This window comes from Melanotaenia boesemani, chromosome 24 (assembly GCF_017639745.1).
Source record: "Melanotaenia boesemani isolate fMelBoe1 chromosome 24, fMelBoe1.pri, whole genome shotgun sequence".
NCBI classification, from domain to species: domain Eukaryota; kingdom Metazoa; phylum Chordata; class Actinopteri; order Atheriniformes; family Melanotaeniidae; genus Melanotaenia; species Melanotaenia boesemani.
In genome coordinates, this window is record NC_055705.1 from 22,913,626 (window position 1) to 23,057,804 (window position 144,179).

A 144,179-nucleotide genomic window follows, 5' to 3' on the forward strand; every position below is an offset into this window, starting at 1 on the left:
CAGGCCTGATCTGACATGAAAGCTGTCACTGAGACTGCTTTGTACCAACTCAGAAACACCAGCAGAATTAAAGGTTTGGTCTCTCAGTAAGACCAGTGGAAACTCTTCCATGTATTCCTCTTCAGCAGACTGGATTACTGTACTGGTTCATAACTGGACTTCCCAGAAAAATGACTAAATATCTGCAGCTCATCCAGATGCTGCTGCTGGAGTTTTAACCAGGACTAAGAGGTCTAAACACATCACACCAGTTATAACATCTTTATACTGGTTTCCAGTCTGTCACAAGATATATTTGAAATCCCAGAATACTGGGATACGTTCAGAGGATTTAAACCTAGCACGACTCAAATTCTAACTATCTGCCAGTTTCGCCTGATCTTCAGCTAAATTGAATCATTTATGGATACAAAGCAGCCTTAAATCTCAATGTTTACTCCACAGAATTTTATGATGATGAGGCTGCTCGTAATTCCCAGTCCAACCATTCTGACAGACTTCCACAGCAGGGTTGTGCCATGAACATGACACCATGAACAAGACCAGTTCCAGGCCAGACTCACCTGTAGCACAGACATCCTGTTTGGTGTGTGATAGCTTTGCAGGTGGATGAAATGATTTAAAGCATCTGCTTCCAAATGTCAGTGAAAACATTGCTGCAAAAAACATAATGTCCAATTTAAAAAATGCCAAACGGCATTCTGGGACAGGATGCTGAATTATTGAACCAGCATCTGTGGCATCAGTGTCTGTCAGCACAACGCTGCATGACCCACCAGAAATGGTGAAGCCATCACTTTTAGCTGCTGTAATTAACGCAGCAATATTTCCTCTAAGCAGCCAATTACCCCCCCCCCCCCCCCCCCCCCCCCCCCCCCCCCACACACACACACACACATTATGTTCAACCTCTAAATGAGGAGGGAGGAAAGAAGAGGCACCTAATGGAAAAGTCTGTAAATTCAGTGAAAATCAATATGATTTCACTGAAGAGGCTTCACCTGGGAGGCTGTGCATTAGAACCAGTGATACCTAAGGCAGGGTTGTCAAACATAAGCCACAGGGGCCAAAACTGGCCCACAGGATGAATTTGCTAAATGTATATAACTATCATCCATATATATATGTTTTTGTAATTTCTAGGGTTTTTTGCTGTATGTCGCTGGTCTGAGCCGCTGGAGCTCCGATTGCATTGAATCTGCTTTTGATCTAAATTGATTTTAACAGCCTGACATAGGAGATCCAGATAAGAGGTGCTATTTCTTCCACTTCTCTTAGGGATTAAAATGTTTTGTCTGTTTAACTTTATTCCAAACTCAAGAAATAACAGACATGAAAACAGGGTAAAACTCTTTATTCAGAGAAAGGAAGCTAATAAAGATGATATGTAACATACGCAGTGCACGCCAGGTGCATTCAGTCAGCATCAAACAAAGCAAGATAATGATTGGTATAAAACTCTAAATCATTCCAGAGCAGTTCATCTCTCCATGGACACAGATGTAAAATGATGTGATCGCCAGCGCTGCTTGCTTTTTACTTAAATCAACCAAATTCAAACCCCATCACTGTCCTCGCTATCGTAGCATCTGTTCCTCTTGATCTGCTGCTCCGCTGTCAGGACGTCCTCATCCTCCGTCCAGAGGGAAGCGTCGGCCGTGGAGATGTCACCCCTCACATCTCCCAACTCTATGCCAAAGTCTAAAAGGTCATCCAGCGCCGACGCCAGAGGCCTCCCCCCGGCTGATTTGAAACCAGATAGCAGGCTGGAGCTGCTGGAGCTCAGGCCGGCGAAAACATCCTGGAGGAAGGTTGATGTGCTGACCTGCGGCTGGGCGGCCGTGTGTCTGAAAGCGAGCGCTCCCTCGGCTGGCTCTGGGAAGAAATCTGTTTCTGAATAGCAGTCTGTGGTGGCTGCCATGTGTTTGGCACCCTCTGGCACAAAAGCGTCATCCCTCTCAGCCAAATGCAGCAGTTCACTTGGCATCCAGTTTGATTGCTTTGGTCTGATAGCATCTGCCACAAGCAGTGGCTGGTGTTCCTTCTCCTCACCTTCATCAAGCTCTTCAACCAGTGTTTCCTGCTGGGATAAAGCCTGGTTGTTATTATTATTGTTGGAGTTTCCATTCAGCACCGGAGCTTCAGACGTCTCCTCATCTATTAACGTGACTTTTACCTCCTCTTCTTTCTTTCCACCTTCCATATCCTTTTGGCTTTCCTCAGGTTCCTTTTCTTTCACTTCCTCCACCGTTTCTGAACTTTTCGCTTCGTTCTTCTCATCTTTTGTGCTTTCCCCACCTCTGTGATCATCCCCTTCCCTTTGCTCCCTCTCCTCGCCTCCATCATGGCGTTCAGAAGCCACCTCCAAGCAGCCGTTTGGCTCTTTGCTCGTCGGTTCCTCGCCCATGGTGGATGGGGGGGAGGCCTGAACCTCTGGCACTGCTGGAGTCTCCTCAGGCTCTTTTATGCATCCCTGATCTCCATTTTGTTCTTCAACCATGGCATGACCAGTCTTTTTTGATGAAGGCTTATTGAAGTCATTTTCCTGAGCTGAGCCCTCTTTTGGGGGCCACGATGGCTTAACCAACTTCAACTCCTCCTCAATCGTGAAGGATTTCTTTGGAGAATCGACTTGTGGAGGCCACACTACTGAAATTTTACTCGCTGGCCTTTTGTTTTCATCACTTACTTTGCAGACATCGTTGCCCGGAATTATCGCTGTGCTCTCAGGTGTGGAACATCTTGAATCTTGGACTTTCCTTTCAGGTCTTGGTGACTTTATGGCTGAATCCTGCTGGTTCTTGTTACTCCAAAGTTCTTTGTGTGGCTTATGTCCAAATCCCTCGTCGTAATTTCCTTTGGATTTAAACAGTTGCTTGTAGTGTGGCTGGCAGTACATTTGTCCATGGAGAGAGGCGTAGTTGCCGAGGCTGGTTTTAAAAAAAGAGGAGAAATAATTAAAATATGCTAAAATGCTCTGTCAACATGTCTCTGCTCTGTGAAGAAGCACCACCTCAGTTTGCCTCTGCAGTGCTCACAGCGAAAGCAGCTTTTATGGAAGTTTTGTTTGTCCGCGATCAGCGACTCCATGGGGTACACCCTCTTCCGACACACCTTGCACAGCTCGGACTCGGGAATTCGAATTTTCTGCAAAGGAGAAAGAAAAATTTTATTTCTCAAAAGATTAAATCCTGGAAAGAATCATATTTTTTTCTTTCTTATTATTTAAATCACAGTCAATAGAGTAAAAGAAAAAAGAAGAAACTGAGTTACTGTGTTAGTCTGACTAAAACCAGACTTACGAAGTGCATGAAAACATGTTAGTCTGATTGAAACTAAACTGAATTTTCCACAGTTGGACTAAAACATTGAGATAACAATGTTGGAAGTTGAATTATTCTTGTTTTTTAGGTTCAGTTGGAGCAAAACTAGCCAAAGTGTGTGATTCATGCTCCATGGTTTAGATGTTATAAATACAAAGTGGGAGAAACCAGTGATGATGGAGAATAACTACAAATCTAATCTGCATAATATATTAAATAAAGTACAAAGCACATAAAAATATACATGAAAATATAAAGATGGCAAAATTAATGTTGCTGTTTTATGACATATTCAGTATGAAACCATTCATCTTCCCATTTACACATTTAAATATTCTGATTATGGGAAAATAATTTAAAAATCATATAGATCTTGTAGGTCTTAAAAAAAAAAAAGTCTATCAATGACATCAAATCTAAAAAACAAAACCAAACGAACCCATCATGTGCTCATTTCTCAAAACTTTAAATATTTCCAACTCATTATACAATATTACTTTTATTTCCAGCCCCGGATTTTCCTCTTTAAAGGGAATTTTAAAAAATTAAATAAAAAATAAATAAAAACATAAATAACATTTTCTTTAATAATGTAATCAAATTAATTAGAACGTTAATTATAATGAGCATAACTTAATCAATTCATTGAATAATTATTATCAAACTAATTTTAATTTATTTTATTTTTAGAGGAATTGCTTAAAAAAGTTAAATAAAATAATTTAAACAAATTTATCATAATTTCATTCATTATATTATTTAAATACATCCATTATCAGCCTTTTTTCCTCTTACAGGGAATTTTAATTATAAATGTATTATCATTATACAATTTTTCATTTCAAAAACATTTTGTATTTATTATCAAAACAAAAATGTTTATTTGATTCAGCAACAAAATATGCATAAAAAATGTTTTCAGAGACATGTTGACATGATTTCTGTTTATTCTATTTACATGGTCACGTAGATGGAGAATAGAGTCTCCTATTAAATAAATAAAATCCTGTTTAGTTCCTTTCTTTGAATTTCTCAAAAAATGTGTGATTAAAATGTTCTATTTTAATTTTGTTAGAAGAAGTGAGAGCAAACAAAAATCAAATTGAAGAGGAGAAGTGTGTGAACACGCTGCAGATGCTTCAAGGTGCCTCGATTAAAAATTTAATCACTGGAAGAGTTGCAATAAACCTTTCACATGTGACATGTCTTTGAAGGACTGAGAGTGATTTTAATAATGACTACGCAGTCTTAGGAAAAGTAATTATGCTTCTATTTCGGGAGTTTCTTCAGAAGAAAAGTTAGAAATAAGAAAAAAAAAAGCCAGAGGAATGAAGTTTTAGTATAAACATACAAAATAAAATAAATAAAAAACAGATGACTGAGTGTCTGATTAAAGCTTCTAATCTTTCCACACAAAAACAAACCAGGTTAAACACACCAGCACTGTTTAGTATCCTCATGCTGCAAAGCTCATTTTACCCGACACGAAGGTCTCCTGCTGGTGGGTTACCACCTGAGAAGTCCTCTGCTCTGTCACACTGAAACCCAGGTTCTGGAAAACTCCTTGACTCTCGGCCCAGGACTGCTGGAAGTTTCTCAGCAGCTCCTCGGTGGAGGCCTCAGGGGGCACGGTTACAGTTGGTACCCTGCCCCTCACCACATCTGCATAGGACGGAGGGTTACCTCGGCCCATGGAGCTCCCTGAATGTATCTCACTCCTTGTCTCTGTGGTTCCAAAGTCACCGATGCTGCAGAACTGCTCAATGGCCAAAGTGGTTTCGTTGCGACTCCCCAGTTCGGAACAGGCCGATTCGGATTCTCTTCTTTCTATTTGCTCTCTGAGCTCTCGGGCTGCTTGAGAACTATGCTCCCCTGTCTCGAACACATCCTTTATTGCTTTGACGTTGAGCGTTGGGATTTCTTCGCTTCTTGGGGTCTGGGATTCGGCCTCTGCATCCTCTGTATCGCTCCCCAGCCTCTCTGTTATTACAATGGGCTCTTTCCTGGTGTAAATCTTCAGCTGTGGAGACTCAAATCTGTTCACAAGCTTTGATAAATCAACTTTTGGAAGATCCTGTTTCATTAGATCTATGGTTACAGTCTCAGGAGTTTCCTCTGCATCAGGTCCCAAACGTTCAGGGATGTCGATGGGATCCTTTCGGATGTACATCTTGTTCACTTCCGCCCTCTGTGCCTCCTCGAAGAAAGACTTTTTATCCTTAACTGTCATCATGGAGTCAACCATTTCCGTGACGTCCACCAACTCAAGCTCGCCTCTCTCGGTGGGAGTCTCCCTGTCGCTGAGCGAGGATGATCGCTCTCTTTCAGCGATGAAGGACTCCGACACCGGCATTGGAGGTGGGGGGGTGATTCCACGGGAAAGCTTTGAGGTGGTATCCCTAAGTTTCATTAGCTTCTCTGAGCGGCTAAGGGTTGGAGATGGTGATGTCCTGCTGAAGGTAGACGTAGGCGTGTATGATTTGCGGGGAGGCGGCGGAGGCGTCCCGACAGACTTGTAGGGTGGAGGAGAAGGAGTCACTCTGAGCGGTGAGTCCACCCTCCTTGATTCAATCATAATAAAAGTGGGCGATGGAGTTCGGATGCTTGCTAACGGAGAGGAAACTCTCTGATCAGCCACTTCGCTCATCTCTTGATGCACTCTGCTCTCTTGAAGCGACTTTTTCTCTTCCACTACCTTCTTCTCGCTTTTGTACGAGCTGCCACCAACCTTCGATGCCTTTGCCATCATCCCACTGAAAACCTTCTTGTCTGGTTTTGGAGGCACCGGTGGTGGCTCTGGCACTTCCTGTTTCTCTTCTTTCACCTCCTTTTCTACTGCTATCATGTTTTTCTCCACAAGCGTTAACTTTGTTTGAATGAGGCTCTTCACATAAGCCATCATCTCTTTTAGCTTCTTTTTGCTTTGCTGTTTCGCAACTTCACTCAAATTCTTCTTCTCATCTGAGCCCAAAGCCCAGTCGGGAACTTTGCTTATGATCATCCTGACAGTGTTGGAGTCTATCCTGCTGGGCGTACCCTCCAGCTCTTTTATTTGAGCAGTTACCTGGTGCATCACATTAAATTTCTCTAAATCTGTGATTTCTTCTTTCTGAGCCTCATCTTTTTGAGCTTCTTTCACCAACACTTCCTTGGGTTCCCCTGCCTTTATCTGAGCTTTATTTACTCCTGTTGCTTGTAGCTTAATTTGCTGCTGCTGCATCTGAACGGTCTCCTGCTGCACCACACTCTCGGTCACGACAACCTCCTTGTATCTTTGAATGGGCGCAGCCTTCATGCTCTGCTGACTGTGGGAGACAGACACAAGGTTTTGTCCTTGATGAGCTGCCGCAGATGTTATCTTAGCCACCTTAGGCACTGAATCAGTAACCAATGGCGACGGCTTTTCTTCAGTCTTTCCTTTTTTCAAGTGAGACTCCACCTCAGCCTCCTTCGTGGGTGGCGTCACCTGATTTTTCATCTGTTTTACTTTCACTTCTGTTTTCATTTCAGTTTTAGATGAAGTCAGCTGGTTGCTTTGCAAACTCACTTTTGATTCAACTCTTTGTGACACATTGTTTTTCTCTTGTTGCTGCATTTCACTTTTGATTTTCTGTTTTTGGCCCAGATCTTCACACAGCTCCCCCTTCTTCTCCACTGGCATTTTAAATGTTTTCACTTTGAAACTTGGAGTTACTTTAGGAATTTTAGTGGGCTGAGAGGGGCTTATTTTCCCCTCCTGTTTCAGAGACACATTAATATTCTTCACACCCTCAGTTGTCAATGTGACCCCAGCCTGGCTTTGAAGATTTACGTTTTCCTGGACAGCAACAGACCTGACGCTGGATTTCTTAATAAACTGCTGCTGCTCTGTGACTGAAGAAGTAGCCATGCTGGAGGATGAGTGGATTTGGTTTTCTGAGGCCTCAGAAACAGTCTGAATAACAGCATCAGTTGAAGGGGGTTGCTTGCTGGGAATTTTCTTTTTATCTAAGGACACGTTTGAAGATGCAGGAGCTGATTTTTTATTTATTACAGGGATTGAGGGTTTGTTTAAAGGGATCTGGAACGGGGTTTTCTGGGCAGGTGAGTCTTCTGCTGAAATTCCCTCTTCGCTCTTTGCTTTTGTCGCCTTTGTGGCCACTTCGCTCTGAATGTGCTCTGCTGCTGAAACTTCCCTGCTGCCAGCAGAGGATTGCATATTAAGTGGTGGTGAAGTGGGAGAAGAGACCTTACTCTTGTCCTCTTCCTCCTTCTCCAGCTTTTGCAGGCGGTATCTTTCCTCTGCAAGCATGAGAGGGGTTTTAAATTTGCGAGCATATGGTTTCACCTTTGGGGCTAGAGCAGAGTCTGGAGGTGGAGGCAGTTTAATGGGCGGGACAAAGACTTTTTTGGGCGACTGTGTGGTTGGTTCTGGTTTTACAGCTGGGATGCTCTGTATTTTTATCAATGACACTGCTTCCGTTTTATTTTGGCTGCTTGTTGCAGTCTGTTGGATAGTTTCCTGCTTCGCCTTCTGAACTTTATCTTCCTCTTTATGGACTGTAGACACTGTTGTTTCTTGAGCAGGAGGGAGCTGAGATGGGGGCGGTGGAGGAGTCGGCTGCTTTTTCTGCCATTTGGGTTTGACTTGCACTGGCTTCTGTATCTCCAGCGGCTTGGGCACTTTAAATACAGGCTTGCCAAAAGGTTTTCCAATCTTCGCAGGAGGAGGCTGAGGTATTGCATTAAGCTCTTGCTGTGATGGAGGTGGAGGAAGAAAATCTTGTCTACCTGTAGAGGCTGGAGGTGGAGGAGGTGGAGGAGGTGGGAAGAAATCAGGCTCAGACTTTAGGCACTCTGTGGGGGGTGGAGGTGGTGGAGGAGGAGGCAGGTCGCTGTCCTGCCTCATGATAGAAGGCCTGGATGTGGGTGATGTTGGGCTCTCCGTTACCGGAGATGGTGGCGGAGGGAGGGAGAGGTCAGACTCAGAGGGCGGAGGTGGTGAGGAGGGTGGAGGAGGGAAGTGAATCTCCGGATTTGCCTTTTTAATATTACTCTTCCCTCTCATGTCAAGGCTTCGGTGATCACTCTTTAGATGTTTTATATTTGGCTTCTGTGCGAGAGTGTTGGTTTCCGTTTGCTTTTGGGCCATTTGAGCCGACACGGTTACGTTTTCTTTATGCACAACAGTTTTCTCCATCACTGTCTTCTGGACCTGTTTGATTGTCTTCTTCTGGCTTATTTGCTTGCTTGAAACATTGCTCTGTGATGTGCTCTGCACCTCTTTCATCACATTCACATCAGCTGCTTTCACCTCTGTCTGATCATTATTGGCTTTTGGGTTATTCTTCATCACAACAGTCTTCGGAGCCTGTGTTTTCTGTGGGGGCAGCACTTTGTCTTTCTGTTCTTTCATGCTCTTCTGATGAGAGGCCCCAGCAGGATTGTCTGTTTTGACTACAGCAACAGAGTGGCCCTCTTGGGTTATTACCTGCGTTTTCAGCGATTTGCTTTCATGATGCCTCTGTGTGTGCTTGTGTGACTCACTGCTCTGAGAGAGGTTTTTCACAGTGGGGGCTGCAGCGACTGCTACACTCTCACTCTTAGCCTCATGTAAGCATTCATGCTCCACTTGCTTTACAGTTGATGGATTTTTCACAGGCACTTTTGCTTTCTTCGAAGGATGCATGCGCTTCTTGCTTGAATACTGTTTTCTTTGCATGAGACACTTTATCGCCCCTTGAACATCGCCTTTAACAACCTCTTCTTTTTCCACCTGTGCCGTCTCCTGCCCTTCATAAAGGGATTTTATGGATGTTTTCACATCTCCTTCAATGCTCCCTCTGCGCTGCATTCTTGGAGAGGTTCCTGGCTCCAGCAAAAGCTGAATAGTGGCTTTAATGTCCCCTTGTTCGCTCACCTGATGCTGGTAAATCTTTTTCTCATTTGATGCCTCGTGCAAACTCTGCATGGCAGTGTGGATGTCTCCTCTGACGATCTCCTCTTTTTCCACCTCTTTCACAGCTTGTGTGGCCTCCTCCAGGGATTTTAGGGTTCCTTTGACATCACCTGGCACTAAATCTTCTACAGTTACTTCTGTTTTAGTGGATGCAGATTTCTCAAGTGACTCAAGAGCCCCCCTAATGTCACCTCTGATGATCTCAGGCTTTTCCATTTCTTTGGCTTGATGCTGGGCCTCCTCCAGAGACTTCAAAGTAGTGGATATGTCTCCCTTTACCACCTCCTCTTTCTCTATGATCACTCTCTGGTTGATGGCTTGGGTCAGGGAATCGAGGGCCGCGTTAAGATCTCCTTTAACAATGTCCTTTTTCTCCAGGTTTCTGTAGGTAACAGCAGGCTCCGTCATGAATACCTGAACGATGCTGCAGACGTCACCTGGAACTATGTCGTCCTCAGCAATGGTACGACCAATCTGCTGCTGATTCTTCTTCAGCAACAATTTAGTCTCTTCAATATCGCCACCGATGATGTGCTCCTTCTGTACTTCTTCCTGGTTTTCACCGGACTCAGACTGGAGTTGCTTCAGGTAATCCAAGGCTCCTGACTCGATGCACGTTGTGTAGAAACTCACATTACCCCTTTCAGTGTCTCCGATTCTTATCTTTTTCGACTCCTCTTCTGAGTTGGACAGAAGACGTTGAAGAGTTTTGCTGACATTCCCTTGAATTATATCCTCTTTCTCCATGCTGATGATTTCATCTTTATTCAACAGGGAATAAATAGTCATCCTCACATCTCCTTTCTCATCTTCCTGAATCAGGATGCCACGCTTGGAGGAGCCTTCTGTCTTCAGCAGATTGTTCATTGCCTCTTGAATGTCGCCACGTATGATCGCCTCTTTCTCCACATTGATTCCTTTTTCCTGGCTGAACAGCTGTTTCACTGTGGTGTTGATGTTCCCCCGCTCCTTCCTGTCAATAGTTATGGCCTTTTCAGTGGTCTCCCGGCGGTTCAAGAGGTTCATCATTATGTTGCTCAGATCTCCTCTAATGATCTCCTCTTTTTGGATCTGTGGAGCATCCTGGTTCATGAGTTTATACTTCGCCATGCGCACATCACCAATTTCATCTGCTTCGATGAGGATGCCCTGCGAATCCACCATTTTCTGGCTGTAAAGTTCCTCAAGTGTCTCTTTGACGCTTTTACCTATGATCTCTGCCTTTTCTGTGCTGCTCTCATTGAATTCATGAAACGGTGTGGTTTCAAACATCCACGTCGTTGTCTTCACATCAGCCTGTGGGATTGTCTCCTTTGTAAGAACAAGCTCCGTGCCTTCGGTCTCTTTGATGCTGTCGAGGGGATGCTTTTCAAACAGCCACACAGACTGCTTGACATCCCCTTTCATGACTTCCTCTTTTGTCACTTTCTCCATGCTGTTATACTCCCCGCCATCCCCGCGGATCTCATCGATTGTGCGAGTTTCAAACATCCACGTGGCAGATCTGACATCGCCTTTTTGGATTTCGCTCACGCTCACTGTTCTGATGTACTTCTGACTTATTTCATCAGTCTCGAATCGCTGTTTGTTTGTCTTCACATCACCGCCTTGGATATCGGCAACAGTCTTTGACCTTACTTTTATTTCCTCTGCAATTTCATCCAGAGGCTGCGTCTCAAACCTCCACCTAGCAGAGCTAACATCTCCTTTGTTAATACCTTCTTCAGTCACGGCTTTAATAACATAGACCTCCTCTGAATCTTTAATTGAATCAAGAGGCTTTGTCTCAAACAACCATCGGGCCCCCACTACATCCCCTCTCATGATTTCTTCTTTAGTAACCGTGGTTACCTCATGATAATGGCCCTCCTTATCACGGATAGCATACAGCGGCTGAGTTTCAAACATCATGGTGTAATTTTTCACGTCTCCCTTCTCTGTGCCGTGTCTAAAGATACTTGTGAAATTTGAAATATCTGTCTCAGTGGACTCATCTTTGATTTGGTCCAAAGAGTAAGTCTCGAAAATGAAGCGGCCCTTGTCAACGTCACCCCCTTGAACATCTGTCACAGTGCGAGTATCCCTTGCCATCTTGACTTCGTCATGGATAGCATCGATTGGCTGGTTCTCAAACATCCAGGTGCAGTTGACCACGTTTCCTTTCTGGATGTCCTCGGCCTGCTGTGTCTTCAGTCTCTGCATCGTTTCCTCAGCGGTGGAACTCATAATGTCAGAGGAACGATTTTCGAAGATATATTTCATCCTGGAGACATCGCCTGACTGGACGTCAATTTCAGTGACCCTCCTGAAAGAGCTGCTGTCCTCCCCTGTGATGTTCTCCAGGTTCTCGGTTTCAAAGAGGAAGCGAGCTAGCCGCACGTCTTTTCCATGAATGTCCTCCTGCTTTACGGTGCAGGTTTTAAGAATGGTCTCGGTCTCTAACTCTGAATGATCACGTATGTTGTCAAGTGTTTGGGTCTCAAAAAGCCAAGTGCACGTTTTCACGTCGCCTTTTTGCACTTCTTCTAAGTCGGACTTGCTCTTTTCCACCTTTTCATACAGGACATCCATTGGCTGGGTCTCAAACAGCCACCTACATGTTTTCACATCCCCCTTTTCAATTTCAATACCTTCCTTAGTTTTACGCTCCTCTTCCTCAACGTTACTAAAAAATTTAATGGCATGAAGCGGTTGAGTTTCAAACAGCCACTTGGCCGTCTTCACATCGCCCGACTCGATCTCTTGTTTGGAGATGCCTTTTATGAGCTGGAACTTATTGATGCTCTCGTCAAACTCATCGATGGGTCGCGTTTCAAACATCCACCTGCAGCTGCGCACGTCTCCTTTCACAATCTCCTCCCGTCGAACGGTCCTCACCTCGTGGTAATGGCCGGAGCGGTCTTGCATGGCATACATCGGGGTAGATTCAAAAAGTACTCTGTTGGACTTGACAGACCCACTTGTCACGCCTTCAACTTGAATTTTCTGTGTTTCTTCACATTTACTTAAATCCATGCTTTCAAACCTTTCCTTATAGTTAGTCACATCTCCTTTGTCAAGAGCTTCAATATTCACTGTTCTTATAATCGCCTTCTTCTCTTCCCGTATATTCTCCAGTGGCTGGCTTTCAAAGACCCACTTCTGATGCCTCACATCACCTCTCTCTTCTTCGGATGTGACCATTTTCTTGAGTTTCCCCACTTCAAGCAGCTCTTTCAGATTTTCTGTAGGCCCTGTTTCAAATAGATGTTTGGCTGATCGAACATCTCCTCCTACAATATCCTCTGATGGCAAAGGTCGAGCATTGGCATTATCTTTCAGTGTGTCCATGGGCTGAGTCTCGAAAACAAGACAGTGCTTCTTTACATCAGCTCCGACTATGTTTTCCTTCTGCTGTCTGGAAGTCTCCCATTCCTCATCCTTGATGGTGTCAAGTGTCTTTGTCTCAAAAAGCCATCGGCCTTTGTTCACACCACCCTGAGTGTTGTCTTCCATGGAAATACCACATATCAGCTTTACCTTTGTGGGGTCTTTGTTAATCATATCCAGAGGCTGGGTTTCAAACATCCAACGCGATGACTTCACATCTCCTTTCTCTGTTTCTTCCCTGCGGATGGTGGTGATTTCTAGCATCTCCCCTGAATCCCCCCTGATCACACACATAGGCTGCGTCTCAAACATACGGGTGGTTGTCTTCACGTCACCCTTAATCTCTTCCAACTCCGACTTCAAGCTCAAGAAGTGACTCTCCTCGATAGTTTCTGTTTTACCCAGGGAATCCAGGTGCTGGGTCTCAAACAGATACCTGGCGGTTTTCACGTCCCCACCGGTGATGTCTTTGCTGACTATGACATCAGTTTCCTGTTCGTCTTCTTGGTAGATCTTATTCAAACAATCAAGAGGCTGAGTTTCGAAAAGCCACGTGGCTGTGCGGACGTCTCCTCTTGCGAGATCGCTCTGTTTCTGCGACTGCTCAGTCGTTTCTGTTGTCTCTGTCCCAAGAGCATCTATGGGCTGAGTCTCAAACATCCACGCTGTGTATCTGACGTCCTTGCCAGCAATGATTTCTGGCTGGGCAATGCTCTTCTCCTCGTCGCCATCCTGGGAGTCATCTTTGATCGCATCTAGTGGCTTGTTTTCAAACATCCAGCGCATCGATTGCACCTCACCTTTGAGGATCTCGTCCCACTCCATGTATTCCCTGTCAGTGCTTGAACATTCACTCGAGTCGCTGCCGTCATGTTCAAACATGTAGCACGCCTGCTGGACTTCACCTATTATTTCCTTTCTTTCTAACGCTGTCTTTTGTTCCTCGGTGAGCTGACTCATGAAGTCTTCCTCAAGGTTCTTGCGCACTTCAGGATGAATGTGTTTGTAGAGGCGCTTTAGCTCAGCCAAACTCTTGTGCTTGAAGTATTGTTCCTTTCCTACGTTGAGCTGATATTGGGAGACTTGCTGCTGATCCGGGAGAGATGCACTGTGTTGAGGGATTTCTTGTGGCAAGTTTGAAGGTGGAGGAGGGAAATGTTCAGCTGCCTCATAAGCCATTGATGAAGCAGCTACTGTCTTCGAAGTATCATAGCTTGTAATAACTGAAGCGTTGGAGGACTGGTTTACTGGTGCCCACTGGAACTGGTTCAGATCCACATCAATCTTTGATTTGTATGTGTTTTAAATTATAGAGAGAAGGAAAGCAGAAGAGCGATAGAAATAAAGGTAGAGAAATTAAATAGTTTCTCATTTTGTAACAAAAAAAGCATAGAAAAGTACAGCTTGAAAGTTGAGAGTAAGAAACACAGTTCTACTGTTGAATCCCTTTTCCAAAACTGAAAGCTTCAGATAAAAACCCCTAATTTGAATGAAAATGCATTAAAACAGTCACATCTCCAATCTAGTCATGTTGAGTTGTGCATTTTCATAACTGAAATATTGAACTGGAAGCAGAAATGCAAGTTCTTTGGTAGTGAATAGTTTTTCTTTTAACACGTTACAATGAAAAATTTCAAACTTTGTGAAATGTCTTTCATCCAGTCTAATTTATTTTCCATTAGCTCATGGCATGCACAATTTCTTTTTTGATGACTTCAGTGTTGTGGCCTTGTCTTCATGCTAATATCATGAAGAAAAATGTAAAATTATTATCTGTTTAGACAAACAGACAGCATCGTTACCTTAATTTCCTTGGCTGGTGCAGCTTCTTCAATGGTTTTTTCATACTGCTGCTTCAAAGCCTGAGTAGAAATCTTTGGTAGGTCTTCTCCTCCGACAAGCATAACTGAATTGGACATAAGAAGAAGGCTGCCTCATTAAATCATTCGTGCTGAGGAACCTCAAGGGAATTGGACATAGAAATAAATCATATAATTAAAAACCTGACTAGTTTTCATTTTCCAAAACCATGCAGCAGTGATTGGCCAATTTCCACTTTCCAATATTTTACCTTCCCGACTTTGCCCTGATTAGATTTGCTCCTTTGCACTGAATAGAAAATCATCTGCACTCCAACTCATTTTTTCACCTCATCCTTTATTCAGCCCGTAGTGGGAACAATCATTAATATACAGGACACAAGCAGTGCTGTGATAAAAATGTGCAATTTACAAAGTAAAAGGCATGAGCAGAATAACCTGTTTCATTGTAATGGTTCCCGTAAGTGGCAGCCACGTTGTTATGCTGGACTCTTTGATCATGGATCACCTGTGAAATGATGGCAGGAAATCATTAGCTTGCTGGCAACTTCTCTGCAGCCTGAGACTGTTTTCAATCAGCAGTAAATGCTTCAGTATGAGGCTCATTTCATAAAGTTATGAAATAATAATAAAACTGCTTGTGTTTTTTATGCTTCCATACATCTAGTGAAAAATACCTCTTGTTGAGACAGGGTTGCTGCAGGCATGATCTCTCTGCCACTGCTTCTCACCGTCACCTCTGTGGAGCTCGACATCTCCTGTCAAACACAGAGAAATGTGGACATGCTGAATCCCCTTCACTGTGCCAACACACACAAATCCCCTCTGCCCTGCATACAAATGGCTGCACATGCAACTCGACATGGTTTTATCACCTTCTGACTGCGAGCTGTAAGAAACGGCAGGAGGGTAGGTCATTTTTATATTGAAGAAAAGCTTGATAAAGACCCCTCTATGTCTGGTAAGAAATATTTTTTTTTATTACTGAGCTGCTTCCCAAGTTTGAATTCTGATGTTTCTGGGAGAAAATATGTTTTAAAAACTGTAAGACTGCATCAGCCTTTTCCTTAAGGAGATGAAAGAGAAATGTGATATTTGAGCTTGTATGCTGTCCTGTTAGCATGAAGGAAACATGGACGATGTGCAGCGTTCTGTTCGTCTAGAACTGCAGTATATCAACATCCATGATGTCACATCTGTGCAAAAACCTTGAAGTGGTTTACTATAAGGAATCAGAAACTTGATCAAACTTATATGAACATTTCCTCTCATGAAGCGTAATGTAAAATTTAACAGTCAGCACAGTTCTGCTGCTTCTCCGCATGAATGAGCAAATGTGGAAAATGCAAGGAGGGACTTTACTTCGAAAAGATCCGCTCCTGTCCCAGCCTGATGTAACGTGTTCTGGCATTTTCCTCACGCACCGGATGACAGATTCCCAGAGACGAGCTAAGTTCAAGGTGCCCTCTTTGATTTGACCTACTGGAAGGCCCTGGACATAGCAGCCAAGTTTTTCCAATAAAGAGCGACAGCAGAATGTAAATGATTCAGCGGCTTTCATTTCTTCTTCCTTTACAGAGTTCATAACCAGGAGGGACAGATGTCTTCCAAGTTCCGGTGACTTTAAAAAGGAGAAAGAAAAAGGTTTCTTTCCTCTTCCATCACCCCTGAACAATGAATTTTTTCTTCAGACTTTAAACTCAATAATGTTTTCACTTGGTTAGCTACTTCTATTCTAGCATTAGCATTTTTTTCCAGACCCTACTTTTATGTGCCCAGTGTTCACTGCCTGGCCAAAAAAAAAGTCTTCACCTGGATTTAATTAAGCAAATATGCAGGAGCCTCCTATTGGATAATTCCTGCAGAGTGATCATCTTTCAGCTGCAACAAGTTATTTAACCCCAACTGATGCAATGAGCAGCTTCTCATTTTTTAAACAACCATGTGGTAAGACACATCCTGTAGTTGTGGTAACGATGTTAGTCTGTTTCATATTGTTGGCATCAAGCAGAGAAAACATCATCAGAGATGCAGAAACTACTAAAACTGGGTTCAGAACTGTCCAACGCATTATTAAGAACTGGAAGGATGGTGGGAACCATCATCTTCCAGGAAGAAATTAGGTTAGAAAAACATCCTGAATGATGGTGATCGGTGATCACTTCAACGTTTGGTGGAACCAGATGGAAGAAAAACAGCAGTAGAACTCAGGACCATGTTTAATAGTGAAAGTTAGAACTTTTCTACATGAACAATGTGAAGGAACTCAAGGGACTGAACAGCTGTGAAGCCATTAGAAAAAACACTAATCAGTGAGGCTAACCGGAGAAAAAGGCTTCAATTTGCTAGGGAGCATAAACATTGGACTTTGGAGCCATGGAAGAAGGTAATGTGGTCTGATGAGTCCAGATTGACCCTGTCCCAAAGTGATGGAGCATCAGAGTAAGAAGAGGCAGATGAGGTGATGCAGCCATCATGTCTAGTGCTGCTGTACAAGCCTGTGGAGGCAGTCTATGATCTGGGGTTGCTGCAGTTGGTCAGGTCTAGGTTCAGGTCTAGGTTCAGGCATAGGTACAGCACCATTATGTGTCCAAAGAATGAGGTCAGCTGATACCTGAATATCCTGAATAAGCAGGTTATTCCATCTTCCCTGATGGCACAGTGCCGGGAATCATGAGGCTCAGACTGTGAAAGAGTGGTTCAGGGAACAGGAGACATCATTTTCACACATGGATCGGCCACCACAGAATCCAGACCTGAACCCTACAGAGAATCTTCGGGACATGCTGGGGAAGGCTTTGAGCAGTGGTCGGACTCTCCACCATCAATACAAGATCTTGATGAAAAATAAATGCAACTGGATGGAAATAAATCTTGTGACATTGCAGAAGTTTCTGGAAACAATGCCACAGCGAATGCTGCTGTGATTAAAGATGAAGGCGGTCCAAGCAAAATGTTAGTGTGTGACTTTTTTGATAATAAATAAAATAAATTGAACTTAAATAAATTTGGGATTGAAAAAAAAAATCAAGCATTTTAGGTTCGAACTATAAACAAAGTGAAAAATTAGAGGGGATTATTAGATATGAAAAGTGACATCACATTAATTTTTGTGCTCAATATGAAGCTAAATTAAGTTTAGCTTAGCTTAGAACAAAAACTAAAAAATGACAATTAACTAGCTGCTAAAATATGGTGAATTCTTTTTATTTTGATGATTTTTAATGGTTCACAAGATAAAAACATAGCCTTACATTATTCTCATTCATCTATGTGATAATCATTTTCCACACATTAATATATTCGCTAGTCCAAAATACTACAGAGATGAATGATTGATTTTATCACTTAAGTAAGAACTGAACACAGTCCTCTGAACCAGAACACTGGGGTGTGTATGACTTACAGTACCACAGGAGGGGCATGAAGGTAGCATTAAATAAAAGGTGGTGAAATATCCTGTTTTACTGACAAACTCATGTTTGTGGTCTTTGTTTATCAAACGAAGAATTATTCTCTTCAAACAGCAAATAAGCTTATTTATCATAATACAAGCAAAAATGGTACGCTTTATGCTAATTGCTGAAAACAGAAAGAAAGAGAACTGATTGTGATTAGTCTCACCTGGACTGTTCTCCTCTGGACATGAACCTGGGTGACACTGGAGTGAGAGGAAGAAGAGGCGAACTCATGGCCCTCAAACTGTCTCTTCACGCTGGCCAAACCTCCAGGCAGCGAACAGGCCTCCGACTCATCCATCATCTGCCAGCAGAAACAAATAACATGATTTACTTACCCAGAGAAATTCATCTGTACACCTATTAAAGATTAAATACAGTCTGCCAACAGCTTAAAAGGGATTTAGGAGATTAGATTCAACTTTTTGTTTGTGCTGTTTTATATATATTTGTTTTACTATCTGAAATGTGAAGAGAAAGGAATGAAAATGTTTTCTGGAAGCTCATTCATCCTTCCAGTTTCATCTGAAATGTTAACACTGCGCATCACGATTTAAAAAGCAAGTTCCAACAAACTTTACCAGCTAAATTATTCTACTCATGGTAGGCTTTTTATTTTTCCTGCAACCGATAACAAACCACTGGGGGAAAATGCAGTTTTGTATTATTTTTAAATTAAATATAAATCATATTTAATATTATTATTTATAGTCATGTATTATGTTACCTTCTTTCAGCAGTGAAATACACACATAAGTTTTAAAAAGTAGGTTTGTTTTTCTGTGATTGATGAGCTGAACAAAATATATTTGCAAATAAAAAATGTGAACTTGTTCAGACTACATTACCCATGATGCATCGTGTTCACTAGCACAGTGGCTGTCAAATTTTTTTCAACACTGTACCCCTGTAGAATATTTCAGCTCAGTAGCCCCTAAACCAGGGGCTCAGTTCACACTTTATTTATGGGCCACAACCTAATCTCCAGTGGGCTGAACCAGTAAAATAACAGCTTAATAACACCTGCTGCACGTTAAGAGGAAGAATAATATATCCTTTCACAAAAAGTGTGCCGAGCTTTGTTTCTAGTCACTTCTTTGATGAATAGTTGCTAGAGAGGCCTGAATTCTCACTGAAACACTGAAAAAATAACCACTAGAGCTTGATCCACGTCCGTGTATGCTAGTTAGTTGTAAAAAAAGTCCAAACTCAGAATTTCCTCTACTTTTCCCGTCCTGTTTGAGTCAAAAATATTGCTTCATGCAGGCCGATGTGATCATGACCAACTTTCAAGATTATTTGGTGTAATGAATATAAATGCTTCTCACATCCTTTCAAGTTAAGAAAGTATTCCTTAAAATAAGGGAAATCAAAGCCTGATTTCATTTTTAGGATAAGAAGCGAGGTGGAGAGATGACTTTGTTCCTCGCTACTCCGCTGGAGTTCCATAAAATAAAATGATCTAATGTCTGCTGCAATCCTAAAACTGATCTCTGAGGACGTTTGCATAATACAGCTTCAAGGAAACTGCAATAAACATGAAAATATCCCTTCATCATGCAAACAAGCGGATATGAAATTTGCAATTTACTGCAAAGTTTGTCCAACAGTATTTTATGACCAGACACACTTTCAGTATTTTATTACTTTAGAAACAACAGCTGCATTGATGATGGACGTTAGCCAGAGATCATCCACCGCAGCGCTTTCACCTCGAAGATCGCTCCTTCGTCAGGCTTTATGTGAGTGTTGGTATCAGAGAAACGACCGCAGGATCTGATGAGGCGTCAAGTTCATCCTCTCTGTTAGACCACAAGAGCCCCTAAGTTTTAACACCTCTTTTCTTAATTCCCTGATTCCTTGTCCGAACCCTGCACAGATAAAGATGAAACAGTCCTGCTTTCATCAGAAATTTCTTAAATAATCATTTTTCAGCATTAAGAGATTAATTTAGATGAGAGGAACCAGATTTGCTCATTTAAGGTTGTGTCCTTGGAAAAAAATATTAAATTGCTTTACTAACTGTACGAAGTTCATGTGTTTTATTGTCTTTTATGTCTCTTTATGCAGTTTGTCAAGCATATAAATAAATTATTATTCGAGCTTTTTTAACAGTTTGCTATCAAACTGCAAAACCAAAAGTTATAAAACTTTACTTATTAAAACCTTTGTAACAAAATAAGATTAATTAGTTGATTGTATGTTTAGAAAAGACATGCTGATTTAATATATAAAAAAATCTATAAAACTTTATCAGCTGCACCTGTTCAGCTTTCTGTTAAGGTAAATATCTAACCAGCCAATCACATAACAGCATCTCAACACATTTGGTCACCATCTGAACACGGCCAACCATGAAGCTGATGGGCTTCAGTTTGTTTTTCAAAGATAATACAACAAAACGGACAGATGTTATTGTGGTCCACCAGAACCTTTCAAATAAAAACCTCTTTTCTGTTTTATGTCTGTATATGAAGCCAGTGTTCTCCTGATTAATGTTATCATGTACTATCTATCCATTATCTATGCCATCCAATGAAGGGTCACGTGGAAGCTGGAGCCTAACCCAGCATTTTAGCAGGTGATAGACAAATACACCTGGACAGGTGTAATATATGACTACATAAATAATGCCTGCATGAATTTATGATCCTTCAACGACAACACAAAGACAGTAAAATGGGTCTACATCTGGATTTGTTCAGTATATTATTTCTAAATAATCTTTTAAATTCCATTTCATCAGTAAAGATGCTCCATGAATTAATTCCACTCCTGCCAGCTAAGAACAGGAACCTGAGGCTACAATTCACACACACTCACCAACACTGGACAACAGAAGATGGAGAAACGTTGCTGGTCTGATGAGTCTCCATTTCAGCTCCACATTCAGATGCTAGGATCAGAATTTTGTGGAAACATCATGAAAACATGGATCCATCCATCATCTTGGTCCACTTTGGGCCCCTTAGTACCAACGTGGTCTGGTTTAACCAGCACAGCCTACCTGAGTATTGTTGCTGACCATGTCCATCCCTTTATGACCACAGTGGAGCATCTTCTGATGCTACTTCCAGCAGGATAATGCACCATGTCACAAAGCTCAGATCATCTCCACCTGCTTTCTAGAACATGACGATGAGTTCACTGGACTCCAACGGCCTCCACAGCCACCAGATCTCAGTCCAGTAGAGCAGCTTTGGGATGTGGTGGAACGGGAGATTCTCATCATGGATGCAGCCGACAAACCTGCAGCAACTGTGTGATGCTGTCATGTTAATATGGAGAAAACCTCTGAGGAAGGTTTCCACCACCTGCTTCATTTATCACACCAGGATTAAAAAGGTCCGACCCGGTACTAGAAGGTGGTCCTGATGAAGAGGACGACCCGGTACTAGAAGGTGGACCTGATGAAGAGGACGACCCGGTACTAGAAGGTGGACCTGAAGAAGAGGACAACCCAGTTCTAGAAGGTGGTCCTGATAAAGAGGACAACCCAGTTCTAGAAGGTGGACCTGATAAAGAGGACAACCCAGTTCTAGAAGGTGGTCCTGATAAAGAGGACAACCCAGTTCTAGAAGGTGGACCTGATGAAGAGGACGACCCGGTTCTAGAAGGTGGACCTGATGAAGAGGACGACCCGGTACTAGAAGGCGGTCCTGATGAAGAGGACGACCGGGTTCTAGAAGGTGGTCCTGATAAAGAGGACAACCCAGTTCTAGAAGGTGGTCCTGATGAAGAGGACGACCGGGTTCTAGAAGGTGGACCTGATGAAGAGGACGACCGGGTTCTAGAAGGTGGACCTGATGAAGAGGACGACCCGGTACTAGAAGGCGGACCTGATGAAGAGGACGACCCGGTACTAGAAGGCGGACCTGATGAAGAGGACGACCCAGTACTAGAAGGTGGACCTGATGAAGAGGACGACCCGGTACTAGAAGGCGGTCCTGATAAAGAGGACAACCCAGTTCTAGAAGGTGGACCTGATGAAGAGGACGACCGGGTTCTAGAAGGTGGTCCTGATGAAGAGGACGACCCAGTACTAGAAGGTGGACCTGATGAAGAGGACGACCCGGTTCTAGAAGGTGGTCCTGATAAAGAGGACAACCCAGTTCTAGAAGGTGGACCTGATGAAGAGGACGACCCGGTTCTAGAAGGTGGACCTGATAAAGAGGATAACCCAGTTCTAGAAGGTGGACCTGATGAAGAGGACGACCCGGTACTAGAAGGCGGTCCTGATGAAGAGGACGACCCGGTTCTAGAAGGCGGTCCTGATGAAGAGGACGACCCGGTTCTAGAAGGTGGACCTGATGAAGAGGACGACCCGGTACTAGAAGGTGGTCCTGATGAAGAGGACGACCCGGTTCTAGAAGGCGGTCCTGATGAAGAGGACGACCCGGTTCTAGAAGGCGGTCCTGATGAAGAGGACGATCCGGTTCTAGAAGGCGGTCCTGATGAAGAGGACGACCGGGTTCTAGAAGGCGGTCCTGATGAAGAGGACGACCCGGTACTAGAAGGCGGTCCTGATGAAGAGGACGACCCGGTTCTAGAAGGCGGTCCTGATGAAGAGGACGACCCGGTTCTAGAAGGCGGTCCTGATGAAGAGGACGACCCGGTTCTAGAAGGCGGTCCTGATGAAGAGGACGACCCGGTTCTAGAAGGCGGTCCTGATGAAGAGGACGACCCGGTTCTAGAAGGCGGTCCTGATGAAGAGGACGACCCGGTTCTAGAAGGCGGTCCTGATGAAGAGGCGTGTGAGTTTCTTTTTATTATATTGAGAAGACATAAATCAGGACAGATTTAATTTTGTTGCATGTCGCTGCATCAGAGGGAAATAAATTATTGTAACTAAAGATGTCAGTCGTTCTGCCGCCATGTTTAAGCACTGAGTCATGTGAACGTTGACATGCAGACAACAGCTGCTGAAGGTAGAAAGCATAAACCAGCACAGAGACCGACTGCATGACCCCTCTAGTATCCAGACACACATTCACATTCCACGCTCGGCATCCAGCACATGAGGCTTGACAGCGAGGATCAGCAGAGGTTTCAGCAGTAAGTACTCCCCGAGTCCCGTTATTTACAGAAAAGAAGGGATTTTATTTCTGTCGTTATTGAAGGATAATCATGTGAAACAGACATTAAGAATGAAATCTGTAACATAGCTTTCCCATCTGAGCAGACTCTTGACCATCATCGAGCTATTTGAGCTATTTGAGTTATTTTGTGTGCAACTGTCATGTCTCTTCATCTGCAGACTCCACAGGCTGCAGAGGCGCCTGATGAACACTTCACACTGATGATTTCACGTCAACCGAGCCAGAGATACGAGATGCTTCTACAGAAAACCTGCAGCCTCGTCCTTCTGCACATTTTCCACATTTAGAGACAATTCTGGTGCAGCTCAAGCCTCCAAACGGGGCTTCGTTTGGAGCGTTGAACGTCTCAACGGAAGGAACAGAGAGGTAAAGATTTATTTTAGGAAATAAGTGGGCTGACTAGCACGACCTTGGCTGACAAACTGCTCACACAGTTGAATTACTGACTGTATAAAGTGCATGCTGGTTCTTTAATGTTGAGGATTTTTTGTCCTAGGTGATGAATAATGACTTGAGTTTATTCTGAGTTTTTTCCATATTATTCTTTGCTTTTTTATTAGATTGGTTCAGTTAAAGGAGGAATAAAAAAACTGGAGCATGGGACGTGGATCATATCTGGATTAAACCAAAATATAGTTTACAATCATAATGACGCAATAATGCTTAAAATTATTTTATCTAAAATAGAAAAATTAAATTAAAAACTGTTCTTTTATTTTAATGTGAAGACATATGAATGATTTACAAAGATTTGTTTGCTAAAGCTCTTCAATAGATTCATCTCCAATGCGCACTATAAAAAATGATGTTTTCTATTTTTTTTATTTATTTTTGCTTAATTATGTTTTACTCATGTTTCTGAAAATGGGTAAATATCACGTTTACAAGTTTACTGTAAGGTAACGTAAAAAACAGGGTGGGCAAGTTGGCAAAAATATTATTAAATATTCTTCAAAATAACCTCAATGACAAAATCACAGATGATACTGATGTCTGGTTACACAAGAAGTCACAGCCTCGGTAAAATCTCCCCATCATTTGTCCGACTTAACATTAAATGTATTGCAAGATAAAAGCATCTGCAATTCTATATATATATTTAATATACAATATATATATATATATTTATTTCAGACGTGTTGCTGACATCAGATTTACAAATCAGCTCATATATTCCATGAAATGGTAAAATGTCTCAGTTTCATCCTCTGATATGTCGTTTTCCTTCTTCTGGGAACATTTTTGGTTGAAGATTCATGAGATTTATAAATCATTTCGTTTTGGTTTTATTTACATAATACATAATAAGTCATTTAAAGACCTTTAAAGATAGAAAGAGTGAAAATAGTTGTAAATTTGACTTTTCCACACTGTGATTGACGTGTGATATATATATATACATATATATATATATATAAATATGTATATAAATGTGTGTGTGTGTGTGTGTGTGTGTGTGTGTGTGTGTGTGTGTGTGTGTGTGTGTGTGTGTGTGTGGCCTTTCTGTGTGGAGTTTGCGTGTTCTCCCCGTGTATGTGTGGGTTCTCTCTGGGTTCTCCGGCTTCCTCCCACCGTCCAAAGACATGTTATGTTAATTGGTCACTCTAAATTCTCCCAAGCAGTGAGTGTGTGTGTGAATGGTTGTTTGTTAACATCTCTGTTGGCCCTGCGATGGACTGGATGTCCAGGATGTACCCTGCCTCTCACCTGTTAAATTCTGGGATAGGCTCCAGTAACAATAAACAAATAATATGAAAATGAATACTCTTTGAATATTAAAGAAATAAATTAATGAATAAATAAATTAGTTAAACAGAAAAAGGACAAAAAGCCAAAAGCAGGGTTTTAGGAGTTAATACTTTTCCCCTTTTTTTTAAGAATTATTAAGAAATTATCTTTTTTTCCCTGAAAATTGAGAATTTCTTATTTAATATTTGTGAATTTAAATCTAGATCAACGTTTGCTGTTATGACTAGTAGCTCCTTATCCTAGAAAAGTCTTATCTGAGTCTTATGACCCTGACATGAAACCATGTGGTCCTTGCTGGTCCAGCACCCAGCAGAGGTCAGTGCCTCCTCCTCATCCAAACAACAACATCAGTGACCACGGCGACAGTCTGCCGACTGCACATCCTCCCTCCGTCTCCTGTTACGTGCACGTGGACATATCGTCTTACCGCAGCAGAGGAGGACGTGCTGCTGTCTTTGTTTGACACAGCGGCCTGATACATGGCCATCCTCTCCTTCACCGACACTGGTTCGGCCTCCTGGTCCTCGGCGTTCGGGGTCCTTTCCTCGGAGCGGGGTCTACTCGTGCTGCCTGCAGCTTGACACACAAACACAGAGACACCACTTTTAAAAAAGGAACTAATCACTGACGCAGCGAAAGGAAAGTGGAAGGATTATCACCTCAGGAGATCTGCTGATATTTGCTTCCTTCACTTAAAGCTGCGACAGTTTGCCATTTAATAATTGGACTTCAGGGACAGTTTTGTGCAAAAGACTTCTAGCTGAATCAATTGCATAGATTTCCTTTTTTCATTAGCTGTCTGAAACAGAACAATCTTAGTAAAATATTGCAAATTTCTTAAATTACACAGAAAACTGAATGTGTTGGTGTTGTGTTTACTGCCTGCTGGAGCACCCAGAAGCAAATAAAGCATAAAATCTGGCACAAAAGTCAATTTATCAATCATAAAGAACTACTTCATGTTTCTTCATATTTTTAAGCACATCCCAGTGGATAGCCAATTAGAGAAAAATATTGATTTTACGTTTGATTTTTCTGCGTTACAAAGCATCATTAGGCAACACAGAGGGCTCTGTTCAGGCTCAACATACGCCCACACCGGACCTTTTAGCCCCTGGCATGTTTTCTCTTGCTGGGCAACAGCTCTGTGGGATGAAAGAGCAACCTAAATAGAAAATATTCACCTTCATTATGTGCTCATGTTTTCACCTTCTGACATTTTCAAGTCCTACTTTTTACTGAGATTTTCTCAACATCTTTTCAGGCAAAAGTTAGTAAAAGCTGCATCGTTACAGTGGATCAGAGGCGGATCTGTGGGGGTTTTATAGCTGAAAACTGTTTTACAAGTCAACAAAATGAGGACATCAGAAGCTTGATCACCACAGGTGCAAGGCAATGCAGGTGGAATCACAAGTGTGACTTAAAGTCCATCATGTGCTTCCTGCAACCAGGGTGTCCACAGTTGGTCCTGGAGGGATGCTGTCCTGCAGGTTTAGGAGGTTTCCTGCTGCAGCACCTGAATTAAGGTAATGGTCAACACGATTGGGCAGAACTTAACAACAAGCGTTGATTTGAGATATTTACTTTGAATCAGGTGTGATGAGACATGGAAATATCTAAAACCTGCAGGACCATGGTCCTTGACGGCTGGAGTTGGAGACCCCTGTTGAAAATGAAGTGGTGGTAAAGATGCAAGATGCTGTTTCAGAGTTGATTTTAAGATTCTTTTATTGGTTTGTAAGGGTCTTAAGGGTCTTGGTCCTGAGTATTTATCTTAACTGCTTCTACATGATGAACCTGCTTCACCAACTGGTTTTTTTTTTTTTTTAAATATAATTCCCAAAGTTAGAACTAAAATCTATGAACAGAGACCTTTCTGGAACATCTGTATACATGGGGACAGCAGGAACTGTGGAAGCTCCACTATTGAACTTTGGAACAGGACCTCAGGAACCTGCAGGGGAGATATGGGTGGAGAAGCCCTCTGATAACCTGGTGCCTGTCCATGAAGAGCTCTCCAAGTTGGTACAAGAATCTTGAGTTGCAATAAGTTCAAATAAACTGGAAACCAGTGCAGCTGCATCAGTATCGGAGGATTTTGTCAGAAGTTAACTGTCGTTAAACCAGAATCAAAGGTTATGCCAAGGTTCCTAACAGAGGATTTAGCCAAAGAACTAAGAGGTCCAAGTATCTCCTTTATCCCAGACATGCATTTTTCTGGTGCAAAGACAATTATTTCAGACATGTCTTGATCTAATATAAGAAAACTGCCTGACATCCACTGTTAGAGTTTTGATGATTCATTTGGGTGGAACAGGGTGGACAACTGAATATCGACTGCATAGAAGTGATAAGAAAATGTGTCCAAGGGGAAGGAAATACAATACAAACAACAGAGGCCCCAAAATAGAACCTTGGAGTACACCAGAATGGACTGGATGAGAGGGACATCTGTATTTAGAAGCAGCTACAAAAAAACAATCTGTCAGAAAAGAAGAAAACTAATCGAAGGCAGATGCTGACAACCGAGCACCTCAACCTATCGAGCAGAGTGGGTTGGTTAACTACATCGATGGCTGAGGTTCAGTTTATACTGAACACAGGAAGTCTGAATGTTGGTCTAAATGTATTATTTCTGAGACTCACATGAAGATAAATGGTCCGTATTTATATAGTACTTGACTGTACCTGGAACAATACCGCTTAACATCATATTCACACAGTGATGGCGGAAGCTGTCATGCAAAACACAATGAACCACAACCCACCAGGAGCAATTAGGGGCCCAGCATCTTGCCTAAGGACACCTCCACATAACTGAGGATCGAACCGGCAACCCTTGGGTTACAAGACGACTGCTCTACCTTGCTGAGCCACGCTGCCCCAGACTTTTTGGCCTTTTTACATTTTCTATAAAGCAGTTTGCGGAACAGAATTGCACGAAAAGTTTGATAATAACTTAATAATTGAATGATTAATATTTCCACTGTTTAGATGTGAGTTAAGTTCCTAAAAAGTTGATGTATGGTTCCACATTATCCAGGAGAAATCAGAGATAAAGCTGTCAGTTCAGTTTCTGATATCTGGAACCATCTTGACGTCTAGAACTTCCAGGTGTTTAAATGGTGGAAGGCGCTGGGATTAAGACCCTTCAGGACATCCTGCATTGTTCCTGCTCCAGGTAGCACAACTTTTAGTGTATTTACAGCGCCATTGCTATGACAACTGACTGTCTCACTCTATTGTGGTCTAGATTCTCCGTAGAATGCCCGTCTATGTTGTCACCATCAAAAAGTTGGACATGGATGAAGCTAAAACATTAGCTCAACAGTTCACGTCTTGCCTAGAAATCACAATCTTCCCAAGTAAACCTGATTTTATCTCCCATGAGCTTTAATTTATCCTCAACATCTGGCCAGTTCACAGAGAGGAACCTTAACCAACTCTAGGAAAGTGAGTTTTAACCTTTAATCAACTGATCCCTGGAAACTTTGACATGATCTGACTCTTTTTAATTTGAATGAGAGGTTAGCTTCTTACACTCTAAGGGTTTTTTGGGATTTCTGTTAAAAAAAAGAAAAGATATATCATACCCAAAGAGAATATATTATTTCTCTACAATAACAAACCCTACGTAAACCATCTTGGTATTAAAATAAAGCTAAGACTTGTGAGATTATATCAGAGGTGGAATCATTGCTGCAGTTGTGTTAGAGTAAACGAGTAAATGATGATGGAACATGGGAAAAAATAAAGGATTTTCTCTTTGCCTTAATTTTGTTTTTGTTTATTATATAATATAACCTCTTTAAAAAACTGCTGCAGGAGACAAAAACCACCAGAAAAGCATGAATGAGCATGTTGGTATTATCTGTGTAAAGATTCATGGAGCTGAGCACCGAGCAAAGTTCCACAGCTTTTAGTAAAGAGAAGGTGGGTGGTTTTCAGTCAGGTCCTCGTCATTCAACGCTGTCCTACTGTCTTTAAACTCACCTCCAGCTCTTCTTTTGTGATGTTTTTTTTTTTATCTTTTTTTAAATTTATTTATTGGGATGTTAGTTCAGTCTAAAGTAGCTAATAAGTGGACAAAAACACAGCAAACAGATGGATCTGTGTATAATGCTGATGCATAAACACCAAGTTTAAATCTTCTCTCCAGCTGATATGGTTCATAACTCCGTATTTAACCTTTATTTATTATATATAAGCATAAAACAAAAATATGTTAACAAATAAATTGATGGATGGTGACAGCAGCATCCTCTACAGACTATAAATATGGGTCAGAAATCCTACTCCTGAGGTCGTGCTGGTCTCAATACCAGCTCGATGACAGAAACACAAGGATTATTCCCTCGTTTATCACCCAGGATAAATGTTAACATCATGGTGTCCGAGAGAGGGGGGGGGGGGCATGGGGGTTTTCATGCCTGAGTGGGATAACAACAGCTCCCTGGATATCGCTGCCTCTTCACAAGTCATATGCAAAGCTGCCATAGCGCAGAGGTGAGGTAAGAGGGAGGCTGACTGGAGGGAAAAAATAAACCCAAACCTTTTTATAAAACGTCTGCAGCGTCATGTTCCCTCGTAACAGAGGGCTTCATAGAGCAGGAGGGCTTCATAGAGCAGGAGGGCTTCATAGAGCAGGAGGGCTTCATAGAGCAGGCGGGGTTCATAGAGCAGGAGGGCTTCATAGAGCAGGAGGGCTTCATAGAGCAGGAGGGCTTCATAGAGCAGGAGGGCTTCATAGAGCAGGAGGGCTTCATAGAGCAGACGGGCTTCATAGAGCAGGAGGGCTTCATAGAGCAGGAGGGCTTCATGCTGCAGGATTATTTATGTGTGCAAAGAGAAAATTACCCCCAAACTGAGCAACTTCTAATAAGAATTGAACGTGTTATAAGTCCCTGAGCTGCAGCTAATTAGTTTAATTAGCATTAATGCTAGCTTTCAAACACGCCTTATTGTCTGAGGAATCAGGGCAGAATAATAAAGGATAAATCTTTATTTACAGCCAGGAACTGACAAGAAAACAAACTTCCTCACAGTTTAATTTATTATTTCTTTTCTTCTTATTTATTATTGTCATGACTGTGTTTCCTCTTATTATTTACATATTTATTCTAAATAGATAGAGAACACAACTATTTAAATATTTTTCTTTTTCATTTTTATCATTATTTCAAATAATAACAACCAAAGTAAGAATAATAAATATATTTTATTTTTTTATCAACTTTGACATTCTGTCATTTTTTATCTTCATTACATTATTAATCTATCGGTTAATTTCTTTTTTATCTAGAGAACATGTTCATGTATTTTTATTACTGTTGTTAACCTTTCTTTTATTGTATTATCATTATGGAATATATTTTATTTATTTATCCACTGCCTTATTTATGTTCATATTTATTTTTAATGAGAACATTTATTTATTCATTCATTCATTTATTCATCTGTTATTAAATTCAGTATTTTTTATATATTTAATCATTCTTTCATTTACCTACTTACGTTGCTATAATTTTCTTTTGGACTAATAAAATGTGTTATTAATTATAAATTAATTCATTACATCTTGAAAGGAAAACTGCGTGGATCAAATTAAAGATTGGATGTGCCAGAACTTCCTTCAATTAAATGAAGACAAAGCTGAAATAGTAGTTTTTGGAGCCCAGGAGGAACGATTAAATATCAGCCCTCAGCTTCAAACTGCTCAGTTAAAAACTAACAACCGAGCCAGAAATCTGGAAGTCATGAACCCAGACCTGAACTTTAGCAGTTATATTAAGACAGTGGTGAAGTCGGCCTGTTATCACTTAAAGGACATATTGAGGCTTAAAAGACTGATGACTCAGCAGGATTTAGAAAAACTGGTCCATGCATTTATCTTCAGTAGACTGGACTACTGTAACCCTGTCCTCACAGGTCTCCTTAAAAAGTCCATCAGACAGCTGCAGGTAGTCCCGAACGCTACTGCTCCAGTCCTCACTAAGACCAGGAAAGTAGATCCTAGAACTCCAGTCCTCACTAAGACCAGGAAAGTAGATCCTAGAACTCCAGTCCTCACTAAGACCAGGAAAGTAGATCCTAGAACTCCAGTCCTCACTAAGACCAGGAAAGTAGATCCCAGAATGCGAGTCCTCCTATCTTTACACTGGCTTCCTGTCTGTCAAAAAAACTTCAAAATCCTGCTGTTTACAAAGACCTGAATGGTTTAGGACCAGAATCCATTCAGGATCTTCTGGTTGGTTATGGACCAGTCAGATTCTTTAGATCATCAGGGTCAGGTCTACTTTCTGTTCCCAGAGCCAGAACTAAACGTGTTGAGGCAGCGTTCAGCTTTTAAGCTCCTCACATGTGGAACAAACTGCCAGAAAAGTGCAGGTTTGCTGACTCAGCAGTTTTCTATTTGCTGCCTTTTATCAGAACAGCTGTTAATTCCCCACACTGGAACTTTATTTCTTGCATTTTATTTATATCTGTTTTTATTTAATTTCTTTTATTTCTTTTAAAGTCTGATTTTAATGCACTTGCTACTGCTTCCTGTGCTACACTGCTTTTAATATTTTATGTAAAGCACTTTAAATTGTCTTGTACTATACAAATAAATTTGCCTGGCCCTGCTTGACTCTTAGATTTTAACCCCTTCACAGCCGCAGCAGCATAAGTTACACTGGCTGAGGTTTAGTGGAAGTAGAAAAGACTGGGATAAGTCAGCACAGAGGCCACGCTGCCGTCTGGGTACACTGAGCCTTCCCGTCCCGCCTCCAGGTCTGTGTTAACCTGAACAACAGTGAGGTTCTGCACTGTTCCCTGGCGTGCATCGAGAAGAAATGGAGTGTTGAGATGATGAACAGGGGCGTTATTTCAGAGTTAAAGCCAATTCAGGGCCCATAAATCTGCATCAGTCCACACTGCTGTGCTTTTCTCTGCCCTCTCCTTTCAACAGAAGCCTTAAACCACCAGTTTTCTGCTTCAGCCTGGCGAGGTTTGACAGAAGAGCCAAACTGAGCTACACTAATTGAAATGTCAGCCGGGGAGGGCGATTTCGTCCTCACCGACAAAGTGAAACAGGCACAATTATTACGCTGTCAAATCTATCAAAATAACTTCTTCACACAGAGAGCGGAGCCCTGGAGCACCTCCTCGTACTAGACTAAGCACTTTGTCTGAGATTTGCTTTGCTTTCAGAAAATTCCAGATCAGACTGCTGCCGGTGATGTCTGGTGGAAGGAAACAGGAAGGAGAAAATCCTTGAGGAATCATGGAACCGAGCTACATCGCCCGTGTTCAATCTCATTTATGATTTTACAGTAAAAATGAGTCTTGATGCCGAGCCAGAATACACCAAACCCAGTCATTATCAGCCTAAATAAACTCCCCAATGTCCAATCCGACTCCTTCCACACGCTCTGTGGTGGAATATCATTTTAAAATATCAGCTGTGCTTCAAATGATAACAAGCTGACAGCATACATACCGTCTGTACGGGTCCTTCTTCAGCTAAAATAATTAAAAAATCCAGTAAAGTGGAAAAGGGCAGTTCCAGTAAACCAACAAGGGTTTAACCACTCAGCTTCAACCCAACAACGAAAGCCAGTCCTGGAGGCCAGCTCCAGCAGGCATCTGTACAGCAAACTGAGGCCCAGGCATCCAGTGACAGCTGATTTTATTTTAGAAGGGCCCTCCTAAAAAAAAAAAAAAATGGGGTGGACTTCAGAGAGGCTTTTATTAGCATCAAGTATAGAGGTACCCCACATTCCCGCAACCTTATGTCACAGTAGTCTCATGGACACAGATGTCCCTCAGCATGGGCAAGTAAAAACATACTCACACATGCTGCATATTTCCGTTACACTGGAGAGAGCTGGTTACATTTGGCATTTGCAACCAGTTCCTGTTAGCAGGCTAAATATCACGGTATTTCGTGTCTGAGTGCACACTGAGCACATGTGTGCACAGCTCTATGACACATACCGGGGGAAGAGGTGGGACTTGAAGCAGCTAGGATGAGTAAAAGCTCTTTTAATACAAGATATTTTTTATTTATTTATATATTTTTACCTTGTCCTGTCCAGCATCATAGCAGCAGAATAAAGGTTTGGCTGGTGTGCTGAACAAATTTGCTTTGCCAAGAGGAGTTTGGGGGGGGGGGGGGAGTAAACAAAAGAAAGAAAAAGGGAGTAAAAGTGTGACGAGAGAAGAGAAAAAATAAACTAAAACGACAAGGATATACCAGATATAAGGTAACAACATCAGCTGTTCAATCTTAGCAGAAGAAAAAAAACATATATTTTAAGAATAAGTTTGTTTTCTCTCAGAGAATGAAATGAAAAGTCCAGATAGTCTGATTTAACCCTTTAGTCCAGTTTCTGAGACCTATGAATTGCTTTGTAGTAAAAACTTTGCTCAAAACTCTGTTGTACGTAATCTTCCCGCTGGTGGATTCCTTTTGTATTACAAAAATTTTGACCTATGATAAAGTAATAAACTGTAAATATAAAATTATAATTATTTCATTTACATTTTGTTAAAGGGTCAAATAAAGACTTAAAAAAACATATATAAATATATAATTTTCTTGGGCTGCAGACCCAGCAGGATCATTTCCAGTCAGTCAATTTGTACCTGTAGGGATACAAATGACGGTGGTTGTAACCTTGAAGTTTGTACCTTATAAAGATCAATACTATACCTCTGGAGACTGTTTGGTCTTTATAGTGGTATAAAATACACCGTGGAGGGTTTAGCAGCAGTACCTTTCATCCTTCAAACTTCAAGCCTTTTATTTGTTGTTGGTTTTTTTTTTTGTTTTTTTGTTTTTTTTTGTTTTGTTTATTTTTACAATTTTGTATCTGCCTAGTTCTTTCTTTAATCTAAAAATAAAGAGGCTCACTCCTTTTAATCCCAGTCAAACTCTAGACACAATTTTCCCCATTTCCAGTTATTCCTGCTACTATTTACCTGCTATCCTCACTAAACCAACTCCAGCTCAGCTGCTTTGTGGCGCCACCGTGCATCAGAAACGTCTTCTTGGCTTTATTCCAGCCATAGAGGAGCATTATTTTTCTTCTTTTCACACACACATAGAACTTTCTGCTCACTGGTTGATCTTTTGGCTGCTCCTGATTGGATGTTACTGTCAATCTAAGCTCTCTGATTGGTGGAAAGTTCAGTATCATTTCCAGGTCTAAACAGAGGTCTCTTAGCAACATAGTAGTGATAGTGATCTTTTAATTATAAAAATGTGATAAATAATGCTGTTATCATGGGTTATTGTGGATTTACCAGATCGAGTCTATGAAAAAACATTGTAAACCTGGATTTGCTGGATTGTAAACCTTCTGGATGGGATGGAAATTCCTGGAAAACGTTTGTAGATCATCTAAAGGGTAAGCTATCTATCACAGAGTTACACACTACTATTCCTGAGACACTAATGATAGTATTAGTGAAAGTGCTTGGGGGCACCAGCAACTTTAGCTTTAGAGTTTTTAGGGTTTTGGGTACCATCCCAGGGACAATCCTTTGTTCCCCTAAAGATTAAATTCATACATCCATCCATTTTCCGCTGCTTATCCGAAGTCAGGTTGTGGGGACAGCTGCCTAAGCAGGGAAACCCAGAGGGAGAAAACTCATTTTGGCCGCTTGTATTCGCAGTCTTGTTGTTTCGGTCAGTACCCACAGCTCGTAACCACTCGTAAATTGAGAGCTTCACTTTTTGGCTCAGCTCCTTCCACACCATGACAGACCGATGCAGAGTCTGCATCACTGCAGACACTACACCGATCTGTCTGTCAATCTACCACTCCATCCTTCCCTTACTTGTGAACAAAACCCCGAGTTATGTGAACCATTCCACTTGGGGCAGGACCTCATTCCAGACCCAGAGAAAGTATTCCACCCTTATCCGGCTGAGGACCATAGTCTCGGATTTGGAGGAGCTGATTTTCATCCCAGCTGCTTCACACGCTGCTGCGAATTGCTCAAGTGAGAGCTGAAGATCACGGCCCAATAATGCCAACAGAATCACATCATCTGTAAAGAGCAGAGACCCAATCCTGAGGCCACCAAACGGGATCCACTCAACGCTTAGAAATTCTGTCCATAAAAGTTTTAAACAGCATCAGTGACAAAGGGCAGCCTTGGCGGGGTCCAACCATCACCGGAAACGATTCTGATTTATTGCCAGCATTGCGGACCAGGCTTTGACACAAAGGGGTCCGGCGCTCCATACTCCTGAAGTACCCCCCACAGGAGTCCCTGGGGAGACATGGTCGAACAACTTCAAACACCTGTCAAACATCAGGTTTTGATCATAATGTGTGTGGTTTGCACCAATAATCTAATCACAGAACAACACACAGATGACAATGCTGTCCCGCAACTCATCTACAATCTAGTCCCCCAAGCCAAACAAACAACGAAACATAGAGGAGGAACCATGGCAACGACTGGCAAAAAACTAAGAAGAAAAAACATAGTAATAACCAGAAAACATAACACACAGCATGGAAGGGGATATATAGGACGAGGGAATGATGGTGGTCTTGAGATTAATGTTAACAGAAAAAGCCAGAACTGAAAAAAACACTGCAGACGGCATGAACACAGACTTTATTTACTTCCTTGTTTCCCAGCCAGCTCACTCTCTGATTGGCTACATTCCGTACCACATCACCATCCACAATGCACGAGTCAACGGGGTTCCTCAGAAATCGGCTCTGAAATATTGAACATGTTCAATATTCCCTATTGTAGGCTAAGACCCGTTTCAGAGTGGATTATGGGGACAAATCAGCTCGGAACACACCACAGACCAAATGATAATTGGACAGGGAAATCTCATGATAATCGGACGTTTGCCATCCGAGGTCAGGAAGAGGCATAATTGGGACAAAAACAGCCCAAAAATCAATCTGTGTTACCAGGCTTTAAGTAACTCTGGGTGGACCTCATCTAAGCCCCCCCAGAGCCTTCCTATTGAGGAGCTTTTTAACTACCTCTGCAACCTCTGCCCCAGATATGGGAGAGCCAACACCAGGGTCCCCAGACTGCGCTTCATCATTAGAAGACGTGTTGCTAGGATTGAGGTCTTTGAAGTATTCACTGCCTCACAACGTCCCGAGTCAAGGTCAGCAAAAAAAAAGTCAAGAACTACAAAAAGTATGGGTACTCTGAACTGCTGTTTGGTGCATAAGCACAAACAACAGTCCGGACCCATTCCCCCACCTGAAGGCGGAGGGAGGCTACCCTCTCGTCCACTGGGGTTAACCGCAACGTAGAGCCACCAAGTCGGGGAGCAATGAGTATGCCCACACCTGCTCAGCGGCTCTCATCGGGAGCAACTCCAGAATGGAATAGGGTCCAGCCCCGCTCAAGGACAGTGGCTCCAGAGCCCATGGCATGCATCAAGGAACTGCTCAACCTCGCGCACCAGCTCAGGCTCCTTCCCCGCCAGAGAAGTGACATTCTACGTCCCTAGAGCTAGCTTCTGCAGCCGAGTATCAGCCGGGGACTGTTACACAAGGATTCCGGGGAGACAAGGGAACGTTAACAAGGTTTATTCAGTGACTGGTATTCTGAAGAGAAACATACAGTTACCGATACAGAGTGAGGAATCTGGGAACGGAGAGGGAGTGAGTCCATTAGGTGTGAGGGGTCCGACCAGGTGTAACTGGGATGGTGGAGTATATAACGGCTGGAGAGAGAATGGGGAACAGGTGTGACAGGTTGGGTTAACGCTGATGAGTGGATCAGGAACTGGTGTGAAGAATCAGGGGAGTGCTGGAGGAGTGGCAGGACAGGGGAGTGCTGGAGGAGTGGCTGAGTGACTGTAACAGGGACCTTTGGCCATCCCCCAGGTCACGCTGGGGGGGTCCATGGTTTGTCTGGAGGAAGACTAAAGACATTCCACCAACGGGACGGTTGTCACTCATTTTTCTTCAGTCAAAAACTGCAAAGGATACCAGAACCTCGCATCTGGACCATCCTATTTCTTTAGAACTGTTCTGTTGGGGTCCCAATCATACAGATATGACCCTAAAGGGTGGAGCTGGACACCCTGCAATCCAGACCCAGATAGCACATGTTTGGCCCAAATGTGGCCTCGACTCTCAGCCATGTGACCACCTCAGTGGATTTTTTGTTGTTTAAAGCCATATGCCAAGAAGAAAAAAGACAAGCTGACTGATGTCCAGGTGAAATATGATCATTTTCTATTCCAGTTTGAAGCAGAACTGTTTAATATTTTCTTTTTTATCCTTCCTTCTTTCTGCATAATCAGATTCCTTCTGATCAGCCTAGAGCCTCTTTCTTTACAGATTTAAAAGAATTTAACTTACACATTCGCGTCAAAATCAATTTACTTCTATTCTCTCTGTGTAATAAATCACTATGGTGAATTTCACCGACCTCACAGACTCAAGCTGTGCAGCAGGAGCCCACCCTGCAAGGTTCTCGTGGCAACACGGACTGGAGTCAAGTGTGGTTATCAGGTTTGAGGAGAGGCTGCACTCTGCTGATAATCCCACTCAAATTGCACATGGATTTCCTGTTCCTAAAGTAGAAAATAAACACTCTCCCATAGAATACAGAATGAAGAGGCCTGTGAATATCTCCCTGCTGAAGTTTAGATATGCCAAGAAGTTTTACACAAGACTGAACCAGATTTTTCTTGTTTAATTAGTTAATGCAAGCTGGCTATAATGGGATTTACTGTCCTAACAGTAAAACCAATGAGCTGGATTAGGGATGTATGACTGAATGCACATTTCAGCTGCTATTTCAGCTCATAAATTTTTTAAAATGTGCTTTATAAAGTGGAATGAATGGGATTGGACAAAAATACATTTCCAAGACAATCTAAACATCTATCAGTCAGATATATATTTTATTTCTATTATTTAGCTTGCCAGGGTTAAATGAAAAGGGTGTTATGGAACAGTGGACCAGGTCTTCACTCTCAGCAAGGTCCTGTAGAGTTCATTAGCCTTCATCAGCCCAGTCTACATGTGCTAGTGGACTTGAAGAAGGAAGCACTTCCCATGTCCTCCAGGGAGTCCTATGGGGACCTGAGGACCCTTGTCAAGCAACCATCAACTACCCCGCCCTGTGGTAGCTGCTTTTATTAGCTGCTTCCCTCCATAAATGATGCATTCAGGCTGACTCATTTTCTTTGATTAAACCAAAGTTAAGCTAGCTACCGACATATAAGGTGTGTCCCACTTCAGGGGCTGCACACTTCAAAGTGTGGATTCATCCTCTACATACGTCATTGTGATGCACCAACCACAGTCCCAATTCGGAGAATTCGAAGGAGCATCTGAATTCACCCTACAAACGAAGGCTGCTGGTGATGCATCCTTCGTGGCCTCTTTTCTCCCAGAATTCATTGCACACAAGACGGAGGCGAAGAAGCAACCAAGCTCAGGAAATTACGTTTCAGGTTTCAATGAAGTTTTTTTTGTTGTTGTTTTTTTTAACTACACTTTAGTGAAACATTACAAAATCAAGTATATTTTTAAACGTGTTTTTTAAATGGTGACATTAAAATTCTGTAATGTTTGATATTTGTGGATTTTTAAGGGGTTAATGAAGTGTGTACCGGCTGGAAAACAACAGAGCCGTTTTATATTTTTATTTAAATTTTCGCTAAAGTGTCCTATGATATGCAAATAGTGATTTCAAAGGTTTATGTCCTATGTTGTCCCTATGAAATTCCTGTTGGCTAGGTAGGCTGTCCCATTTCACAAACGTTAAGCAGACTTTGAAGTGTGTAGACTACGTAGGACACTCCATAGCCTACTTAGCCTGCACACTTTGAAGAACAAATCATGTGTTTTCAGTGTTTTCAGGTTCCTAAAACACTAGTTCCTTGTTAATGAAACACCAAGATAATAAAAACTTTAGCGAATACGCCTCAACCCATCGCTGCAACAGAGGAGGTCTCTGTAAATAACTGGCTAGTATCATCGATACCACCACTTTTTAATGAGGCTGTCATTAACATGTTAATGCAAAGAAATTAATATGTGATTTAATGCATGAAAAACATAAAATATATAAAAGCAACTGGCCGGAAAGTGTTTTTTGAATCAAAAGTTATTAATATATTGTTATTGGAACCATGACAACATAACTCCAATACAGCCCCAATTAATATTCATATTATCGCCTCATTGCAATTTTAAAATCGGAAACATCTATCATTTGTTAAAGGATATTTTTTTAAAAAAGGAACCACAAAGCAGCTGAAATAATCAAATCAGAAGTTAAATGAGGTAATATAAAAGCATCATCATTTAGCAGGCTAATCAAGGAGACTCAGCCAAACTAAAACAGGATTTTGGCAAATCTTCCTTCAGCCACAGCATTTCAAGACATTAACCTTGAGCTCACTGTTATTTGTATTTAATGCAAATCTTTATAAAGAAATAAACACGTTGATGAAAATTAAATGATTAAAAAATACTATACAGTATTTATATATGTATAACATGTGAAAGTTAAATAAAAGAACAGAAAAGAAAATTCATCTCCTCCTACTGTGTTTGCCACAAAGCCAGAGTTTCATGGTGGTGACTGTGGTGAAATCTGAGAGGAAACATGTCAACAAGGATACCTGCTATGTGCAGATTTGGAGGTGAGCTTTGCATCTGTTTAAAGCGCTGTTACTCCTCTGCTGTGCTTTATTTAAACGTGGTGGCTTTGCAGAGAGAGATCCCTGTACCTCTTACATACTTTGCTTGTGCTGTCAGTCATTTAACGTGGCAGTCTGGTGTTATCACCGTCAACTTGTCATCCTGAACATAAGCCATCTTCAACAGGCTCTAATTTTAGACAACAAATAGATTTAGCGACTTGTAGCTCAACGCGAGACCCAGATGCAAAGGATCTCTGTCTGCATGTGTCAGTGAGCTGAGTTTCTAAATGCACGGGTTTAATTTACGAGCATGCATCTTGATACCGGTTTGATACTTGTCAACACATCCACCACTTCAGATTGTTACCCTCAACAATCACCACATTGATATTTTCTATTTTTATTATGTGAAAACTCAAGTGCTGCCAAAGGACAGACAAGAAAATAACAATGCTGATTGAAACAGATTCAGTTTATGTCGTCTGGGTTGATGGGGAACAAAAGGAGAGCTAGAACAGAGCAGATCAGAAGCCACAAGAAGAAGCTGTGTGTTCACGTCATGGTTACCTCCAGCCTCCTGCAGTCCAGCTGGTCTCTGTGACTGGACAGAGAAACGCCTACAAACAGTTTAAAAAGGTTTTAGATCCACATAAAAGGTCATAAATCAAGTTGTTTTTTTCTTGTAACACCAAATGTGTGTCTTAAAATGATAAATTGATGTTTTCCATTTCAGCTTAATGGTTAATAAACTTTTCTAATTAGTATTAAAAGGACAGCTGGGGGACCTTTAAACCCTTAAAGACTGTTTTTGCTTATTTGCAACAAACCCCTAAAGGCCTTTTATTTATATTTTATTTCTTTGTACTTAAACTGATGTATTGTATTAATCTATATGCTTTTACTCACTCTTATTTATGTATTTATTTTGTATTAATTATTTACTGTCTATAATAATTATTAAAAACGTTATATTTAATTGTATAAAATTTTATTCCAGTCTTTTATTTTTATTTTTTCCTACATTCACTTTGTTTTTATATAATTGTAAATAAACATTGAGGGGTAGGGGGTAGAGACTAATTTTTAGTGGCTATGATGAATTTTATGAAACATTTCTGGAACTAAACCTGCCTGCTTTCCCCTGGGGGGTTCCACAAGGATCTGTTCTTGGAATCTTTATATATTGATTTTTCTGCCTGCTTCCACTCGGCTCTATTATCAGGAAACACAATATTCCTTTCAGTCTGTACACAGACTAAGGGCATGTGCACGTAGAATGTTTTTATTTATTTATTTTAATGAGAGCAAGACAGACATCTTGCTGTTCAGACTAAACACCACCAGCAGGACCCGGGGATCAGCCTTTCCTCTCTGACAGCATCCAGCCTGATATCCAATCTGTAAGTCAAGTCAGTATCACAGACAAATATCAAAATTGAATCGGATGTGTCTTAACTCCACTTAAGACCTTTTTGAATTTTAATTATTTGAGCTTCTTCAGCAGTGAAGCTGAAGAAGCCTCTGATTGAACACACTTTGCTTTTTGCAGTGTTGTCCATGATGTTTAGGAGCTTCTGAAAGATCCAGACACCCAGGCGTCTGCGCTCCTCCACCTCCTTTTATCCAGCATGGAAAAAGTGGCTTAGTCCTCAGATGTTTTCATACAGAAGGACTGGAGCTTTTAGGAGAAAGTCCAGACAGTTTGGTCCAGTCTTTTTCCTCCAGCCAGAGGCTTTTTACTGGACAGAACTCCGTTTTGTTTTTAATCAGCACAAAATATCTTTTCATTGTAATAATAAAACGTTTGCTATATTTTACAAATGACATTCATAATTTATTTCCAGTACCTGCCGTTGTTATGCGAGTGTTATTTAAAGTTAGCAAAGTCATCTGCTTCATGGTGTCATGTACCTGATGTCATTCATCCCCCGAAAATGACATGACGACATCCTACAGTTCTGGCTAAACAAGCATAACTCATAAGTCCTTCCCAAACAACATGAGTAGTTATATTTAAGCTAGGTTTTAATAAAGATTAAAGACTGTGACTATCTTGTTTTTTATCTTCATGACAGCAGTCTGCAGCATGAGCAGTTTTAAAGTTGCATTACATAACTTTCCGCCCTTGAAACTCAGCGTTCCAGATGTGATTGATGGCACAGTGATATTTATTTTGTACACTTCTGGGGCATTGCTGCCCAGCAGCGTCCTGAGGCTGAAAAAACAAACAATGGAATTTTTTTTTCCTGGACGCCACATGACGCTGCAGATGAGTTTTGCTTTATGTGCACACCGGCCATTTTGAATGCCCACCATGTTGGATTCAGCAAAGAAAAACCAGAAGACATTATCAGAGGAAGAGAAGAAAAAAAAGAGAGAAAGAAACAGAACAAGAGATAAGACAAAAATCTAGAGTTAAGATAAGACTGACTTTTACTGGATGGAGAGATCTCAGAGTACAGATAAGATGCAGATGATGCTGTTTTAGAAAAACTGAACTAAAAAACAGTTTTTTAAAGTTCCCTCCTCAGGCGTTATCACAAATGAAATCATATCCTGTATTGGATGACTCACATGTGCATATACCAGAAAAAAGATTTTCCACTGCATTCAAGTGTTAATATTGTTCTACCTTATATGTTATGGAGATGGAGTTTTGAGTAATTATTTGATGATCTCACTGTGTTTCACCTCCACACGTAGAAACAAATGCAGCACTCTGTAAGGCTGCCTTTCGTTAAGTTAAAAAAAGTGGACTGTACCTTGCACTGTAAGCTCCATCTGTGCGCTCATGTTATCAGTGCTGGTGGAAAACAAAGTGGTAACCACCATAGCGGTGCTATCGCAGTAATGGAAGAACGGTATCTAGTGAAGCCTCCAGCCTTCCATTAAAAAAAGCTGCCAGGAAGGCAGCCTTATCTGGAAATGAACATCTAGTTTTCAAAAGCTGCTCTTTGCCAAATGTTTATCTCATAGAACAAATGGGATAAAACATTGCATTAACTTTCCTGCAGCTTGGGTTGTTTGGGTGAAAGAATAATGCAACCATGATGCAATCACAGCCCAACACGTCTCATGTTGCATCAAAGATTTATAGAAAAAAAACTTTTCAAACTCTGTTTTTCACAATGCAAATAAAGCAAAAGGAAAAGAAAGTACTCACAGAGAGCTGGATCCTGAGGTGAGGCCATGATGTGGTGTGTTGATGGCTCAGCCTGGCTAAGATGATGGGACGTGGCTCTTTTGGAAACGGGGACGGTTGCCACTTCCTGGTCAGACAGAGGGAGGGAGGGAGAAACCTATCAGAGGAAACACCTGTGTTTGCAGATGATGCCACAGGTCATTAAAACCAGCTGGCAGTACATAGACAAATAGAGGATACACATGCTAACACACATAGTCTGAGCATGACACGTCTTTTGTTATTTAAGCCCTGGAATCCACTCAGACCTTGTTTCTGTCGCCTGGTCTGCACCAGCGAGTGTAAGAAGAAACGACCTTGAGTACATTGTGAGCATTAGACTGGAAAACTAAAGTAAACAGCACATGGTTGAATATTAATAGAACCACACTGACTGGAACTAGAACATTGATAAATGTTCACATATTCTTTTATTTCCTCCTGGAAGCATTTTTAAATCAAAACTCAGGCCTATTCAGCTGCAAATCATCCCCTTTGAGGAACAAACACACCTGTGTCTGTCTTTGCAAATGTGCAGGTGTGTTCCTGTTTTTTTTGTTTTTTTTCATTTGCAAATCAAATATGTCCCTGACGGTGCTTTTACGACAGCTTCTAGCTGGATGTCGACGTGAGCGATAAAAACATGCTGCAGGTCTGCACACAGCAAAAAGAAAAAAACACGATGCATCTGTTTGGTTTGGTCTCCGTTTTCTCCAAAGAAGGTGTCAGCCACGCTGCAGAGGACAAAACACTGTCCTCAAAACACCCCAAAATACATACACTGTAAAAAACTGTCCATCTAACCAAGTCTTACAATCTTACAGTCAGCCAAAACATCTTTACACTCATCAACTCGACAACAACAGAATGTGAGATTATTAATCGTGTCTTTTATTACTTACTTAGTTACTAAAAACTGATTATTTTACACACACAAGTGTTAAATTATCCCACAGTTTTAGATCATATTCTATCTTTCATGCTCTATTATAGCTGTAAAACTTGTTTTAAGACCTGTACTGATTCGCACAGCAAACATGAGCCATCTTAATATAACACGGTGGTTTCCAAACTTTTTCTGCAGAGTCTCAGTTTCATCAGCAACAATAATTGTTGATGTTAATAATAATTGTTGAATTCCCTGGCCAAGCCTAGGGCAAGACATGCCTCATAACATTTTCATGTTTTTTATTTATTTATTTTTTACTCTCTTGGTACTTTCACAAGCTTGACTAAGCTTTGCTAGCAGAAATAATCTGCATTAGCAGGAAGATAATTATGCTGGTACGATTCCCTGAAACAAGATCCCTGAGAAATATCTTCAAACAAGTAAAAACAACCTTAAAACGATCATGTAAACGCTTCTTTCAGTGCAGCAGGTCAGTGGACAGAGAGTAGGTGGCAGTGGGTCTGGGTTAGGCTTAGGTCCTTAGGTCCTTAGGTCCTTAGGTCCGACCAATGAAATAATAGTAAGAAAAGTCCAATTTTTTTTAATATGAGGTTTTTATTTGGCCCTTTAACAAAATCTAACAAAAAAATTAACATTGTTTTGGGGGGCATATCTACCATTTATTACCATGTTATAATTTAAAATATAATGTGGTTTTCTGCTTCTGGGTGTCTATTAGGGGACAGAAGACGAGTATCAGATGGTGTTCAACAGGATTTTGAACAAAGTTTAAACCACAAATTGAAGCAAAATGTCTCAGAAACTGTATGTAACAAATATGTCATGTTAAGGGTTAAAGGGGTAGTGCACTGCAAACAACACAGAATTACCATACCAGTGGGTGGAGTTACACAGAAGGTGGAGGGTGGAGCTTCACTTTAAAGTTCGGTGGTTGATGGTAGAGATTGTGTGGTGCAGGGATTTTGTCCGTTTAAGAAAACTGTTAATATCTATTTTTGAATTAAGTAGATTCATCTTGTTTAGTTCATCTTCATTTAAAGTGAGAAAGAAACACTGAAAATAATAAATGAAAGTTTAGTTTCGAGGGTTTTCTCTTATAAAAATTCTTACCAAGTGTAATTATCTTCCTGGACTGGCTGATTATTTCATCTTATTCTAGTTGGAATATTCTCAGTTTAAGTGTTTTGTTTGTTTTTTCATATTAAGATATTTTTTACAGTGTACACACACGGAAAGAAACCATCTTTCTGTCACAACCATTTACCATCTCTGACTGGAGGACAGACAGCTGGTGGATATTAAACCCGGTAGTTTATCCAGAAGAGTTTTTTTCTTAGTGAATGATTGACTGCATGAGCAGTGAAGGTGTTTTATTTAAAGGCCAGTGTTTGAGGCAGTGTGAGCTCATACGAGCTTTCTAAAAAGTCAGCGTTTATCTTTGTTAGCGTGTCTGATGGCTTTGTTTACTTTGTACTGGCAGAATGTGTGTAGTGAGTTATGATTTCATATGCTGGGGTGAGGGTTATGTCGACAACTAGCAGGAGAGATAATATTTCTCCAGTTCAAGCTTCTCCTCATTGTTAAATCTAAGATACAATTCAATGTTCTTCTCCTCACATATAATGATCTCCATGACCAGGCTCCATTTTAAATCAAAGATCTCATAGTTCCATATATCATCAACAGGTGTGTGTGATGCTGCAAGATTTGGTATTTATCTGATAACAAGTATTTAAAGGGCTGCTATCATCGATACTCATACTTTTTAATATGTTACTTCTAAGAGATTCATCTGTGGTAATAATGCATTCATTTTTTAAGGCATGAATAACAAAGGGTGGCCAGTTTAACCAGCTATGTTTCCATCACAAACATGACAGAAAGCTGTCTGATTTCCTTTTGAAAGCACTAAATAAATGGTCATTTATTGGCTTATTTAACTGATAATGTGGTTATAGACCAGGCTCATCAGTGTCACTACTACATTAGGCATTTATTTATGTAAGTGGCTATTCCTTTCTCGGCTAGGGCCGTTTAAAGGTTGTTTATAAAATTCAAGAATTTTTAACATACAGTCAAACTACATAAAACTAGTCAAGGCCAGACAAAACCTCAGTGAACAAATGCTGCTCTTAGCTCCAGAAAACAGAAGCCAAACAAAAGGAACAGTCGCTCAGATGAGGCTTAACATGCCAGTAGTTGTTAAAAAATATGGATTTTTTTATTTTATGACTGCATGCACCACAGCAGGAAGTAGTCCAGTGTTTTCCAGCTCTTAGTCTCTGCTAAATGTTTTTTTTCTTTACAGCCTGCCATGAAAAGATGAGGTAGAGAGGAGGTGGAAGGTAGGTGGCTACAGGAAGAATCAATAAGGGACAGTAGTTGTTTAAATCTGCCTAAACATGATGAGATAGTCATCCTGGATCCTCTTAAAAGAAACTCTGCAAATGAAATGATTTCTGGCCATCTGGGACCATTTCATGTCTGATGAAGGGGACAGTCATGGCCATGATGGTGAAACCATGGTAACTGCAGATACTACTGCATGCACTGCGAAGTGAAACTGACATCCTCCACCCTTCACATGGCATCAGGTCTATGCTGTCAGGTTCCAGAGAGCGTAGACCGATTTCTGGAAAACTGTGAGCTCAGTGTCACTTTCGTGGGGACTTTTACGCTGATTTTCTCAGCTGCTGACACGTATACCAGCTAACAAGCTGAGCCTCTAGCAGGAGCCTAATGACAGGCTGGGGTACATGGAGGGTCTCCACAGAAGGCTGTCCACCTCTCTCTCCTCAGATCTTCTCTGTCCGTCCTCCTTTCTCAGCCTTTTATCAACTCAGTTATGCAAGAATTAAGTCCAACATTTTGTTTTGACTAAGCTGAGAGGTTATAATAAAAGGAGACCTTTTAACTTAGCTTCTAAACAATTTTTATTGTATTTAGTTATTTTCAAACTTATTTGTTTGTACTTATTTATTTATTCAGTTTAATTATTACTTATTTGTTATGCTTTTTCTACTTTTTTATATATATATATATAACTTTTTGACATAAGGGTCCATATCAGGGCTACTCAAGTCGGTATCCCTGCTCCAACACACCCGACTCAAATAATGAGTCATTGTGCAGAACTCGATCGGCTGTTAGATCCATTTATTTGATTCGGGTGTATTGAAGCAGGAATAGATTGAAAACCTGCTGGATTACGACCCTTGTAGGACTGAATTTAGTAGCCCTGGTCTATATGAACTATTTTATGTATATTTTTATACATTATTATTTCAGTTGTTGTTAATGGTATTTGTTTTGATTTTTTATTTTTTTCTCATGGTTCCTCAGCCATGGGACCCAGGCCTGCTCTCACAGCGGGGTCGTTGCCATGGTGATCACCTTTGTTTGGGTGGCTGGGGCCCTGCCCTGCAACCTGTGGTTGTGGTCTGGGCCCCTGTCTGCTCTGATCTGGGCAGTTTTTGTGGTCATGACATCTGTGGTGTTTCTTGATGTGGACTGATCCCTAAGGATCCCTGAGATATCTTATCCTTACCCGGTTCATCTGGCCACGACATTTACTTGTTTATGTTGTTATTTTGGGGTGAGACCCCACCGACCAGGGTTAGGGTACGGTTGGCTGTTGAAATGTAACAGAGATAAGGGTTCACCAGGCCAAGTCATCCCATCCTGAGCTGGACGCCTTGGTGGAAACGGGGCTTGTAGTACTGCTTCCTGCCATGTTATAAAAGCGGCAACGCACCAATATGAAACTTTTGCTCAATATCCGATGGGCTGAATACTCAAATGTACAGACATTAATATATTTTTCTAAGTTTAAGATGATCAAATTCTGTACAAAATGAAAGTTAATGTTAGCAGCATTAGCTTCCATTAGCTTGCTTGTGGACTTGTGGAAGGTGGTTTTTCAGATGACAGATCAAATAGATGGTGGTGAACGATCTGACGCGGCATCCTCCGCTCATTACTTCGACTTTCCAAGTATCGAGTACTGCTTTTCCAGTATCTTCTTTCGACACGGTGAAAAACAACCACACCGCCGACATTGCTTCTCCCCTTCAATAAAACACCCCTCAATGCTGTGCATCACTGTCACTGTCACATGCCCAAACACATGGCCCAAACCCTTCTCCTCTCGATGCACAAACACAGCAGGAAATAAATAAAGGTTGTCAATATCGGCTCAGTTTTACTTATTGGACAGATACTAATATGTTAAAGTGTTACTAGCATTTGCCAATATGGATGTTAATGCCGAAGTTGTGCATCTCTTTAAAAGGAAGAAGCGCTCCTTCTGCTATAAAGATTATTCGTGGAAGGGCTCCATGTTAACATGCAACTGTTTCTTTGGTTTGTTTCAAGCACTGGACTGAACATCTGTAGCTCTTTCAGAAGTCTGGAGAGCCGATTGTCAACACTGCTTTAAAACACGAGAAGGAAATCCGGCTCCAGCTTCTGCAAAGTACTAAACATATTCTACTTCCAAAGTGGTGCCATAGTTTGCACAGAAGTCATTTTAGGACCACATTTTGCTACAGCGACACATCCAGCCAGAACCTGAAAGGACATTACAACTGAAAGGACCAATCCTTCCCAGATAAAACATTTAATGGCTCGATCACAGTAACCAAGACATTGTAGTGATTTAATGCAGCATGTATCATTTTATTAAATATACAGTTTCTGAGATTTTTGCATCATTTTAAGGTAAAAACTTCGATCAAAACCCTGTTTTACACAATCTGATTCTTGTCTTCTGCCCCCTGGTGGACACCTTTTGCACTACACTAATTTTGACGTCAAATGGTAATAAAAAATAAACATACAAAAATTATTATTATTATTATTATTATTATTATATATTTTTAAAGGGCCAAAAAAGACCTCAGATCGGCTCTCTGGACTTCTCGAGTGGGTCTGAAGGATGCTTGTTATCCTGACTGTCTTGCAGGTGAATGGCAGGCTTGTGCCATCATACCTGGAACTAATGCTCCTGGGATCTATAAAAGCCTCCATTTCAGCCCGCAGAAGGAGACTCCTTCAGTGCCCCCCCACCACATGTATTCTCCAGATGAAAAGGTTCATCTACAGCAGTTCATGTCTTGTGATTCAGACTGCATCGTGGCTAGTAGAGGCCTGAAAAGAAAAGTAGTCAGACACTTATGAGTCACTGTTTGGCTTCTTCAATTTGCATGTCAGGTTTCCTTTATCTGCAAGTGCTGCACACGAGTGAATCCAATCATGAAAACACTCTTCCTCTCAAACCCACAGATTCTGGCTATGAAGGCAGCCTTATGTGCTTGCTGGCATAAAACACAAGAGGTTGCTTTCGAACATGAGACAGGAGACTCCAGTACAGAAAACAGATGACTGGTTTTAACCGAGGCAGTCCACCGAACTATTCTGACCCCAAAAAGTTAGAATGTTGACCTTAAGGTCACAGCAGCAATGAGGACAGAGCTTTATCTGTCCAGAGCCCCCAACAGCTTTTAGCTTTTACTCTGTTGGCTTCCAAACACACCAGCAGCTGAAAGATCGAAGTCTGAGGTCAGAACAAACACTGAGGAATTACATCAACATATAAACCGGTTCTAACACCAGGTTGGACCCCAGTTTTCCTCCAGAACGGCCTTAATCCTGGTGTGATAGATGAAGCAGGTGGTGGAAACCTTCCTCAGAGGTTTTCTCCATATTAACATGACAGCATCACACAGTTGCTGCAGGTTTGTCGGCTGCATCCATGATGAGAATCTCCCGTTCCACCACATCCCAAAGCTGCTCTACTGGACTGAGATCTGGTGGCTGTGGAGGCCGTTGGAGTCCAGTGAACTCATGACTAAACGCTGCTATGTGATTGGCTGGTTAGATTTTTATGTATTATTTGTGTTAACAGCAGATAAACAGGTGCACCTGATAAAGTCTGAACCAGGCTACTAAACTACACACTGATGCAGGTATTTTTTCAGTTCAGTTTAACCTTTTACTAATATATTTCTATATTTTGTGCACATCAGATAAAAACAAAAAGAAATGACAGTAAAAGTAAAAGTCTAACTATTTTATGGACTAAAGCGATTAGAAAAAAAGCCTGATGGAAAACACACAGTGGGTTAAATTATCATGATTCAGCATCTGGTTTTAAATCATTTATGTAAATATGAAACTGCAGTGCAGGTTTGTATTTTATGTGAATTAGCTGGCAGGAAATGGATAGATCACAAAAGCAGAAGTCAAATAAAAGCCAGACAAATTGTCTGTGTTTCCCTTTTGTGTTGCCATTTTCATTATTTGAACCTATTATTGTTTATTTAGTCATTAAATCTTTGAATTTACTTTATCATTTATATGTGCAGTCATTAATAAAGTGCTTCAAGTATTGTTTTATATAAATATATTCTTTTAAACTCCATTTCTGGCTTTAAAAAGAGAAAATCCTCAATAAAATTCTTTATTATCTAATAATGCTTTCATTAAGGTTTTTAATAACTTTCAGCATAAAGTCAGGAAAATATATGAAGGTCTGACCTGCACATAGTTTACAACATGTTAAATTTGAACTTTTAAACAGGAACTAAACAGAAATCAGTTTGTTTTTTTGTTTTTTTTTTTATCTTGACTTAAACCTTTCCCACCCTAAATTATGTTGCTCTGTCACTTCATCACTACACCTCCGCCTTGGCTCCGTCATCTTTTATCTGGGAGGAAAACATGAATGAACAGCTGTTTCCAGCCCATGTTTTTACAACCCACCCATCAGCCCTGACCTCTGCCACCCTGCATTGTGTAAAAGTCTTGACCCACCCCTCATTCTTTCTATCTTTCTAGGAAAACAGGAAATAGCTGCAAAGACAAAAACAGTTTGTACAACTCTAACAAGGTTGATAGTGGATGTTTGGTGTAAACAAACAAGCTTTCTATGGTTTCTTTAGGAAGTCTGCAGGGATGGCTCTGCAGGCTTCTCGAAGGTTTTCGTTGGAAAGGTGAACCAAATCAAATTTTATTTATAAATCACTTCTCATTCAAAAACAGCACAAAACTAATAAAAACAACCGTTTATGCATATTAAGCTGAATGTAGGTGTAAAAACACGACTGGGGATGCTCATCTAGCTTCACGCTGCTGTGAGGATCCAGTATCTCTGGGATCCGTCCAGACCAGGTCGCGGCTGGTCGAGGCCCACGCTGCAGGCATAGGGCTGCAGCACCCTGCCTTTCATTCCCTTCTCTGTCCAGATGATCCCATCCTGCTTCAATGATGTTCAGATCCGGGTTCTGGGGAAGATCCATCGTTCCATCAGACCTTCAGTCCAGTTCTTGTGTCATGTGACACACTTCTGCCCTTCCTTAAAAACGGCTTCTTGTCAGCCACGATGGATTTCAGATCCTGTTCGTCTGCTGCAGATAGTTTTTATACCGACTCTTTTTCTTTTGTCCTCCACGTGTCCAGTTTCCGCCTCAACGCTGAGATAAGCCGAGTTTCCAGCTAACAGCTTTCTTTCACACATCAAACTAAAGTAAAGGGAACAGATGATGTGTCTTCGTGGTCGTATGTCGACACAACGCTGGTTCATCCCTCAAGTTTGAAGGATTCTTAAAGTTTGAATGATTCATAGTTTGGTGTTAAGCGGCTCGAGTCATTTAAGATATTCTGACTACTTGGAAACAAAATATAAAGAGAGAGCCTTATTTTCTGTAACAAAAGAATAAAGAAATCATCATTAAAGATCCATTTTTCCAGAGCTTTCTTCTGCATGTCCTCATTTTCAGCATCAGCTGTAACACTTATCCCTTTAGCATGATGAGAATAGAATGAGGTCCATTTACTAGAGACTAAAAGTCACGACATGCCAGCCAGCATGCAGAAGTATTCCTCTTTGATCTGCACATTAGGCCTCAGCTGGATGCTGAAAGCTGCGAAGTGGCTGTAGCAGCTGAGTGGCCTCAACCTCAGGGCTCAATAGATGGGTGAACGAATGCGTGAGTGCCTGTTCGAGAGCTTTAGTCAATTATGTGAAGGTAATTGTCATCTTTAAAGACACGGCTACTGCAAAGAGAGACTGATTTGCACCAAAAAAGATCTAATAAATTTAATTTGCCTGCGCAGCCCATTCATTGTCATCTAATAGTTGCTCCCATTTAATCAAAGGATTTAGATTTTCCTGCTGATGCCTTTAAACATTGTTAGTAGTGATGTTTAGAACGTAAAAACAGATTTAAGAAAAACTTCATTTCTGTAGAGTTACTATTCTACATAACGTCACAGCTCAGAAGGAAAAGCAGGAGGAAGCTGAAATGAAAAGACTGCTGGCTGAAAACATTTTAATCCTGTCAGTTAGAAGTTACTAAGCTAAGTCATTACATGCTAATTCCTTCTTGTGTGGACAATCCATCAAATAGCTGCTGACTCGTTTTAGTCAACTCCTTAAAACTGTGGTGGTTCAGGAGATGACATAACCCCTTTTTTCATTTTTCACTGACTGGCGGGAGTAAACCTGCACGAGATATTCCTACCACACCGTTTAGCTGTTTAATACTTTAATAAAACCCATTTTTACTATTTGGCCTTTTTGGTTTATTTGGTTTAATTGGTCTTATTGTGATGGGTTTTAGTTGTTTTTACGTATGTTTGATGTTTTTGTCCATTTTATGTTTTTTATAGTTTTTAGTAGGTGCTGCACTTCGTTGATTTGTGGCTGTTTTAACTCTTTATGCTGAAGGTCTCATATCTGATTCATACAGTTTTTGAGACCTTTTGCATCACTTTATGGTTATAATTAAAATAAAAAAACAACTTTGCACTAAACCCTGGTGAACATGATGTGATACTTGTCTTCTGCCCCCTGGTGGTCACCTTTTGCAATACAATCATTTTGACATATTACAGTAATAAAGGCTAAATTTAAAAAAGTTATTGCAGAAGATTTAAGATCATTTAAAAGAAACAGAGATCCTTAAGAAACTCAGATTGATAACTCAATTAATGGAATGATGTATCTCTGTAAAAGTAAGCAAAATTAATGTAATCAAAAAGAAGGTTAAAATTATTTTATTAAATAAATGTACGTGTAAATGATGCTTCTATGATTGTTTACACTTGTCTGTTTTTGGTTGTTTTATTTGTATTTAAAATAAATGTCCATGTAAAAACAGGGCAGTTTATAAAAGTTTCATTTTGCTCTTTTTCTTTCTTGTTTCTTTTTCTGATTATCTTTTATCTGTTTTGGTTTGAATGTATTGAGAATTAATTAAAAATAAATGTGTTTGAATACAACTTATCTCAGATCTTGTTAGTAAAAGCTGTGCTTTACTACCAGCAAATGTCAAATGTGATTATTTTAGACCTGTAAACACATTAAGTGAGCTTTCTGTTATCAGCTGGAATCCATTTCTACTGTGAAATGTCAGCGCAGGACTTGTCATACAAAAGAAAACTGAGACTTGTCATGTATATTTCTCAGTTCTGTGGGGCACAGTTAGGAGGTAAGTGCACACAATGGCTATATTTAACTATGACTACAGTTAAATTTGCATCTTTTTACATCTTTTGTGCCATTTGGTTTCTTATCAGTAATACTGTGGTGGACACTGTACTTGGGTTTTTTTAGATTTGCATAGACTAATATTTTGATAAATGCAATTAAACGAGTTTTGGGCACTGAAAAGGAATATTTATGAAAACACCTGTTGACGGGTTGACTAGAGCATCAGGATGTTTTTTTACTTCATGTCACATGTCAAATGTGCTGCTTTGTTTTTGGGTTAAAGTCAGAACGTTTGTTGATCTTTCCTTTGTTTCCATGCCAACGACAGATGTAGCTAAGGTATGGTACTAACCTTGCTAAGGGGGCTTTTTATTTAGGGTCTAAATTAAAAAAAACTATAACAATATGATATATATGATGTATGGATTCTGTGGACAATAATTCAGTAATTGCTAATATAATTAATTCTGGCATGATCATATTTCACTTTGTTCCTCAGACTCATCCAACTGCTTCTACCTCCCAACCCAAACAGAACAATTCAGCTTTGTGCAAAGTTTCCTGAGCTGGTCACAGAAAGATTTACCACCAAATCATGTTTTCTGGCCTTCAGTTTTCTGGCCTTCAGTACTGTTAATATGAATAATACCGAAGAAATAATGTGTAGTTAAAGACAGAGAAGGAAGAAATTATAGAAAAACATATTTTAAACCTCCTCTTGATTAGACCCCCTGTACAGGGAACAACATGACATACATACAGTCCAGAAGACGTTAGCAGACACCAGGAAGCAGCAATGCTAGCATGTAGCATAGCAACATGATGGAGAAACGCAGCTAAAAGACTCCACCAAGCATCAGCATCCTAATCAAACACAGTTCAAACCCCAAGCAGTTGCGAATGTAAGAAAACCATGAGAACATCTCTGTCCACTCTCTAATTTCTCCACACAACAAGGACTCACATGAAAGCAGAGACTCTGCTGGTTACAGAGATGTCCACCTCATCACTGTGGGACAGAAACTCTGGAACTAGCAGCCAGGATCAGAAACCAGGTCTTACGTTTGTGTCATCACTTTTTAAAATGGATGCATAGATAAATATGTCATAGATCTGGATTATTTAGGGTGACAGGCTGTTTGTTAGCATGAAATAATAAAATAAAAAAAGGTTGAATATGTGCTAACCTCCATCCCCTTTTCCTTGTAGGTTAACGAACAATGCAGGTGGTTATGCAACAGTCTGGCTTGTTCGTTGGAAGGTCATCCCAGCTTTTACACTGCCCTTCCTCCCATCTCCTCTTTCTCCATCTTCTGCAACCACTTTTTGTTTTTTGCTCTGGATGGCATAAGCAATCCCTAACGCAGTCCAGGAGGAACATGATAACTATTTATTTTGTTACCTATCAACTGTTCTTATTATGACTAAACAGAGAAAACCTCCTACATCAATATTTTATACTCACAGGAGCACAAAAGAGATGTGGTCCAGAATCAGTGATGGAGGGGAGAGAAATGGCAAGTGAAAATGTAAATAGAAGGAAAATGACATTGTGCTGTGTGTGGCATAGAAAAAACAGAAAAAAATAAAAATAAAAAATGGATTCTGGTTTGTAAAAGTGATTTGAGTTTTTCTACCAAGGCCAGCAGGGACTGAATGGATTAACTGAAGAGCAGACAGGCAGACTGTCACTGTCATAAACTAAGCAGCAGACATGAGCAAAAAAGAGAAAATAAAGCTGAAAAAAGGAAAATATAAACTATTATAAACACAACGCATTTACAGAGAAAAATGGGAAAAAGGCTCCAGACTTGTTTTTTTACATAAAAACCCTCCAGTACATAAAACCTGTCTTAATAAAATGTACATTTGGGTAAATTACTGCAATGGTCACAGATTTTGTTTCATTACTTCCTTTCTGGCTGTTTTCTGACACATTACAGTCGGGTGATGTGTTTTCATCCGTTCCCCTGCTGGTACAACGGGATCCATGATGCAACATTTAGTCAAGAGTTTTCCTTTGGCAGCATTTGTGGTTCTGTCAGAATTCTCCTCCCCTGTGTCTGCATGATGTGCCGTAAATTATTCATCTTGTATTATTTGAAATTGTATAGCATAAAGCACAGAAGTAATCTGGGTTGATATTTTCATAAATCATGATTCAACAGTTCCTGAATATATTGTTAAACCAGTCAGTCAAATTAACCAGCATGGCCTTAGATGTTTGCTAATTCAGCTACTTAATCTTCTACCATCCTGTTTAGCCTTTTTGTTAATAATTCTAACATTAAATTGTTAGCTCGTACAATTAGCTGCTTGCTAACATTATTTGGTCTTTTTGGCACTTTGTCTATAACAGTGTTTCAACCACTGATCATCAGGTGTGCCGTGGGAAATTATCCAATTTCACTTAATTGGTCTAAAAAAACATTTTTTAAACAAATTAATTATTATCTGCAAATAATATTCCATGTGTCTGTGCTGTGGCGACTGGCAGAGTAATCATGTAATACTAGGTATGGATGCGACAGGTGGTGGTGACAGTGGCGTTGTGGCTAGCAAGACTACGTAGACAGAAGTATTTGAAATGGAAAAATGTTAACTCTGGACTGGGCCCTGGACAAAGTTTGATCCAGACAAAGGTCCTAGTTTGTGTGGAGGTCAAAAGAAAGTGAAGTGTCTGATGCTCAGCATTTCATAATCATAATTCCTTAACATTGCAGAGATTATAACTATATTTGGTTGCAGCTGTAAGCAGAATGCCATTTCCTAAAAGCCTGAATTTTAGGCTCATTGTATGGACAGGCTTGTAAGTTCCTGGTATAAACACAGCATTATGTAAGGCACATTTAGAGTTTCTACATAAAAGGGTCTGTGTCTCCAAACTGACTGGATTTTGCAACTTAGCAAATTCCTAGAACAGGACGTACACCTGAAATTCAAAGAAGCACACCAACATTAGAGAGTGTAACATTATATTTTTCATATGCAGCTCTCATCATTGGCTCAAATGGAAACTTTGAGAAAGCATATATAAAGCGGCTGGCACGTATATTCAGAGACCTCACAGACTCTGCAGATCAGTAAACATTTGCGTTGTGGGTTTTGTGAATGGAGATTCAATAAAAGAAAATTTCCTGTTTAGTAAGGCATTTCCAGAAAAAAATCAGGACAGGAAATTTTTCAGGTCACATCAGAATATCTTGAAAAGGGAGGACTTAAGTGGCACTGGTTTTTACGCCGTGAGGCCCTCGTAGTGAAGACTTTACCGGCAGACTGGGTTCCTGTGATAGACAATATTGTGCGCTTGGTGAAAAGTCACATATTTGCATATTTGTGTGAGAAAATGGGAGCAGAGCATAAAGCCTTGCTGTTTCATATGCAGGTCCGATGGCTGTGGCGCGGCGAGGCGCTGGCCTTGTGTACGAGCTGTGGGAAGAAAGAAAATGTTTCCCACAAATGAGCGGTCCGATTACGCAAAGCAGCTGATGAGTGGTGTGCAAGGCTGGCATACATGGCGACATTTTTCATCACCTGAATGAGTTGAACACACGAATGCAAGGCCGACATGAAAGCCTGCTTACAAGTACAGATAAAATGAATGGATTCCATTCAAGGGTGCACCTCTGGCAACGACGTGTAGAAAGTGGCCACCTTAAAATGTTCCCACTCACCAAGAAATGGCAAGATGTTAACGTGGCTGCATTGTGTGAGACAATGAGTGAACATTTGAAAATTCTTGAGGAGAACATGTCATTTTATTTGTCTTCAGCCTTCAATAAATGCTTTGACTGGTTTAAGGACCCATTTGGCTCAGCATCTATTGTTGGAAAGGACCTGACTTCACAGCAGCAAGAAGAATTAACTAAACTTAGACAAAATTGTAGTTTAAAGATAAGCTTTACTGATCTACCTTCGGACAGTTTTGTCATTCTGGCAAACACAGCTACTTTGACATTGCTCTCATTTTCCACCACATATCTGTGTGAGCTGAGCTTCTCAAGCCTGACTGCCATAAAAACTAAAAACAGAGAGACCAGGGAGAGAGCTGAGAGCTGTTGAAGAGCTTTATAAGTGTGTTTTTCTTCAGTATCCACCAGGATACCAGCTCTCTGTTCATCCAAGCAGACGCAGGTTTCACACAGTGAGTATAAATATGAAAGACCATAAAATATATTTTTGTTTGTGTTTATTTTATTTCTACGGTGGGAACGCCCAACGAGCTTTACTTTTGTTCTTCAGAAACCTACGGGTGACGTCGCTGAGGCTCCGTCCATCTTTTATATACGGTCTATGTTTATAGACCGTATATAAAAGATGGACGGGCGTGTACGCATCATGGCTGCCACACTTTCCTAGTGTTTGTTTGGCACATAGGCTGCTTGCTCATTGGGTGGTTCCCACCTTCACACGTGTCGTCATTCCCAGAAAATCCAAAAAATGGGCAAACAGGTGGAGCTGAGAGGGGGACTGGGAAGGTGGGGGTGACTGACACCATCAAACTCCAAGCTGCCTGTAGCTAAGAGCTAACCGAGTTAACCCAGAGCTAACAGTAGCTAACCAGCTAATGGAGGCAGGCGGTCTAAAGCTAAGGTTTGCTGTTAGCCGGCTAAAAACCGGTTGGGCTGCACTCTCCCTTCTTTCCACAGATATTTGATACCTGTCAACCAAAAGAACACGCCCTTAATTATGCTGAATTTCAAGATTAAATAACATCCAAATGGATGAGTTAGACCCCCCCAGTTGTCAACAGTTGACCTATTAATCCTAAAATGTTTTTTTTGTTTGTTTTTTTTGTACCAGGCTTTAAACATGTTTATTTCTGCTATGAAGTTGGTCTGTTTAACATGGGAGTCTATGAGGATTGACTGTTTTGGAGCCTGCACCGAGCGGATGAGGGGTGAACTGCAATTTTTTGCACTTCTGCATAGGCTTCACATTTTACCTGCCGAGGTTGCCGCTTGATACTGTTAGCTGCTAATATAGCTACTTAATTCTCTTCCTATGGTTTAATTGAACAGTATTTACCAGATGGTATACATATTAAATTTGGCAGAAAAAATACTACTTTTTTAAAAATTAAAGTTCCACAAGTAAACATATGGTTGATAATTGTTGAAAAATATAATTTAAGCATCTAACCATTTTCTATACATGGCTGGAGCCTGTCCCAGCTGCCACTGGACAAGAGGCAGGGCACAACATGGACAGGTCCACCTCACGGACGAGTTTTTCTTCAACTGTAAGTCATGAGTGTAATGTACCAAACAGCAGATCTCACCATCAATGAATAGATCTGGATAGGCAATAACAAAATTAGACATGTTTTTGTAAAATGCACACACATGAGGGAGAGGAAGGAGTTTTACAAGACAGAAAGACCTTTGGTGGGTTTATAAGATCATCATGTCCTGGACTGCTGACAGAAAAGTCCTTCAAACCTGCGCTAAATATCTGGTCCAACTGGAATTGCAGAATAATTCATTCAACACTTCACACTGAACTTCTACAAGGTAAAGTGCCTTGCTCAAGGACAGTCTGGGATGCAGTTTATGAAAGGGGAGGAAAGTGATTTAGTCAACCAACTGAGCCAATTTGCAAATGACAAATTTGACCCAGATCTACTGCACAGCGGACATTTTAAAGCTTGACAGACGTCCAGTAATTTTGGAGAAGCTTGAAAATCTCTGTCACTGCTGAAGCTGACAGGAATATTAACTGGCTGGACTAGAAATGTTTTGCACTTTAAGTTGGTTGAAACCAGCCAGTATTAGTTATTTATGGTTTTTTTTTATTGCATAGAAACATAGATATTTGATATTTGTTACAAACTCTACATTAAATTACAATAAAATTCGGGGATGGCTGGCAGGGTGAAACACTACAAGACAGCTAAATTCATAAAATAGAAAGTACTAGAAGAAACCAGATCAATAAACATCCATAGCAGCTGGTGCCTGAATCATCTAATTAAACAAAAGACTGTGGACATGAAAGCCATGAGGGATTCCAGAAGAATCTTTCTGCAGAATTACTTTCTTAAACAGAACTTCAAATGAAAATTTTTGCAAATAAACTGACAAACTGCAGAATGTTGGCATTTACTTTTGCTTGCACAGTTCTTCACAAACACTTCTGCATCTACACAACAGCTTCGGCTACGATTCAAGATTCAACATAAAAAAATGAAATGTTTTCTTGGATAGGAACTACATTTTTATAGAGAAATGCCACTAAAATGTCTTTATATACAACCCCAAGTATATAAGACCTTAAACCTGATGAAAAATTTGAGCTGATAGTGAATCTGATGGCAGCAACACGTCTCACTGCATGGACTCAGGAAGACTTCCAGAAACCACTGTCTGTGAACACAGTTCACCCTGAAATCCACAAATGCAGGTTAAAGCTCCATCATGCAGAGAAGAAGCCAGATGTGAACAGGATCCAGAACCGGCACCTTCTTCTCTGGACCAAAGCTCATTTAAAATAATCTGAGGCAGCTTCCACATCTGTGAAGCTCCATCAATGCTGAAAAGTACATGGAGGTTTTAGAGCAACATCTGCTCCCATCCAGACAACGTCTCTTTCAGGGAAGACCTTGCAGATTTCAGCAAGACGATGCTGAACCACATCCTGCATCCATCACAGCAGCATGGCTTCACAGGAGAAGAGTCCGGCTGCTGAACTGGCCTGCCTGCAGTCCAGACCTTTCACCAATATTCAATATGTTTTAATATTGTAATTACAATATGACATGCAAAGTAAAAACTTGTACCTCATTATGTGGTGTTAATTAATGTAGGTTAATTATAGAACTTCCTCTATTTTGAACGCAGCCCTCAGTAATAAACATGCCAGTTTCCTATCATAGGTCAGAATGTCTTTGCAATATTGATATTTTGCACACTTATATTGTGAGAAGGATGAATCTTAGGTATTTTGTGCAGCTCTACGGTGGACAAGAGGTTGGTTGACCATTCATACGGCTTATTTTACAAGAAACAAAATCCAAGCTTGTTATCTTTAGCAGTTTTATCTACTTAAATTGGTCCCTGCTGAATATAAGACCCTATTTATCTTATATAAATGTTCACATTCAGGGGAAATGTATCTCTCATCTCTCATTCTGCATTATGAGCTTTTATCCATTGATTATCAAGGCACTTAATTAGAGATGAAACATGACACACACATGGACATGCACGAAGAAAAAAATAGAAAAAAAATTGAGAGCAGTAAAAGATAAAACTATTAAAATCTGTCAGTGTCAGTGATTGTGCAGCCCTAAAATAGGTCCTGATCAAGTTAATCATTATTGAAGCATGAATATAATTTGCTAATCAGAGTGCTGACCTGCTTCACCTACTAAAAGAACTCATTTTTCACATTATGTTTCTTCTAACCCCCACCTTTTCCACTTATTCACTGAATTACTATCACTCCCCATCTATATTTATTACCACCATCCTTCCCCACATCCCGTCTCTCAACACTCTTTCACAATGGAGCCCTGTGCTCACTGAATATAAAGTATATTTCAGTCTCTTTCATCAGACTTTCTTTCCTCTAAATGTTCATTGAGCAGTGCCAACATCACCAGTCACTATTTTTACATGACGACTCAAAAGCGGCCGGTCCTCCGGCTCTGTTTTCAGCCTCTCCAAATATACCCCGAACCATAGCACTGACATCAGCTGGCCTGCTGCATGCCGAGGTCATATTCTGGGGATTTCACTCTATAATTATGTGAGTGTGTAATTCAAGCTCCTGCAGGTGAACAAACTAGCTATTACAGTATGTTTAGCTGAATTTGACCTCAGCCCCATGCAGACAGCTTATGTTTAATTAGAGATGTGGTGATTTTACACGCCCTTATCAACCAATATGAAGCTTTTATGAGAATTTTTAACACCCCTCTTTGATAATTACTACCAAAATAATCTCCTGTCCTTCTGTGGAGTTGTTGATCCTGCCTTCCTCTTCCACATTCATGAAGCGTTCAGCTACAGGTAGATGTTGATGTTCCCAGCTATCAGAAATTATACTAAAACACTGATAATTCAGCTAAATGTCAGAGTTAATTATAAAAGCTATCCTGTAATTTTGAAAAATATGAACCCCAAATCCTAATCAGGTTTGTAAATCAAGCTGAATTTGTCTTAGGGCTGGGATATACTTGCTGTTAGCGACGTGTCCGTATACATGGATTTTTCTGGGCTAGCGGGGAGAATATAACATGTTAACACACGATAAAGATGTTGTTATACATGTTAGCATGTTGATATTAGCATTTTGTTCTTGCCCTTGATGTTAGATTTCCCTCTGTCCATTCAATGCAACAGTTTTAAGAAATTTTGACTAAAGCTGTGTCCCAATTCAGGGTCTGCACACTTCGAAGTGTGCAGACCCTGAATTGGGACACAGCTTAAGTCCTGCCAAGAATGTAGAATGCTGAGCAAAGCTAAAAATGCAACTACTACTGGAAATAAAACTGATTTTTAAGGAGCTTGCTCGTTAATCGTGTGCATTTGGCCAATGCTTACATGCTAGAGCTAAACTAATATGGTCAATTCTAAAGGTTCATCATCACTTGTTGAGAAATACTCAACAAGTTGGCAAATAGCTAATGTCAGTTAGCTAGCTTCTTGCTAGCCATTTATACTTTACTGTTAGTTAGAGGAAGTCATGACAATGCTACCAACTGCAACAGAGTGGAAGCAAGATATCAGTGGATTTAATTTTGGCCTGCAGGGAGAAAGTATGCTACGGTTTGGTACTGATTTTCATATGCACACGTAAGCATGTTGATGTTGGTATCTGTGTTCTAGCTGTAGGCGTTAGATTTACTTCTGTCCATTTGTTGCAACTGTTTTCTGATGTTTTTAACTACAGCTGCATATTGTGAAGAAATGTTGACTAAGTCCTGCTAAGAATTTTGAGCAAAGCTAAAATGCCACTACTACTCAACACAGCTGGTTTTTAGGAGCTTAGTTGTAAATTGTATGTTATTAATAAACATTAGCATGCTAGTAAGCTAATACAGTGAAATAACACTGAACATTTTATTAATCTTAAATCTTTTTGTCAAAGCTGGCTTCTTAGTAGCCATTTAAATTAATAATTTATTATTAAATTATATTTTTTAATTTATACTTGTTAGTTGGAGGATTTCATGACAATCCTAACTACAAAAATAGTAGAAACAAGGCATTGGGTACAGTCAAACAGTCCAAAATATTAGCCTCCTGCTTCCTTTTCCCTTGACCTTGTTGGAAAATGTAATGGGATTAGCTTTAGTAAGAAAAATCTGAAAGGACAAAGACAACCATGCCGTGAAGAGACTCCATATACTAAACTGTTTTCTGGTTCTGCAGCACTGGAACTACGATATACAATAAATCTTCAACAGAAAGTGCTTTAGATACGTCATTAGAGCTCCTTTTCTTCATATTTGGACGTTTCAAACAGCTCTTTCTACTTCTTAGTCATACCCACTGATCCACGTGGTGGCATAGCTTAGTGGGTAGAGTGGTCGTCTTGTAGCCTGAGGGTTGCCGGTTTAGTTCTCGGCCTGTCGAGATGTCCCTGAGCAAGACTCCGAACCCCAAATTGCTCCTGATGGGTTGTGGTTAGTGCCTTGCATGGCAGCTTCCAGTGTGTGAATGGGTGAATGTGATGTATGATGTAAAGTGCTTTGGGTAACATTCTTGGTACAGTAAAACGCTATATAAATATAATATATAAATATGGACCATTTACCATTTTACCATTTTATTTCCCTCAGTGAGGAAGGTTTCTAAGCATAACAGACAATACGACTTCCTGACAATTCTGTTTATGTCATTAGCTTCTCAGACATGCATAAAGGATAGTGGGTGTTTTTAAAATGCTGAAGATACAAAGAAGCCCCCCTGAAACTTCCCAGAAAGAAAGTCCTTTGAAGGCTCCTTGACATTGAAACAGTACTTCAGTGAGATCTGATGGCATGGTACCTTAGGAAAGCATCTTATGAGTAAATACAGCTTCACAGAGCTGCTGGCTGGCTGAAACTTCTTTCTTTTTTTGTATTTTTCAGCTCCAGACAAAAGATTAACAGCCATCGTAAGCTTCTTTTCCAAGACTGCTTCCTGTGATGAGCGTCAGAGATGAGAAAACATGGAGGTGCCCTCCCAATTACATAATGTCATAATTAATGATTGAAACAGCCTTGAAGTCTTTGGCGAATTGTAGAACACATATGCTCTTGTGGGGCTGTGGGTGTCAAACTGTGGAAGCGAAAAGACCATCTGAGCCACATACAAATCTGTTCGGAAAAAGGCCCGGAGATATGCTTTCATTTCCCAGCTATGGGAACGGATTACCTTATGTTGGAGTGATTATGCACATGCTACCCAGCACCTCTGGTGAACAGATAAAAAAGTAAGAAGGCATTACAATCCAGATTTTTACATTTCAGTCGATGAAACAAACACATGAACTAGAGAAAATGTTTGTTTCAGAGATGCGTTGTCATAGCCACAGAGACAAGGAACAAGTCATCTTCACACAATACAAAACGGAAATGACGGGAAAACGTCATTTACAAGCTCATAAGACTTGACGAGGATGATGATGTCCTCGTCAAGTCTTGACCGGTTTCTTGCAAACACTTGACATTTACTTAACATTTACATTTATTTAACTACAGTGGGGCAAAATAATTTAATCTTCTTTTTCTAATTTGGAAAAGTCTTAATTCTTTATCTTTCAATTTATTTGAGACTTTAACTCTTAAACTCTAAGTTTTGTTTTTTGTTTTTTGTTGTTGTTGTTGTTTTTTGGTTTTTTTTATTTGTTTAGTTTTTTTTTTTTTTTTTTTTTTTTTGGTTTTTTTTTTTAACTCAGCAGGTCAGAGTTCTTTTGATGGTCCACTTCAGTTTGGTAGGTATTTTCTGTCTGTCTATGGTTCCCACACAAGATCCAGAGATTTGGCAACACGTGATCCCAAACTGATTATTTACAAGGGTGTAGCTCTGTATAACCATCTGCGTAGCAGGGGTGCACGTCAGGTCTGGAAGAGGTGCACGTCGAGCCTCTGCGGAGCTACGCAGCACCTACACTGACGCTGCACGAGTATAAATCTGTCTTAAAGGTTGAAAGTTCTAAACTCAGATATGATCCTGAGTTCAGTCAGTAATAAATTCCACAGCTTTGTAAGAAAAGGCAGACGGACCAGACGGAGGTCTGCAGCATGGAAGCTTCCAGTTCTGGTTGGTGGAACAGTGACCAAGCCTTTTCTCATCTGCACATCATTCTCTCAAGTCTTGGCTTTCAAAACTATTTCCATGTTTCCACTTTTTCCTCATTTCCAGTTATTCCTGCTACTATTTACCTGCTATCCTCACTAAACCAACTCCAGCTCAGCTGCTTTGTGGCGCCACCGTGCATCAGAAACGTCTTCTTGGCTTTATTCCAGCCATAGAGGAGCATTATTTTTCTTCTTTTCACACACACATAGAACTTTCTGCTCACTGGTTGATCTTTGGCTGCTCCTGATTGGACGTTACCGTTAATCTAAGCTCTCTGATTGGTGGAAAGTCTGACAGGAAGTGGCTTCATCATCATGTCCAGGTCTAAATAGAGGTCTCCTAGCAACATAGTAGTGATGGTGATGTTTTTATGGTGAAATGTGATAAATAATGCTGTTATCATGGATCATTGTGGATTTACCAGATAGAGTCTCTGAATAAAACTACATTTAGTGGCTGGATTGTAAACCTCCTGAACGTGATATAAATACCTGGAAAACTTCCGTAGATCACCTTAAGGGTAGCTATCCATCACAGTTTACCCCACAGAGCTACACACTACTGCTCCTGAGACACTGATGATGGTAGAAGAGATGGAGCTAGGAGATCTAGCAGTTATAAGAGTTAATAACGCCATTTAGAGATGACAGTCACAGGAGTCAGAAGAAAGGTAAAAGCGGCTTCATTTGCTGCTTTTTAGATCAGAGGTCACCTTTTCTAAACAGGCAGGGTGCTGACGGCATTTTACAAAAGCTCTGTGCAGGAAATATCCACACACATCTTCTCAATCCATTCAAGAGGATAGGAGTGAGCTGGTTCAGGTGATGATTCATGTTGTGAAAATAAACTGAGAGAACATTCCAGGCCCCTGTGTTACCGCCTGGATTTACATAAACACCTCAGTCAGAAACCAGAGAGCGCGAGCCCTCCACCTAAAAAAAGCCTCCCTCTTTCTATCTTAAACCATGCGTGTTATCCTGTTACCCAGGTGATACTGACATTATCCCACAGCATGAAATCCTGTTAAAATCCTTTCTGCTGCAATTTACATTCATCAAACTTGTCAGAATTAAACGCCGCACTAATTATGTAAATCCTGCAAATCTAAAAGCCTCATAGATGGAAAAAGGCTCATTTAAGAATTCTTCCAGCATTTTGAGATATATATATATTTATGACAGCTTTCAAATTAATTGATCATGATTAATCACCATTTGAAAAGATGAGAAGATCTATATTTGTATATACACACACACACACACATGTATCTGTATCTTATTTATTTATGTATCTGTTAAATGAGTTGATTTTGTAACATAATTGTTTTTTAGTTCTAAAGATCTTACGTTGCCACCTACTGGCTAACAATGAGCATTACAAAGGCCATAATAGAATTTACTATAATGGGAATTTAACACCAAATGTACACTCCTCCCCCACAGGTGGCTTTTATTAGTATATATTTTTATGTCTAACAGTTCTTGCTTTGCCATGATAATTGTATTGTAATCTGTCTCACGAAGGTCAGACAGACTCTGTAAACACAGCATCCCTCCAGGAGCAGCAAAACTCTGCATTTCTCACGGGGATTGCTGTGAATTCATCTCACACTGAGGATTTTTGGCCACTTGGGAATCCATCAGTCTTTGTTATGGCTGGCTGTCCAATGACATTCCCTCATTTAAATAAAGCAAATGGAGCATGGGCTGAAAAATACAGTGTGTCATCAAATATGAAGCCCAACATTACAGATGATTTGGCAACAAGGTCGGGTTTTATACCAGAACAGTTGTCCTCATCTCCTTACGAAGGTCTGGGAGGATTGTTTGGCTTTCATTGAGACTTTTAAGATTAGACTAATGAAACGCTGCCAAGATCAAAAAGTAAAGACATTCAGGGAAAGGGGAAACAGTGTGATGTTGAGTAGAATCATTTTTAATAACATCTTTCTTCTAGAAAAGCCAAAATTATACTATGATTTTTATGCACATTGTAAAGTATTACATGAGAAATTACAACCCAAACCCAAATAAAAAAATGTAAATAAAACCACAATGCAATGATTCCTCATGAAGCCAAATTTTACTCCCAGTAGAAGATAAACAACATATCAGATGATGAAATAGGGACATTTTACCATTTAATGGAAAATATGAGCTGGATAGTGAATCTGATGTAAAAAGTCTGTAAAAAGTAGTTCCAGGGTGGTGTTCAGCATGTAAAAAGTAGTTCCAGGGTGGTGTTCAGCACGGTGTAAAAAGTAGTTCCAGGGTGATCTTCAGCATGTAAAAAGTAGTTCCAGGGTGGTGTTCAGCACGGTGTAAAAAGTAGTTCCAGGGTGATGTTCAGCACGGTGTAAAAAGTAGTTCCAGGGTGATGTTCAGCATGGTGTAAAAAGTAGTTCCAGGGTGATGTTGAGCATGGTGTAAAAAGTAGTTCCAGGGTGATGTTCAGCATGGTGTAAAAAGTAGTTCCAGGGTGATGTTGAGCATGGTGTAAAAAGTAGTTCCAGGGTGGTGTTCAGCATGGTGTAAAAAGTAGTTCCAGGGTGATGTTCAGCATGGTGTAAAAAGTAGTTCCAGGGTGATGTTCAGCATGTAAAAAGTAGTTCCAGGGTGATGTTCAGCATGGTGTAAAAAGTAGTTCCAGGGTGGTGTTCAGCATGGTGTAAAAAGTAGTTCCAGGGTGGTGTTCAGCACGGTGTAAAAAGTAGTTCCAGGGTGATGTTCAGCATGTAAAAAGTAGTTCCAGGGTGGTGTTCAGCACGGTGTAAAAAGTAGTTCCAGGGTGATGTTCAGCATGTAAAAAGTAGTTCCAGGGTGATGTTCAGCACAGTGTAAAAAGTAGTTCCAGGGTGATGTTCAGCATGTAAAAAGTAGTTCCAGGGTGATGTTCAGCACGGTGTAAAAAGTAGTTCCAGGGTGGTGTTCAGTATGGTGTAAAAAGTAGTTCCAGGGTGGTGTTCAGTATGGTGTAAAAAGTAGTTCCAGGGTGATGTTCAGCACGGTGTAAGAAGTAGTTCCAGGGTGGTGTTCAGCATAGTGTAAAAAGTAGTTCCAGGGTGGTGTTCAGCATGGTGTAAAAAGTAGTTCCAGGGTGATGTTCAGCACGGTGTAAGAAGTAGTTCCAGGGTGGTGTTCAGCATGGTGTAAAAAGTAGTTCCAGGGTGGTGTTCAGCATGGTGTAAAAAGTAGTTCCAGGGTGGTGTTCAGCATGGTGTAAAAAGTAGTTCCAGGGTGATGTTCAGCACGGTGTAAAAAGTAGTTCCAGGGTGGTGTTCAGTATGGTGTAGCATCTCTTCTTCTAACATGTCTGGAAACATCTGGGAAGTGAGGAGACCAGTTGCTGGAGTTTTAGGAGAGGAATGTTGTCCCATTCTGGTCTGATGCAGGATTCTAGCTGCTCTATAGTCCTGGACCTTGGTTGCTGGATTCCTGCTTCCATGATGCTCCAGGTGTTGTGTACTGGTGAAAGGTCTGGACTGCAGGCAGACCAGTTCTCCTGTGAAGCCATGCTGCTGTGATGGATGCAGGATGTGGTTCAGCATCGTCTTGCTGAAATCTACAAGGTCTTCCCTGAAAGAGACGTTGTCTGGATAGGAGCAGATGTTGCTCTAAAACCTCCATGTATTTTCCAGCATTGATGGAGCTTCACAGATGTGGAAGCTGCCCACGCCATAGGCACTAATGCAGCCCCATCCCATCAGAGATGCAGCTTTTCACCTGTCCACTGATAACAAGCTGGATGCTCCCTCTCCTCTTTAGTCTGCAGGACACGCCATCCAGAGCTTCTCCTTTTAGCTCAGCTCCTTCTTCAATGCAGACTGATGCAGAGTCCAGTTGCCGGACCAATCCACCTGTTGATCTCCTGGTACATCCTTCCTTTGTTTATGAACAAAACTGAGATACTTGAACTCCTCCACTTGGGGCAGGACCTCATCCCCGACCGGAGAAGGACACTCCACACTTTTCCAGGTGAGCAAACATATCACAGCCTGATGAAGCCAAAAGAACCACATCAACCTAACCCTGATCCACCGTACCGGATCTCCTCAACATCTTGGATACACCTTGAAATTCTGTCCATTAAAGTTATGAACAGAGTTGGTGACAAAGAGCAGCCTTGGAGGAGTCCAACCCTTACTGGAAACTAATCCGACTTACTACAGGCGTTTCATTTCACCCTACCCATCGAGACGTGTTACCTACACATGGCACAACATGAAAATACCATAGCTACAGACCCACAAATCCATGCTACCCTCGACTCTGTGTTTAAGCTGCTGGACCTGCTTGGTGATACTTTGGTCAGCTGTAGCTTTAGCATATTTTCATGGAGTAATTTATACTGTTGAGACATCCTAGCTTCATTAATTTAAATTAAGTATGATTTTTTAATGTTTGCGACATTATTTCTTAAGACTGTACATACAGGGCAGTTAGTTTAAAGATCATTAATCCACAAATATGCAGAATAATGATCTTTAAAATTACTAGTTTTTGATCCCACAAAACTGCTAACTGTACTTTTTGTGCAATAGGGTGGCACAATTCACAGCTGAACCTATTAAAGGAGCATGTAGGTTTCAACAAGGTAGCACATTTCAACACAACACCGGCAATGCGGACCAAGCTCTGGGACTGATTGTACAGGGAGCGAACGGCCCTTAGAGGGGTCTGGTAGCCACAGGACTCCCTGGGGGACACGGTTGTACTTCTTCTCCATGGCCAAAAAGCACGGGTATACTGTTTGGACGAAGTCCCATGCTACCTCCTGGACCTTGCTGAGAGTCCAACCACACAACTACAAAATTTATTCTTTACTTTTCTATTACACTGAACAATGAAGGTTAGAGGTACACTGTGTTTTAACTGTAGTACTAGGTTAACGTAGATAATTCCAAAAAAAAAAAAAATCATCCAAAAAAATCACATGTGAAAAGAAGCTGATGAATGAAGTCCATAAGTTTGACGTTTTCCCAGACTGCTGCTTGTCTTGCACTAGTAAAAAAATAAAATAAAAAAGCAAAACATGCCCCCATTCTAGGGCATGCTGTCCTACACCCAACATATTATATTTAACCCTCACAAACGTAGCTAAATAATAAAGAAAAAACATATAGCTCCTCCTGTAACACTGAAACATTACTTAATAATCTTTTTTTAATGACAAAGCTGGCTGAAACTGCAAGCTACGGACATCTTATCAGCTGAAATACTTCCGGATCATTCCACTGCATCTCAAATACGTCTGATAAGAAACTGCATCTAATAACCTTAAAAACTGGACTGAAAGCACACGTTCCATCCAAGCTACAGTGATGTGCCTCATTAACTGCAATCATTTATTAGATGTTTTCATCTCTGAAGCCAGATGTGCCGGATAAAACCTCATCTTCCCTCTCTGCTCTGGCAGAAGCTTCTCACTGCTTCCACTTACAGGTTTATTTTTAAAGTCCTGCTTAACCATAAAGACCCTAAAATAGGCCTTAAATAACAGAGTGTCACATTTCTGCAACCCTGTGCAACTCTGCCACCAGCTGGCACATTTCCCATAATTCAGTGGCTCCAGTGGGTTAGGTTGGTTTTTATTTCCATGCATCCTTACTGAGCTCACGGTCCTTGTAAGATTAAAAGAAATTCAACTGAATTTGTTTAAACTGCAAAAAGTAGCCCATTATGACCTTTTTATGGACATATAAATGTGAGGTGGTCATGTAATGGAACGCCTCAGCTCCAACAGACTAAGATTTTCCTGTTAGTATGGAAAACCAAGGCGGAGGAGGGAAAGCCACTCTCCTCTCCAGCAAGGCAGCGTGTCCTGTAAGCACTTTTCACAAATAAAACAATGGAAAAACCCAAAGTGCAAGCAAATTTGAGGCAAATGGAGAGGTAAGAACACCCAAGCATAGGTTCCCAGTAAGATCAGCTGTGGTTTGTGACGTTACCGACAAAGCACAAACTGGCCAAATAACCTGAATGAAAGTAGAACTTTGTTGCACAAAAAAGGTGAAATTCCCATGTGAAGAGGCAGTACTTACAGCGCTTTGTGCAGCAGGCTTCTCAAACATCCTCTTCAAGCTATTAAGTGGGATATCAAACCGTTCAATCTTCTTAGCAACCTGCAGGTCTTCTTTGAACACTGAATCGTTTGATGCCGCTACCAGCGGCCTGGAGGGACCACAGGAAATGAAGCCCGAGGTCATGCTCGCCACCTCCTCTCCATTTCCTGATTGAATTTCCATTGTTGAGGAGAAACTCTACACCCCCGCTCTTCTCTTCAGACTGGTGCTCAGAGGGGAAGTCTATTATGTAAGGTGAATCAGAAAGTCTGAGAAGCTCTCTGGGCTTGTACAGGCGGGCTAGAGGGAGGAGGAGAGAAGGAGAAGTTCTCTGCTCTGCAATTACCCACGCTATGTAAACTCACATGTGGGCTTAGAAAAGTGAATGAAGACATGTTTGAAGGAGTGAGACAGTATAGATGGGATAAAGGGAGGGTGGCAGCAGGAGAATCAAGTAGGAAAGAGGAGAGCTGAGTTTATCCAAGGGTCCTGTTTAACATGACCCTTCACAGCTTTAAGGTAGAATTTAATCATGACACCTGAAATCAAGCACCTAAAACCCCGTTTCCACGAAGAGGTCCGGCTCGGGACGGGATGTTGTGGTGGGCTTTGGTTTGTGAAACCCTGATCTCTGTTGCACTTCTACAACCAACCAAATCATTATCTGGTATGCAAGTATATACTAGATAGCAATAGATGTGTCAGCTACGTAATAGTGCGATGTCATAGGTTAGCAACATAATGAAGAAACAAAGGAGGAGAATGGTGGACATCCAGCAGTTCATTTCTTTAAACAACAACAACAAAAACACTATATCTAAACATGAAGCTGTTCCTGCTTTGTTCATATTGACATGTCTTAAAGGAAGTGATGATTCTTTCAACCAATCATCTGATTGCATCATGCAAGCTCCACTCTTTAAGGGTCAGATCAGTAATACTAGGACCCCAACATACGGATCCCAAAAAAGTGGGATGGTTTGGATCAGATTTATTGGCACCCTTCCCTGGGTGGCACCTGTAAAAAAGCAAAAATAAATAATGTGTACCGACCAGCAGTAAAATGTGAAGGCTTTGAGGAAGTGTAAAAAATTGTTTGGATGTTATTTAATCTTGAAATTTGGCATAATTAGGGGCGTGTCCTTTTGATTGACACGTATCCAATATCCATGGCAAGAAGGGAGAGTGTAGCACAACTGCTGTTTTTAGTCAGCTAACAGCGTGCCTTAGCTTTAGCCCGCCTACTGCCGTTAGCTGGTTAGCTATTGTTAGCTCCGGGTTAGCTCAGTCAGCTCACAGCTACAGGCAGCTTGGAGTTTGATGGTTGTCAATCATCCACCCCCACGTTCACAGTCCCCCTCTCAGGTCGACCTCTTTGCCCATTTTTGGATTTTCCGGGACTGACAACACATGTGACGCAGCCAAGATGGTGATGGTGGGAACCGCCCAATGAGCTTCAATTCAGCTCTTCAAAAACCTACGGGTGACGTCACGGAGGCTCCGCCCATCTTTTATATACAGTCTATGGTACTGACCCAGACCCATTGGTGAAAACAGGTTAGTTAGGTACAAAGGATTGTCACTAGGGTGGTACCATCAAAGGTGTTGTTGTAACCTCACAAGTAGGAACTTCTTTGCACTTTAAGACGTTTTTTCCAGCTTGTCTCCAACCTCGTTTCCAATTGGTGGAAAAATGCACATCAACCAATCAAAGAATTACATGACAACATTACTTATTTGGTGGCTGAGGACAAGGAGAAGTTGTGGGAGTGACCGCAATCCACCAAAAGCAAGTTAAAGTGCTGCCTCCTGGTGGACAGGAGGACTAACTCGCCCTCTGCTCTGCTTTTTACTGGACAGGAGCTGGTTTCTGGTGTGGAGCAAATTATTTATGTGGCATCTTTTGTTGATAACTGATTGTTTTGTAAATAGTTGAGATGTTTTATGTAAATAGTCGTTTATGATTGAAGTGTTTAAAAACAACAATTTATATTTGCATTCTAAGTTATAAAAATTGTTTGTTAAACATGTTTGTGGTTTCACACTGGAAAAAAATCAACATTTTTCTGCTTGGATTTTGTTTTTGTGTAATTTAGGGTCCAGTATATTAACACAGGAGGTCAGAATTAAAAAACATATATAAAGTTAAAATATTGTTAAAAACCCAGTCATTTGAAAATTGGTCAACTTTGTATTTATTCTTGTTATTATATAAATACACTCCGAGCTCCTCTGGTTACATGTACATGCAGGCCTTCAGGAAACAGGTTTACAGCTTTTTGCCTCACCCATCACTTCTTTATTACCAGCTCTGTGGTGGGTGGGAGAATCAAGGAAGAGCTAAACTCACTGGCCTCTGCAGCTATGATGGGAAATACATTGTTCATTTTTCACCAGCTCTTGGTGAGTGTTTTCCTGTAATGGGTCTTGGCAAGAAGAATAGAAATTAATGCTTTTACTCAATTTCCTGTGTTAGTCACACTCGAGTTGTCTCATCCTGCCATGGCCAAGGTGGGAATCTCTGTATCATGCGCCACATGTTCACTCTTGGGAACAGGAAGAAGGGATGCTGGGTGAAGAATCACTAATCATGTGAGGTACATTCACAAAGAGTAGCAGGGGTCAAATGATCAAGAGGAATGTATAAACAACGTCAATAACCTGGGAAAAGGAGAACATGCAAAGCAATCTTAATGAACGGTAATGATATATACTACTGATAGTACTTCAGAGGACATGGTATCGCTCCATTCATGCCAGCTGCAGATACATTATTCAAAGGTATGTACGTCGCTTTCAGCTGGGTCCTGTGTCCGCTGAGGCCACTCAGTTTACAGCAGTTACTCACGTAGAAAAAACACGGTATAATAGCTGCTTCTGCTACTTAAAAAACCTATTAAGTTCTCTGTGGTTATTTCATTTCAGCCACTGAATGAGGTCAATTTAGGGGAAAATAGGCTCCACAGGACATGTGCTAATGGCATAGTAAAGATTTTCTGTGATGTGCATGTTGATTTGTTGCTCAGTGAAACAGATACATGCACATACACACACTGTGCATGCAGTTTGGAGAGTTTGTATGAAAGTGAACATAAACCAAAGCTCAGAGCAGCTGATCTTTGTAGAAAAAGACTTTTTCTGGAAAACAGATGAAAATGATTAACAGAAAAAACATTTCAGAACTACAGTGGGAAGCTGAATAATGCAAACATACTTTGAAGAAGTGGATCATGTCCAGGTTTGTTGCAACCCAGGTGATAGTAAAGCTGTTTACAAATGGAGAAAACACGAAAGAATCATTCATTTTTAATTTTGGAGCATCTATTCTTGGACTTGAGTAAATTTAGAGACATGTCAAGGACAAGATCTTTAAAATTATGACAAACATCTGGATTCAGCAAACTGATCCAGCTCATTTCTGATGAGGTTTGGCTCCTGGATAATGGAAAGGGAGGCAATGGCTCAACGAAGGTTAGGAATCCAGATTCTGTATTAACAGGTCTGTTCTGTGCTTCATAGATACATATAATGTATTCAGTTCAAGGTAATTTAACAGATTAGACACAAATAACTTTCCTACAGATCTTTGTTATTGTTACACGTTCAGGGTAACTTTTTCACATTTTTGTAAATCCTATTTAAAACTGTTATTTAAAGCCATAAAGTGAAAACCAGTAGACTGAGAATGCACCATTTCATTACCTAATAACCACATATGACAGTAGGAGCATAAATGATGCTCTGCAGATCAATTACAGATTGATGTCCACACACTTCACTTTCAGAATTCTTAGTAAACCGACTGTAACACATCCTTCCTGCATACACTTTCTAGGTACACAGAGACAGCGGGGTCACATGACACCAACACCACTCGTGTTACTGAGAATCGACTTCTTTCCTCAGCTTCATCAGACCAAAGCAGACCACCTGATAAGGCTAGAGGACCCCAGTTTAGAGCACTCAGTCATTCAAGATGGAGAATGCACAAAAACAAACATTTTGTTAGTAATTACTGCTGATGAATGCATGTATCTGGTTGTGTACTGTTAACTCAGATTCCTGGGACTCTTCTCACACATGAGGTCATTCTCGTTGGGATGGATTACACTGAAACATGCAACTCACATTCAGTCTCGAAGGCCTGAGAGTGCACAGCATCAGACCATGTAACTGGTTTATGTAACTCGGAGCTTCGCCTGCAGAGTTGCCATCTGCTCCACTGACCAGCTCCCAGCATCCTCCCCCTCTTTATTATAAAAACAGACTTTTCTTGTCTTCACCACATTCATCACAGCTGGTTCCAGTACTTTTCTATGGTCTACAGCAGGATAGAAACAAACATATGCTGTTGACAATTTCAGGGGCTGTATGCTGATAAAAGTAAAAACATAATAGTAAGTTGTATATATGGAGCACTAAGATCAGATACATTTAGAAACAGCGTGGAGAAGATGGACACAAGAACTGGCCAAAAGACTTTAATATCATCGGTCTTATCCAGGATGGTGATGAGTCTACATATCAACAGCAAGTGGATCAGCTGGAGGTCTGGTGCAGTCTGATGACTGTGGACTTTAGGAGAACACAGTCCCCCACAGTCCCCCACAGTCCTCAGTAGCACCGTGTCCATTGCAGAGAGCTTTAGATTCCTGGGCACGATCATCTCTCAGGATCTAAAGTGGGAGCAAAACCTCAGCTCCATCCTCCAGAAGGCCGTATGTACTTCCATGGTCCGCTTTAAGCAAACATTGGTCCACTTCCACACATAGTCCGGTCCGTCTGGAGAAGTGTGAGGGCTCATTTGGGCTTCAGTGTGGACTAAAGAAGCAAACTGTGATCTGTTTGAAAACTGGGGCCTCGGGCTGCTTGCAGGTTAACTCTGGTTCAGTGTGCTGACAGTCCAGCGGACCATCCAGAGAGCCAAGGACAGGACGTATGATGCGACGTACTACAACACAATGGATATCTAGCGGCCTTTCCTGCTTCTCATACTGGAGAGATTCTGGTGAAAACCAGATCGGTTTGAACACCAAAGTAAAACCATAAACCAGACTGAATTAATTTATTCTTGCTTCATTGTTTATGGTGCATTTGATTTGACTCAGAGCTAGGAAGTCGGATCTGGGAATGACGTTGCATCCCAATGAAGAGCGTTCTTGTTAACAAAGTCGAAAACTTTTCAGCCAGGAAGCTCTTTGTTTAGCATGCGTGGTCTCATTACAGAAGATTGAACCAGTTTGTGGAAATTATCAAAACAATATGAAAGACATTAGAGGTAAATTATGACTTCGCTGAATTCTGTAAGAAAAGCTGTGAAAGTGATTTACTGGATGAAAAAGAGAGCGCTTGTTCTCATGTAGTTTCTCATGTTTGCAACTTGTTTTTGTTTAGTGTAGATGAAGTTTATGCAGGTATAAACAGTTGGTTTGTTGGGCAGCCATCTTTACTGGGTGAGGTCGAGGTTGGTCGGATATCCGACTTCATTCGTGTTGCATTTCCAAACGGGAACTTAGAAATCAGACATCCAAGTACAATCCCCCACGGTCAAGGGGCACAAGCCCTGGCAGGTTAAGATCAGCAGCCTTCGACCCCTCTAGGCACTGGCATCCAGGGAGGCCAGAGCGAAGGGCTCCAAGAACCCAGGAGATGGTTGTTTTCTCCTAGTTTGTTTTTAACTGATTAGCTAGGAATCTTCCAGATTTGCTGCCATGTTCAAAGTTCTTTAAGTGAAGTCTTTGCACCAAGAATTGTGTTTATTCATCTATTATTATTATAAGTACAAGTTTAGCTTCCTTATATGGTTCAGTGTGTGTTCTTCTGGGGAGACCTGGTAAGCATCCTCTAGGGATTTAATTCAGAGTTCTGACTGAAATTCTTTTTCTTATGGTAAGAGAAGGAAATTATTGTCTCATTACTGCTTTTCCTGCTTCCCACAGAAAGACACACTCTTCAACCTTAACAGACAAAACACAATATGGCAAGTGGCAAAATGATTAATGATATTAGTGACCACTTATCAGTGTTTATTTCTTTCCATTATCAGTTAAGGGATTAATGAGAGGAAGTACAGGGACTGCACAGCTGGCCTGGAAACATCTTAGGATACCCCGGACCAGCTGGCAGATGAGAAAAGTCTGGGCCTCCTGCAACCTGACCCCAGGTAAGTGGCAGAAAATGGAAGGATGATTACAGGAAAAAAAATGCAAACAAAACTATTTATGAGCAAATACAAACAGGGAACACAATCAAAGATGCTTGATGCTATGAGACTGGGATGTTGTGTACAGAGAGAAATAATATATGAAATCTAATATATCAGAATTATAAGGAAAATATCCAGGCTTCTCAAGGGTTTCTAAAACAAACTGTGGTCACTTTTGCAGAACTGAAAAACATAGATAGATAGATAGATAGATAGATAGATAGATAGATAGATAGATAGATAGATAGATAGATAGATAGATAGATAGATAGATAGATAGATAGATAGATAGATAGATAGATAGATAGATAGATAGATAGATAGATAGATAGATAGATAGATAGATAGATAGATAGATAGATAGATAGATAGATAGATAGATAGATAGATAGATAGATAGATAGATAGATAGATAGATAGATAGATAGATAGATAGATAGATAGATAGATAGATAGATAGATAGATAGATAGATAGATAGATAGATAGATAGATAGATAGATAGATAGATAGATAGATAGATAGATAGATAGATAGATAGATAGATAGATAGATAGATAGATAGATAGATAGATAGATAGATAGATAGATAGATAGATAGATAGATAGATAGATAGATAGATAGATAGATACTTTATTGATCCCGAGGGAAATTCAAGATTATGTTCTATATAAAGGATGGTTTATGGTTCTTTGCATCTTTGTCTGCAAGGCTGACATGTTAGCAACAACAAGTCCGCCATCTAGTGGTCGCTATCTGAAAGTACATGACACACGCTTCTATCCAAACATCCTGGCTGCAACCTACCAAACATGTGGTCACACAAGGCAAGTTGCAGACAAAACTAAAAGAGATGGTGCATACACACAGGATGGTCCAGTGGGTTAAATCCACTCATGACACCTCAACATCCCTCAGAGTGATGAGTAACTTGGGACTCCCCAAGAATCAACAAATTCAACTACTTTCTACTTCAGCTCTTCATCGAGTACTGAAACATGTCATTAGTATAATTTAGGAATAAACAAAAGATTAATAAAAGAGGAGAGAAGCCAAAAAGGGTCCATCCCTCCATTTTCTATACCACTTATTCCAGTTCAGGGTAGCTGGAGCCTATCTCAGCTACTAACAGAAGAGAGGCAGGTACACCTGGACAGGGTCCTTTTAAAGTTATTATGACAGTAAAGAATGTGGAAGATTATTCATCAAGTCTTCTACTTCTTATTTAGTCACTAAGTCCTAATATTGGGTTTTTACACACATATGAAGTTAAATCACATCACTGACACTCTGTTTGTGATCATTTTGTACCTTTCACACCCAATTTTAGCTTTGAAAACAAAAATCAGCACCAATTCACACACTGCAAAAATCAGCTGTGTAGCATCCAATGACGTAATAAAAGCCAGTAATGTCATAAGATTGTTATTATATAATATAAAATAAACGTTCTAGAAAATGTAAAAAACTACAGCCAAAATGTCATACCTAATAAAAGTAATATGTAAACAATGTAATACCTAATAAAAGTAATATGCAAACAATGTAATACCTAATAAAAGTAATACGTAAACAATACCTAATAAAAGTAATATGTAAACAATGTAATAAATAATAAAAGTAATATGTAAACAATGTAATAAATAATAAAAGTAATATGTAAACAATGTAATACCTAATAAAAGTAATACGTAAACAATACCTAATAAAAGTAATATGTAAACAATGTAATACATAATAAAAGTAATATGCAAACAATGTAATACCTAATAAAAGTAATACGTAAACAATACCTAATAAAAGTAATATGTAAACAATGTAATACATAATAAAAGTAATATGTAAACAATGTAATACCTAATAAAAGTAATACGTACACAATACCTAATAAAAGTAATATGTCAACAATGTAATACCGCATAAAAGTAACATGTAAACAATGTAATACCTAATAAAAGGAACATGTAAACAATGTAATACATAATAAAAGTAATATGTAAACAATGTAATACATAATAAAAGTAATATGTAAACAATGTAATACCTAATAAAAGTAATACGTAAACAATACCTCATAAAAGTAATATGTAAACAATGTAATACATAATAAAAGTAATATGCAAACAATGTAATACCTAATAAAAGTAATACGTAAACAATACCTCATAAAAGTAATATGTAAACAATGTAATACATAATAAAAGTAATATGTAAACAATGTAATACCTAATAAAAGTAATACGTACACAATACCTAATAAAAGTAATATGTAAACAATGTAATACCGCATAAAAGTAACATGTAAACAATGTAATACATAATAAAAGGAACATGTAAACAATGTAATACATAATAAAAGTAATATGTAAACAATGTAATACCTAATAAAAGTAATACGTAAACAATACCTAATAAAAGTAATATGTAAACAATGTAATACATAATAAAAGTAATATGCAAACAATGTAATACCTAATAAAAGTAATATGTAAACAATACCTAATAAAAGTAATATGTAAACAATGTAATACATAATAAAAGTAATATGTAAACAATGTAATACCTAATAAAAGTAATACGTACACAATACCTAATAAAAGTAATATGTAAACAATGTAATACCGCATAAAAGTAACATGTAAACAATGTAATACATAATAAAAGGAACATGTAAACAATGTAATACATAATAAAAGTAATATGTAAACAATGTAATACATAATAAAAGTAATATGTAAACAACGTAATACCTAATAAAAGTAATACGTAAACAATACCTAATAAAAGTAATATGTAAACAATGTAATACCGCATAAAAGTAACATGTAAACAATGTAATACATAATAAAAGGAACATGTAAACAATGTAATACATAATAAAAGTAATATGTAAACAATGTAATACATAATAAAAGTAATATGTAAACAATGTAATACCGCATAAAAGTAACATGTAAACAATGTAATACATAATAAAAGTAATATGTAAACAATGTAATACATAATAAAAGTAATATGTAAACAATGTAATACATAATAAAAGTAATATGTAAACAATGTAATACCTAATAAAAGTAATACGTAAACAATACCTAATAAAAGTAATATGTAAACAATGTAATACATAATAAAAGTAATATGCAAACAATGTAATACCTAATAAAAGTAATATGTAAACAATACCTAATAAAAGTAATATGTAAACAATGTAATACATAATAAAAGTAATATGTAAACAATGTAATACCTAATAAAAGTAATACGTACACAATACCTAATAAAAGTAATATGTAAACAATGTAATACCGCATAAAAGTAACATGTAAACAATGTAATACATAATAAAAGGAACATGTAAACAATGTAATACATAATAAAAGTAATATGTAAACAATGTAATACATAATAAAAGTAATATGTAAACAACGTAATACCTAATAAAAGTAATACGTAAACAATACCTAATAAAAGTAATATGTAAACAATGTAATACCGCATAAAAGTAACATGTAAACAATGTAATACATAATAAAAGGAACATGTAAACAATGTAATACATAATAAAAGTAATATGTAAACAATGTAATACATAATAAAAGTAATATGTAAACAATGTAATACCGCATAAAAGTAACATGTAAACAATGTAATACATAATAAAAGGAACATGTAAACAATGTAATACATAATAAAAGTAACATGTAAACAATGTAATACATAATAAAAGGAACATGTAAACAATGTAATACATAATAAAAGTAATATGTAAACAATGTAATACATAATAAAAGTAATACGTACACAATACCTAATAAAAGTAATATGTAAACAATGTAATACCGCATAAAAGTAACATGTAAACAATGTAATACATAATAAAAGGAACATGTAAACAATGTAATACATAATAAAAGTAATATGTAAACAATGTAATACATAATAAAAGTAATATGTAAACAACGTAATACCTAATAAAAGTAATACGTAAACAATACCTAATAAAAGTAATATGTAAACAATGTAATACCGCATAAAAGTAACATGTAAACAATGTAATACATAATAAAAGGAACATGTAAACAATGTAATACATAATAAAAGTAATATGTAAACAATGTAATACATAATAAAAGTAATATGTAAACAATGTAATACCGCATAAAAGTAACATGTAAACAATGTAATACATAATAAAAGGAACATGTAAACAATGTAATACATAATAAAAGTAACATGTAAACAATGTAATACATAATAAAAGTAATATGTAAACAATGTAATACATAATAAAAGGAACATGAAATGAAATGAAATGAATGAAATGAAAAATACTTTATTAATCCCAAAGGGAAATTCAATATTGTAGTAGTAGTAATTTTTTAGTAAAACAATCACATTAATTAATTAAGGGCTTTGTTCTTCAGCCTGATAGCTGCTGGAAGGAAGGATCTTCTGTATCTCTCTGTCTTGCATCGGACTTGAACAAGCCTCCCACTGAACACACTCTGTTGTTTCGTCACGGCGTTGTGTAGAGGGTGTGAAGGATCTTCCATTATCTTTGTCAGCTTGTACAGAATTCTTTTTTTGATGATCAACTCCAGCGGCTCCAGAGTTACTCCAAGCACAGAACCAGCTTTCTTGATCAGTTTGTTAATTCTTTTCAAGTCTCTGGTTCTGATGCCGCTGCCCCAGCAGATTGCTGCAAAGCTGATTGCACTTTCAACAACAGACCTGTAGAACATTTGCAACATTTTGGTGCAGACGTTAAAAGATCTCAGCTTCCTTAAGAAGTAGAGTCTGCTCTGACCTTTCTTGTAAATGTACTCAGTGTTGCTTTTCCACTCAAGTCTGTTGTCCAGCTGAACTCCAAGGTACTTGTATTCCTCCACCACCTCCACCTCCTCTCCCATGATGGAAACACTTCTATGTGTGTTCTTGTTCCTCCTGAAGTCAACAATCATCTCCTTTGTTTTCTTGGTATTCAAGATGAGATGATTGTCACCGCACCATTTCACAAACTGACCGACCAGTTCTCTGTACTCTGCTTCTTGTCCATCACTGATACACCCAACAACTGCTGAGTCATCAGAGTATTTCTGCAGATGACAGAACTCAGAGTTGTACTGGAAGTCTGAGGTGTACAGCGTGAATAGAAATGGTGAAAGTACAGTCCCTTGTGGTGTTCCAGTGCAGCTGACCACCATCTCAGACACACAACCTTTCAGTCTCACAAACTGTGGTCTGTTTGTGAGGTAGTCGTAAATCCAGGTGGTTGTGGAGGGATCCACCTGGAATTTCTGCAGCTTCTCACACAGCAGAGCAGGCTGAATCGTATTAAAAGCACTTGAGAAATCAAAGAACATGACCCTCAAAGTGCTGCCTGACTGGTCCAGATGAGAGTGGGCTCTCTGAAGCAGGTATATGATGGCATCTTCAACCCCAAGCCCATTACGGTATGCAAACTGTAATGGGTCCTGAAAGGTGTTCACCTGCTTGCTGAGGTGAGCCAGTAAGAGTCTCTCCAGGACTTTCATGACGTGAGATGTCAGGGCGACTGGTCTGTAGTCTTTTGGTTCAGCTGGTTGTTGTTTTTTAGGCACTGGAACAAGACAGGATGTTTTCCACAGCACCGGGATTCTTCTCTGGCTCAGGCTGGTGTTGAACAGGTGCTGGAGAATCGGACATAGCTGTTTTGAGCAGGTCTTGAGAACTCTGGGACTGACACCATCTGGACCTGCAGCCTTGTTCTGGTTCAGTTTCACCAGTTGTTGCATGACTTGGTTACAGGAGACAGACAGAGTGGAGGTGGAGGCAGAGGAGGTTTCAGGAAGTCCTGATGTGGAGGGAGATGAGGTTGTGTCCAGGTCCTTGACTGAGCTGCAGGGTGACAGAGTGGAGGTGTGACAGGAAAGCTGTGGGCTCATGGAGGGTGTGTGGCTAGTTGGGGTTGAAGCAGGAGGTGAGCTAAACCTATTGAAGAACATGTTCAGTTCATTCGCTCTGTCCTAACATGTAAACAATGTAATACATAATAAAAGTAATATGTAAACAATGTAATACATAATAAAAGTAATATGTAAACAATGTAATACCTCATAAAAGTAACATGTAAACAATGTAATACATAATAAAAGTAATATGTAAACAATGTAATACCTAATAAAGTAACATGTAAACAATGTAATATATAATGAAAGTAATATGTAAACAATGTAATACCTAATAAAAGTAATATGTAAACAATGTAATACCTAATAAAAGTAATACGTAAACAATGTAATACATAATAAAAGTAATACGTAAACAATGTAATACCTAATAAAAGTAACATGTAAACAATGTAATACCTAATAAAAGTAACATGTAAACAATGTAATACATAATAAAAGTAATATGTAAACAATGTAATACCTAATAAAAGTAACATGTAAACAATGTAATACATAATAAAAGTAATATGTAAACAATGTAATACCTAATAAAAGTAACATGTAAACAATGTAATACCTAATAAAAGTAACATGTAAACAATGTAATACATAATAAAAGTAATATGTAAACAATGTAATACCTGATAAAAGTAACATGTAAACAATGTAATACATAATAAAAGTCATATGTAAACAATGTAATACATAATAAAAGTAACATGTAAACAATGTAATACCTAATAAAAGTAATATATAAACAATGTAATACATAATAAAAGTAATATGTAAACAATGTAATACATAATAAAAGTAACATGTAAACAATGTAATACCTAATAAAAGTAATATGCAAACAATGTAATACCTAATAAAAGTAATACGTAAACAATACCTAATAAAAGTAATATGTAAACAATGTAATAAATAATAAAAGTAATATGTAAACAATGTAATACATAATAAAAGTAATACGTAAACAATACCTAATAAAATATGTAAACAATGTAATACATAATAAAAGTAATATGCAAACAATGTAATACCTAATAAAAGTAATACGTAAACAATACCTAATAAAAGTAATATGTAAACAATGTAATACATAATAAAAGTAATATGTAAACAATGTAATACCGAATAAAAGTAATACGTACACAATACCTAATCAGATCGCAGATCGTTGCCTTAAATGTTCTGGTAACTCCTTCATCTTTACAGGGCAATAATATAATAAACTTATTACATTATTGACTGTTATTACATCATTAAGTTGCTACAATCTGACCCAGCGCTATGGGCGGACCCCAGTGGACAAGGCCGGGTCAGACCAGACAGACCAGGTCAGACCAGTCAGACCAGGTCAGTCCGGGTTAGTCACAAGTCAGACCCTCCCATCCTGCCTTTTCATTTTAATTCCTATATTTTTCAATATCATTTTCATTTATATTATTCAGCAGTTATTTTTATAGCAGTAATTAATGATCAAAAGTAGAATCAGTTCCCAAATCTGCTTTTTCATTGAGAAAACTTATCTGTCAAGATATTTGTAATTGCAAGATATTTTGTCTACCGAGATATGTTTGCAGAGCTCAAAGTGATGTTCTGGGTCTTTTCTGTCATGGTCGGCATTAATTATCTTGAGAATATGAAAAGAAACCGTTCAAGGATATCCATTTGGCTCATACCCGTTTTTCATTTCCAAAGTAGCATCCTTGGTTTTTTCTGAAAGTCCCGTCCCTGACGGAGAGATTTTATGACATGTTTTACTCACAAGCTGCATCATTGCAAAGAAAGCATAAAAAACTCTTGAAATCAATATGATTCACATGAATGCCATATTATGAATATAAAAATGGCAGTTTTTGCTGAAAAAATTGCAGGTATGAGTTGTTAAATTAAAGAATTTGTAAAGCTGTTGAATTATTTAACTTAAAAATGGGAGGTTTTAAATGGGCCTTTAGTTGATTATTATTGTGGTGTCCAAATTGCTGCAGCTTTCACAGTTTGTAGGGAACAACCCAACAATCAGAATCAGAAATACCTTATTTATCCACTAGAGGGAAATTCTTTGTACCAGCCTTCCACTGAGATCACAGAAGTTGTAACATAAAGAGCGAACAAGACGTAATAAATACAAGCTCCACTCTAGAATAGTTCTGCTTTAGCACGAACATTTGATATAAATGGACACCATCCTCCACTCTGACACCACCGAGACAAAGTCCAGTTTCATCCCCACAACATCGCTGGCTTTGTGGACCAGTTTGTTGACCCTTCATTCTGCTGTCCCAGCATGCAACAGCACAGAGGAAACCCGCCGCCACCACAGACAGATGGAAGACCTCAGATGCGTCAGGAAACAGAGCTGGCTTTAACCTTTTTCTGTAGATGGCACTGGTGTTCTTGGTGTCCAGTTCTTTATCAACGTGCACATCAAGATATTTATAGTCCTCTACCAAGTCTACATCGACCTACATGTCCTCAACTCCAAGTCTGGATTGGTAGGAGAACTGAAGAGGATCCAGGAGTGGTCCGACCATGACTGAGCTGTTCCAAGATGGGGTCTACATCCTATATGAAGTCTGTACCAGTGTTTCTCAATCCTGGTCCCAAAGCACCCCTGCCCTGCATGTTTTAGATGCTTCTATATTTTAACCTGACTGAAATGTATTTATTTTTATTATTATTTTTTATTATTTATTTTATTTATTTCAGTTCATTTGAATCAGGTGTGCTGGAGTTGGAAACATCTAAACATGCAGGGCAGGGGTCCCAGAGGACCAGGACTGAGAAACACTGCTTGAAGCCAGTGGTTCTCAACCTGTTTTTCTTAAAGACCTCCTCCACGCAACTACCTAAAAGCTGTGGACCCCCTGCCCTACCCTGTGCTGAAACCACGTTAAGCTTTATGCTTTCATTAGCTTGCTTCTCTACACATACGCATTCTGGCTGATCCCTGTTCTTTGATAAAAACCGAAGGTAACTATTGGACCTGACCCACTATTACCCACTTACCCCTGTCTTAATTCAGCCAACACCCCACCCCCCCAGTTTCAATTGTTCCCATTACAACAGAGGGCAGTTGAGGCCACGTTCAGTGTGGACGGGGTCACGTTAGCAGGGCGGCTAGTGCACATCGTGAAGTCATTTATTTGTGACACACACATGAAACAACAATGGAGGACGTCAAGCTCATGGTTTACGTGCTGCTTGGTTTAATATCAGTGTTGTTACCACAGTCGCGACTTTGGAGAAACTAAATGTTTCTACTCGACCCAGGAAAATCCTGATGGGAACACCAACAAATCGGGAGGGATGGTGTCAGGCTGGGCTTCGTGGGTGCTTGCCTTAACTTTAACAATCACAAAGGTTTTGTGCAATTAAAGCCTTTCAAACCCCCTGTGGTCTTTAGGGACCCCTTGGGGGCTCAGGGACCCCAGGTTTGAAGCAATGGCTTTGAGTCACTGGGACACAACAATAGAAAGGCGTTAACCGGACTGCTCCAATTTGAGTGGCGACACTCCTATAGGAAGGTGGTTCATGGAGTTGCCGAAACACCAATACTTCCCCCACTGACCGCCGCTCATTCTCGGTGTTTTGGAAGCAAAGTGGCAGAAATTATTATATTTCTCGGCATTATGAGGCATTAGCTGAATATTCTGCAACAAATTAAGTCAACTGTGATATTTCATGTGTCCAGTTTTAGTCATCTAAAAGTGTGATTAACAAGCTAGTGGTAGTTTAACTGTGGTTAGCTAATGTGAGCCAGACTCCAGTCTCTGTAAACGCCACCAGAAAGCCTGGATTTATTGCTCATTTATTGTTAATTTCGCAGTTAATTGATGCAGATTTATAATAATATTAGACAAATAAATATGCAGTAAATATGGCTGCTAATGCGTGTTCATAAGCTTTGAAACATCACAGCAGATGCTCTGAAAGCTCACTAAAAACTGAAAAACATGACTTACCACAGATCATTTTAAGGGAATCTTAACAGATTTAATACTTTAATTTCTATTTAAAACTTTATTGTGTACTTACTTACAATAAAGACATTTGATGCATCATAATAAACAGAACAAAATATTTTCAGTTTACTTCAGACATATTTTAAAAGGTCTAATTTTCCTCTGTTTCACCCATTGTTCAGATTTCTAAGCGCAGTTGCTGTGAAAAATTACATCTCTTCCAGCTCTGTTCATGCCTGAGCCACATCCCAGCCCCCACCTCCCACAAACCCTCCAGCTGCCTCCTCCACCACCCCCTATGCACCCTCCCTCCCTCCCCACTGTGGCTTGTTGCCATGGAAGCTGATTGAAAGGATTGCTCCATCTCTCCCACATTGCTTCTCCATCCTTACCAGGAGAAAACGGGGCAACAAAGAGCACAAATCCTAAAAAGATAAAGTCTGGGAATAGCTGGAAAATCATGTTTAGTATTCGACTATTACAGTAAAACAGATTTAGAATGTACCACATTTCTTGGGGCTTGTGATCAAGGACATTTTATTCCAAAATATAAGCTACCAGATCTTACCTTCCATTATCAATGTTTCCATAGACTAGGTCAGCAAACTAAGGCAGGAAACTAGTTTTTTTTATGTGAATCCACAACAGTTTCCACTTGGTCTGTGCTGCAATCAGGAAGGAAAAGCTGACAGTTGAAGCTGAAAGACTTCAACACACTGTGTGCATGGTACATACACACTCAAGTCTGCACTACAATAATGAGAGGACAGAACATCCAGGGTCTAGCATTGCTATAGCAACTATGTTTAGGGACTTGTAGGTAGGCGCTGGGTGGATCAGTCACTTCTTCTGCAAACAGATGGTTGTGTTCATGTTAAAAACATGTCATTATATATATTTTTATATGAATGATGTATGAACAGCATTTGAAATAAAATCCAGTTCTCCTACATACATTTAAGCTCTTCCATTATTAGTTTGTATAATTACTCTTTTTTTTTTACTTTTGCCTTATTGATAAATGGGATTTTATATCTGCAACTTGATTTTAATCTTTTACAGATTTTTCTAACTTAATTATACACTTTATTTTAAATAACACCTATTTATGTGGCTCTGTTTTATTGTTTTGTACCTAAGTACACTGTTTTTAAAATCTCCTTTATTTGTATTTTATACCAGTTGCTCTTATTTGGTCTTATTGTTTAACATCTTTAACTCCAGTGTTTTCCCTCATGGGGATCCTTCACACCGGGGACCATGCCTGCTCGGTCTGCAGGGTCATTGCCGTGGCGATCAACCTCATCTGGGTGGCTGGGGGTCCTGCAGTGCAGCCCTATGGCTGTGTTGTGGACCTCTGCCTGTCATGGGGCCTCATTTCTAAAGCTGGCATAGGAACAAAAACTGGCATACGCCAAATAGTCAATTTTGGGGAGTTGTGAGAACCAAACTTGGTGGGAAAATGTTCCTACCTCCACAGAAACTCTGACCCTGACATATGCACAGAATTTGGGAAAACTGGAAACTGCGACACCAACAGTACAGAATAAAATCAAGGAAATGAGGTGGAGAGTCTGCTGCCAACATGTACCAGTCAGTAAAAGAAAATGCGAAAAGTAAGCTTTGGTCATTTATTCTGAGATCCAGCAAAGTGGGACAGACTGGAGCATCTAGTAGTGATGCAATGCTTATGAAACACACGAGGTGGATTTCTTCTTATTTATTTATTCTTATGCAATGCTTCTTTATTGTTGTCCCAATTTCTGTCCAAACGGTCTTTATCTCCTGCAGCTCCTTGGCCACCTGGTTAATAACGGTGACCGTGTCCCTCTACACCTGCAGGACTTACTCTGAGGACACAGCTGCTGCCGTGCTGCATGTAGTCTGTAGCCTTACCCTTTCCAATCACAGCTGCAGCACTGCCGACCTAGCTGGAACACCCAGGAACTATAAATATTATTTAACACTAAATAAACTGGTACCAATCTCAGATGTATCTGTACATATTTATTTTACACATTAAAACAAAAGACTACATTACCGGCATCATTACTTTCATTTAGCAGACACTTTACTCCAAAACAACTTACTGTGGGCTGTAGCATCTTGCCTAAGGCCCCAAGTGGAAGATGTTACTGTTCACCCCTGGGGGATTCGAACTTCGATTTCCTGCATGGCAGACAGATGCCCTACCGACTAAGATATCCAGGCACACGTTCCGATACCTCTGGCGTGTCTTGCCTTCCGACACTGCGATGACAGCATCTGCCACCTGCTGCCACTATTCTGCCTTTCTGACACAAGTAATGAACAATATACTCTTGGAATATTTGATAATCTGAAAAAACATAAATCATGATAAGCTACTTACAAATCTGGAATGGTATCAGGGCATCAGGAGTATTGGACTAAAGTGGGTAAAAAATTATCCAAGTGGCTCGGTGACAACGGTTCTAAATACCTGAATATTAATTGTGGCGTCCCTCAAGGGTGAGTCCCGTTCTGTTTACAAGTCTTCCCCAAAACTGATCCGATTCTGAAAAAGTCTAAACTACCCCTCTCCATTGGTCTGAGAATTCCTTCAGATCGAGGCCGATCAGATAAGCTGACATGTTTACATGATGCATTTTTATTCCGATTGGACGTTTAATCGGATCCAAAGTGCTCCATGGAAACATTGCTAGTGTCATTGTGGATGACGGCTCACCGGCCTGTAAAGCACGATATGAATAAGCTGCAGAGAAAGCAGAAATACACTGAATGTTTCACCACCTGCAGGACAACTTGCAGCTTTTTATGCTACAGTAAAGCTAAATGTTCAGTAGTTTGGTTAAATCAAGTTAACGTTCATCTAACACTGAAATGAAATCATATCATTTATAATTATGTACGACTGGTTGGGTTACCAGCAACGTAACCCTAAAGACGAAGTTTGTTAGTGTGTAATGTCTGTAGCAGAAAGCGATTTTAATTCCAAATATGTGGTCTAGTGTCTTTATTTCCACTTTTTTATTTTTGCGTCAAACAGCAGCTGGAAGTCAAAGCTAGCGAAGTGTTTGTCCTGCTTTCCAAGAAAAGTATTTATTATATATTTTCCAAAAGGAAGCCTCCCAAGTCCAGACAGAGGTCCTGTAGCCTTTCCATCTGTTTTCTGTCAAGGAAACACAGTTAATATGTAGGATTTTCAATGTTTCTCTACTCCAACGCACCTGACTCAAACTAATTAGATCCAACAGCCAATGAAGTTCTGCACAATGACTCATTATTTTGAGTCAAGTGTGTTGGATCAGGGACACATGGAAAACCTGCAGGACTGCAGCCCTTGTGGGCCCTAATTTGCTGTCTACGTCAGGCGTGTCCACCCCTAAGGCCACAATCCTGCAGATTTTAGATGTCCTGATCCAACACACCTGATTCAAAAAGAATGGATCTCCCTAACAACTTGTTATCGGTGTTATCATGCCCCAGCATGTTGATCCATTTACCTTACTCAGGGGCTGCAGCAGGAAACATCCAAAACCTGCAGGACTGCAGCTCCTCGAGAACTTTGCCCATCCCTGGTCGTGGTCTACATGATGGGCAAAGGTATGGTCATGTTTCAAAAGAAAAAAATAGGGGGGGGGGTTAAACACTATCTGGTGCCCCGCTTCCTATGCTACTGGATCTCTTTAAGGAGCGCTGGAGCAGCAGCAGGCGTCATAAAGGATCCCTACCAACCATCCCACCGTTTCTGAGGGAAACGGCTCAGGAGCATCAGCTGCAGGACCAGCAGGATGCTGAACAGTTTCATTCCCCAAGCAGTGAGATGTGTCCCCCGTACACCACTACCACCCACACACACACACATCTCCACCCCAGCAGGGCATCCCTATAAGCTATTTATACTGTCTGATGTTTATTTTGTGTTCTGGATATTTTATTAGTCACTATTTTATTCTATTATTTGCTCTGCACCTTTGTTTCAGGGAAACAGTTTCGTTTCTCATGTACAGGTACTTAAGAAATGTAAATAAAAGCCAGTCTATCCTATTCTGTTATCACTTGAATTATCTGATGACTCCAGAAATCAGATTGCTGGTGTGCATGTGCGATTATGTGATTCTGTTTCTCTCTACTTGCTTCTGTTATCTAAGATTCAGTTCAGCTTATAAGAAACAAAAGCCAGGAAATTCCAAAAAGTGCCACACATTTACACCTTAGACTCCTCAGTTCAAGTATCTTTTCAGGTTCTAGATGGAAAGAAACAACTTAAAAGGTTGGGAAACTTCAACGTTCTTTTGTCTATTTCCATCCCAGCAGAATCCCCTCCCCCCCTCAGTACCACCCCTACTGCACACACAGAGACTATGATCTTGTAGTTCTTGCTTCACCTCAGTCAAGCTCCAGCGCTTCCAGCCGGCAGCAGCACTGAGCTAACAAGTCTTTGTGCCGGGAGAGAGAGAGAGAGAGAGAGAGGAAGGGGGTTGCAGAGCGGGAGCGAATCAGATGGTGAGAGAGCTGACAGTATGAGGGTGCAGAGGGAGAAGGCATAAGTGCTCTGTACTGCACTGTAGAGCTGGAAACAGAGAGGAGGCATCATGGCAGCACTCGCTGCATCATCACGACACATGGAGATGTTCGGCTGCTGCTGCTAAACAGGGATGCAGAGGAGAGTCTGAAGGCGAGCCAAGGAAACAGGTCAGTAATGATCAGACTGACTCAGAGTCCTTAATGCGTTCAGCAGCACGGGGCACCGAGAGGTTTAATTACGTCACATGATGCTGCTGAGAATCCTCATGCAAGTGTTTGAGATATGGACATGCATGCAGGCAAGTCAGCAGACATGAGCAGGTTTCTGCATGCAGATTGTTGCCTTATATGGCACCAGTAAGAGGCATGGGCACAGGGAATCATCCTCCTGGATGGTCAGACAGATGTAATGTATGCTGCTGTGTTCTACCACAGATTTTAGTGGTTTAATGTTTTGTTTTTCTAGAAGCCAGTGAGCTAGATGAGTGGAAATGCTTGGGATGATGGAGATGGAGACATTTCATGAGAAATGAAGGAAGATGTACCGAGAAGAAGGTCAGAAACGAGGAGCACAAGACGTTTTATAGAAGAGAACAGAAAGACAAAGCCTGTCAGAGAGGGAAACCGTGGCCCAGGACTCAGCCCTGCTGCATATGATGTAATCCTTCAACATTACCAACAGTCCACTCGTCTCTTTTCCAGTTTAATTATACACAAAGTTCAGAGACACACCTCCCAATACCAGGAGGACCTTCTAAATAATGAGAACTCACCGTGTGCTCAAGTCACCTTAGAGATGAAACGTTCCTTAAATCTTCCACAGAAACTATTTTAAAAGGTGCAAAAAAATTTTTTATTTTTTCCAGGTTCAACATGATTCATTATTTTTAAAGCATCACAAAACCTGTCATGGTCACCGTGGCAACGCTGGAGCCCCACTTTCAACATCAGAAATCCAATACGAGGCCACATTCATTTAAAAGAAAAATATCTTTTAGAATTAATTATAGCATGTATGATGGATTTGCACATCACATCATCAAATAAAGAATTTTAACATGTCCACAACAAATAAAAAAAGTTATTCGATAAAAAGAAAATAAAGATTTTAGCATAAAATGTTTAAAAAAAAATAATCTACACATAATTACTTCATTACTGAACACAAATATTAACTATATTTTAAGTGATTTAAGTATCAATGATAAATTAGCAAAGTCACTATTACTCAGTCATGGTACTGAACTCCACAATTAATTAAAAAAATGTTTTATTTATAGAGCAGCTTAGAAACAGGTAGTATAAACAGTTTTAAAAGATCATCCAATTGTCAAGTCTTAACCCTTTAAAGCCTGACCCCAAGATATAATGGCCAGAAAATTCCCATTTTTTGCATCTGAGGTCATTATTGGGCCCTTTAACAAGTAAGTAAAAACAATTTAAAAAAAAAAAATAATGTGCATATATTTACATTTTATTATCGTGTGATGTCAACATATTGTAATGCAAAAGGTATCCACCAGGGGGCAGAAGGCAATCAGATTGTACACAACTGGGTTTTGACTAAAGTTTTTACCATAAAATGATGCAAAAGGACTCAAACTGTATATGTTTAAATATGATAGAGTAGGCATTAAAACATTAAAAGCACCATTGTAAATATCATGCTAATCATAAAGAGCCTCAACATCGCCAATTTTCCATGAAAGCTGATGTCTGAACCATTTCAGAAACCATATGAAACAACTTTCACGTACTGCAGCGTTTTTTTTCCATGCAAGTTCCAGAAGAGGCACATAAAAGGTCCATTTATGCTCCCTAACGTACGTGAACAGGGACATCCGTTTCAAACACCGTCATATGTCGCCACCCTTCATACTGTCACACATCTTTTACATTACCATATTATGAGGTCAATTCATCCACTAGGGGCAGTGTTACGAGTTCACTTCAGAGTTCTGACGTCAGCTTCAGACACCGGTTGGTGGCGGTAATGCACCGAGCAACATACCCGACAGACTCAGAGCCTTTCTTAAAAAGCTCCCACCATGTCTACAGTTCTACCTCTTCTCTAATTTGTTCCTTTCACTGGTCACAAGTCAGCTATACTGCTCAACACTGCCCCTGTGGTTTCCAGTGGTATTGCTCCATTTGCTGCATCAAGCAAAGATTCGCATGACCCCAGAAAATGGACCAAGTTACGCATGTAAAGTGTCTAATAATGTACAACCAGCTTGATTTACAGCTTTTTTCTTCTCCTCTCTCTCTTTTCTTCTGTCCTCCCTGTCAGGTTCAGCATTAACATGTAAATTCAGCTATTCACAAGTTTAAAAATAAAGAATTTAAGGATCAAGTAGAGCCCTAAATCCATAGAGCTCTACTTGGAAAAGTGCATTTGTTCTGCACAACACTGCACCCAGACCCAGACCATCATTCTGCTGCCATGATGCTGGACTGGATAAGAAAAAAGAAATGTATAAATAAACATGAAAAATAATAACAGAAACCGTAAAAGCCTGAGCTACATGTCCACCATTAAAATTAGACTGAGAAAGAACTTCATTTGTGGTTGTACATGAGCTTTAAATGTCTCTCTGTGCAGGTTTGACCAGTGGGAGGATGAGTGGGATCCTGAAGAGAAAGCTTGAGGAGGGACCCTCCCCTTATTTGTCCTCGCAGGGCTCCGATTATGACGAGGTTTCCTGCAGCGACAGCGGCAATAGCAGCGACAGTCTCAACCACTCCATCCCCTCCGGGATTCTAAACGGTAAGTGTAAAGAATTTGTAGAATTAAATTTAGTTGCCAGTTTCATCCTTTGAGGCTCCGATGTGAAGCAAGGATACAGAATCAGATCGTGTCCTTTAACTCTTTATTTTGATGTAGGCCTTAAGGTCAACCCTGTTATCGTTTGATCTCACTCCAGTCTGGGGACCACACAGTTCTTTTTAGAAAAAAAAAGACCGGTTCGCCTTCAGTCCCATGATCACCGCCGTAAATCGGCACTAGCTACTGATCAGTGCAACAACATTTTACTTTGAAAGTGGTGGTACGGCCGTCACATGATCGCTCTACACCAGTCAGAGGCCAGCTTCTGGTAAACTGAAAAGAAAGATGGCTGCCTCCTTGGATTCACTGAGCAGAGAGAAGAAAATGTCCCAAAAATCATGGAAATTGGACAGACAGGAGCTGGATTATATACATAGACATGTTCATGAAGAACGACAAGTTGAATAGATTAAGACACTTTCGCTTTCCAAACTACATTTGATTACATTCTGTTCTTGCTAAGTTTCCTGTGCTTTTCTTTAGAGAAAAGAATCTCTGATCTGCATTTGTTAAATGGCTGTTTTTAGTAGTCTGGAAAAAGGATTGTAATGAATATGTAAATAATAAAAAACTGTATGCTCATGTAGTTGTTTAAGTTTATTAACAACACTTATTTAATTCAAGTCAGTTTAACAGTTTGTCAACTTTGTTTATAAAGCACCTTACGGAACAAAAGTGCTCAAAAGAAAACAGCTAAGAAGCTAAAAGAAAAAAAAAAGTAAAAAGAAAAAACAATAAAAGCTAAACAATAAAAAAAAAAACAAAGTTAAAAAAAAAGCAACTCATGTTGGTTGAAACACCAATGAAATTAAAAACATCATCAGGGGCTGATTTTCTTGTCATCCATGTAATTTTTAAATGTCCATCTGATCTCTTTTTGCTGTTGAAGACCTGTTTTGTCATCATGAGGAAGGTGACATCAGGGTGTTTTTACATGCACAGCAGCAGAATACTGTTAGAGCCCTGATACTGATGTGTTACCATGTAGCTTCAATCTCTTTACCAGGTCTGGTAACAGAACAAGGATTACTGATATAAACAAGGTGACATCAGCTTTGGTACCACAGTGTGTTCAACACTTTTGGGATCCAAATCTTCTCTGGATGCAACTCAACTAGTGCTTTTTGTGGAAAGTGCAAAATAAAGATCTTCCCTGTTGCTTGTGTAGAAGAAGAATTCCTGAAGGCCTTCAACAATCTAGGAAGTAGCTTTAATTTGGATCAGTCAACTTTTGCAATATTTTGTAAATATGTAAGCCATCTGCTCAAAATGTAAATGATGCAAGATACAAAGCATTCTGTACGGCATCATCGCCTTGCCAGAACTATCTACTCCACCTACAAGTGATGCCCTCCGCCAACATTGCAAAAGGACAAACTACCAAGCAGCATTAATGAAGTCATCCTTACAAACAATACGTGCTCCATCACCTGTTGGCCATGGCTGGCACATAGAGGATGGACATTTAAAAATGACATGGATGACAAGAAAACCAGCCCCTGACAGTGTTTTAAGTGTGAGCAGGTAACTGCGAGACAAGCAGATGTTCTTGTGTTTCTGCAGGACATAGATTTATGTTGCCGTCTCAGTCGTGTAAATATGAAAGACAGTGAAGAGAGAAGATGACGGCTGTCCTGACACTGATGGTGAGGACTAAAAGTCCAGCATTTTACATCAGATGGTGTTTTGTTGCAGAATGATCAAATGTTTAAACCATCAAAACAAAGTGATCAAATCCCTTAAAAAGAAAAAAAAAAAAAAAAAAAAAGGCTTTATTTGCATCCGTGTTTCAACCAGAATGAGTTGTTCATTCATTGTTTTTTGTTTTGTTTTGTTTTGTTTAGCTTTTATTGTTTTTTTTTTTGTTGTTTTTTGTTTTTGTTTTATTTAGCTTCTTAGCCTTTTCCTGTTGAGCACTTTTGTTCATTAAGGTGCTTTATAAACAAAGCTGGTTTGGCAAATTGTTCAACTGACTTGAATTAAATAGAATCAGAATTTCTGTGCTGAAGGTGTAAAGGTGGGCTGGCAGCTCTAATATACATGCAGAGGAAACAGTTTGGAGAATGATGTCTGAAACCAGACATTGGACGTATGCATCACTCATTTATTCAGTTAGTTTCGGTTAAAGTGGCAGTTTTGCATCAATGGGCATCACAATGCAGCAGTCAGTGTTTGTGTTACTTCTTGGTTGAATTTATGTAAATATCTGCAGAGTTTTTATGTTAAGTGATGTATTATTTTTTTCAGAGCAGATCTGTAGTCCTAGCATCCAATCAGTTTGAAGATATTGATCTGAAATCATTTTATTTACATTGTATGAAGGTGAGAGCAATTCTAAACCCACATTTTATGCATTTTAGACATTAGGCAGGTGTTGTTGTTGTTGTTTGTTTTAACATGGTAAATCTGTGTTTTACACTTATTTTGTAGTAGAAAACTGGGTCATTAATTGATTAGGGAATCAATAAAGAACGAGATCAATAAGCAGTATTGATAAATATAAAAATCTTTGTTACCATCCTTGTTACCATGGTAATGGCTATCCTCGTCCTGGTGTGACTGGATCACCATCACTAGTTAACACGATAACTTGGCTGAACAGTTATCCTGGTCTGTTTACCAGCATTAGTTACCATGGTAACTCAGCTGATGGCATTGAAGCCACATTGATGGAGCTCTTTGACTTTGTGAGCCAGACTTATGGAAATAAGCAAGGCTTTATTTTAGTTATTTATTTACACAAATAAACATGCCTGGACTTACTAAAGCAGCTAATGCTGTACAAGTTGGCACAAACAAGAGCTGAAATATAGTAATAAATAAACATTTTTATAACCTACCTGGGTGTCCTGGGTGCAGCGTCTCTAAATTTTCTCCATCTTGCTCAAATGCAGGACTGCAAGGTTGGAGGCAAACGGTTGAACAAAATACAGAATTTTAAAGCAACAAAACGCACAACCAATACACTCAATGCTAAACCTGAAACTAGCAAGAAACTCAACTTAGGAGTAACACAGTGGGCTGGGAGGGAGAAGAGCCAGGACTAACAACATGAAGAACAATGATCTGGTGGAGAACAAAGGAAACCAGGCAGATTACATACTGATGACAAACAAGTAGCAGGTGTGGCAATTAGGAAGTACCAGGTGTGACAAGGGAGCAGGAAGTAAACAAGGCAAAATAAAACAAAACAGGAAGCAACACAAACACATTTATTCATCTTTTTCCATTGATTTTAAAAGAAATCCCTGCACCTACTGTTTTTTTAAAGAACATTTGAAGTTGCTTTGGCCAGTAAAATGGTTAAACCTCATGCTTTTTGTGTTACAGTCCTCCAATCAGTCCAGTATTTTTCCAGGAAAGAATACAGAAAAAGCATGAGCTGGTGTGAGCATGGCGCATCCCAGCAGACCACCACACCCAGCAATCGCCTTGGGACAAACTCCCTCTGCTGGCCAACTTTAGCTATAAGTGCACTATTTATGGAGGTGGGACCTTCTTCATTAATAACAACACAAAAGGTGTCACACATGCTTTTCAGCTGTGTTCAGAAGTTACGTCATTCCTGAGTCTAAAGACACAGAAGAGCTAAGCTATTGGTTTCACAGCACCTGCCACGTGTTTGAGAGTCTGTTGGACCATTTGAAACCAGGCTGACTAGAGCTAAATCCTGGCTGAATGACACCACTCAGGTTATCTGATTAGCTACTGACTGGGGAACGTGTTGTTCTCTTACTTCTTGATTTATCTGCAGCTTTTGATACTGTAGATCATGAAATTCTAATAGATGGTCTGAAGCATTGGGTGGGCATCAGAGGCACAGCTCTACAATGGTTCAAGTCAGTTCTGATAGCACAGTTTGTGTCATTCTTGGTGATGATGTGTCCTCTTCTGCCCCTTTCTTATTTGGAGTCCCACAAGGTTCAGTTTTGGGCCCTCTACTCTTTTCTCTAAACCTGATCCCACTAGGTTCCATACTCAAGTAACACAGTATTCCATTTCACTGTTATGCAGATGATAGTCAGATTTATATACTTAATATAAGATCTATGTTTAGATAGATAGATAGATAGATAGATAGATAGATAGATAGATAGATAGATAGATAGATAGTACAACTACCACCACCCCACCAATAACTCTATAGATCTGTATTATTTGGCTCAGTACAACGAACCAGTCATCAAAAACCTGGGTGATTTCTTTTGTTTTCATATTTTAACTTGTGAAGCACATGATGTCCACCTGCTTATGTACATGTGAAGCACATGGGCTCCACATGTGCAAACATGTGGTTTTGGAACCTTTTTGATGTGATCCACATATGAAGAACATGTGAAACATGCAATTTACATGTGGTCCACATGAGTTTCACAGCTGAAATATAAAAACAAAAAATGTAAATTTTTTTGTAAGTGTTATCCAAGTTTTACCTGTAAAACCTTTTGGTTTTTAAAAGCTAAACATTTTCTTATGCTGTCTCCGATCTCTGAATGTCAGCGTCTCTCCAGCGTCAATCGAAGCGACTTCGGGGTCGCAGCGTGCACTTTGAAAGTGTGACGGTCTACTACTTCAGCAGGCGGCAGGGCTTCACCAGCGTGCCCACGCAGGGTGGCAGCACCCTGGGGATGTCGCCACGCCACAGCGGCGTGAAGCGTTTCACGCTCAGCGAGTTCGCCATGGAGCAAAAACGAAGCCATCGGAACATGCTGAAGGATCATCTCAAAGAGGAGAAACTCAACGCCATCAAACTCAAAGTCGGTGGAATAATTCTGCTGCTGGAAACTTGTTACATGTTGGTGGCGGTCTGACTTGTTTTTTCCGACTTTTCCAGCTGACTAAGAACGGCTCAGTGTCATCTGTGGAGGCGGATACTCTCACGGTGGATGACATCTCAGAAGACGACCTAGATGTGGACAACACAGAGGTGGATGATTACTTCTTCCTCCAGCCTCTGACCACGAGGAGGCGCCGGGCCCTCCTGCGAGCTTCGGGGGTCCGTTGCATCGATGTGGAGGAGAAGCACGAGCTGCGCACCCTGCGGATGTCCAGAGAGGAGTGTGGGTGTCGCTGCCGGGGGATTTGTGACCCGGAGACCTGTGCTTGTAGCCTGGCCGGCATTAAGTGCCAGGTAAATGGAACCGTGGTGAGGCCCAACTATAATACTACAGTGTTGTTCACGTCTGTGCAGTAGAAAGATTTACACTGTAATCACACACAAGAAAAGAATTAATATTTCGTTTTTTTCTGCTATACTGACACTGGATCAATTCTCTTTAATGGGAAAACATCATTTAACCCCTCACAGAACAAAGTCTTATTTCTTTTTTTTTTTTTTTTAAAGAAGTAAAATTATTATATTTTTACTTTTATATTTATATTATTATATTTAAATTACTAAATAGATTTTAATTTATGTATTCATTTTATTGTTTTATTTGTTTTTTATATAATTTATTATTTATTGTTTCTAAATTAATTACTACTTAGTTGTTTATTTTTTATATTCCACTCTTTTTTCCTATTTTGAACTGGGACTTCTTTTTAAATGAACAAGAAATAATATAAAGAGGAAATATTGTAAAGTTGTTTTTTTGTTTTTGTTAGTTTGTTTTAGATCATAATAGTCCCCAGAGAGTAAGATTAAAAGTAATCTAGAATTATTTATTTTTCTTTTCCGTTTTGGACCTCTACGGCTCACTTTTAACCCTAGAATCAATTTGCTTATTTTCATTCAATTATTTTACGTATTATTTTCATTTTATTCATTGTTATTAACTCATTTCATATTTACTTGTAGTTTATTTCATTCCAGTATTTTTCTTTTTATCTTCTACTGTAGTTATTTTATTTTTATATAATTGTAAATAAATTCGAGAAGTAATTGTTTATTTAACATAAAGGAATAAATATAAATAATACATATTCATATATAATTAGTTTTTAAATATATATATAATAAATTTATATATATATAATTTTATATATATAAATCATGAATAATTAGTTATTTAATGATAATTTAATTTATATATAATATTTTCATATATAAAAAATAAAGAGAAATGTTATAACATACGCATTACTGCTATTTCTCTCTAAGATACATTTCTGAGATATGTAGTTTATAAGTAATTTCTTTATCAGACTGTTCATGAGATATTTCCTCTCTACACAAGAAGACCATATTTATATATTATACAGACACATACAGACAGTTTATTTTCCTTGTTCTTAAAAGAAAAACTGTTGTTAAACTTATTTTATGTCAGAAGGATAAATTTAGAAAAGTCATAAAGCCAAGAATAAGTTAGGTTTTAATCACCTGTATGTGTGTTTGTCAGAGCTGCCTCAAGTGTCATTTGTTCACGTCCTCAGAAATTATTGCTATGCATTTGCAAGCGGTGATATTAAAGTAACCAGTAGGGGGCAGCGTAGGGATCTATTTGAATAGACATAATAAAAGGGTAAAAGTAGTAGAAAGTTTCAAAGACGAGACGTGGTGTGCTAGTTTGTGGGCCTTACATCCCATCTATGATCCCACTGCTGTCGTATTTTTCTGCTGTGTCCTCAAAATCAGCCAAACACAAACCTGCTTTGTAGTCACCATGTTTATTGTTTTGTTTACATTCAGCACTTCTGTCTGGTCTGAGTTCTCTAAGGCGCCCCCTAGTAACAAAGGTACTATACACCCAAGTATGTGAACGATACACTCCTGATAGAGCTGACTGGCTACAAGAACATGAAGTTAAAAGACAAATATATTCTCAGACTTAAAGCATTAAATTAAAAAGCAAATCAGGACAATACACCTTAACCATTTAACCTTTTAAAGTCTGACCCAAGAAAAAAGGTGGACAAAATGATTTTTTTTATCTGAAATCTTTATTTGGCCCTTTAACAAAATATAAAAGAAATAATAAACAAAATTGTTTGTTGTATATTTAGTATTTATTTCAAATATTGTATTGTTGTATTATTACTGTATCCACCAGGGGGCAGAAGAAAAGTATTACATTTTGTTCAACAGGGTTTTGAGCAAAGTTTTTACCATAAAGTGATGCAAAAGCTCTTAGAAACTGTACATATCAAATATGCATATGGCATTAAAGGGTTAATTACAATTATATTAATACAATAATAACAACATAAAGAATTTAAATATTCAATGAAGATTTAAAGAAATCTAGAAAATATTTGTCTTTGCCCAAATAAGAGCAACATTTTTTTACAGTGTAATTACTGTAAATTTTATATCTTTTAAAATTAAACTACAATTCAAGCTAAATAAAAATAAAAAAAATAAAAAAGTGGACTGGGTTGTTTTTATTTAGTTAGTAAGCTTAAGCTCCTGTACGTAATGTTGTAAATTTTCCACAAACTGCTTTTGGAATTTCGTTTTATTTTATTTTATTTTATTTTAATTTTAATTTTTTATTTTAAAAGTAATTTCTTTTTACTTATTTAAATTTACTATTATTTATGTATATGTTGTTTTTTTTATTATTCATTTATGTAAAACTAATTGTATTGGATTTTATTTCTTTTTGTTTTATTTTTTGTTTTTTTACTTTTTGCTGTATTTGTTTTGTTTTTACGTAATTGTAAATAAATGTAGCCGTTGACGGGTTAATGTTTCTAATTCACATCATTTGTACCACAGATTTATTCATTGTTGGAAATATCTTGAAGATTTAGACCCATGCGTGTTATTTTTCCCCAACATCAAAAAGCACATAATACTTCATTAATATGATCCGTTTTGCTTCTGCTGCATTTCTATGTGTAATAATAATAATAACACCAGATCCTGGAGTTTTTCTGCATGCGTGACCAGCTTTGATGAGTAGCTAGGTTTTCTTTACATGCTGTTTCTGCTGTGTGTAAGTGTGATTTTCTCCCCCAGGTGGATCGTATGTCCTTCCCCTGCGGCTGCACCAAGGACGGCTGTGGCAATGGCACTGGACGCCTGGAGTTCAACCCAATTCGGGTCCGCACCCACTTTCTGCACACCATCATGAAGCTGGAGCTGGAGAAGAGCTGCGAGCAGCAGTATCAGCAGCCAGAGCAGCACCAGCCGCTCATAACCAATGGCAACGGTTACCATGGTGACTCCACCTTGATCCAGCAGCAGCAGCCGAACCTGCCTCTGATGAGCCTGCCACACAATCCCATCATGCATCTCCAGAACACGGGCAACACAGATTTACATCTGGAGGAAGATGAGGAAGAGGAAGAGGACGATGAGGAGGAGGAAGATGATGATGAAGAGGAGGATGAAGCTTATGATGAGGATGGGAGTAGTGTTTGCAGCGGACTGTCAGACTGCAGCACACACAGCCTGGAAACGTTTGACCCCGAGGAGGGAGATGATGACGACGAGGATGACGAGGACGATGAGGAGGAGGAGGAGGAGGAGGAGGAGGAAGAGGAGGAAGACTGGGATTGTTCATTAAATGGACTAAACCCACCACCTTACTCTGTTCCTCTTCCTTCTGTGCTGAGTTACTCTACCAGCACAATGGTGAACCTCAGTAACTCCTTCCATAGCCCATCCTCCATGCAGCGCTACCAAATGGACCAATCCGTAAACAACCCCCCAGCCTTCCTCACTGAAAACATCATCCTCCCCTCTGTGGAGTCTGCCCTGGAATCTGAGATGAATCCAGATTTCCACAACCAAACAGAGCAGCAGAGCATCCCCTGTCATTTCTCTGACTCCATGATGCCTCAAACTTGCTTACATGTAGACCCACATGAGATGAACACTGCCCCCGCTGGTGGGTCTGGCGACCTGCCCCCATCAGCAGACCTCCACCCCAGCTCACAGACTGAGGAAACAAAGAGAGCTCCTCCAGGATCGCCCAGGACTGCAGATGTCTGACGCAATGCTCAAACAGCATCATCAGAGCCTCTGATGATGGAAGTCATATTTGGAAATCTTACATCAAGAATTCATCTTTAAAACTTCGCTATTCTTGATAAGTGCACTTCCAAAGAGCAAATGAGTTGCACATGGAATCAGTTTTGAGCTCAGTTTGTTTCAAAAGACGAAAAAAAAAAAAACACCATTAAACTATGATAAAGTAAGAAACCCCTGTTCCAGGGGCAGAGCTAGACTTTTATACATGGGGTGGCCAGAAGGTGGAAAAGAAATGACTCAGTCTGATGTGTCCTTCCGCTTTACATAATGACAATACATTTTATTACATATGTAATAAATATCTCCCTTTCTCTTCATTCTTATATCTTCCTATACAAATTTAGACTGGTAACAGGTTCTATTTATCCACATTTTCATGCTGTAGCTACTTTAAAATCAACTAGCTGCCTAGCTAGCCTCCTGTTTACATTAACCTTTAAAACTCCAAGCCAGTTTATGATCTGCCTATATGTTTTTATATGTAAAAACCCATGTAGAAGCTGAAGCTTTAATCCTAGTCAGCATCAGACATGTTTTCAGTCTCAGCTGTCAGATCATGAGGCTAAAATGATGTAAAATGAATGTATGAATAGATGTAGCAGCATAAAGGCCGACCAGAAGAAGAAAGCAGAATTTATTACTAACAGAACTTTGTAGAAATAACACACAGATCAACAGTGACCAAACCTTTTCTCATCTCATCGTTCTCTCAAGTCTTGGCTTTCAGGAGAAAAAATATTGTTATTGAAACAAACACACAACAGAAACTATTTCCATGTTTCCACTTTTTCCTCATTTCCAGTTATTCCTGCTACTATTTACCTGCTATCCTCACTAAACCAACTCCAGCTCAGCTGCTTTGTGGCGCCACCATGCATCAGAAAGGTCTTCTTGGCTTTATTCCAGCCATAGAGGAGCATTATTTTTCTTCTTTTCACACACACATAGAACTTTCTGCTCACTGGTTGATCTTTGGCTGCTCCTGATTGGACGTTACCATCAATCTAAGCTCTCTGATTGGTGGAAAGTCTGACAGGAAGTGGCTTCATCATCATGTCCAGGTCTAAATAGAGGTCTCTTAGCAACATAGTGGTGATGATGATGTTTTTATGGTGAAATGTGATAAATAATGCTGTTATCATGGATCATTGTGGATTTACCAGATAGTCTCTGAATAAAACTACATTTAGTGGCTGGATTGTAAACCTCCTGGACGGGATAGAAATGTCTGGAGCTACACATTACTGTTGCTGAGACACTTATGAGGATAGAAGTAATAGTGATCAGGGGCACCAACAATCTTTTAACCCCTTTAAATCCTTGTGTTTCCACCTTAAACAGATTTTTATGTATAAAAAAACTTGTGTACCAACTATTTTATTGAACTATGTTCACTAGCCCCTTGCTGATGGAACAGGAATGTTTTTGGTGCAGCATCATCTGCTGTTGCGGTAGCATTGGCGACTGGTGTGGAAGAAGTGTTTACTGAATGTGCAGTTGTGATTGTAGCCTGGAATAGTATACATTATTCACATCTCAAGAAGCTTAGTTTTCCAGTTTTGTTTACATGTAGGCACTTGAAAGGGAGAATTAAATACATATTTATTTGTTACTTCATCTTGGATGTGCTAACGGATTATGGTTTAAACTGGATTATGTAGTGCTAGCTTAGACTGCACTAACGTGGATAAAAAGGTACTCATTGAGCATCTTGGTTTATTTTCAGCTTGTGAAAATCTTGATGAACTGAGTTGATGTGTATTCCTTAAGTACACTCACAGAAAACTAAATATGAGTATTTCCCCACATTATCTTAAAACTAATCTAGTGCTTGTGCAGAACTAGATTAGCACTGCTACGTAGCTTCATGCTAACATCAGGTAATAGCATTACATAACATTAATGGTTGTACCTGCACAGGGATCTCTTCCAGAAATGTGCAGTCAATCTTTTTAAAGGATGAAAAGTTAGGAAACTACTTAAAAATTTGCTTTAAACTGGGACCGCCAGTCAGAGGTGCCACCCTGGCCACCCCTCTAGCTCCGCCCCTGCTTATTCCCAGGAAATGACCTTGTTAATACAAAAATGTATATATAAGGTGTGCAAAAGTCCTGGACCTGTACGCATGTATTCTGGTTTTGGCTGGCATCTGTATAAAAGAGAAGAAAATTTAAAATTTTAAGAGCGCTTGTTCAGTTTCATCACTTCTGTCATCACTGTGCTGCCGTCTTACTGTTGCTGTCAATGGTCCGTAATTATCTGTACCGCATGTATCATGGCTAGCTACGTCTGTAGAAGTATAAAGGACATTTTTATGGCCCACGGTTAACACGAGCAGTATTTTTATCCGTTTTTAGCAGTATTGGTAACTATTGAGTTGAATATCTCGTCAGCTTATTGGATGACATGTTTTAATTATAAATTTCTTTCCCACTCAGTAAAATTGAATCAAAGCTGAAACCTTATCAGCAATAAATGTTAAACCTACATTGACGTCTGAAACAAAAAATCACTTGTTATGATCGATGTTGAATAAAAGTTGAATTTTCAACCACAACTGACTTTTTTTAGTCTTCATTTATCAGATGTAAAAAGTCACTCTGAGCTTCATTTAGGTTGATTTGATACAGAAACACTGTTTGTGTTTTAATTCAATAATTAATGTAAACAAGTTCATTTTCAGCATTAAAATATTTAATATTATATGCTGTGTTAAAACACACACACACACGGTAAATGGACTTGTACTTATACAGCACTTTTCCAGTCAGTTTGACCACTCAAAGCGCTTTACACTACTTATCACATTCACCCATTCACACCCTGATAGGCACATCGGGAGGCAACATGGGGTTAAGTGTCTTACCCAAGGACACTTCAGCATGTAATCAGTGGAAGCCTGGAATAGATCTGCCTACCTTCTGGTTAAAAGACGATTGCTCTTCCTCCTGAGCTATATATATATATATATATATATATATATATATATATACACACACGCACGCACACACACACACACACACATACATACATACATACATACATACATACATATATATGTATCAGATGGATAAGTCTCACACAGAAAAACTAGAACTGAATGTTGCATTAGCTGAAATTCTACACGGAGAATTATCTGGAACACAGTGAAAAGCTGATGAATTAGTTGATTAAATGCTGGTGATTGTGCATGGTTGTTTCCCTCCATAGTGGCCTGTCCATGGTAGATGCTGCCTCTCACCCAGCTGCAGCTGTTTCAATCAGGTATGGCTGGCTGGCTGGCTGGCTGGCTGGCTGGCTGGCTGGCTGGCTGGATGGATGGATGGATGAATGGATGGATGGATGGCTGGCTGGCTGGATGGCTGGCTGGATGGCTGGCTGGCTGGCTGGCTGGATGGATGATCAACCCCTTACACATGGCTGTATTCTGTTTTTCTACCAGCAGATGGCCCCATGTTCCCTAACAGCTGCTTCATCTCTGTTACTGCTGACATCATCCAACAAGAGGGGAGTTAAATCATCTTTTCTGACGTCAATAAACTTGTTTATTACATTATTGAGCCTCATGACAACCTATAATACTGGTTAGATCAGAGCATCTGTCCTCCGTTATTCAACAAACCAAATTTAAACCGGTTTTCTTCTCATTGACAATAACAGGAAAGATAGAAGCATACAAGTCCTGCTGGGAACATTATTTTCAGTGAAATTAAGATCTGTTTAAGTATTGATAACTCCTGCTGTATACCAGCCATACACACAGTCCACTGGTATTTAAGGGCGAATGCTGTTCCCCCTTTCCTCCTCTCAAGGGCACTCCTGAGCTAACCACAGAGTGATAGCTGCATGAGATGCAGATCATTTAGGAGCATGAGGAAGCTTTATGTCACTAACCAGACTTTGAATGTATGGATATATCTCTTCATGGCTCATTGCATAACCACAAAACAAACACGATGCAGCAGGTGCTGTGCAGCACACACGCACTCCAACATGTTCAGTACAGGCTGTACACCTGGAACACAGCACCATCATTTCACCTGACCCCTTCTCTTCTACAACATAGACCTGTAAGGTGTTCTGGGGAGGCTGGAGGAGGGAAGGAACGCATGTTTGCCTTGTTGTCTGCAAGGTATTCTGGGTAAGCAGCTCGGAAATACTGCTGATCAATCACAGGCAGTGGAGCTGTGATGTTTGGTTGCTTGGCAACAGGAGAAGAAGCAGGAGAAGCTAAGTGTTTTCAGGGTGGGGGTTGTCTCAGCTTTTCACCTCTGTCTCCTTCCTGTCTAGCATAGCAGCAGCTTTTCCTTCACTCCCAGACACATGTGCTCACATGTAAACAGGTTTACATGGAAGTACGTGGAAATATATTTACATACACATTTTATATTTATTTCACACATATATATATATATATATATATATATATAATGTCTTTAGAAATAAGGACATACCTTTGTTAAGCAGAACCATAATATAAACAGATGAAGTTGTTTGAGGAATAATTTTAATATGTAGCTATCTACTGAACTTAAAGGCCTCACATCAACATCACTTTTCAAGTTGGAACATTTTAAGTTATAACTATGGTTTTAAAGAAAAATACTGTTAGAACAGGTCCTCCAGCCAGTCACTTGATTTAAATGGAATGGAAACAAAGCCTATCTGGCTAGCTACATGGTTAGTCACATGGCTAGCTACATGGTTAGTCACATGGCTAGCTACATGGTTAGTCACATGGCTAGCTACATGGGTAGTCACATGGCTAGCTACATGGTTAGTCACATGGCTAGCTACATGGTTAGTCACATGGCTAGCTACATGGGTAGTCACATGGCTAGCTACATGGTTAGTCACATGGCTAGCTACATGGTTAGTCACATGGCTAGCTACATGGTTAGTCACATAGCTAGCTACATGGTTAGTCACATAGCTAGCTACATGGCTAGCTACATGGTTGCCCAGCTGGTAAATGACTGCTAGTCAAGCTGCGTCGTTCAGAAAATTTAGTATATTAAATATATAAACAAACAATGCTGAATAATTATACTAATCTTTTAATTAAAAAAACTTTGGACACCTTATAGAATAATTAAATATAACTTGAAAGTGGAAAGATGTCTTCCTTCATCATGAGTGGGTTAATAGGCATTTCAGTCAACTTCTCTACTCTGTAATTATTGGTGTTATTTTACCAATATCAATTGGTGTTTTTATGCATCTCACAAGAATGAACTCTCACTTTTACACATACACCATTATTTCAGCCACTGCAGCGGATGATAAAACCATAGACCATCTCAATACAACTGTCATGGCAGGTCATCTCAAACCTGCCCATGGATGGTCTAGAGGTGGTGGCTATGCAGCAAATATTTCAGATGCACTGTATTTTGTCAACTTTTCATTTTCTAGTCATTGATAGGTACATTTGCTTCAAATATTGTCATATATCATCATTATACTTCCATGCGTCTTTTACGTTCCTGTGGTTGTTCAGTCAATTCCTCCACTAATGGGCATTGCTGAGTTCAGAGTTCACTCCTGCGTACTGACATCAGTTTCAGACACTGGTTAGTGGCAGTAATGCACCACCCAACACGCTGGACACACTCAGTCTTCAAAAACCCCCGCCATCTCTACAGCTGTCCACATCTCGTCCTCCTTCCTGTTCCTGTTCTTCTCTGGTGTGTTCCTGTCACTGGTTGCATGTCAGCTTTACTGCTCAACACTGCCCCCAGTGGTTTCCTGTGATATTGCTTCATTTGCTGTATCAAGCGCAGGATCCGCAAGGGCCCTCATAATGGACCAAATTACGCATGCAACTGCTGCAGAAGGCGAACAAAATTGTCCATCCGTCCGTCTGCATATCTGTCATCTGCATCCAGCACAAACGAGGACATATTTTCTTCGATGTGAAAAACCTTTCACATTTAAATCAAACTACATGGTGATGTTGTGGCTAGCTGGTAATGTGTGGGTTGTTGTGACCCCGTCTCTCTGTGATGGCGTGGTGAGCTTTTGGGCGTACCTAGCTTAGCCTCTCTCTTAGTAGATGCTGAGATAGACCCTGCAGCAATGCACTGGAATATGCAGGTACGAACATAAACATCTTTTCTACAAAGTAAAAAAGATGTCTTCACCTTTTACTTTCAAGCAAATTACAATGTTGATTAGATGTAGGGCAAAGTTGTCTTTTCACCAGACTTGTTGCTTAAAAGTGTCTGTTTAAGCCTCTTACTTTGTTCGATCATGGCTCTCACCTTCAAATGAATGCATCTTGCATGCAAAGTGTGCTTCCCAAAATAGGTTTATTTTGGAAACTAGATTTTGTTTAGTTGCCACATCTTTGGTTATAACAAAAAGAAAAAAAGTCACTTGTCACATTTTGCAAATTAATACATATTTAAGTGTAACATAACCTTGAATCACATGAATGATCCTGTTCAACCTGTAAAGCAATCATAGAGAATGGAAAAGAAAGAGAAAATAAAGCATTTACAAAAAATATGTCCTTTATTCTTTTGGTTTTAAAATTATATTACCATATGAGCGGACAGTAGTCACTTCCTGCATGCAGTTCACTAAAACACTACAAGCGCAATGAGAGATGGCTACTGATTGCTTCATGGTTTGTATCTACAGATATGGGGACCATACATGTGTTTCATCATGTGTTACAGTGCAGAAAAAAAAAACATATTTGTCTAGAAAAAATGTAAATCAAACCTGAAGACTGAAAAATGCACTCATATCTACAGTAAAAATGTTATTTATAATTAACTGGTAAAACGCAAGTGATCCACGGAGCCCAGATTCAGCATTCTTCCAGTCTCTGTTGTATATTTACACATACAAATACATACAAATCTTTCTCTCACACAATTACATGTATAACTTCCACACATCGTATTACATAGCAGTGGGGGAAAAAAAGTGCTCTTACATCAAATGTAAGTGTGATGCATACTGTGGGCCCAAATAGCTATAATATTTACAAACCGAACAACTACATCAAAACCACTCGCTTCTCAATTTAAACAACATGAATGGCATACAAACATCTGTGATATATAACCTTTATATGTGATATATTGTCATGTTCTAGGTTGAAAGCAGTTAGAAAGACTGGCATTGTCTTTTTAATATATCATTACTGAAGACATTTTCTTTACAGGAGCTGTGCAACGTGGAGAGGAGGTGGGATGGGGAGGACTGTGGATGCAGGAGACACTGCAACACAACAGCAGGTGAACCAGCAGGTTTCAACATCACCTTAAATGATGGGATTTTATTTTGGGGAAAACTGGCTTCATAACTTTGCTGCCAAGAGTAAGATGAGAAAATTGATTCCACTTTTGGAAAAGTAGACTTAAAACATTTCGGGTACACTGGCGAAACACAATAAAAATGCATGTTGTACTACTCATTCTTATTACAAAAATTAGCTTAGCTGTTTCTCACCAGCAGGTGTAAGAGGCACAAAATCTCTGTCAATCAGATGTACAGGTAAGTTAAATGAAGGGGATGCCAGGATATATTCCATCTCAAGGATGCTACTGGCACATTTACCTGGTCTTTAACCCTGTTTTTATCCCAAACCCTCTAGCAACTCTGCACTGAGTGAGCTTATGCCCATTTATCTCTTAAATTGTTGCAACCATCTCCATATTGTGATTCCCAAGAAGCTGCTAATTGGTTTTAGGTTAATACTCCCTTAGTAACTTTTAATGTTGATGGCCCCATCAACCGTTTTCTTTGGCCCCCATCAACCCCTGAATGATGACGTTGAGTCAGGGTGAGTGTGGCTGCAACACTTACAATTACCCCTCTCAGTGCCATCTTATCACATCTGGCCAACGTCTGGCCCTTGAAACACATTCCATCAGCACACCTTAAATGACAACATTTGGCAACATTTTCTGTACTACCTGCAACTTTCATAAATATTTACAATATGTCCAGTCTCTGGTCACACAATGAGCAAGTGGACAATTTAAACACAAAAACTAAAATATCCCACAACACATTTGGCATTATGCCTGATGGGAATCTGCTGTTAGGCTTACTAACAAGAATTAGCATAGGCAAGAGCACCAATGAGGTCTCTTTTTTCCTGTGGTTAAAAGTTGATTAGTTGCATTTACTTTTCCTTTCTTACATCTAAGATGACAAATCCTGAACAATGTGAACAAATAAAAACAGAAATAATAAAACACATTAAACATCTGTTCTCATTAACTGGCTAACAAAAATTAGCTTAGGCGGCAGCACCAATGAAACCTCTTTCTTCTACTAGATGAAAGTTGGTTGGTGGTCCTTTGTTTCTTATATAGATGGCAAATCCTGAACAATGCAAAGACAACCATTAAAAACAAAGAAACACTAAAATATCCCCAAAACATGTTCAGCATCATTGCCTGATATAAATCTGTGGTTAGCTATCTAACTAGCTGGAATTAGCATAGGCAGCAAAAAAGGAAAAGTCTCTTCCTTCCACTGGATGAAAGTTCATTGGTGGTCCTTCCTTTTTTTATATCCAAGATGACAAATCCTGAACAATGTAAAGACAACAATTTAAAACACAGACACACTACAGTATCCCAAAAAACATTCAGCATCAATGCCTGATAAGAACATGCTGTTGTTAGCTAACTAACTAGCAAGAATTACCATAGGCAGCACAGATGAAGCCTTTTGCTTCTACTAGCTGAAAGTTGGTTGGCTGTCCTTCCCTCTTTCTTATATAGATAGAAAATCCAGAAAAATGGTGAAAACAACTATTTTAAACACACAAACATGTTGAATGCAATAGTATTTGTTGTTTTTACTGCTCTACCACCTTAAGCTGTTTTTTGGCTGCTGTACAGTGTGCAATATTGATTTTTTTCTGTCTCCTACATTTTATTTAGGTATATTTTTATATCTGAAGCATCAATGCCTGACACAAATCTGCTGTTGGTAGCTAGCTAACTAGCAAGAATTAGCATAGGCAGCAGAAAAGAAAAAGTCTCTTCCTTCTACTGGCTGAAATTTGGTTGACGGTCCTTCAGTGTTTGTTTGTTTGTTTTTTGTTTGTTTTTGTTTGTTTTATCCAGGATGGCAAACCCTGAAGAATCTGAAGATAATTTAAAACACAGAAACACTAAAACATCCCAAATACCCATTTAGCATCCATGCCTGATAAGAATTAGTATAGTAAGCTTTACAGATGAAGCTTTTTCCTTCTACTGGCTGGAAGTTGGTTGGCTGACCTTCCCTTTTCTTTTATAGATAGAAATCCTGAAATATGTGAAGACAATTATTCAAAACAAAGAAAAATTAATGCCTGAAACAAATCTGTTGTTAGTTGGCTAGAATTGGCATAGGCAGCAGCAAAAAAAGTCACTTCCCTTCCCTTCCTTCTACTGGCTTAAAGTTAGTTGGTAGTTTGTTTATTTTTTGTTTGTTTGTTTGATTGTTTTTTAATCAAAGATGAAAACAGCTCAAAATCAGAAATACCAAAATATCATACAACACATTCAGAATCACTAATTCTAGCTAGGAAGAATTAGCATAGGGAGCAACACGGATTAAGTTTATTTTACTGGTTGAAACTTGGCTGTTGGTCTTCACCTTCAAGATGGAAACCGCCATCTAGATAGCAAAAGACCAAATTTGGTCTTGACTTACGGCATTGATTAAATGCTGCCAAAACTCAGCCACATGACCACTACATGTGGCCCACAAGGAAATTGTCATAATGAAGGCTTCCTGTATTAGGACCACTTCTGGCTCACAAAATACTTTCTGTAATCTACATTCAGGCCAACTGGACATCTGGACCACATGTAGACCACATAACACTTGCCATAATCCAAGCCAGGCTGGCAATTGACATGTGGTCCACTTCTGGCCTGCACAACACTTGCCAGTGCCATCACTGAGTCATAAGTGCCAAAAGTGGGCATGATGTGGCCCAAACATGTCTGGAATCTGGGCAGGGGGAGAAGGGACCCACACTCAACTTTTTGATTCTTGAGAACAGCATGGTGAACGATTATCAAGCAGATAAGTTCATGCTAAAACAAATAAAACTGCAGGAAGGCTTTCAGCAGAGAAGTGTTGACTGACACCTAGCCATGATTCAGTTTTACAAATGACCAAACTATATTGCTAAAACTTTCACAAACCTCCAAAAGATTTCCCATGAAAAAGTGAAACAAAGTTGCGTCTTCCTGTGAGTTCATGCATTTGACATTACTAAATTTAATGTTTACGCTTAAAAAAAAGAGGCACTCGATCAGATCAACAGTCTGATGTTTAGGTCTTAGAATCTTGGGGAAAACAGATTGGTGCATCCCTACAGATTACTCCCTGCATGTTTTTCCCCCCTTTCTTTTTCTATGGATTATAGCCTTTACAGACAGGAGAGTGGTGCAAATGGTGTCATCAAAATCTTGGCAAAAAAGGAAACCAGGAATATTTCCTTTGAATTTGTTTCTTTAAATGTGTCTCATTCCTCCCGCTTGCATACATTCAGCTTCTCTGTATTTAGAAACAGATTTTTCTACTGAAACAGGAACATTGCAGTCCAGATAGAAGCACAATATAGATTTCAACCTTCACTGGTTAGAGGCCAGTGACTACAGAGTATTTCTTCATTGCACTTCAGAGAAATGTTTCAGCTTCGTATACTGAATGAACCACCAGCGTTTCAACACTGACCCTGCACTGTACCAGTTTCAGATGGTGTTAGTTTCCAGCATTGACTTTGTCTGCCCTTGGTGATTTTACATCAGTGAATGCAGTAGACATTCTCAAAATAATGACGAGTAGAAAACAGTCTTCCTCATTAAAAAAAGATCAAACAAAAAAACAAAATAAAAACCAAAATGGAAAATGAATGACAAGTATGCAAATACCTTGTTAAATGACACAGCTATTGTTAAATTCAAGACACTGGATTTATAGTAGCAGCAGCACTAGCTACAGACAACTTAACCGTACACTCAATTGTGTCAAATAGTAACAACAACCAAAAGGAAAATCACAAGCGTTTTGCAGAGAGGCAGTGTCTGCTGGATAACTTGCTTCCATATTCCCCTTTGGGGTGATCCCACGTACTTGTATTTGCCACAGTTGGACTCCCATTTTAGGCTTTCCTGCACAGCATTCATCATCTTCAAACAAGCAACAGACATGCACACATCTAGCTAACCCCCTCTAAAAGCTGTAAACAAATTTCCCTCACCTTAAATGCATTTTTAAACTTCAGTTCCATTTTTAAAAAACTTTATTTCTTTCTGTCTTTCAAGTCTTTTCCTTTGTTTTCTTTTTCCCTATTTTCTTTTTCGTATTTGTCCTTATCTGACTTAGTCACACTATTATAGGAGGGCGGGGAGGCCGTGGAAGGAGTCATGTCCGTTTTATCTGAAGTGGAGTTCTCGTTGAACTTGCTGATGACCATCACATCCTTGTCTGGGTCACGGATGCTTTCCTTCAGCTGTTCCTTGTAGAGGGCAGAGGCCTTTTTCATGGCCAGACAGATCATATAGCGGCGGAAGGCCCTCTGGATAACTATAGCTGACATTTCCTCCTGTTTGCGGCGCAGGGTGGTGGTGATGGGCTCATAAGACACCTTAGAGGGGTTGGAGGCCATGAAGCGTTCCTCCATCTGTCCACGTAACACGTCCATTTCACCCCCTTCGCCCAACACTCGCTTGGTGAAAGCAAACAGGATGTCGAGGCAGTGGATGCGTTCACCACTCACCATTGGCAGGTCCATAGAGATGAGCTGGGTCATATTAGGCTTGGGCATGCGCAGAGGTGGATCGAGAGCATCTGCAAAGTCAGAGAGCTTGCTGTACTCCATAAACTGAGTAGCATCAGGATCAAAACGCTCCCACACTTCATAGAACATCTCAAAATCGTCCTCGCTCAGCGGCTCGGCACTCTCTTCTGTTGCCACACTGAAGTTCTCCAGAATGACGGCGATGTACATGTTTACCACAATGAGGAAGCAGATGATGATGTAGCTGACAAAGAAGAAGATGCCTACTGATGGGTTTCCACAATTGCCTTTGTATAAATTGCCTGGATGCTCCATCTGGCTGTCACAGTCAGGCTCCCTCTTGTTCAGTATGGGGGCCAGAAGGCCATCCCATCCGGCTGAGGTGGTAATCTGAAACAAACAGATCATACTGTTCCCAAATGTCTCGAAATTGAACATGTCATCGATTCCTGCTTCCCTCTTGACATAAGCAAAGTTGGACATGCCAAAGATGGCATAGATGAACATAACCAGAAAAAGTAGAAGGCCGATGTTGAACAGGGCAGGGAGCGACATCATCAAGGCAAAGAGAAGCGTCCGGATGCCCTTGGCACCTTTGATAAGGCGAAGGATGCGGCCTATTCTGGCCAATCGAATCACTCGGAACAGAGTTGGAGACACAAAGTACTTCTCAATAAGTTCAGATAAAAACATACCTGAAAAAAAAAGACAAAAGATTCAGCTGTTTGTTTCCAACAATCCAATGGAAATTCAAAACACCTCAACAGATGTCCTTACCTACAATCGACAGGATCACCACCACAAAGTCGAATATGTTCCAACCAATGGTGAAGTAATAGTGACGCAAAGATATCATCTTGAGCACACATTCCCCAGTGAAGAGCACAATGAAGACCAGATTGATCCAGTAGAGGATGGTGTCCATCTCTGGCGTCTGGTCGTCTGTCTCTACCATCATGGTCACCATGTTAAGGCAGATTAGTATCATGATCACAATGTCAAAGGCCTGCTTTGTGATGAAGTCAAACACACAGCCTTGAAATGCATTCTGAAATCAGGGGGGACACAAGAAACAGGAAAGCATTATTCATTTGTCACCTCTACATTTTGATTCATTAGGAAGAACTGAGCAGTCAGAGTCTTACAGCTGGCCGTGGAATAGGTTTCTGTGGTTTCTTGGAACCCAGCTTCTTCATGGCGTTGTAGTATTTCTTCTGTTCTTCTGTCATGAAAATGTCTTGACCTCCCAAGTAAAGGAAAGACAGGAAAAAATGGTCATAACCACATTCTGTGATTCTTTTTCCCATTGTTTAGTTACGAGAGCAATGACATGAATACAACTGTCCTTTAAGGGTCTTGTGCAACTTATTTTTAATTGAATATTACAAATTATAAAAACAGAAGGGGGTTATAAGGGTTCAGTAGTAGTTTCTTCTAAGGGCTGATTATAACTCTGTGTAGTACTTTTAAGACAGAAAAATAGAAAAAGATAGAACAAGCTATGCCCTGGCCTTGGAAATGTTTGACATTTAAAAGAAAAATGCATCCTCATGTAGACGAATTAGGAATTACATGTACTCTTAAATTAAAATAAAAATCTTAATTAAAATAATTACAGGTATATTCTTCTATGTCATTTTGGTGTTTACCAGATTCACCCAGTTGGCCAGATTGGTCCCTCTGGTGGGCCGGTTTAGGCCCCCAGGCCATGCATTTGACACCTCTGCTTCATACACTTCATACAACACCATCTCAGTATCTTACAGCAGCCTCAGAGAGCATCATGTGTCTGCAGGGAGGACGGGCGTCAACACCAAACAACAATCTGTGTGACGCTTTGGCTGTGGGGCTGATGCACTACATAGGCTAATAGTGTCTCAATCAGTCAAGTCAGATGGCAAACACAGTGCAAGCCCCCCTCCCCCGCCTCTTCCTCTCCCTCCTCTAACACTTGGGCGTTGCCAGCCCTACTTGTTAGCCTTCAGTTGAATGGAGGGCACATTTCCAGACTACATTTCCTGTGACACTGCATGTCTGAGTGCAGGCAGGGTGTTTCTCAGTGACTCATGCAGCCTCTGTAATCCTCGGTAGCAGCAGGTCCTCACAGCTCAGCAGATGATCATTATTCTGTACTTCATCTCTTTCTTTAACAGCAGCTGTGGCTCTGCTTTGACTAAATCTCAACCTCACGTGCTTTGTTCCCTGGTTTTTTAACCTTATGAGCATCATGTGATGCAGCACTTTTACCTGCTGGCTTTTCATTTCAAGAGGACCAAGGCAGCAGCCCAGAATGAAATGTATGTGCTAACATTAATAACAGCAAGCAGTTCTGAAATGTTATTGCTGTAGATTCACCGGAGACAAAACACATGACTTTTAGTAGAGCATAGTGTGTAACAGGGATCTAACAAAACATTGAAACACAGTGATACCAGCAAAAATTGAACTTGTATCCACTAAATCAGAGGTCACAAACAAGCAGACCGTGGTACATTTCCGGACCCAGAACCTGTCCTATATGGACCCACAGCTAAAATGCTTTTATGGCTTAGCATTTCCAGTCTTCACGGAAGTCATCAGGAAACACGCAGACTAATTGCATTTGAATTAAGCCATCCCACATGATACACTCAGCCAATTAAGTCTGTGAAGCAGCCGGCAGTAAACTTTGCAGCACCACAGCGCAGACAGACGAGAGTTTACAGGTAAGACGGTAGAACAAAGAGAGATACAGATAACTTGGCACAGCAGTATCACCAAGCCTGCCTGTTCTAAGAAACTTTGAGCTTGTTTTACGCTTGCAAATATTGTCAGTCGCGGGTTTTTGGGCTTGTTTTCTTGAATGTAGTTGCTTATTCGGGCTTACCCTACACCTGTTATGAAGCCCCAACCTAACACTAGACAACCATCTGCTACACCTGTACATAAACACAACAGAGAATTTCCTACAGCTTTTACAGGTAAACTAAGCTGACAATCATCAGTTTGCAAAAAAAGAAAAAAATAATAATCAAGACAGCACCAAGATCTATCATGGCAACAACCAAAGTACCAAACACACACACACAAAAAGAAACTAGAGCATCTCTTAGTGTATAAACCCACTGGACAACTCAGTTACTGTCAGCATGCAGAGGATGAGGAATAAGGAGGGATCAGAGATGAGTGTGATCCTGCAAATGTGACCATGTCTCTACAGAGGCTAGAGGCAGACTAGGGTGGCCCAGAGACTCGGGCCATCAGCAGCAATCCTGGAGCACGAACCCAAGCCACCCCACTACGCAGACTACCCCGGACCCAGCCAGAACCCCCCACGGTCACGGGCACAGGCCCCAGCAGGCCAAGATCGGCAGCCATCAACCCCGCCAGGCACCGGCCAGAGCAAAGGGCCCAGAGCCCCAATAGCCCAGAGGCTTGCTCGGTCATCAAGGTCTGCGTCACGTACTGAAGAACTAGAGTACTATGGCGAGAACTGGGTACTGGAACTCAAAATACACGAGATGTAAACAAGGCACTGTTGGGCTGATACTACTCTAGTAATCCTAGTAAGCAGGGCTACATGAAGAGAATGTTGGATATATGGATATTTCTATACCCACATTCTACACTGACATCAAAACAACTAGATGTTCCAACACCCGCAAACGGCAACTGCCATCACAGTTAGAGATTTAGGAGACACAACACGCTAATGCTACAGCAAGGGGGAGCCAGGACGATAGGTCAGAAGGTGGAGTTAACATCAATTCGCCCCCAGAGATTGGGTACCAAGCCCCAACAATGAATGGGATAAATGAGAAAACAACTGACCTGAGGGATAAGATCATGGCTACAATGCAAGTCTGTCAACCCTGACACTGAGTACCACCAGAAAGTCTTCTAGCTGATATGAATGCAGCACTAAGAACAATCCCTAATACTTCCATGTCTTTAGTGACATGGGAAAAATGCCTGATGCCAGTGAAAGGTAATAACTCTTTCACTGATAGTCCTCCCTGGAATGCTCTTGTTGCAAAGCCAAAGAGTAAATCATCTCACAGTGAAATGGGAGGACGAGTAACAGGCAGAGCCCAGTTTGCTAAGATTAGCAACATGACCGGCTGGCCTGCTCTGCCATCCAGACCAAGTATCTTCTCAACCCCTCTCCTTAGCAAGACACAGTCATGGCCTGTTGTCAAAAGGAAAACTAACAAGTCTCCTCAACAACCAGACATGCAGCTACAGAATACGTTTTTTCCACTGCTGCAGGATTCTGGATCTACATCTGATGACCGGGATGAAATCTCCCTACACACCAGAGTCAGACCAATGTACAGCTCAGAAAGTAAAAGCAAACGGCAGGGCCTCAGAGTCTAGTATGTTTTCCACACATTTCACACCAAAGTCACCAACAACCAAAGTACTGAGCTTTCCCAAGAAAATGGGATCAGATGTGAGAGACTAAATTAAGTAAATTGTGGCTGCGCACCTAACGGTGAAAAACCTCATCCTGAACACTGATGGTAAAAAAAAGATAAATGTTCAGAAATGCAAGATTTATCTAATACATTCTATAAATTTATCAAATCTTGTGTTCATTCCTCATCAGCCTCAGCCTGACCAGAACAAAACCTGGACAGATAATGTTTTTCTAGCTTTGCTAAATGTCAGATCTTTGGCTGGAAAAAAACATTTTTAATAAATGATTTTATTACAGTTACATAACAGAAAGCTGGTTAGACAGAGAAAATGATTGGGTTGTTCTTTTAGAAGAGACCCGTCCGAACCTCAGCCCTGTAAGCGACGCTAGATCACATCAGAAAGGTGGGGGTTTTGTTTAATGACTCCCTCAAATGCAACAGATATCTTAGAAAAAAAAATATATATAGATATAGATATAGACATATAGATATATATAGATGTAGATATATATATATATATATAAATATCTGCCATCTTGGCCAGGTCATGTTTGTAAATGAGAATTGGCTCTCAAACATTTTACCTGTAAAATAAAAGAAAAATGCAATTTGCATTGTTCAAACACTTGATGTATGGTGGGTTATTTTTATTTTTATTAGCCATTTCTTAGGGTCAGTGTTGGATTAGTTGGATTTTTGTTTTAAATGATGAAGGCGAGCTTTTCTTTTGATCCTGATGTGTCTGCTGAAATTTTCAGTATAAAAGTCACGCTAATTAATACTAGACCATTTTTCTGAATTTGCGTGAGTACTTGAAACTCTGCCTCAGGCCCTATAAAAGCTTGGGCCGGTCCTGTAAAAAATGACATAGATACGAAATGCAACTTATCTTTTTTTTCTGCTGGTTGAAGTTGTCAATGATGACACCGATGAACAGGTTGAGAGTGAAGAAGGAGCCAAAGATGATGAAGATGACGAAGTAGAGGTACATGTACAAGTTAACCTCGTACTCAGGCTGGTCTTCCAGCTAGAAGCAAAGCAAGAATCAACTTCAGATTTATCACTTTCATTTCAGTTTGCTGGATTATAATTAAAATCTAAGTACACGGATGAAAGTTTGTCTGTTAACAATAAAACAATAAAAAAAAAAAACTTACGTTTCGAGAGTCCACAGCTGCGTACATGATGTCCATCCAACCCTTAAAAGTGGCCTAAAAGTAGATGGTTATAGGCATAATAGTTTTAATAAAACATTCACACACACACACACACATTATATGCTCCATAAACTTACCACTTGCAGCAAAGCCAGATAACCAGCCCCAACATTGTCAAAGTTGATCTTGATGTTTTTCCAGCGAGCGCTTTCATTGACCAAATTCAGGCAGTCGGTCTTATTGTTGACGATATTGGTGGGAAACATCTCGTCTGTGGTAGTGTTGACGCAGCGGTAGTACTTCCCCGCGAACAGGTTGACACCCATGATGCTGAAAATCAGCCAAAAGATGAGGCAGACCAGGAGTACGTTCATGATGGAGGGGATGGCCCCCAGCAGGGCATTCACCACAACCTGAAGAGGTCGAAGCATACAGACAAATTCAGGACTCGTTCATCGTCTACACAGGGGTCTCTACTTGCCAAATTAGTTTATTAAAATCATCCAGTCACTTAACTACTCTTAAATAGGACATTTGAGTCATACAATTGATGCTTTCAGGACAAAACCTAAGGTTATATTAGGTACTAACAGTTATCCTCTATTATTTAAAGCTGTATTTAATATATGTTGTATGCAAACATAAAATTCTTAGCCCCATATGTGTCTACAGAGAGAATTTAACAACATGACAGTTGGAAAGAAGAAGGTGGATAGGTGAAAAAGTTAACATTTGATAAGTAAAAAAGCAAAACAGAAAAAAACCTTAGAGAGGCGGGATGAAGTCACAACATTTTGTTTGACTGTAAATGAAAAAGACACACAACAAAGAAAAAAATTACAGGTCAAAGGCACCACACAAGCAATATCAGAGAAAACAAAGCTTGAGAACAGCTATATATAGTAATCCATTGACACAATGTGAAGAAAGTCATGCAGATAGAAGAACAATGTTGAATTGCAAGGAAAAAAAGATCTTCACAGAAGTTGAAAGAGACATGCAGAATTCCAAGCCAGCTAGCTTTATTTTTAAATAACAACAGATTTTAACAATCAAATCAGAAAAATCAGAAAATTAAAAATACTCTAAACATTTTCCCTTCAGCAGAGGACAAGCTAACATGGAGTAATTGTGCCATATGTACATATGAAATGATAAAATGCACATTTCATGAGGCATATTGTGGACTAGCTGAAAACAGTTAGCGGGTTAGCTTCTACAGGTTGACTGAAAAGAATTATTTAATATATTCCATTTTTTTTAACCCTTTTACCAATTAAAGGCGTAGTGCACCCTAAAATGTGTTTTTTGAGCTGTAAACAACACAGTCTTACTTAGTTGTAATAAAAATCACCTACTGTTGATATAAATGTATATTTTATTTAAAAAACAGGATTTTGTGGTTAAAAAATGGCTCATAACATCACCTACAGAGTAAAACCAGGTTTTGTTTTTCTACGTCAAGAAAATTTTAAAAACCCCTCAGCCCCTCTCTCCAGATGCCTTGCAGGCATAGAACCCCCCCCCCCCAAATCCATATAAAGGGCGAAATGGTGCAGATTTGCTAGTTTCAGACTTCTATTCTTTCACAGAGTTTCTGATGAAATATTCCTGCAGTGGGATGGATTTCTACTTCTGAGGGTGTAAAAGTAACACCGGACTTTATTCTTTACCTGCTGATCCTCATCTGGCAACAGACAGCAGCTCACATAAAGCAGCAGCAACTTCCAGCAGCTGCCACAACCTGCAGCGAGTCTCCACAGCTTTCCAGAGCTGCTGGAGCTGCTGACAGGCAGCTAACAGCACTAACGGCTCAGACTGATACGCTTTAGGACCACATTGTTCATGTGTAGCTGAGGAGATTCAGGAGGGGAAAAGTCTTCCACCTCAAAGACGCTCTGTGGTGTAGCTGCTTTGTGAATCTCCATATTTACAGTGATGCAACCATGCTGCGAGCATCCATAGTTACAGAGACATAGCCATGCTGCGAGCATCCATAGTTACAGAGACATAGCCATGCTGCTAGCATCCATAGTTACAGTGATGCAGCCATGCTGCGAGCATCCATAATTACAGAGACATAGCCATGCTGCTAGCATCCATAGTTACAGTGATGTAGTCATGCTGCGAGCATCCATAGTTACAGAGACATAGCCATGCTGCTAGCATCCATAGTTACAGTGATGTAGTCATGCTGCTAGCATCCATAGTTACAGTGATGCAGCCATGCTGCTAGCATCCATAGTTACAGTGACGTGGCCGTGCTGCTAGCATCCATAGTTACAGTGATGCAGCCATGCTGCTAGCATCTATAGTTACAGTAATGAAGCCATGCTGCTAGCATCTATAGTTACAGTGGTGTAGCTATGCTGTTAGCATCCATAGTTACAGTGATGCAGCCATGCTGCTAGCATCCATAGTTACAGTAATGAAGCCATGCTGCTAGCATCTATAGTTACAGTGGTGTAGCTATGCTACTAGCATCCATAGTTACAGTGATGCAGCCATGCTGTTAGCATCCATAGTTACAGTGATGCAGCCATGCTACTAGCATCCATAGTTACAGTGATGCAGCCATGCTGTTAGCATCCATAGTTACAGTGATGCAGCCATGCTGCTAGCATCCATAGTTACAGTAATGAAGCCATGCTGCTAGCATCTATAGTTACAGTGGTGTAGCTATGCTACTAGCATCCATAGTTACAGTGATGCAGCCATGCTGTTAGCATCCATAGTTACAGTGATGCAGCCATGCTACTAGCATCCATAGTTACAGTGATGCAGCCATGCTGTTAGCATCCATATTTACAGTGATGCAGCCATGCTGCTAGCATCTATAGTTACAGTAATGAAGCCATGCTGCTAGCATCTATAGTTACAGTGATGCAGCATGCTGCTAGCATCTATAGCTACAGTGAAGTAGCCATGCTGCTAGCATCCATAGTTACAGTGATGTAGTCATGCTGCTAGCATCCATAGTTACAGTGATGCAGCATGCTGCTAGCATCTATAGCTACAGTGACGTAGCCATGCTGCTTGCGTCCATAGTTACAGTGACGTAGCCATGCTGCTAGCATCCATAGTTACAGTGACGTAGCCATGCTGCTAGCATCCATAGTTATAAGGATGTAGCGTGCAAACTAGCCTAAAAACTACAGTAACATACGACGAATGGGAGTAATGTTTAACAACGTGGGACACAGAGATACCTATTTACATAGATAAAAGAAGCATTAATGAGGCAGTTCTATTGAAAGTTACACTGTGGATATTTACATTTTGTCAGTGCTGCATCAGTAAGGGTCCATGAGACCTGGTCCATACTGACATTTGGTGGTCTAAATCAGGAACTAAAAGCATGTTTTCAGCTTGCCCACAAAAAATTATGTTTTACTAGATCTATGTTGCCGTTATTCCTCAAGGTCTTACCCTCATGCCCTCAAACCGAGACAGAGCCCTCAGAGGCCGGAGGGCTCGCAGGGTCCTCAGAGATTTGATGGCACTGAGCTCAGAGTAGCCCAAAGCATTTGCTACGAGGCTGACCAAGGACACCTGAGAGATGATGATGCCAGAGAAATACAGGGTCAAAGTAAGAAATGAAAGGGTTGTCTTTCAACAAGGTGGTTCATTAGAGATTAGTGATGAGTCTGCATACAAAAATAATAAGTACACCACAATAATAATACAGGGTGTGCAGAATTATTAGGCAAGTTGTATTTTTGAGGATTAATTTTATTATAGAACAACAACTATGTTCGCAATGAACACAAAAGACTCATAAATATCAAAGCTGAATATTTTTGGAAGTTGGAGTGGGGCTTTTTTAGTTTTAGTATCTTAGGAGGATATCTGTGTGTGCAGGTGACTATTACTGTGCATAATTATTAGGCAACTTAACAAAAACCACATATATACCCATTTCACTTATTTATTTTCAGCAGGGAAACCAATATAACAACTCAAAATTTACAAATATACATTTCTGGCATTCAAAAACAAAACAAAAACAAATCAGTGACCAATATAACCACCTTTCTTTGCGAGGACACTCAAAAGCCTGCCATCCATAGATTCTGTCAGTGTCTTGATCTGTTCACGATCAACATTGCGTGCAGCAGCAACCACAGCCTCCCAGACCCTGTTCAGAGAGGTGTACTGTTTTCCCTCCCTGTAGATCTCACATTTGATGAGGGACCACAGGTTCTCTATGGGGTTAAGATCAGGTGAACAAGGAGGCCATGTCATTATTTTTTCTTCTTTTAGACCTTTTCTGGCCAGCCACGCAGTGGAGTACTTGGATGCGTGTGATGGAGCATTGTCCTGCATGAAAATCATGTTTTTCTTGAACAATGCTGACTTCTTCCTGTACCACTGCTTGAAGAAGGTGTCTTCCAGAAACTGGCAGTAGGACTGGGAGTTGAGCTTGACTCCATCCTCAACCCGAAAAGGTCCCACAAGCTCATCTTTGATGATACCAGCCCATACCAGTATCCCACCTCCACCTTGCTGGCGTCTGAGTCGGAGTGGAGCTCTCTGCCCTGTACTGATCCAGCCACGGGCCCATCCATCTGGCCCATCAAGACTCACTTTCATTTCATCAGTCCATAAAACCTTAGGAAAATCAGTCTTATGATATTTCTTGGCCCAGTCTTGACGTTTTATCTTGTGTGTCTTGTTCAGTGGTGGTCGTTTTTCAGCCTTCCTTACCTTGGCCATGTCCCTGAGTATTGCACATCTTGTGTTTCTTGGCACTCCAGTGATGTTGCAGCTCTGAAATATGGCAAAACTGGTGGCCAATGGCATCTTGGCAGCTTCACGCTTGATTTTCCTCAGTTCATGGGCAGTTATTTTGCGCCTTGTTTTTTCAACACGCTTCTTGCGACCCTGTTGACTATTTTGAATGAAACGCTTGATTGTTCGATGATCACGCCTCAAAAGCTTGGCAATTTTAAGAGTGCTGCATCCCTCTGCAAGACATCTCACTATTTTTGACTTTTCAGAGTCCGTCAAATCTCTCTTCTGACCCATTTTGCCAAAGGAATGGAAGTTGCCTAATAATTATGCACACCTGATATAGAGTGCTGATGTCATTAGACCACACCCCTTCTCATTACAGAGATGCACATCACCTGATATGCTTAATTGGTAGTAGGCTTTCAAGCCTGTACCGGTTGGAGTAGAACAACATGCATAAAGAGGATGATGTGGTCAAAATACTCATTTGCCTAATAATTCTGCACACACTGTATGGTAATAGTGTAAAAACAATAGTAATACAGACATAATAACTGGGAAATATCCTGTAATTCTGTAGACAATGTGGGCATTCTAGCAACATGTGTAATTTTACTCTTGATTTACATTTTTTGAAAATGAAGGAGACACCGACTTATTTAGCTATATACATGTCAAACCTTACAGAATTACAGAAAAAGGTGAGACAAAAACAATGTCACTAAAATTATGCATTTAATTAGATTTGAAAAAGATTTTATTGGGATTTTTGCTATTTGTTGCTGCCTTTTAAAACTTTTTAATGCATTCTTTGTACTATCTGTTATGCTTTAATGTTTTATGTAAAGCACTTTAAATGTGCAAGACAATTAAGTAATTACAAGGTATTACCCAGTTATTACTTCTGTATTACCCCCATGTTACCACACTATTACCATATTACCGTGATGTAAAGTGCTACCATAAAGTGGTTAAAATGGAAATTCAACATGCAACAATAGCTTTTTTATTCATCGTTAAACAGCCTGATTAGTCACCAGTGTCAACAGTGAAATAGAAGATGTAAGGATGATGCTACTGTGGCATGAACAACACGGTAGTTCCCCCAGAAATGTGTCGAAATCCCCCTTAATTTTGTCCTGTTGGTGGATAGACAAACAGTTTCCTCCTGCCTTAAGTTTTTATATTAAACTAAGCTTCTGTCTGTTCAGACTGTAAAATAAAAGCTTATTGTGAATATTAATTATACGTACATCTACAATGAGGAAGTCGAGCCAGCACCAAGCATTGGTGAAGTACTTGACGAAACCGTACGCCACCCATTTCAACAGCATTTCCAGAATGAAGACATAAGTGAAGACCTTGTCTGCGTACTCCAGCACTGTTTTGATCGTCCGCCGTTGTTCTATGTAAATATCCTCGAATGCCTGAGCACAATGGATTTCATTAGCAAAAACTGTCAGATGGACCTAATTTATCATAAATTAATACATCTTTTACATTTTATTTGGATGATTAATAAATAACTGCTTAGAGGGATTTTAAACTGAAAGATGAATATTTTGGACATCTATGGGCGGAAAATTGCTTTGCAGAATTTCACGAAAGCCACTAACCAGTGCGCCACTGCTGAGCAGAATCATGAAGATGATAAAGGATTCAAACCAGTTGTGCTCCACAATGATAAAGCAGGTTTTCCTGAGTGTCCACCAGCTCTTAAACTTTGGTCCCTCTTCGTTAATCTGACAGCACTGGAACCTGCTCACACAGCCTGCAGACATGCATTGTTAGAGATGGAAGAATAAGAAATTAATCACTGGTAGAAACAGCTCCACATCAAGGGCCCCACGTACAGATTCACAATCTCTTAAATCACATCTGAGATTTTTACTGAGTGAGTTCACTTGTCAATAAAGAAAAGGGTCTAGGAGATTATTTTATTGTAAATCAGCTAACCAAAGCAAACATAAGTAGCAGTGCTTCTTCAGTCGGGTTGCTTTATGCTGCTTTTTTACATGTAACTGTACTATTTCATCTCCACGTAAACTCACCGTCCACGTCATCAGGTTATAGACTTAGATTTTATTGTCCCAAAGGGGAAATTCTTTTCCACAGACCGAGCCCCTGGACCCCTATCACCAAGTAGGCCATTTTACATAGACATAGACCACATGGGACAACATAACAATACTGCACAGAACACAACATAACTCAGCGTGGGTAGCATAAATACCTTCTTTATTTAAGCTACTATTTACCTACCATCCTCAAAAAACCATACTGACAATTTAAGCTCTCTGATTGGTTGAAAGTTTGACAGGAAGTGGATTTACCATCATTTTACAGATCTAAATAGAGGTCTCTTGGCAACATAGTAGTGATAGTGATATTTTTATGATGGAAAATGTGATAAATAATGCAGTTATCATGGATCATTGTGGATTTACCTAACAGAGTCTCTGACTAAACACTAGATTTAGTGGCTGGATTGTAAACCTCCTGGATGGGATAGAAATGCCTGGAAAACGTCCATAGATCATCTAAAGGGTAACTATCCATCACAGTTTACCCCACAGAGCTACACACCACTATTTCTGAGACTCTGATGATGATAGAGGTGATAGCTCTCAGGGTGCTGGACATTTAGCAGAGATTTTAAGGTTAATACAGTTCGGAAGGAAAAAGAGAAGCCACTTTTTCCTTCAAAATTGTAATGTAGCTTGATTTTCTGCCCATCTTGGTGTTCATTTGTCTTTTGAGCCTACCTTTCCAGGTGTGGCCCATTTTACAACCACCCATCATTCTCACCCTCTGTGAAGCAGGCCTCTGGGTCCAGTGACTCCTCTGGTTCTAGCTCCACTGAATCAACCCCATCACCTGGGGGTCGAATATCAACTGTACTCCCCTCGGATGAGCTCAGAGGCTGGGGCTCCACATCGAGCTTCTGCATGAATGAGGAAGAATATAAGAGGAGGAGTTTACGACACAATGCAAAGGAAAACAGTGGTTCAGTAGTTATAGAAGCCAACCTTCTGAGCTGGTTATCATTGTGATTCTCCATTCACATGTACTCCAGTGCCACAACTGTATACCATAGTGAGGAGAGTAGGCACTGAAATAGCTCAGGGTTGGGCTCTTTAAAGTCATCATGACCGTATCATCATGGCATGCAGCATCGATCAAATGTACCTACAGGCTTTGGTATTGGTCTTATCTGATGGTTCAAATCAGATTATGTGGTATAGCAAGGTTGGTGTTACAGAAATGCACTGTGGGTACATTTGATGTGGCCTCATTTCGAGGAAGAGTGCATGCAATATTCCAGTGCATTATCAATCCAAGCCTGAAATAGTACCAAGCAGAACGTGTGCTCGGGTATTTTCATGTCCACTGAAAAATGACCCCAGATCTGTTTCTCCATTATTTCTAACATTTCCCAAAAATCTCTTTCATAAGTAATACTTTTGCCACCCTCAAACATCTAACATACCCAAATAAAGCTGCAGAAACATTTTCCTCAGTGACATGAAAACACGTTATTTCCATTCCTTGAAAGCAGTGTACAAGCTTCTTCTGTTTGTGTTGAAGTAGACGGATAACCACATTAGCTTACCAGCAAAAACCAGTACTGTGCACTGTTTATAAGACAGCATGTGGTTTATTGTTTTTATATTCTTACTGGTGAAACATCCTGAATTAGCACCCGTCCATACCCAGAGAACATTCAGAAATTAATAAAGATCTCTATGACTTTTGTCCTTCTTCTCAGTGATATGCAAAGGACATGAGGTGACAAGTGTTGCTGATGTTAATAAAGTTAATAAAAACTGTCTCATTGAATTTTGAACCCTACAAACACTTCTCATACCCTAGATGGCTTTATTTTTGTAAATTATACTTAAGTATCATCTGCATAGAGTGAAAGTTTTTGGTGATATGAGGCCTACTGTCTGTTTTTCTTTGGGCAAACATGGTTTTTAGTGGCCTCATGTCTCATCTGTCCAGTGCATGAAGCATTGGAACATGTCATCCTAGACAGTGCAGCAGCCCTGATTGCCGTGGGACCCAGCTAATACGGCATGGGAATGATGGAAGCATGCTGCTCGCAAGTGCATCCTTTTCTGGAAGGGTGTTATCCCTCCCACTTTTTTGCTCTTCTTCTGCAGAGACAAACCCATTTTACTTCTCTGGGAGTGGAATATATGAGGCTTTAAAGAAGATTTATAATATGTCATGGATTTTGTTGGCAAGTTTGACCTTTTTATGACAATGTCAGATAGTTGCAGTGAAACAAAAGGGAGTAACAGATAAGTATATTTTAAAGGGACATTGTGCAAGAATTACTGCCATCCAATGTTGAAAACACATAGCTTATTCTAGCGTCTCACTTTCTTGAACACGTATTGCAACCATGGTAGCAGTTGTATCTCAAAAAGCCTCGACAAAACCAATGAAACCATGTCATTCGATAGTTAATAGTGTTCACTCTGTTACACACAAAGAACTCACTTCTGAAGTTGAATGTTAACTTTATTCACCGCCACCATATTCACAACAGAATGGACAGACATTCACTGTGAGATATGTTTCCTCTGTGTTTAGAAAGGAGAATGGTTCTCACAGGGGATCGGATCTTGATGGGGAAACTGGCCTCGACACAACCCTGGCTTTAGTCCCAGTAAAACCAGCTAATAAAGCCTTCCCACCAGCTTTTATTCTGGCTTTACCGTAACTAAAAGCCAGTGTTTTCTGTGACTATAAAAGTGACTGAAACCACGTAAATATCCATCTGTACCAACCACGCTGGTGTATTTTAGCAGAAACTATTATTATGCTGCCCATGGTAATCATGGTAATAAGCAACACTGTCTAACAAAATCAAATGCAAAAAGTTAGCTTTAGGCTTATTTAGGCAGAACCATTGACTTACTTGTCGAGGAGAAAGCTGCAACTTGAGCATCCGTTTTAAAATCTTTCTCCTTCTTGAGCTCCTTCTACCTGGGGATGGCTAGCCCCATGTTTTTCCTTTTAGTATTTGTTCTTTTTATATCATCCGGTCACACTGCCTTTAAGCCCCCCTCCCACACAGACACCTTTTTTTTTTCCAAAAACAGCTCCCATGCTACTGCTTATTATGCATGGTTTTTTGTAAATAATTTAGCAGATTTTTCCAACTTGTCGGGGTTGTAAGCCTCTCTTGTTTATCTTCTCCCGTGTCTCAATCACTGTGCGCTGGGTTGCAGAGATTCCATTTGTCCTTTGCCAGCGGCTGTAGTTTCAAGATGGCAGACCATCATGGCACTGCCCTACTGGCTAAACCATCATATGTATGAACAACTTTAAAATTCTTCGTTTAAGAGAATGTGTCAGATCATTAGCAGAGGTCATAATACACCAATGATAACACATACAGACATCGATTTTTTGCTAGTAAACAACAGAAAATGTTACACAATGTCCCTTTAAGTTGATTTCTTTCATTTCGAAACTTAAAATTTGCAGAAGTACAAGAATAAAAGAAGTTACATTCATTTGGCATGTACTCATACTAAGCGCATATTCATACCAGGATTATCTCGGCTCGATTAGGCCAGGAATGCCCAAAAATTTTGCATCTTCCTTTGGTTTGGTTTGTTTCTTACACTGCACCTTCCTGAAGGGGAACAAACCACCCAGAAAACATCATGCAGTTACAACAGCTGTTCGATAGGTGGTGATGTTACCCGAAATGACCCGAAAAAGAAGGAAATCTGGTTCATTGATTGGCCAGGACCGAAAACAGCTGATTCATTAAGTAAACAACGAAGTAACAAGCGAGCTAACTGCACCAGAGTGCAAATGAGCGTTCACACTACTAACGAACTGTACTATGCATGGAAGCAGACCAAACAGTGCCAGTGTAAATGTACCCTTAAGCCCTGTTTCCACCAATCGGTCTCGGTCAGCATTTATTTATTTATTTTGCATTTCCATTGGCAAAAATTATAAAGTGTGCCAGAATATCTACTCAGACCTCTCCTACTTTTTTGGGACCCTTCTTTTAGGTTTCAAATCTTGTCAATCTGACACTAAAGGGTGGAACTTGACATACTGCAATCCATTGATGGGTTGAAAAAAAACTGCCATTTCTGATGTGACTCGTCAATAAAAACAAAGGGAAACAGCACCATGTTTAAGGGTCCATTCACTACTAATAGTCCACTAGACTCGGTACAACTGGGGACTCAGTTCAGGTGGGGTTGCAATCTTCATCCTGTCAAAGCTGGTTTTCACACTGCACTGAAGGAGAAGGCAAGATAAACAATGAGGAAGTAAACTGGTTCATCTTTTGGTTAATGTGGGAGAAGTTCAGTTTCCATCTGAGTAAAACATGGAGCTGCATCAGATCCTAGCGGTCTTGGGTTGATCTAGTGGTCTTGGATTTCTATCAGAACTTTTACTGCCTTCTTTCATGTCTATACGCGAGAAAATTCTCCCAACTATCATCCTACACACACACAAATGTTTTTGTTGTGTTTACCCACAAAGCCCTTTGCCTTTAAGTACACTTCCTGCATTTGGTTCACTTGAAACAAGCACTTTGTAGGCAGGTTCGCTTCTTTAATCTGCGTCAGAGTTCTTTTGCGCATTCACACCGACCCCAAACATACCAAACTTTCGAAGCAAATGAACTAGGATTCAATTTAGAAGTGCTGCCGTTAATACAGAGTAAAAATATGGTAATTTCTTTTGCTATTTAAAGCCGTGTGCCAAGACGAAAACACAAACTGCTGGATTACCACCATTTTTTTTCTTCTCTTTCATTTTATTTGTGCGGTTTTTATTTCCAAGGTTCAACCTGTTGATTTGTTCCAGGTCATCATCGTAAATGAAAAATTCGTTCTCCACGGACGTATATGGTTTTTATTATTATTACAACTAGTATTAAAATGTGCTCTCCCTTGTTTCTGTGTCTTGTTCTTTGTTATAATTCAAGGAAGGCATCGCACCGCTATGACATCCCGCGTTTACATCACACTAATACATAGATGACACATCTATCGCCATCCAGCTGATGCCTACTAGATAAGGGTGCGGTTGTAAAGGAATCGCATTAGAGATCAGGTCTAAACAAACCAAACCACACAAAACCGTCCCGTCCTGAGCCGGACCAGCTGGTGGAAACAGGCCTTTAGATGATTTAGTATAAATCAACTATGAGTCACATCTTTTGTAACCCTGCAAAAATCAACATAATTTGTTCTGGTTTAAAAATTATCTTGAAAATATTTATGCAAAGAATCTTTCATCATTCCACCATAACTCAGGTCACACAGAAAAGTATGTGCAGTCTAGTGTGTGTGTGTGTGTGTGTGTGTGTGTGTGTTCGTGCACGGGTTGTGAAGCACTCAAATGAATTTTGTCTAAAAATTCATTCCTTCATTCTTTCTTTTTCTCTACAGTTTTCTCCACCTCCTCTCTTCCTTCATTCTCAAGCTCAGTGTTGGATGCCAATCAAGTCCCAAAACCAAGTCAAAACCAAGCAATGAAGTCAAAAGCAAAGGTCATGTTAGATGAGTTCATCTTTCAATGGAAAAAACAGGGTGGTGTTGTTCATTCCTAATGGTTTGTAACTGCAATGCAGCCTGATGCTTAGAGGTGGGGGATTAAGGGAAAATTAAATGATTACAGCATTGAGTGTGCTGCTGTATGGGGCAAGGGGAGGGTATAAAGCAAAGGGGAGGACGGAGGGCAGACCAGGCAAAGAACGAAAATGGGCAATCCATTGAAGGTATGAGAAAAAACATGTTGTTTGTCTGTAAATGGCATAGGCAGTCCTCATGGTTAGTGCTATGGTACAATAAAGTGATCTTACAATTTTCTTCTCACTGAAAACCTTGAGAGCGCCTGTGAAACAGCTGCAATAACAAACGGGGGGTTAAACAAAGTAAGTCATACACACCAAAAAACCAGCATAACACCTCAAATCTGCTCCCACTGGTCATCCCAACAACACACAGTTAACCTCAGAGAAAAGTGTTTTAGATACACATAAAAGGTCTTTACTTCTACACAAGAAATGACATCTCTCACATACGTGCGCAATATTCTTTGTGTAACTGTTGATGCATAAACTGATTAGAGGATATGCTGTCAAACTCCATGACACAGCAAACATCTGTTAGCAGGACTCACAAACCCCTGGCTACAGGCAGTAAAGACCAGCAGTGACGTGAGACTAACGTTGCATGATCTATAAATGGAGCATGTGGTGTCATGGCTAGAAATAGACTCGTGGGATGTTTTGAATCACGGGGGATTTGCACCACACCCAGAGTGACAGGTTGACATCACCAGGGAGCATGCTCTGTCTGCATGACTACACCCAACAGAAAACCTCCCCTTTGCTCTGCCAGGATGGGCAAATTACAAGTTAATGTAAAATTATTTGGTTTGTCTTATAATCCTGTCATACAATGAAATACAAAACTGTGCAAATATGTTGATCCACCCTTCAATTCTTTGTTTCATGTGGTCTTTAAAAGTGGTCTTGATCAACAGGTCCGAGGGATGGATCGTCCCCAGAACTCGGACTTTAACATTACTGAAGCAGTGTGGGAATATCTAGACATAGAGCAGAAATAAATGGCAGAAACATCCAAAAAAAGACTTTGGAAAGTCCTTTAAGGATCCTGGAGAACTATTCCTGAAGATCATGTTGAGGATTGACGGGAACTAGTTTTGATATTATTGATCTGTGCAAGGACAGTTATTAATAGTCAAGAAACTACCAATAAACAAACAAATTATGGGAGCTAGAAACTAATACGCATCAGTCTGAAGGAAATTCCTTCAGGAAACCTGGAGAACTATTGCTGAAAAACACTAAAGCAATGACAGAAAGCTTGTCTTAGAGCAATGTTTACCAATCCTGGTCCTCGGGGACTGAGATTGAGAAACACTGAGGGCTCAGGCTGTGTTCAGGATAAAGGCAAAAATATATATATATATAATAGCAAATATTCAATTTTAACTCTGGTTTTGCCCTATATACTTTATTTCCATTGTTTGTACATTTTGTTAAATACAATGCTAAAACTATTTGCTGTTTTTATATATATAAAGTAATATATAAAGAAGTCAGGAGAGGCTCAAGACTTTTGCACAGTAGTGTAAATTCATGAAATTTATCTAAACAGAATCAAACATACTTTCCTCTGGGAGGGTTGGAACAATAAAAGATAATAAACTGCTGTAATTAATCTTAAACAGTTAAAATCTCCACTCATTTGTGCAGACTTGTGAGTAATGAGTACATGTAGAAAGTGAAGCTGCTGCACTGAACAAAAGTAAAGCTGAGTCATTATTTGTCACGGCTGGTTCTCGTTCTGCAGTGAAACATTTTAAAATTAGAAACAAAAATAAGCTACAAAAGATTTCTTTAGTACCAAAGAATGATGCATGAAAACTGCGTTATTTCAAGCTGCTCGACAGTCGAGTTTATCGAGTTGAGAACTGCTACAGAGCTGATGTTAGTCATTCCTCTTACCTCTTTGCTGCCCTCCACATCTGATGAGTCGCTGCTGAAATCTTCAGTGTTCAGGTTCTCAAAGTCTGACTCACCCACGGCGATGGGCACCGTCACCGTCAGGCTGGGGTTGTGGATAAATGACATGTAGTCACATTCCTCCACTGGGTACTTCACCTCAGTGTCCCCACCAACCCCAACCACCAGGCCTCCTCCTGGCCTTCCATTGCCCTCCATCATGTACACCCCAGTGGAGTCTTTGGTGATCTCCATGGTGTGGTTGGGGATGCAGCTGCCTTTGCCGTTGCTGTGCAGCTCATCCAGGGGTTTGCTCTCCTCGGCCAGACCCGATCCCTTGCCGCCTCCGCCGAAGCAGATGCTCTGAAGGAACTGCCGCATTGTGTTTTTCACAAATGAGATGCCTCGCTGGATACGGCCGACGGCGATCTGCAGGTTGTTCATCTCGCTGTCTTCGTCAGTCGCTGCCAGGTTGTCAGCACTGAATGAGCTCAGAAGGAGAGCAAGGAAGAGATTCAAAACCTGAGAGGAAGACAAAGTCGGTAGAACTAGTAAACAAAGCATCTTAGTGGAGGTGGAGAAAATTTCATTTTCTCATCATTTCACCGAAAGAATATCTTCGTACCACCAGGTTTCCAATGACCATGACCATCATGAAGACAATGAGACACATCGTCTGTCCTGCGACCTCCATGCAGTCCCACATGGTCTCGATCCACTCCCCGCACAGCACCCGGAACACGATGAGGAAGGAGTGGAAAAAGTCGTACATGTGCCAGCGCGGCAGCTCGCAGTCTTCAGAAATCTTACATACGAACTCCTTGTAGCTTTTGCCAAACAGCTGCATGCCCACAACGGCGAAAATGAACACGATGATGGCCAGCACCAGAGTCAAGTTGCCCAGCGCACCCACCGAGTTACCGATGATCTTGATCAGCATGTTCAGCGTGGGCCATGACTTGGCTAGTTTGAAGACCCTCAGCTGTTTGGAAAAGGACATTACAAGAATGGGTAAGAGTAAGAAGTAGAACAGCAACAGACTTTGATGACATTAAACCTTGAGAAAGAATGGGGTGAAATAAGGCTCACAATTGTTTAAAATGCAAATAATTTCAATCACAAATGTTTAAAACAATTAAAATTAATTTGGGTGTGTTTGCATCCACACAAATATCAAGCAATTCCAACACATAAAATAACAGAGCTCATGATTCCATTTTTACCCTCAACCTTCAGCATTTCTGTCCATTTTTCTACACTTTTTTATTTCTTATCTGGTGATCATATTAGCTGTGCTTCCGCTAATGACATGATTCAATTACTCTTCCTTTTAGTCAAATATTTTCAACCCTGTGTTATTTACGCTCACGTTTTATACTTTTTTTTGCACCCTGTGGTGACATTTATGGTCAAAAATGTATTCTCACAAAAAAACTGCTGTAAAATTTGTTAAACTTTTCTGTTTTTTTTTTACTTCATAAATCATTTAAAAACTTCAAACCTGTTTTATCTTACATAAACTTTTTGTGTGCACTAAAAGGTTGTTGAATATGAAAGTGATCATATGAGTTTGAGTGAACAAATCTATATAAAATATTAAAGTTTGGTTGTGTATTTATTTAACGTGTTCATAAAGCTTGATATCTGCAAGCAGATTTAAACATACATTTGCAAGTACCTATAGTTGCTCACAAGGTATTTTACATCTTTTTTAAATCATGCAACCATTCAATTCAATCCAGATTCATTTGTATTTTATTTATAAATCAAGCCAATTCATTGTCATCCAGTTTGTTTTCATACAAGTCAATTATGAGAGTAATTTTACTCCATGTTTCTCTCTTATTCAAAACGGGAGGGACATAATGCAAAACAAGTCTGTATGTAAAATAATGTTTGTGAAGTTTGTAATGTTTGCTTCTGTAAAGTTATGTGTTCAAACTGCTAAATATTGTCAGAATGACACATTTTCAGCTTTTGAGGCAACAGTTTCCTTCCTGTCTGTTTATCAGATGGATTTGCTTCATACTTGGTCAAAAGATGATCCTGTATTTAGGCTTAGAATAGAAAATGTTATTTATATTAGACTTCTGTTGTTTAAGGCAACTTCAGGGACTCAGAACTGTGTTGTATTGCCTTGTGAAGTAGGACTATTAAAAAGCTTAAAGAGCTGGTGGAAAGCTGGGCCATCCAGATTTTATTGGATTTGAGTTACATGTATGGAGTGAAATTAGTCTCAACACTGCTCTTTTTTAAAAAGATGACAAAAAACTAGAAAGAAATGATAGAACCCAAAGTTAGAAAAATAAAAGAAATAGAAACTTCTTATGGTAAATAACTGGAGAAGGTGGAGAAGTTGATGGATGCAACATTTCTTCTTGTGTAATATGACTACAAGGTTAAAAGTAAAAAAAAATGTTCTCGATATTTGAATTTTGTTTCTTCACATGTATAAAAAAAAGTCTGTTTTTTATATATTTGTGATAAATTAAACTGGAATCTAGTCCTTTGGTTAACTGGATGACCGAGTGTGGGGATAAATATACATTTTTAAAGCAGAAACACGCTGTAAGTTCATACACCTGATGAAGGTTAAACAAACTGAATCTGGGATCTGTAAATCTTTTAATATTCTGTCTGTTGATTACTGGTTGGGTGGTTGGGGGTGGGTCTTACCAATCTAAAGGACCTGAGCACAGACAGGCCTTCTACATTGGCCAAGCCAAGCTCCATCAGACTGAGACTAACTATAATGCCATCAAAAATGTTCCAGCCCTCCTGGAAGTAGTAGTAAGGATCCAGGGCAATAACCTTCAAGCACATCTCTGCTGTGAAGATGCCTGTGAACACCTACAGAGGAGGAAGAGAAAAAGCTGTACCCAAATCTACATCATGAGACATTTAAAGACTGATTCTTCAGGTTTGTCAAGTTTAAGAGAAGCACGATACTTGCCAGGTTTCCAACCGAGAGGACGTTATCGAATTCTCTAGTCATGGGGTAATGCTCCATGGCCATGAAAAGAGTGTTGAGGACGATGCAGATGGTTATGGTGAGATCCACAAACGGGTCCATGACCACCGTGCTGACAGCCTCTTTGATTTTCAGCCATGCAGGACAACAATCCCAGATTAGACAAGTATTGGCAAATCTGTACCAGCAGGGGGGGCACTTCTGCCTCGATTCTTCAAGCTCTGTAAAAAGGAGGAAAAACATTTGGTGCAGTTATAGCTTCACGAGTATGTGGTGTTACAGGGAAAGACTAAAACCAGGGGTGTCAAAAGCATAAAACACTATAATGGAAACTATAATTTACAAGCACATTTTTAAGATGTTTACATTTAAGGAACCTAAAATCTCTTCTAACGTGATTATTTTAAAAGATATTGCATATTTTTTTAAATTTGATAATTTTTTAGAAAAAAATTTATATATATATATATATATATATATATATATATATATATATATATATATATATTTATGTGATAAATTTTAGTTGTATAACCTGAACCTGAACTGATTCACCTCATCATACAAACTGAAGTCACATCTATTAAGTCAGAAAGATATTAAAGACAGAACAAGTTCTCCTCCTGCCTTAGAAATGTTTTACCAACTTCATCTTGCGGGCCAGACTAGACTCCCTGCAGTCTGGCCCCGGGACACATGTTTGACACCCCTGATTAAGACCAAAAGGATGTACTGATGCATTCTGACCTTCCATGGTGTTGGTGAGGATACTAGCCACGCTCAAGGCTCTCTGCCGGGCTCCTGGTTCTTCCAGATAGTCCATGGACGGCTGGAGGAAACCCGACCTGCGTTTCTTTAGCTCAGTATCCGTTGTTGTCCCCTTTTAGATAAACATAACAAATGAATTCAGCACAAAAAATTGATCAAATACTTTGAAGCAAAGCTGATTGCCTGATATATTCTGTGACTCAAGACTGCTCCCCTCTAACATCGGAACAAAGAGATGGAAACTAAAGGAACTCAAAGGAAGTTTATGGGAAAATAAACCATGAAAGAGTTGAGTCACCTCAGGCAGCAGGAGACCTACAGGAGAAGTTGTTACAGAAGTTCCACCGACCAGTGACACCACGCCATTGCAGTCTACGGCGCAGTGCATTTTTCCGTTTGCTGGCAGCATGATCCGTGGCGCCCCTAGACTCGTCTGGCTGACGGCGCTGCAGCGGCGTTCGAGGCGGCGAGGCAGGAACAAGGAGCCCCGCCGGCTGTCGCTCTCCTCGAAGGTGCTATGCTCGTCGTCTGCGAAGTCGTTCTCTGAGCCCATGTCTCGGGCTCGGCCTCGGAAGCTGAAGAGACTGGCGCGACTGTTCCTCCGGGGTGAGAAGAGGGATCCACGAACACTCAGGAGAGACTGGAAGAGAAAGGAGGAAGGAACCATAACTTCTTACTGGACTGGCTGAAAAACTGGATAGGACTTTAACTGTTTTGAGTCGCGTCTAAAAGACGAGACTACTTAGTGTCTATAGGTAACTATAAATCTGAGCAAACTAAAATAACCTGTGGAGTTCCCCAAGGTTCCATCCTGGGCCCCCTGCTGTTCAACATCTACATGCTGCCACTCGTTCACATTATGAAAACAACTAAATATGTCTCCATAACTATGCTGATGACACAAAAATAAATATAACCATCTCACCAGGAAGCTACAGTCCGATCCAATCTCTGATCAAATGCATCGATCAAACTAAAGATTGGATGTGCCAGAACTTCCTTCAGTTAAATGAGGACAAAAGTGAAATTATAGTTTTTGGATTTAAAGTCAAATTTAAATACTGATGTTAAAAAACCATCAACCAGGCCAGCAATGCATCACATGAAAACTGTTGTGACGTTGGCCTGTTTTCACTTAAAAACCTTCTGGAGGATTAAAGGACTGATGACTCAGCCGGATTTCTGCTTTATCTTTAGTAGATTAGACTACTGGAACTCTGTCCTCACAGGTCCAGAATACTGCAACTCCAGTCTTTACCAACACCAGGACTTTGAATTGTCTTGTAAATGAAATGTGCTATACAAATAAACCTGCCTTGCCTAAAACCTTGAGATATAAAGCCCTTTGATCCAGTGGGTTTTTATCAGCTCTGGATCAATGGCAACACAATACCAGGGTGCACAAGCCAATTTTCCACGAGGATGTTGATGTCAAGACTACAGGTATGGGCATAGCGCACCTTTTATTTCAGAAAACAATCAACTGTAAAATCTTAGGATATAAACACAAAACGTCTTAAACACTTTGAGAATATTTATACTGATTATTCTACAAGGAAAAAACTACAATTTTAGACATTTTGTTTTACCCTAAATCCTTCCCAGCTTGAGATTGTACTTAATATCTGAGGTATTTGTGGTCCTCAACATTGGAAATGTAGAAGAGGTCAAACCCACATGATCTCCTTGATAACAACATCTGTAAAAGCAAACTTATATTACTGAAAACAGGAGCTTCAATCAACAGTTTAACCTGCTGTTATAAGAGCAGTGGCGTCCCATTTGAGATGCATATTTACGCTGCCAGATGTTTGATTGCAACTCCTGCATCAGTGGGAGAGGATGTACAAAATTTACAATTACATTATAAATAATAGTTAGCTCATGCAAACCTATATAATACCAGAAAAGCTCAATAAATACAATGATTTGTGCTCACATAATGAAGTGTTTGTGTCCAGAACATCATCCTCATGCAAATACCCTTTGACCCTAAATCCTAGCAGCCAATTGTTAGATCACAACAAATTGATTATTTATATATATATATATATATATATATATATATTTAAAAAAAAATATATATATATATATATATATTATTTTTTTTTTTTTTTTTTTGAGGGAGCAAAATATTTGGTTGCTTATTTTGCTCGCAGTCTTTTCCAAATGTTTTATTAAGGAGAAAACAGCCACTGTTTCAGAGTATTGGGGCCCCTTCAAACTGTAGATGACTTAAAGAGAGCCAGCTTAATGCGGTTTTTGGAGAAGACCTCTGTAATATTCAGATTTAAGTGTTTTTAAGCCCAGAAAAGATTTTGGAATGAGAGGAAATGTTCTACTGGAAATCTGATCTCTGATCTGATCCTTGTTAAATCTTTTTTAGCTGGCAAGTTCTGCTTGTTTTCTTCCACTTTTGGATCATTAGAGCTCACATGTCTGCATTTGAGCATCTTTGCACAGCTACATGCATTAGGTATAAAGTATTTAAACTTTTTATTATTTTCCTTTGAGCTTTAATACATTTTTTGTATGTTTCTGCTGTGTGCAGCCAGAATTAACTAAATTTACCTGGTTGGGTGAGGAGCATCTTTTCTCATAAGAAAGCCGGTTGGCATCAATGGAGAAGCGGAAAGTGGACCTCTTGATGCTGTCCTCAGACTCGGACTTGTGGAACTTGTCCCGGACCCCTCTCTCCTCCTCCTCCTCCCTCTGCTTCCTCTTCTTACGCCTGTTGCGTCTTTCTTTGGCGCTCTTGGAGCTGAGCTTAGACGTCCCCGAGGACGACTCAGACGTGGGGCCCCCTCTCTCGCTGTACTCGCCGCTCTCTGTAGCTGCTGCCGCAGCAACCTGCCAGCCAACCAGAGCACAAACACCGTTGTCATGGCAACCCAGAGCCTGTCTCACGGAGCAGAGGAGAGAGCCTGACAGCTGAGGGAAGCAGCACGAACACAACAAACAGCTAAACGAGCCCCAGACACCTTCTAAAAATGGACGTCTGGATGTTTTCATCCAAAACAAAAACATTTCTCAAATTAATGAGCTTCTTTGTGTGGATGGAAAGTTAAGAATTCTTAGAAAGAATTAAGAAATGTTATCCTTAGAAGCCAAACAGCACTAAAATAATCATTTACTCCACATGAAAACTGTTTTATATTTAGCTTTCTGCACATAAATCTGATGATCCTGCAAAATTATGAGCATTAGTTAGTAGACCTCCTCTTTTATCTGTTTTCCAACCAAGAGAAATGTCATTGACCATGTTCGCTAGAAGATTTAAGAGCCTGAATGTCCACCAGCCTGATGAGACAAGATTTAACCATTTAAGAAAGGAGCAGAGCTAGAGAAGACGCTCTGAAAGAAGAAGAGAAACAGCGTAGAAACAGAGACATAAAACACTTTGATGATCTGTCAATAAGGATAAAACAGGAAGGATGCTCATGGTAATGTACATATGTGCTGCACAGCAGGTCATCAAACCACATAAACCTGCTCAGATGAGCTTCTGGTGGACCTCTGCTTGTTGTTTCAGTTACATTACATCTCACACCAATTAAATCTGCTGTTTACCTCATTTTTACCAATACTGCATTTAACCATTAACATTTTAATGCCTAAATGTATTTATAATTATTTTTAAGAAGCAGATATAGCAAATATTTTAAATAAGAAACAAAGTAAAATGACTGGAATGTGATCAAATAAATTAACAATGAATAAATAAGAATAAAAAATAAATTAATTATATAAAAATACTTAAATAAGAGTGAAAAACAAATACATAAATTAATTAATTAGGTAAAAATAAAGTATAAAATGGCAGAAGTGTAACTCAATTTTTAATCCATTCTTGCTACCAGGAAATTCCAATTACACTTGAAATAATTTAAAATAACTATAATTTAAAAACAAATAAATGAACAGAAATACACTGCAATGGCAATAAAAATGAACCACAGTGAGCCTTTAAGCAAGGCCCCTAAAAGCATTAATGGGCAATTTAATTAATACTATACGTCCAAAAGTTTTAAACGTTAAAAAAACTGAAATAAAAGAAGATATTTTATTTAATAGGGTATAAACTGTATTATTGTGGAATTTTACAATGGATTTCTGCCCTTTTTCTCCTCAGTATATTTCTGTTGCCCCAGCTGATGGAATATTATCTTTTTTCTTTTATTTATTTATTTATTTTTTATTTAGTTGAAATAACATGAAAGCTTGGAAATAAATTGATGTTTTGCTGGAGTTACGCTTGTTTTCTATTTTTCTCTCCAAATCTTTCACTCTTGGTCGAGTGAGGCCTAAATCCCACCGTTTCTATGGCAACACTGGCTCTCAGCCAAAGCATCAACATCCATCGGAGTATTTTTGATGCTCAACAAACAAATCAAACATTTTGGTTACTTGTGCATTTTCAAACCTGAACAGCTGCTTGTCTGTATTTGATTCTGACTTAAAGTGAAAAAATAAAGATGAAAATCCTGCCTGTGCTTCCTCCTGTTGTCTCTTCAGCTGCTCCAGCATGGCCTGAAACTCCTCCTCCTTCTGCTGAGCCTCCTCGATGGTGGCCTGGTTCTGCTCGTCATAGGCCATGGCCACCACAGCCAAGATCAAGTTGACAAGGTAGAAGGATCCCAGGAATATCACCAGCACAAAGAAGATCATGTAGGGCTTCCCCGCCGCCCGTAGAGTCTGTTACATCCAAAACAAGGTAGAAGAAAGCAGTTCGAGCTTAGTCATCGTTACATGCAGCTCTGTGCTGCTGCTTTTCAGAACAAAAACATTACATAACAGGCCTAGACTCACAAAGACAGTAAATAATAAAAAAAAAACATTTTAAAAACAGTTGGGTCAGTGTAAAATGAAAATAAAACCAGATTTCAGTGATTTTCAAACCTCCTCAAGTCATATTTTATTCCCAGTAGAAGATAAACAACATATCAGAGGATAAAACTGAGACATTTCACCATGTGATGGAAATATGAGCCGATAGTAAATCTGATGCAGCAAACCCTGGAAAACGTTGGAACAGAGGCAACAAAAGGCTGGAAAAGTAACTGGCACTAAAATAAACAGCTGGGAAAAATGTTATTAATTAGGTTGATTGGCAACAGGTCTGTAACAGGATTGGGTGTAAACAGAGCACCTTAGAGAGGAAGAGATCTTCAGAATTAAAATTGGGCTTAGGTTCATTAATCTGCAACAAACAACATATAAAATTGTGGATCAGTTTCAGAAAAATGTTCCTCTGTGTAAATTACAAAGACTTTAAAGATCCCACCATCTACAGTGTATAATGTCATCAAAAGATTCAGAGAATCAGAAGGAATCTCTGTGTGCATGGGACAAGGCTGGATGCATTTTGCATCAATGCATTAATAACTCGAACTTACTACATGGGTTTAGGAGTATGACTTACAATAGGGACAAAATTTTTTATGGAGTTCTGTGTAACAAGTAGAGATAGAAATCAAATCTACAAGTAAGAACCAGTCAGATTTCTCACATCCCTAACAAAATCACAGAAAAAGGAGGGCTCATATTCTCCATATGTGTATGTATGTATGTATGTATCCATAACCAAACTTTATGTTGCCTTAAAAAGTACCAATACAACCGTCTGACCGAGGCCAGCTTCCAAAAGGAAAATCTCTCACTTTCCTTATTTATGATTTTGTTATACTGTGAATAAAATACTGGTTTTAGCTGAACAGATGACTGTATCCTGTTTTTATATATTGCACAATCACCCAACAAGTTTGGAATTATGATGATATATATTCCATGAAAGTAAGCTAATTCTGGAGCAAATATTCATCGTGATAGCTCTCAGTCATCCTGCATTTTTTCTGCCAACCTGCTGGTAGAGGTTTTCCCAGAAGTCCTGGGTCATGAGTCGGAACAGGGAAAGGAAGGCCCAGCTGAAGGTGTCGAAGCTCGTGTAGCCATAGTCCGGATTACGACCCACTTTGAGACACACAAAGCCCTCTGGACAGAGTCTTTAAAAGACACAAAACTGTTGTGAACAGAACTATCAGCTACTGTGTCGAATCTCCAGATAAAAACAGCCAAGTTAGCAAAGTTATTCTTAGTTTTTGTCACATAAAAATAAACAATATTGTGCACCAGAATGAGACAAAACA

General features: G+C 39.8%; 3 protein-coding genes across 4 annotated transcripts in view; 1 reads left to right on the forward strand and 2 right to left on the reverse strand.

The window, feature by feature from the left end:
• Positions 1-3,015: 3,015 nt before the first annotated feature.
• xirp2a (xin actin binding repeat containing 2a) lies at positions 3,016-70,522 on the reverse strand. The gene is made up of 9 exons (XM_041978947.1): positions 70,319-70,522; positions 42,567-42,672; positions 25,184-25,332; positions 18,075-18,212; positions 15,128-15,208; positions 14,889-14,958; positions 14,433-14,536; positions 4,803-13,914; positions 3,016-3,147 (listed from the first exon to the last, which is right to left on the reverse strand). The coding sequence occupies exons 1-9, from the start codon at positions 70,520-70,522 to the stop codon at positions 3,053-3,055; spliced, it is 10,059 nt and encodes a 3,352-aa protein (XP_041834881.1). The 3' UTR covers positions 3,016-3,052.
• Positions 70,523-90,820: 20,298 nt separating this feature from the next.
• LOC121635223 (cysteine/serine-rich nuclear protein 3-like) lies at positions 90,821-103,244 on the forward strand. 2 transcript variants are annotated; one of them, XM_041978308.1, is made up of 5 exons: positions 90,821-91,122; positions 93,557-93,721; positions 98,282-98,538; positions 98,616-98,927; positions 101,688-103,244. In XM_041978308.1, the coding sequence occupies exons 2-5, from the start codon at positions 93,574-93,576 to the stop codon at positions 102,663-102,665; spliced, it is 1,695 nt and encodes a 564-aa protein (XP_041834242.1). In that variant the 5' UTR covers positions 90,821-91,122; positions 93,557-93,573; the 3' UTR covers positions 102,666-103,244. The 2 variants fall into 2 exon arrangements, with proteins under 2 accessions (XP_041834242.1, XP_041834243.1); XM_041978309.1 differs by having other exon boundaries at positions 98,616-98,912.
• A 5,754-nt stretch (positions 103,245-108,998) lies between these two features.
• Positions 108,999-144,179, reverse strand: part of scn1lab (sodium channel, voltage-gated, type I like, alpha b) — a 57,184-nt gene continuing 22,003 nt past the window's right edge. The window contains exons 9-27 of the mRNA XM_041978973.1: positions 143,894-144,035; positions 142,522-142,728; positions 140,605-140,883; positions 138,332-138,673; positions 138,013-138,145; positions 137,248-137,486; positions 136,971-137,144; positions 134,920-135,276; positions 134,298-134,816; positions 127,577-127,712; positions 126,385-126,539; positions 126,022-126,195; positions 123,464-123,586; positions 120,172-120,447; positions 120,035-120,088; positions 119,767-119,904; positions 115,623-115,727; positions 115,255-115,525; positions 108,999-115,172 (exon numbers count right to left, since the gene is read on the reverse strand). Coding sequence (XP_041834907.1) covers positions 113,980-115,172; positions 115,255-115,525; positions 115,623-115,727; positions 119,767-119,904; positions 120,035-120,088; positions 120,172-120,447; positions 123,464-123,586; positions 126,022-126,195; positions 126,385-126,539; positions 127,577-127,712; positions 134,298-134,816; positions 134,920-135,276; positions 136,971-137,144; positions 137,248-137,486; positions 138,013-138,145; positions 138,332-138,673; positions 140,605-140,883; positions 142,522-142,728; positions 143,894-144,035 — 5,017 coding nt within the window. The 3' untranslated portion in view covers positions 108,999-113,979. The remainder of the gene's footprint in view (positions 115,173-115,254; positions 115,526-115,622; positions 115,728-119,766; positions 119,905-120,034; positions 120,089-120,171; positions 120,448-123,463; positions 123,587-126,021; positions 126,196-126,384; positions 126,540-127,576; positions 127,713-134,297; positions 134,817-134,919; positions 135,277-136,970; positions 137,145-137,247; positions 137,487-138,012; positions 138,146-138,331; positions 138,674-140,604; positions 140,884-142,521; positions 142,729-143,893; positions 144,036-144,179) is intronic.

What these genes read in the sequence shown, in the direction of transcription:
- xirp2a (XM_041978947.1), bottom strand. Translation starts at nt 70,522, where the DNA reads ATGGAAATTCAATCAGGAAATGGAGAGGAGGTGGCGAGCATGACCTCG. An exon ending in ACCTCAGGATCCAGCTCTCT is followed by an intron (nt 25,333 to 42,566) that starts GTGAGTACTTTC and finishes TTGTGTGTCAAG; the next exon opens with CTGCAGGCAGCACGAGTAGA. An exon ending in GAACCATTACAATGAAACAG is followed by an intron (nt 14,537 to 14,888) that starts GTTATTCTGCTC and finishes TGTCCAATTCAG; the next exon opens with TTATGCTTGTCGGAGGAGAA.
- LOC121635223 (XM_041978308.1), top strand. Translation starts at nt 93,574, where the DNA reads ATGAGTGGGATCCTGAAGAGAAAGCTTGAGGAGGGACCCTCCCCTTAT. An exon ending in CCCCTCCGGGATTCTAAACG is followed by an intron (nt 93,722 to 98,281) that starts GTAAGTGTAAAG and finishes TCTGAATGTCAG; the next exon opens with CGTCTCTCCAGCGTCAATCG. An exon ending in TCAACGCCATCAAACTCAAA is followed by an intron (nt 98,539 to 98,615) that starts GTCGGTGGAATA and finishes CGACTTTTCCAG; the next exon opens with CTGACTAAGAACGGCTCAGT.